The sequence below is a fragment of the Ammospiza caudacuta genome, chromosome 11, assembly GCF_027887145.1.
Source record: "Ammospiza caudacuta isolate bAmmCau1 chromosome 11, bAmmCau1.pri, whole genome shotgun sequence".
NCBI lineage: Eukaryota > Metazoa > Chordata > Aves > Passeriformes > Passerellidae > Ammospiza > Ammospiza caudacuta.
In genome coordinates, this window is record NC_080603.1 from 16,018,861 (window position 1) to 16,140,756 (window position 121,896).

The window sequence follows — 121,896 nt, forward strand, 5'->3', positions numbered from 1 at the left end:
CACAGGCCCTCCCTGTAGGCTCAGAAAATCCATGTTCCGTTCCCAGGGAGAAGTTCTGCCCTCACACACAACTAGAGAGCAGCTGCCTTCATCCTGCACCTAGGCTGTTCTGAAGATCACACCAAACAGCAGTGGGACTGGGGAAGGGGGACCAGGCAGGTTGTGGAGGCTTTCCTGTACAAGAGAAGGAGGGGTCATGGCCAGAGCACAGGACAGGGACCTGGGACATCCAGGGCAGGATCTGTGCTGACAGACTGAGCAGCCTGGCAGGCATGGTGACATCCCCTGTCTGTGTGAGCCCAGTCCTGCTCAGCTCAAAGCCTTTCTGCTGCGGTCTCCTGTGCTGTGCTGATGCTGTCACACTTGGCATAACGTGTCTGTGGGGGATCTGCAAAACAACTCCAAGAAAGACTGATCTGTCCCACCAATTGCCTCACTTTTTAGCATCAAGCTGAAGTAAAACATTTCCTGGTGTTCTGTTGTGGGGAAATGACACTCTTCTTCCCATTTTAGTGTCAAAAGCACAGGAATAACCACAGAAACATAGTTAGCTCTCAGATTTTTGTCTGGAAAAGGCAAAAAAAAAAAAAGGGGGGGGGGGGGGGGAAGGTCTAAGGGCAATAAGGGAGATTCAGGCCAAGCAGGACTCCCAGATCAGCTCCCAGATACTCCAGGGAAGAGCATCCAAATCAGACCTGAACTGCAGTGTGGAAGCAGTTTGTAAAACAAAATCAGTGACCAAGTAGCCCCTCACACATCCTGCCAGGCAGGTGCCACTCCCCTCTCTGTCACTGTCATCTGCCAACTGAGAGATCGAGAATGTGAATGTCTGCATCTGCCAGCCCATGAACTGGGGTCAGAGTCAGCTGCTGTGACACACCTGTGACATAGCTGTGACATAACTGTGACACACTTGTCATGTATCCGTGCCTGCCTGGCCCTGCCCACAGCAGAGCCAAACTGGAGCACAATGGTTACTGACAGGGCTTTAGCAGCAGGAAGAATTAGCAGAGCCTTGGATCTTAATGATATTCTTTTCCAAAAAAGCCCAGGGTCTCACTGCAGTTTCCAAGCAGGAGGAGATCACCTGAGGGCTTTGAAAGGGAAAGAAGAGGCACTTCATTAGTGCCACAAGAGCAGAGCTCGGCAGGAAGGGAGGGCAGAGAGCTGAGCCCAGGCCATGCACATGGCAGGGCATTGCTCCATCTGTGGCATGGGCATCCCAGGATGCTGGATTCCATGTTAAGGAATACACACTTGTGCATATTCTTCTATACACAAGTGAGATGCCACTTGAAGGTCACACTGAAGCTGGCCTCCCTGTGATTCCCTAGGAGTAAAATCGGATTTGAGGCTATAGTAATTTAAGAAAAAAATGCCAGAATTGCTTTTTAGGCTTCACATAGCCTGGGATCTGGTTTCAGGGCCTTTGCAGGACATTCCATGCCACTTCCAAGAGCTTGTTAAAAAATACTTCATACCAGCAAAGTTCTGTGGGATTTTTTTTTCTTGCTAGTCCTGCAGGCTACCATGGGGAAATTCACTAGCAGGATTTCTGTAGGACTCTGACTCACACAGGAACTTTTATTACTGCTTTTAAATATTTGACTGCCTTTTGGCTGCTGGCAGAAAAGTTGTAAAATATTTTACCAGACAAGACCAGAAACTCTTTATAAAAACATCTTGGCCTGGCATGAAGCATATGTCTCTACTTATCTCTGTAGCATGTGCTCAAAGCTTTCACATGCCCCTGGCAGTGGAAGAAACTTTGGATATTCATGTTTCTAGGCTGTGGATAAACAGAGCATCCAACATCCTGTGCTTGTGTGAGTAGATCTTCTGGCATGGAAATAGTCCTGCTGCAATGGGCAAGATATATCAAATTTGCAGGACTGAAGAGGATGAAGTCCTGGTACAAACTCTAGGTTATGGGTTACATGCACAAGAGCTCTTATTCTTGCAAGTAGTCAATGTCACAGGTTGGGTGGCATTTTCATGCTGTGTGATATGTTGTTTCTTTGCTTGAGGCTCTTTCCCCTTCATTGTTTTTTTCTCCCTTCATCTTCCTATGTAAATTAAGATGAAACAAAGAAAGTGTCCCACAAAGACAGAGCAGAGATGAACTCTGTCTCAGCGCTGCATGGAAGAAAGCAGGAATAAAATCACTGCCTCTTTTTATTTTCACAGCAGCAGTGAATCAGGATGTTCTGCTAAAGGGGCTGTTCAACAGAAGGACTCATGCTTGTATTTTGTTGCTCTACTCCCTGATTATTTTGTCGTGTGATGACCAAAAGCAATGACCAAAAGCAGTGGGTTATCACTAAAAGTGACTGCTGCTTACCTGCTTGGATAGCTGTGCTTCAGGAAATTAACAAACATTTCACCTTCTCGGCATCCCTCCGTGGCCATCCCGTGTCTGACCCCGCCTGCGGCAGGGATAAACACGGCGGGCGAGCGGGAGGAGGGAGGATGTGCGGGCCAGGGGCTGAGCAGGCTGGAGCAGCCCCATCCTACTGCATGGAGCGGGGTGTGCCTCCACTGCCCCCCGGTACAGGGATTACCCCTGAACGGAGCAGCTCTGGGCCTGCTGGCCGCACACCGCAGCAGCTCAGGCTGCCGGGGAATTCCAGGAGCCAGGCTGCCCCAGGATCCGGGCTGCCCCAGGAACCGGGCTGCCCCAGGATCCGGGCTGCCCCAGGAACCGGGCTGCCCCAGGATCCGGGCTGCCCCAGGAACCGGGCTGCCCCAGGATCCGGGCTGCCCCAGGAACCGGGCTGCCCCAGGATCCAGGCTGCCCCAGGATCCAGGCTGCCCCAGGAACCGGGCTGCCCCAGGATCCAGGCTGCCCCAGGATCCAGGCTGCCCCAGGCTCCTTCCCCTGCTGGCAGCAGCCAGCCTGGAGCTGGCTCAGGGCTGTCTCTGCGGGCCGCACTGGAGGCAGAGCTCACACCGCTGTCAGCGAGCCTGAACTCCGCTGCAGCTCAGGGGACACTCGGGCCCAGCCTCTGACCTGCACCATTTCACTGCGGATTAACCTCAGATTCTGCATTTCAGTGATTTCTCTCGGGGTGCAGATGACAGGGTCGGGCCCCGCCAGGCCGGAGGCGGGAGGCGCAGAGTGGGGATTCCCAAAGGCTGGCGGTGCCCTCCTGGGTGCAAGCCCCCGCTGCACCCCCGTTCCCCTCACACCTCCCCGCCCATCGCCAGCACGGCCCTCAGCAGCACCCCCGGGCCCGGGGACGAGCAGCCGTGCCCCGAACGCCAGGGGCGGATTGGGTTCGCAGGCTCCCTCCTCCCGCGGGTCCGCAGAGCCGGGAGCATCCCCCGTGTCCGGCAGCAGAGCCGCACTAGCGAGGGCCGCTGGTGCCCTCTGTTGTCGCAGGAACGCAGAGGAGCTGCCGGGAGCACGGGCGGGACCGTGCCACCCGCGACGGGCCACGGCCTGCGCTGCTCTGGGCTGCACTGGGCTGCTTTAGGCTGCTGTGGGCAGCTGTGGGCCGCTTTGGGCTACACTGGGCCGCTTTGGGCTGCTCTGGACTGCTCTGGGCTGCTGTGGGCTGCTGAGGGCTCCTCTGGGCTGCTGTGGTTATTGGGACAGGGCTGAGCCTGGCAGTGCCCAGGGAACAGCCCGGGCTCGCTGCAGGCAGGGCTCGGTGGCCTTGCACCCACCCAGGGCAGGAGCGGCTCCAGCTCACTCAGCTCTTTCACCTCCTGGCTGCAGCAGCCAGGGGATCTCAGCACATCCCAGGATGCCTCCCAAAATAGTTAGGGATGAGTCTGAAATAGTCCATGGAAATCACATCCAGGTTTCCCGACTATATAGGTATGTGTGCAATGGAATCTGCTTTTTCTTTTAAAAGAAGGAGTGCAGCTCTGCCGTGGCTGATGGCTCAACATGTGCAGAGGCACCAAGGCACCCGTGCTGAGAGCAGGGTGCAGCCCTTGCTGCCCAGCTCAGGGAAAAGCTGCCAATTCACACATCGCTGTTCTCAACACGACTCACCAGCATGTTCCAGCACTGTCTGCTCTGGTAATTTCCCCAGTTTGGGCACAGGATCACATCAAGTACTTGCAGGGCTGCAAAGTGCTGCTAGGAGGGACACAGTGACTTGTGATTTTCTTACAGTTTTGGCCCAGAGACCCACAGTAAGGGCTCTGCAGGCTGTGGCCCCAAAAGACACATCTGACAATCCAGCCTGTAGCACAACTTTCCCCCATCCTCTCCAGGGGCACCATGCCTCCCACCAGCTTCCAAGCAACAGCAGAGCCCTCTGAGCATCGATCAAGCCCAAGGTTTTGGTCTCTGTGAAGCCAGGCTGCAGTCTCCCACCTCATTCCCAGATACAGCAGGGTGCTTACATTCCCTACTCACCCACTAAGAGAAACCCAGCCCTGCTGAACAGGCATCTGTGTGTCCTGCAGAATCCTCAGGCTCAGATGCATTTCAAGGCTTGCAGATGATATGATGATACAGCCATCACCTTAAAAATTAATATATGAAAACAGAGTCTTAACTGGAGCAGAGAGCTTTGACTCCATTCAGAGCAGAACAGACATCAGCAAGGAATGGCTGGGTTCCATGTCCACAGCAATGGTCAGCTGTAATTTTTGTGCACATCACAAGGCAGCATTAGTTAATTATTATTTTAATACTATTTTTTTTTCATCTATCATAAACAAACCCCCTCTCCTTATGGTTTATACATTTTTGTGTAACCAAGTCTTAGCATTAATCGTTACTGGAGATGGAAGAAAAATTGCTACCTGGTCAACTCAGTAGAAATTTTACTCTTTGTGAATTATCTCTGGAAAGATGCAATTTCTCCATAAGTGTTATTAAAAACAGCTGCAACAATCGCAGACTCTGGTTCCTGTTAACTCCTTGTTAATGTGGCAGCTCAGGAGTTTCAGATGTAGCAATTACATGCTGTATTTCTGCTGTTTGGGAATGGCAGTAATGACATACAGGAAATCTCTCCTAAAAAACTGCACTGCTTCCTTCAAAGGCCACAAACACACCTGCCTGCAAAGCCTCATTGTGAATATCTGTGGGAATTACAGGCTAAGGAGCGACAGCCACAGCTGGGGCAACTCACACAGCCCTGAGAATGAATATCAATCACATACTGGGCAGTGCTGTGCCTTCAGCACCCATGACCCTCCCTAGAAGTCAGAGTTTTCTCAGAGAGGGCAGCAGGGCTCTGTTTCTCACCAAGGGAAAGTTTTTCACCCAGGCAGTCTCAAGCTCTGCCCCATTGCTCGAGCAGTCAGTCCCAGAGCAGAAATGCAAGGCCACAGACAGATCTGGGCTGTTCTCTGGGCTCTCACAAGCACAGCTCAGAGCACACCTTACACTTGCCCTGCCAGCTGCCAGACCAGCCCCAGCCCTGCATGGTGCTCCCCACAGACAGAGCCTCTGCACGGGCAGCTCTGCTCACAGCAAGCACTGCCAGACTGCACAGCCTGCCCTTAGGAACTCCCAGATCAATGCTATTTTATTTAACAATCCCATTTCCTTTTCCTGAATTTCTGGAAAGAGTGTGGCATAGATCCAGGTTTTTCTCTTTAAAGTGCAGCCTACACATGGAAATAAAAACATTCAGAAAGGTATTGGGCACGCTAATTGATTGAACACCTCCAGCAGCCCCGAGATGCTCAAGGAGCAGAAAGAGGTGTGGAGCTTCACACCTCGTGCCGTGAGCACAGCCAGCCTGTTTGCAGCGCCAGGAGTTTGTTTGTGCATTGTGTCCCTCTGTCCCTCTGTATTGATCTGCTGCAGGCAGGGACTGCCAGGCCAGACCGCGCCGGGCTCCTGCACGCAGAGGGATAACGAGCTTTAGGAAGGATTGATTTCATGACAAAACCCATGTAGAGCACAGCACACACAGTGCTCTGCCTGCTGTAGACCACACAGATATGCAGAACTCCTTGCAGTGGCCTCAGTATTATTTAGACCAAGTAAATGTTAATATAATAAATAACAAGTGGCTTAGCTGCATTTTGAAGATGGGCAACAAAGCCTTTGTGGACACCCCCATGCATCTGTATAAACCAGGTAGGATCAGGCAAACTGTTATAAAGATCCTGTTGTGATGTTACAATAACATCTTCAGGATGTTTGCGCTTCCATCTGGATCCACATCCCCTGAAAGTGCATTGGAAATGCTCCCTCCAAAGGGCTCATCCATTGCAATGAGGAGAGGACAGAGGAGAGCAAACCCCAGGCTAGAACAGTACAAAGAAGCACCCAAGCTGCTCTCATGGCCAAGAGCACTGTCTGGTTCGTTTGAACTTACGTGATCAGAGGGAGTTTGGAACTGTTCAGCCTGAAAAAGAAATTTATCAATTTGCATAAATATCTGCAGGGAGGGTGGAAAGATGCCAGAGCCAGGCTCCTCTCAGTAATGCCCAGAGAAAGGACAACAGGCAATGGCACAAACTGAAACACAGGTCCTACTTAAACAGAAGAAAACATATATTTACTGTGAGAGTGGTCATAAACCAACCAGTGACCAGAGGGAAGCCAAATAAAAAGGGAGCTGGTAGTCGCATCAAGCTGAGTCCTTTCACTTCTCAGACTGCTTTCTTTCTGAATAGGACAGCCAGAGTAAGCTATTGCTAGAAATATGTTTTTAGGATTATAAATTTGAAAATTTTACTTCGAAATTAATTTTTACAAATAAATTTTAGTTATTGATTTATTTTTAAAATATAGTGTATGGTCATTATTCAGTCTGACCCTGTATTTCTCCAGGAAAGTAGGATTTATGTCCAAATGCAGCATTTTTCTGGGCTTTTAGATTCACAAGATAAACACAGTAAAACCAGGTATCTTGCCTCATTGCAGGTAGAGAAAAGTACAGATTTCTTGGCATCTTAATCACCCCATGAAGATCAATGGATGATTTTATGCTTTTTTGTGGAGAAAGACAGGATAGGGGAAAAAACCCCATATATATTGATTCTCACGCATCAGTGAAATGAATAATAGGGTGAAACATCCTATCTAAGTTCTTTGCAGGTCTTGTGAAAGCTGCCTGGCGAGGAAATGTAGCTGTGCATGTAGGTTGTGATTATGCTAAAGAGGCACTAAATTAGTACATTACATGCCCCATTTAGCACTACTGTGCAAAATCTGAAAGTGCTAATACATTTTGTTTCTAGGGTCAAGAATCATTAAAGAATGGATTCATGGTCATTCATTAGCCAGGAAATTAAAGTTTGACAGCTGCTTTTCAGTTCTGATTTCTCTTAAATGGCAGTGTTATATTAGAAGCCTTTTTTTTTTTTTTTAACCTTTGAGGCTGTAGAATGATGTGTATCATCCCTAAAGTACAGTATCCCCAAGCCATCCAGCCAGAGTTTCTTCATAAGAGTGCTGTGTGGCTTTGAGGAGTATTTACAGGAGCTGAAAGTGCTGCTGTGTGCTATTGAGAGTGGTTTCTTGCTCAGCTATATGGCTGTGAATGATCCGGGGCTGGAGCTGTAACCCTTCTCAGTTTGCATTACAAAGGCATCCTACTCTGAGCAAGCAGAACAGGGTCCTGCAGTCCCCTGTGGGCCACCAGTGCCGGGAGGGCAAATGCCAGGTGCCCATGTGTGTTTAGAGAGAATGAACCTCTTTGTTAAAACAAAAGGAGCAAGTAAACTACAGTCCTCTCAACTCTCAGCTGGGCTCAAGGTAGCAGAAACGCTGCTTGGCCACTAAAGCAGGCACATAACTTGGGAAAAGTCCTTGGTAACCCTGAGAAAACCCCTGGGATTAGGGTCTCTGTTCTGCAAAAGCCTCTGCACGTGAGCCACATCCATGAGCTCGGTGGCACAGCTCACGTGAGTGCACAGCACAGCTCACACACGGGTGTTTGGTTTGCCAGAGCTCTGGCCATGGGACAGCCCAAGGGACAGATTAGCTGACACTTGAGAGGCTTTTGTTCCCTGCTCTGCATCAGCTCCCACTGAAATATACAGGCAGACATTCCCCTTTACTGCTTTCCAGCTTGATCCTATGAAATTTATATCAACAACAGGAAAGGTCCTGCTTGCTCCACTCACAGACATCCTAGTGAGAGCCCTGCTTTATCCATAGTGCTGCTCTTCCTGACAGGCCTAAAAGCATCTTGTACACTCCAGCACATGTTTAAGCATCCTCACTCTCCTATGAAGTTAACCCTGATTTTCTGTGTCAATGCAACTAGTTTTGTGCTCATCTCTTTGAAGGGCTAGTACCTCTCTCTGTAAAAAAGCAGCTCTGAAATGGCAGCTTTGCATGGGAGAAAAGGATGGAGCAAAAAAAAAAATTATTCTTGGAAAGCAAAATAAAACGAAACCAACCAAAAAACTCATAACACCCCCCCCCCCCAAAAAAAACCAAACCCAAAACAAAAAACGCAAGACACCCAGCAGCCTGGTGCCTTCTATTGATCAGAGCCCATGGGCTGCCTTTGATTAATAATCTCTGCATCAATATTGCAACTGACATAATATTCAAATATGTTGCATCAAAAATGCCAACATCCAACTGGATTGATCTGGTTATTTGTACTACAAGAGACACTCAGTTCCAGTAAGAGGAATAGCCATATGATCATCTATATGGCTAAAGAGCAGAACTTTGAAAGAACAGTTATTTCACATTCCACTCACCAGAAAACACTGTCCCTTCCAGGCAGGCCATCAAATAACACAAAAAGTTACAAAGTACATCTGAAAAACTTAGACACTTAAACAGCAGAAACAGACTAAATTCAATAATTTATTAATTAGCAATTATTTCCCTCCCTTATAAATTTGTAGAATCGAAAGACCATATTTTAATGATAAAGCTTTGCTTAGTTCTAAAGATCCTGTGCTCTTTGATAAATTTATGCTGAATGCATTTCCCTTTTTCTAAGATGTTGCTATCCCCAGAGAGCAGAGCAAGAGCCATGGAGCACTACCAGCCTGACTTAGAGTTAAGTGCTTTACCCAGTCCTGTCTTGGAGGTCATCTGCACCAGAACAGCTTGCCACTATCCTTGAGGATTATTCAGGTGCCCTGATGCCCCTTGTGTGCTGTGCTCCCAGTCCCATTCAGGTGATGTGATGCTGAATCTGGGTCTTGAGCTTGGTCTGGTTAGGAGGAGCTCAGTGGAGATCCTGTCTCTGCATGATGGGATCCCAGGCTACCTTCAGTGCTCACCTCAGAGCTTTCATGGTGAGCAGTGTTTCCTGGACCCATGAAATTATTTCCATGAAGTGCAGCTGGTGGTGTGCCATAACCAAGTGACTCCAGGAGCTGGAGTCCTCCTGAGAACACACGAGTACCCAGAAAATACTCAAACAGCCAGACCCTCAAAGCAAACCACCGAGAGCTGCTGACACACAGCTCTGGTGCTGGCAGCCTAGATGGTGCTTTTTCAGTCCCAGCTCAACTTCCTGTTGTATTGGCTGGTACAATGACAACTGAGCAGGAATGGGGACCCAAACAGCTCTGTTGTGCTGGGACCAGCCTGCACAGGTCCACAGTCAGGTACAGGCATGCTGTGTCCTTTCCCATTGCTGCTGGCCCCATCACAGCCATCCCACTCCAACAGCAGCTCTGGGCCATGCCTCACAATGCTGGTAATTATTCTCTTGCCAGGCTGTGAAAAAACAACTCTAATTAGTGTTTTCTGGAGAAGCCCCCTCCCTGCCACCCTTGGAAAGATGCTGCAGGAGGCAGATGTGGAAGCACAAGGCGGCGGGGCAGAGAGGAGGGTGCTTGCAAATTCTCCATGAGACTCCTGGGCCAAGCGTTATCTCCTGTTTCCTTTGAGAGCCCACAAGACATGGCCTTCCCAAAGCAACCTCTGAGGTGGCTCGTTCAGCTTTTGTCTCTCTCAGCAAAAAACTTTCTGCCCCAGCGGCTCCGAACAAGGCTTCCATTAACTCCGTCCCTGCGAGGGCAGCACGTGGGACAAAAAGCCCAACACTGCGTCCCAGCCCTCAGACAAGCCTGGAAACAAACGGTGCAGGAATTTGTCAGAATAAAATCACCCGCTCGGTGTCACTGCATAAATTTACCTACCTCAGTGCCTATTCAGGGCCCTTCCAAAGGGGCAATATTAACAGACAGAGATCGGACACCATCTCTATAGCAACACCAACCCGGAAAAGTTATGGCTTCCCCAGCAAAGGGAATCCCTGTTTCAGGCACACCACCAAGTCTAGAGGTTAGTCTTGGTTTTAAAAACAATTCTCCTTCAACTTACTTTTGCTCCTTGCAGTAAAACTTATTTAAGCAACAAGAGCACAGCAACCTGAATGGAAGGAGAGCAACCAGTGGATGCCCAGCACAGAAGGGATGCAGCAGAGGGATGGTGTGAAGTGCTGCAACACACATGCCTGTCAACAATGTAAATCACCAGCCTGCTGCTGAGGGGAGAGCTTTTGTCCCCACAGCAAATCCCAGGGTACAAAAGTTATCTGATGTCATACCTGAAAGCTATGATGAAAAGCATAGGTCAGAGTTCCAGTTTTTATCAAATTAATAATCACCAACTTCTCATTAAAAAAAAGTGTTCTTGAAATTAAATGAAGTGTCTTTAAATTGTGGGCAAAAAAAAGGTGAGAAAGCAAAGAAAGCTATTAGAAAGTATGAATTGGTGGAGGAAAGTGGGACTCATTGAAATGAGAGCTTGATCCTGCAGAGGATATTAAAGCCAATCTTGCCAAAGATCCTTTAACTCAAGTCACAGAGACAGGTCTGCTCTATGTGGGGTAGAAATGAATGAGAATTTAGTTATGCCCCAAACTGGATGAGCACAATGCCCCAGTTTGTGCATACAGAGATTTGAGCCTGAGAGCAGAGACTGGAGGACTAATGGGAACAAGCATGAGAAAACCTCCAAATGTCATTTGGGGAAAATCAGCCCACGCAGGGTCATCCACTGCAGAGCCAGCAGCAGCTCCATCTGCATGCGTTTTGTGCTTCTGGCATGATCCAGTCTTTAGCCTCTGGTAATGCTTTCCATGTTGGAAAGCATTCCAAATGCTTGGAAGCTTGGATCTCAGGTGATGAATTTCTAAATTTGGTATGCAAAAAGCAGTTTTGGAAGGCAGGTGATCCAGCAGCATTGCAGACACTCTTACTTCATGATTCTTGACAATTTATGACACTGATCTGCATTAAAACCAAATGAGAAAGCTTGAAATAGCCCCACAATTATGCTGCAGAGAAGTCTTAGGTGACCTTCCATTAACACCTGCTCTGCAATAAATGTTGAGCATCAATTCACACCAAGATGAAAACTGGGCTTATAGCTGGGTTTAACAAGTTCTCAGCACCCCATGGCTTCCCTGGCTGCAGATTTGTCCTCCTGCACACCAATATCTTAGTGAAGGCATCCCAAATAATGGCAAAGGCTCAACAAGCTCTCCCCGTGGGGACTTTGGGTGGACAGCTGGAGGAAAGACCCTGATGTGCCCACCTGAGCCGTGGCTTCACACAACTTTCTCCCACTGAAGTGTAAAGACTTCTAGATCTGGAACTATCATAACTTACTTGAGTCTAATCTGCCTGTCCAAACTCCAGCTGCAAAGTAAACTTGTCCAGCTGAAATACCATGGAAAGATTAATGCTTAGCAAATGCATTAAGTGCTGGGAAGGCAGGAGCTAAGGCAGTTGAGATAAATAAGGGGAAGTCTATTTCTAAGGCACATTTGTACAGTTACATTTCAAGTATGCTTGCCAGTAATATGTACTTTGGTATGGCTTCAACAAGTAGAAAAGATAAATTGCAGTATATTTGCACCTGATGGTTTCACTAGGAACATCCTGCAGTGGTGCCTTCCCTTCTCTGTGGCTCCTTTCTCTGACAGATATATGAGATTCCTCCCTCTGCTTGCTTCTTCTTCCCAGAGCTCTGGGCTTTCTCAGCTCCACAGCTCTGGGCCCAGCATCAGCAGATGATGTGCTCTTCAACATCTTCATAAATGACTTGGACATAGCACTGGGAGGGATGCTGAACAGCTCATAGACAGTACAAAATTGGGAGGAGCTATTGACTCCCTCAAAGGCAGGGAGCCCTGCAGAGAGACCTCAACAAATCAGAGGGCTGGGCAATCACCAACCATGTGCAGCTCAACAGGGGAAAGTGGTGGGTTCTGCATGGCACAGCCTGGGTGTAGGGACAGACTGGGGAATGAGAGGCTGGAGAGCAGTGCCACAGAAAGGGACCTGGGGGTCCTGATCATTGGAAAGTGGAATGTCAGTCAGCAGTGCCCTGGCAGCCAGGAGGGCCAACCCTGTCCTGGGACGCCTCAGGCACAGCATGGCCAGCTGGGCAAGGGAGGGGATTGGATTGTCCTGCTCTGCTCTGCTCTGGGGCAGCCTCACCTCGAGTGCTGGGGCAGCTTTGGGCATCACAATGTAAGAAAGACACCAAACCATTAGAGAGCCTCCAAAGGAGGGCTGTGAATGGTGAAGGAGCTGAGGGGAAACCGTGTGAGGAGCAGCTGAGGGCACTGGGCCTGCTCAGCCTGGAGGAGGCCGAGGGAGGCCTCTGCAGCCACAGCTTCCTCCTGAGGGGAAGAGGAGGGGCAGGCCCTGATCTCCTCCCTGTGCTGACACTGACAGCACCTGAGGGAGCGGCCTGAAGCTGTGCCAGGGGAGGTTTAGGTTGGATGTTAGGAAAAGGTTCTGTCCCCAGAGGGTGCTTGGGCTGGAACAGGCTCCCCAGGGAAGGGGTCACAGCACCAGCCTGGCAGGGCTCCAGAAGAGTTTGGGCAATGCTCTCAGGCACATGGTGTGACCCTTGGGGATGGTGCTGAGCAGGGACAGGAGCAGGAGTTGGACTTGATTCTTGCAGATCCCTTCCAGCTCAGCAGATTCTATGATTCTGTGAAGCTTCTTGCCTGGAGCTCTGGGATTCCCCAAGGAGAGATAGTGGAACAGGTAAGAAAACACAGCAGTAGAAACCCCACTGCATGGCTCATAAGACCTCATATCCATAGCCAATACACAGTCACAGTTTATGACAGGAAACAGCCCTTTCTCTCCAGATACCTGCCAAAAGCTTTCAGAGACCAGTGCTGTTACAAGAGAGGCTCCCTTCTTGGTCTCTTTTTTCTGCCCTGCCAGATTTACTGGATAACCTTCTCTGCAAAGTGATTGTCTCAGTCCCAATGGTAAGAAATATTTAGAGGCTGATGCTGCATGTGATAAACAGCACAAGCCTTGGCAGCAGTAAACCAGCCCCTTCTCCTCAGCTGTGACCACAGCTTCTCCTTGTTAAGCTCTTTATGCCATTAAGTGGCCCCACTGGGAACAGCAGAAAGCACAACTGGGAGCATTAATGAAGATCTACAGCATTACAAGGAAAAGCTCAATGAATCAATGCCTCGTGCCTTATTCCCATGGCTGTGACCTGTCCCCATTAGTAACAGGAGAGGGTTTGAAAGGGGAGAGATCTCCCCTTCTCTTTCTCCCCTGAGAGGTTTGTAGTGCTTGGCACTGATAGATGCTTGCAGCCAGCAGAGGTGAGTTGTTGCATCCCTTGTGTGGATCCTCACGCCCAAATGGTGCAGGCACCAGCAGCTGGGGCCAGCAGTGGCTCTGTCACACCCCTCTGGTGTCAGCTGGCAGCAGCAATTTCACTGCAACAGCAAACACACCTTCTCTTGTGACAAAATGTGCACGAGGGCTCACAAGTGCAACCAGCAGGAAATATGTGGCAGAAAGGGAGGATTAGGAGATTTTTAGGCTGCTTTAGGAAAACCCATAAAACATGCTCAGAGGAGAAGCAGTTCTCATGTCCCGAAATGAAGATCTGAGGCACATGTTCAAAGTGTACCACGGGAACCCAGGTGCACGGCCAGGGGATTAGGAAGGGGCTGTACACCTGCCCACATTCCCTCACAGCTGGGTTCATGCTCTGATCAAATGGCTCAAGCAGCAGGGGGGGCTGGGTGAAGGAAGGGATCAAGGGATGGAGCCTCCTGACCCTTGCAAAGTGATTAAGACAGGCCCAGATCTGACAGAGCCAAGAGCTGCTGTGCTCTGTGAATGCCACCAGCAGCTCCTGTCCAGGTCCCAGCCCTGCTGCACAACCCTGTGGAGTGAGGAGTGCTTTAAGGGCTCCTGCACCCACAAGGACTTACTGCAGGAACAGGTCTAGGGTCACACCATAAAAACAAAGAGGTGTCTATCTGCAGGAATAAAAATTGGTGTAAAACTTGGAAACTTTTGTTTGATGTTTCCTGTACAACGTTGGAAAATAAACCAGTAACCCTGAATTGCTCAACTCCATTGAATTCCATGCTTAGAGTAATCCAGCCACAGAATAGGGAGATATGTGCATGTGCCTACCCATGGCACAAAAGACATGGCAGAAAAGCAGCTCCAAGGCTGACTGCAGGGAGTTGTTCTGCTACACAGACCCTGGACTTCCCTGTTGTCCTTAGTACCTAGTACTGTATTTTTTGTCAAGAATAGTAGCAAGGACTATATGAAATGAAATTAATTTTGCATTTCTTTGCAAGGGCTTTTTAGAGGCTTCTCTCCAGCAATGGTAATATGAGAGCTCAGTGTTCTTGCAGGACAGCACTGAGGGCACATGGGCGGTAATAAGGCTTATACTGAAGGTAGATCAAAGGGGTCTCTGGATGTTTAGAGCTTTCTAGCAGGCTTGGCAGGAATCTTTACAGCACTTTCAACATAGGTTTGGGACACTGATAATAATGCTCATGCTGGTACTAATCAACCCCATCAACCTTTCCCTGAAACACTGTTTTCTTGCAGAAAGGATTAGCAGTAACAGTTGTCTGTGGAAAGGAAGGAACAAAAATGTTAGTGTGTCTGAGATCCCTTAGAATATGTCAGGAAGTCACAGCCATCCCTTCTTAGACCTGCCTTGCTCCTGATAGGAAAAAAAAAAAGGGAGTTGGGTTCTGTTGCTGCCCGGTGAGTTTGCTTACCCCTCCCAGTAAGGTAACAAATAACAATTTATCTGTGAAAAGACTTAACACTTCCCCACCCTGCTGTAGTTTCCTTAGGTACAATCCACAGCTCCTGCTCTCTCCATTCCCTTCTCCACCTCAACAGCCACCAGTGCATCTTCTTTCTCTGGGTTTCTCTCCTTGGCCCTCAGATGTAACCAGCAACACAGAGTGAGCCCATTCAGGGCAGGATGTGCTCCTGCCACTTGCCCCAGTGTTACTGACACAGTGACCACATCTGTTCCTTGCAGGAGAGCATTCCCCAGATCCCTGCCCAGTGCCTTTCACAGCCAGGACCAGGGAGCTGCAGTTAGGGACTGGCTGGCACCACACACCCATTTATCCAAGTGTTTGTCATGGTCTGACCTTGCCACCAGGCAACTGAACCTCAGAGATTTAAAATCTTAGAGAAGGTCAGCCAGAGAGTAACCTTCCCTCAGACTGGAAAATCCCGGAACAGGACAGTGCAAAGCAGCCCCTTTCAGCAGCTCCCAGTCCAAGAGGGCCACAAATCTTAGAAAGAGAGGACATAGAAGGGACTTCATCTGTTTTGGCCTCTCTGCTGCAAAGCACAACGAAAAGCAGGTTAGCCATAGCTCACACTGAAATCTGCCTTTTACAGCACAGCAGTGACCAGGGGTGTCAGCAGTGGCTCCTCTGCCCTTCACAAACACCTCGAGTCCTCCGTGCAGTGCCAGATCTGGGAGCCCAGCTCCAGCTCATGCTGCCTCATTATCTTCTCAGCCTTGTTGAGTCTTTGTGTCCAGGGTAGATGGTAAACTCTCAGGGGCAGTGACCATGACTCAGTTCACTGAGTGCCAGACAACTGCTGGAGCTCAGTTAATGACAGACAACTCCCATGGGCCCATTGTCTTAAGTGGGAGTTTTGGCAAAGTGAAGACTTCGGAGATTTGCCCAATAATAAGTCAGTAATTCAGGATGCACTTAAAGACACATTCAATGTGCCTTTGCAGCAACATCCTTGGGAAGTGAGCATTTGTACTCCAGAGCACAACTGCAAGGAAGTCTAATATTAATTAGGAAGCAAACTCAAGGGCCCTGAATAAGCCCTTATAACAAAAGATCTTTTATTGAATAACTGTAGAGGAGTGCAATGCCAAAGTTTCCATGCCAAAGTAACAATAAATGAACTGCAATTAATGCCTTTAAGGCCAGTCTGTGAATTCAAACTTAGCTTAAACAAAACAAGGAGCTTCTAAAAACATCTTTTACAAACAGTGAGAGGGGAAAAAGAATGAATATAAACTTAAATAAAATACACAGGTTGATTCAACCTGTTTCAGCTGATAAACGGCATAGTACTTGTTCTGTGCCAAAGTGACACTTGACCTCTATATATCTTCTTAATGAAGTCAGCGGAGAAAGACACCCAGTGAGCCTTTGTAACACTGTAAGCAAGTTGCAAGCTGGGCTTCACTAATGGGAGCTGTCACTTGGTTTTTTCCAGGTCACAAACTAAGAAGAGCAATTAAATCAAATTGGAGGCTGTACAGATTGGAGCAAGCCTCAATAGACCAGGTACCTAAATCATTAAAGACATAGTTCTTTTCCATGATAAATTGTTGAGGAGAGTGAAACATGCTGCTGGTCATTAATCTAGGCTAATCAGCTTGAAAGCTAGGTTGTTTTATTTAGTAATTAACTGGTTATTTGAAAAAAATGATACATGGCCTATAGAGCTGCCATCCAGCAGATAATAATGCAGAGCAGTAGGGAATCTCTTGAGGGCAATTCACGCCTTTTCAATTATAGCCATTGGCAAACTCTGAAAAATGGCTCTAGGTTTGTATTGACACGTAGTAAAGAAAAACACTCCAAGCAACATAGCAGGCATCTTGTGCATGCTGGTAATTGCTCTGGCCTGCCCCTTACAGACTGCACTAAAGCAAACCAAACATTTTGGAGGAATCCTTCTTCCCATCTCTTGGATTTAGTGTTTGTCAGACCCCTCTGCTGGAGCTGGGGGAGAAGAGCTGCTGCATGTCCATGGCCAGCTCTGCAGTAAAGGGGTCCAGCCTGCACTGCAGGGGCTGCATCTCCCCACACCAGTGCTCAGAAACCAGTCTGGATTCTCCAGAGGTGCTCCATGGCTCCCCAGTTGGCTGAGACCAAATACAGTCTCAGCAAAGAAGCTGAAGTCAAATGTCTGCAGAGCCTGCTGAGCAAGGGCAGCAGCTGATCAATGCTGCTGTCCCACCTGGTTATTGATGGGCAAAACACACAGGGCTGGCTGTGCTGCAGTGAGAAAGCACTGTTCCTCTGAGAGGAGCCAGCCAGGCCCCCCTGCCATGGCAGTGACAGACCTGTCACTCAGAGCCACCCACAGCCATGACAAAGGTGTTTCACACTCAGCCCTTCCACTCATTTTGCACAGGGACACCCAACACCTTTGCTCCAGCCATGGATGTATAAATAATTTTCCTTTGGTGACTGAGACAGGTCTTTTAGCATCATCAGTAATTGCATCCAGGTGTCCACAAAAAGCCACCCAAATGCAGGGATCATGCAAGTGAACCGCATGTCCCCAGAATACTTTTTGTCTTTTGTCAAGTTATATTGAACACATAGACAGCAGCTCTGGCTCAAAAGGCTCCTAACCACAAATATCATGCACACTTGTCCTGTTTTTCACTCTACCCTGAGCATGTGCTGCTGGCTGAAGTTGGAGACAGGATTCTGGACTACCCAGGCCAGTGGTCTGGTGCAGCAGGACTGCTCTTTTGTTAGGTACCTTCTCTCCCTAAGACTCAGAGGGAAAGAAATGCATGGCTGACAGAGCAGCAGTAAGGATCTGGGCTGGATGGAGGGGCAGTACTCTTAGCAGGTGGGTAAGCACTGTGCAGATAGATGGGCTTGTTGCTCAGTCACTGTATCCAACCAACTGTACTTCAAAAATATTTCTTCTTTTGAGAGTCTTTGATGGAGGCAGGAGGAGAAAAGAATGAGCCTGATCAATGGGGCAGGAAGCAGCATCCCCTCTGCAGAAGCAGCATCCACCATACACACAAAGCTTGCAAATACAGGCCATGCAGGGTTATTAAACCTGGTTGTGGGGGTCAGGAGAGCCCCCAAGCCAGCAACATCCCACAGAGCAAGCAAAGCAAGTTCCAACCAGCTTAAAAAAGCACCCGCTAATGAAAAACTCTACCAGGAAAGCAGATCACATCAAGGCCACACAGAAGCCTCAGATCCTTTAAGCTGCACTTTGAAGACCAGTGGTGACAGACTGACAGATAAAGGCAAGGTCACAGGCCATTGAGACCCCCTCCAACACACCGTGCAGCTGAGTTGAAAAAAAGAAGAAAAATCATTGTTACTATTTGACTAAACATTATGAACTAAAAATAGCTGAATATCTCTGATTAGGAGAATTCCAGGGGTTTACAATCCTTGCCACTTGGGGTCCAATTTTCCTCTCTTTTATTATGGGCATTAGGTTTTGGACAATGCCAGGGCTACAGAGGGCGTATGTTAAGTTAGTCTAAGCCGGCACCACGCGAACCTTTGCACCCTGTGGGCTACTTTGCTGAATATTTCTGTCTCCAAATGAGCTGTAAAGGTTGCAGTTTTTTCTGGCAGCAGCCAGCACAATTCCCATTAACACATTTCATGAGTATAATTTTCAACAATATTAATAATTGTCCTCATAAAAGTCCATGAGAGGAACTTAATAGACTACACTGGTTTATTTCCATGAAATTCCTGCTCTTTTAAAAGCTCTCCATGCCTGGAATTAATATTTTCTACTTTCAGATCTTGACCAACTGTTTCCAGGCATAAACTTTCCTACTTCAAGTGGGCTAATGCCAAATGAAAAGCAAAGTGATCTAAAGTTCTGCCAGACCCAGCAAGTTGGGTTAAAAAAGTCAAAAATGAAAGGGGCTGAACTGCCAGTCACTCCCAGATGACCAGGGTGGGACTTTGGGGAATCATTAGCTCCAAGAAAGGATTTTCTGACTGCACTAGAGACCTCATCAACCTTTGGGAATGCTCACTGCAAGGCCTATTCCACAAGGGATGGCAACCAGCCAGATAGGGCCACACAGACATAAAACCATGATCCAGTTCCAGACCAGGACCTTGGGCCTGGGGTCAGTAGTGGAGGAGCAGCAGCCAGGATTGCTGAGCTGGTTTTGCATGTTTGGCTCATTCAGCCACTCTTAGTTTCCATCAGCAAAGCAGGTTGCCAATCTCTGCAGGCACAGAACTCTCTGAGCATTGGAAAGAATTCTGGCTGAAGCTGGGAGGGTCTGCTTGGACATGCAGGTTCAACACCTTTGCTTAGGCTAGTAGGGAACAGGATAAATAACCTCCAAGTCAGCATCCAGTCATAATTAACACTCAGTGATAACACACCCAATTCAAGACAACTCTTAATGCATCAGATAAAAGGCAGAATGAAATCTCAGTGCTTGAAACTACAGCATAAACTTAGACAAAATAAGGTGGTGTTGTTTAGCAATGACTGTAATAAGCTTAGCAAACTTATCTGGTGACCAGATCCATCACAGAGGATTGTCACATTAGCCCTGGATGCTTCTTTATTGCAAATCTCCCTTAGCCCAGCAGAAATTTGGTGCAGATGATCACAGTGATCCATTCTCATTTTACCACCAAGGAATATGAAATAGAAAATAGAAATACCAAAGAGTATGAACACAAACACTTCTAACAAGCTGATTACAAGTAGGTCACAGATTTTTATTCACTCCCTGACACCTCTAAATTCCCCAAGACAATCTGTTATAGGAAAATAAGGAAAAAATCTCAGATGTAGAAATACTTTTCTTTAGCAAATATTTACCTTACACTGGAAAATTACCTTGTAAAAACAAAAAAATCAAGCAAGAAAAAGCACAAACGCTGTGTCTGACTCAAATATTTCATGTCAAGGTTTGCTGAACTCCTTTGATTTCCAGTGCAAGTGGAAACAAATAGCAGCAAAAACTTCATTTAAGTCAGTGGACCCCCACCCAAACAATATCAAACAACCTTGAAAATCCAAGATTAATGTTGATAGAAGGAGACCAGATGATCATTGATGTGTGTTATACCTCAGAATCTCCTTCTGACCAAGCAAACAACTCACCTTACCTCTGTATCTTGGACCTAACAGGTCTGTTTTCAGCTTATTGTAAATGAAATGGTGTTATCTTGAAAATGTTTACCTGAAACCTGTTACACCTCTCACTCCCTAACCCTGTTGTCTTCATTATCACCTAAAGCCCTCAATTTTGCATGGAGGTGTTTGACGGGGACAATCTTTTTGAGGTAGTTTTGCCCTTGTTTCTCATTAGAGTAACTGCAAGCAAAGTTCACATCACTGTCCCAGTGATGACTGAGCAAACTCAACTAACAGGAATGGCAATTTGGGAGACCTGGAAACTGGAGTACTGGCAAAATTCCTGACAACAAAAGGATAGACATGCTTTCTTGGGAATTTATGCCATAATTCTCCTGAAATGTTTTGACTTATTCTTTGCACACCCTATCACTCTTCTGTCATCTAATCTGATGTGATTTCAAGGTGATCCTTTTGTCTTTTGACTACAAATTAAGCCCTTCATACAGGAAAGCTATTTCCAGGAGGACTTGGAAACAGGGGATTTCAGGGACAGCATATTTCAACCATGAGGCATTTTCAGAGAAAAAGGCTGTAGCAAAGCACTGGTTTAAGAATTCTAACAAGCAAAAAAGGCACCCTTGTACTTCTCGTCAGCCACGTGGGTTTGCACAATTAAACCACAATAGTTTCTTCCAGGGCTTTGTTGAGCCTGGAATAGCCCAATGTGAGTGTGCAGTGTGGCATACCCTGCCCATTCTTTTCTCTCTGCAGGTTTGTCTGCCCAAGGCAGCTCCTCTGCTCCATGCTAACCTCTTTCTTCCTAACTGTTGGAATGGAGTTGTAGTTTGCTGAGTTTGAGTAGTGTTTCTGATAATGTTTAGGATCAGGTGCTAGTAAACTCCAGGAAATACTCAGTTCAGGTCACAGTGAAGCCTTTGTTCAAGCAAGTATTTCCTTAAACCAGAATGCAATTTTCACATTAGCATTTATTCTAAAATGATCAGGCCCAATCAACCTGACAAATTCTAGGAAAACTCTCCAACCATACATGAATTAACATTTTGAGAGATAAAAGGTCTTATTCAGGGCTTTATAGGTCTTATTCAGGGATTATTTTCATCCTAAAATCAACTGTGCAGGTAAAAACCAGTGCAGCCAAAAGTTCCAAGCTCGGTGCTTACTATACACTCTGAATATGGCTTAATGCATATTTCCACTTTTTCTGAGTGGAGTTGATAGAGGCTAAGGATTGCTTGGCTCTTTTCCATTACAGATTCTGATTATCAGTGGCTGAAAGAGCCATTACCAACATGTAAATGTTCACAATAAAATTTCTTCTGCTGGTTGGTTGGTTCCAGTTGATTTCTTTGTTGCTATTGAATATGGAGTAAAAAGGCTGAGAATTTCTGGAGCTTCTTTACTTAGGAACTGGACTTCAGATTGATTAGAATTCTAGTTCTCAAATATCTTCTTAACTAAAAATTTGCCTTTTTGGGGTTAAGACACAGTTTTGGATAATTTTGAAGAATGCATTTGAAGACCACAGTTTCTGCTGGTGCAGAGTTAATAAACTGACCCCAGTGCATAGGGAACTCCCAGGCTGTCACACACATATGCAGTTTTCAAGGCAGGCACAACCAAACTGTGAAATAAATAGACAAGTATTTTAAATGGCAATATAAAATATTCTTGCCTTTGTTTAATACAGAGCCAGGTCCATCTGCAGAGGAATGGGGGTTTGTTGTTACCATGTCATAAATCCAACTCCACAGCCTCTGCAGGATGGAGAGCTGCTGCCAGCTGTACTTGGCCTGATGAGCTCCTGCTGGGAGGGAACCTGGAAGATGCTGCCTCACACAGAATCCAACTTATCCATCAGAAGACTGCCATTCCCCTTCCCACATGTTTTTACTGAGGTGCCAGGCTGTCCTTTCCCCCTCTGCTTCCTTCACCCAAACAGCCCACAAGCTCTGGCTGAGCCTTTCTGGGAGCTGCTTCCTTCAGAAGGGAAGCCAGTCTCTGCAAGTGAGTTGTCTCATTCCTTGCATAGAGTGCATATAGATGAATGCCATCTAAAAGGAAAAATCACATGAGCTGAGTGTATTGTATAAAAATGAGCTTTAAACCTGTGAAAAACTCAGACACCAGAAGTGGGTGGCAGCTGGGAAATCAGTTTCTGCTGTATTAAGCTTTGGCTGGCTCAGCCACAACAGCAGCCACTTCTGCCATCCACACTCACAGGTGACACAAAAATACTGCAGCTTTAGGGGATGGTCAGGCTCATCTCTCTCCTAGGGCTGATGGCTGCTTCCTTTGTCTACTTCACAGCTATTGCTGGGAAAAAAAACAAAGTACTTGCTTTTGCAAAAGCAAGAAACAGGTTTGACTTCTCCCTCCTGGCTGGGATTTCAGTCAGGGCAGCACAGTGAAGGCCTTGTTCTCCCCTGAAAGTTCAAGACAGTTTTGTTTAAGGGAAATAGAGGCTTCACCAGCTGCTTTTTGGTAAAAGGAGCCTTAAAGACAATAGGTGAATCATACCCAAAAGCAGTCACTTGACATCAGCCACAAAAGCTTCCAGCCTCATGACCAACGAGCCTCTGAACTAATATGGGAAGAATTACGATGGCATTTTCCTGGAGCGTGCAGCTTTGTCTCTCCCTTTTGCTGGGAGCACAATCACAATCCCATCTCTCATTCCCTTCAGCTCTGAGTGTCCCAAGACAAGTCTGAAATGCACAATGGTCACAGGACTTGTCCAATCTCAGCACCTGGTACTGAAATCCATGCTGGCCTCTTTCTATTTTCTAGGGCCTTAAATTTCTTTTTAGCATGTGACTGCATTAACCTCAAAGGCAAAGCTATTGTTTTTTTTCTGAGGCAGAAAGGAAAAGGAAGCACCAGTAGTTCAACACAAAAAGGCAACAAACAGCATATGCTGTTGTTATCTGTGTCTCCATCAAGGATAAAAAAGGTTGTGGATTAATATTTTATACTTCTGTGGAGGGGACCAATCCTCCAAGCTGGTGGGCACCAGTCTAGAGCAGCAGGATCCAAATGGCTGTAAATGCTCTTTCTTGAGCATTTCTTTCTCCATTCACTGTTTGGAGCAGTGCTTAGCTCAGGTAACAGGATGCTTGTGATGGAATTTTTTCAACTCCATTTTGGCTCATTAGTCTTTTGTTTCTCCTAACATGCTCTCCTGGAAAAGAAAGAATTGACAATGGACTTGCAACATAGCATTTCCTTTCCAGTGGAATTAGTCTTAACTGTACCAATCCAGAGTGATTTTTTTCTGTCAAGTATTATTTCTCAGACTCCTGTAGCCTAGTCTGGGCTCCCCAATGTAGACCTGCAACATAATAAGGGAGGGTGGTACAGACAGCTTTCAAAAAGAGAAAAGAGCTCCTTCAACAGCAGTCATGCTGTCATCCTCCAGTGTTTTCAGGAAGAGAGTGGATTGTTTCAATATCAGTTTGAAGTAACCATGGTAGAGACAGATGTTTGGTTTTAGAGAGCAGGCAGTAAGTTTATATTGTCAGAGCAAACACTTGGGACTCTAGAGCACAACATCCCGTGTTGTTTACCAAGTGTGTTATGTCAGAATCAGATGTGAAGATGCACTTCATGGTAACAAAGGAGGACAATGCTTTTATCCTGCAATTGTCAACAGTATTACAGTGCCGAAGACTTTAGTTCAATATTTGCCAAGCAGTAAAATGAGCAACGCCTGTCAGTTTGTTGACCTAGATGCATCAGTTACTAGAAAAACTATATTGAGCAGACAGCAGTTCAGTTTCAATTGTTGGGGACCAAATTCCAGCCATAGAATTAAGTGCTATTAGTTACATTCAGATTAACAGAAAGAACTGTTGATGTATTGCTTGGATGCTGTCACAGGGACACAACAAACAAACACCCTTTTGATGAGACACTCTGAAAGCAAGTTTGTAACAACAGTTTTGTCAGAACCAGGCACTGCAGCTCCTGCAGACTGAAATTCCAAGAGGGATTAAAAATGATGTAACCATCATTCCTGGAAAGGCTAAAAACTTTTAAAAAGATGTTACCTTTGCCTTGTTGCAGAATAATCACTCTGGCTTCATGGACAGATGTCCTGCAAGAATTAGGCTACAGCAAATGTTGGCATGAGGGTACATTTTTACCAAACCATAATTCTGCAATCACCTGCCTCAGCACAGGCAGAAAGGCTTGAGCTGACTATCTGTCCCTGCTGGGAAGGCTGATGGGCCTGGAAAAGTGCCTGCCCTTGTCATATATCACAGCACATATAGGGAGGATTGGTACTCCAATTTCACCCAGCCCTGGAAAAGTGGCACAGGCCTGAGGCTGACAGCAGCCTAAATGTCCTGTGCTTGCATTCACCGCAGCACCTCCCACTGCCAAACCACTGATCTATAGCTGCAATCCTTGTACAGGAGAGTCACAAACCAGCAGAATGGGCTGGCACATTCCTGCAGAGATAAAGCAAGCAACCACACTTAGTTAGAGCAAAGATCTAGCATGGTGTCCTCTGTTTACTGCAGGCACTGTTTCAGGCTTCAAAGGGATGACAACACTTAGACTCCAGCTAAAGACCTGACAATCATCCCTACCCCATCAGGCTGAACATGCAACTTCATGCCTGCAGGTAAAAGCTGTCAGAATCAGGACAGGATCAGCATTTGTGAGAATCCCTCTTCACCTACATCACAGTGAGACAATTTTACAAAACCTTCATTGATGTAATCTGCTATAGACTATGCCCTTGTGCTGCATTGCAGAAAAGCTGGCAAAACACTTTTGCCCATCTTGCCCAAGGAATCTCCCTTTCACAGAGCATCCCCTGCCCCTCACTGGCCTGGAACAGTGTCCTGCATCAACCCCATGCTGCAGCTTCTTCCAACTGCATGGACTCCACACGAGGGTGTTTGCTGACTAGCAAGCACACCAAAACAGGCATGACAAATAGCCAGTATATTAAAGGCAGAGGCCCACAGTTGGCTCCAACCCGTGCTTTTCTGAGACAATGCACATATGTCACAGAGATTCCTCTCCAGCTTATCCAAGCTCTCAGAAAGGCTTTTCACTAAGTTTAAAAGAGGCCTTGGATGCTAAGATACCATTCTGCTTTCTTAAGTAATGTCACAAGACTTCTGGTTTGACCACACAGTTGCTTTTTAGAAATGAAAAGGAGATTCCGTGCTTCTGCTAGGGACAAGTGGCAAAACCACTGCAATCTTTTTTTATAAAGAATGGAGGTGAAAAAAAGAGGAGGAAAAAAAGGATCAGGAACTGAGTTCAGTCACTCTGGGAACTCAGCCTTTATGTACTGTTTACCAAAAGGATGAGCTGGGGAAAGGGGTGAGGGGCAATAGTGTGCATTAGGTCTCACCTGCTGATTCTCAGGAGTCATGAATATTCTCATAATCCCCATCTCTTGGCCCAACAGGCTACAGGCCTTTTCATCACAGAGCTTGATTTCAGTGAGGATCTGGGAGTTGCTCTAAGCTTCAGCAAGTGCTATAATATTCCCTTGTTTCCACATGAAAACAGCCTCTTGCCATGAACCACTCTCCAATGTTTCTTCTCTGTTACTCATCTACAAGTGGCATTTGTCTTTCAGGCTGGATTAGATAAATTCTGGTTTGGGCTAGGCACAGATCAGTCAGCAAGTCACGATTTCTGAGGCACTCAGCATGTTTTTTCCTTGCATAATTATGCATATGTAATATAGATGTTGAGATAGAGGTATATTTATAAAATGTGATACATGTCTGTAGCTAAAACCAAGACATTAAAAATAAAACTGAAAAGGGACATGAGCAGCAGTAGACAGAGAAATTTTACCTTATATTTTCGAGGCAGATTATTGCAAGCATCTCATCTGACATGCAGCACCTCACAGGCCAGAGAATATCACCTGGTGAAGGTGTAATTTTCATGCCCATAGGATAGAGAAGGACAGGGGAGGAGGTTGTGCTGGCAAGGAAAGCAAACAGGGTATGCAAAAACATCCAACAAAGCAGAGTCCAGAAATGAACCTCACCAGATAACCTATGGCTAGCTGTACTTCCATAAGCTTTATGGAATCCTAATTTTCAGGCACTAGCCAGTGGAAAATTATTTTCTTTTTCTGACAAGGGATGTGTTATTTCCTCCAGCTGAGGGGATGGACTTTGCATAAAGTGATATGAGGGAAAAAAAGGACTTTTAAAAAGGGAAGCTCTTATTCTCCTTATAGCAATAGTTTCCAGTGGTAACAAGTCTTGGGTCATAAAAGAAACATTTAATAGCTTAAAAGCTGCTGTCTTGCAAAAAGATCTAATTGATCAGAACTTCCAGATAAAAACTAATCTTCTGGCCATTGGTGAGAGCAGTTATTATAAGAACAAGAGAGATAACATTGTCTTCCTGGTTATTGTTGGAAGATTTAAAAAAATAGTTATTTATATGTATTCTTGAAGGGCCTTATAAAGATAATATTCCTGCTGGTCTTGCTTGTGAGATAGTAAGGATGGCCTACACAAAGCTATACATATGCAGTACTGGAATCTTGTGAAAGTGTTAAATGTTTTAGCAAGGAATCCAGGCAGTGGGGCAGCAAAGCTTTTATCCATTTGGATAAAAAATTTAGTCCATAATTAGTCCCAAATTACAAAATAGTTTGCACATGCAAATAACTTTTAGTTTAGGTGGGTTGAGATTACAACTGTTCGATGAACTCATCACCCCCCAATATACAAACATAGCACAGAGAAATCACAAATGAAACATGAGCAGAGTTTGTTTTGGGGATGCCACAAATCTGCGCAGGATGTGGAAGTTTGCTTTTCAAACTTAGTATTACTTAGTCCATAACATGTCATTGTTATTAGTCTATAACTGTATGCAGAAAATATGTTAATATGCATAGGCATTGCTGTGATAGGTAACATCCCTTATGCTTGCACTCAGGCTACAGTCTACCAACAGAAAACCATTAGTGTCTACATTTTTTAAGGCAATATGGGGTATGACCATCCCCATTCATCTCCTTTATGTCTCTGTCTTTTGTATCAACTCTGAGGCCTGATGTTCTTACAGATTTGTCCCAATTTCTGTTTTGGCTTGTGGAACCTTTAGGAAAGGATACCTGCCCCACAAAGTGTTGGGCTCAAATGACAAACAGGCCTGTCACCACCTCTGTGCTGGCCTGGGCAGGTGGGGACTTGAACTGGACACTTCAGGCACTGCAAATTTACTGTGTGCAATGAAGACTTGGAGAGAGCAGTATTTTTGCAGGGCCAGAAGCTGTACTTCAATGATCCTTGTGGATCCCTTCCAACTCAGGAAAGACTATGATTCTATAATTTGTGCTCTCTTTGAGACCTTTGGAATCCATTACTCAGGAGGTATGAACTGTTTCTCCAAACCTCATGGCACTGACAGTGCAGAGGGCATATTTATGACTCTGCAGGACAGCTGTAGTGGTATTCCCACCTCATGGTTTGTTACTGCTCACATTCCTCTGGTCTTCTTTCTACAAAAGTATCTTCAAGGATGCAGAGCTCAGACAACTCTGGTGTAAAAAGTCTCATTGCACCCAAGATTCAGTCCTGGCATGCAGGAAGGCTTTGCCTTCCTTATCATCAAAGATCAATCCCTTAAACAAACCTGATGATCTTCAAGAAGTGCTGTGCCAATTTCAGACATCAGTCTGAAATACTCCTCTGAAAGCCACTGGTGTTTGGTGTGTGCTGTAGTCAGCTTTTGCCTCAGCCTCACCTCCTGCCCAGCTAAAACACATAACACTGGGCTGCTCAAAGGTCATTCTTTGTTTGCTTCTTGACTGCTCTTAAGACAGATGTTCCAAGGCACGACAGAGGATATAAACACGTGCACACTGGGGAAAAAAAAAGGTGTCCAGGTGTTTAAGCAATGCCAAATGTGAAAGAATTCCAATTCACTGCCTTCTCCTTTAATCTGACAATTCCAAGGGACCGAGCACGTCAAGACTTGTACCCAGAGCACTTTCCGCTCGGGTGAGTTCAGACAAGGTCTGCATTAACTCCCCAACCTGCGAGAAAATTATTTGAAACAAAAGGTTCAGATATGTCCTTTTCCCTCTAACAAGCCTGGAAACAAATGGTACAGGAACAAGGTCAGAAAGGAATCATCCGCCTACCATACCCCTGAATTCATTTACCTACCTCAGAGCCCATTCAAGGAGAGGGGTGGGATAGGGAACAAGGAATGATATAAAGCGGAATGAAGCTCTGGGGTCGCTCGCTACATTACAAGATTTGACAGGCCTTTGCCAGCCTTCAGCTTCTTTGTGTCTTTCACATAATAGAGAAACACAAACTGAGCAGCCTGTGATCTGGGGGTTGCACTATTAGACAGAGCAAACCCTTTGCAAATGCTAATAGTATTGTAGCATCCTGTCAGGCAGCAACACAAAAAAGGATGTTGATTTTCACATGAACCAGAACAGACTCATTGTAAAGAAGGCTGCAATGAATGTTCCATCTCTAAACATCAAAAGCTACAGGCAATTGGCTTGTGGACATGAGGCAAACTGCTCCCAATGTTCCTAAATATAGGGGGCATACCGCTACCTCAATACTTATTTCATGAGGCTGGCAAAGAGAGGGCAGTTCCTTGAAACAGAAGTGAAAATGGTTTTCAGTTATGATTTCTGTAGTGAAATAATATCTAGATCTAAAGAGGCTTTTGTTGTGCAATTCACTGTTTTTCGGCAGTCTGGAAGAGATGATCCTTTATGAAACGTGAGTGTGCAGATTCAGTCCAAGGTAGAGCTTCTGTCACTTCCAAATTGTAATGCTGGTTCTAATAGAGCACAAACATGCTTGTCCTTTGCAGTTCTAAGGATGTGGCAGCTGTCAGTCCTGTCCAGTAATGCTCACTTAGGTGTTTCCTGAAAAGGGTCTCTAAAATGGATGTAATACTCAAGCTTCTATTCTAAAACTTATTATAAAAGACCCTTTTAATTCAAACTTCACATATTCCCCTGTACTAATAATGGTATAAGGCAAGGTGTTATTGCACCACACTGACTAACCTTCAAAAAGTTTCTTTTTGTCCTTTGGGTGAAAAACCTGAACAAAGCTCACTTTGCTGCTTGTCACTACAAAGGATAGTTTACAAAGCAATATTAAAGTCATATTGGGAAATCATCACTGCTCTGGAAGTCCTCTTGGAGCCTACAGACTGCCAAGAGCAGCAAATAAACAGTCTTCTATCAGTGTTCTGCAACACAAACACACAAGCATTTGCAGCTATGTGCAATGAACTGCTTTTCAGCAGATAGGACTAGAAATATTTCTGGAATTGGCACTGGAACAGCACCTAAAGCCAGTCCCAAGAAACTTGAGTCAATTTCAGAAATGTTTCCAGAACAATTTGTGAATTTGGCTCTAGGACTGTTTCATCAGTACCTTCAGAACTACTCCCTCAGTCACTAGTAGTCAAAACTAAAATAATGTCTCTGACTTTCAGCACTTCTTACAGAACAGCCTGGATAATTTCACCTCCTGATGTGCTGAAGCACTGAGGTGATGGCAGATGCAAGCAAGATTTGTATACACAGAAATTTGCATGGGTTTTCCATTCCAGCACCACAGTATAAACAATCATTACAATCTCTATGCCATTTCAGCTTCTTCCCATCCTTTCTACATAGTACTTTATACTAAAAAATTCCTGGCAACAGATACATCCTGTGAAAGCTTTTTGATAACAGCCATCTAGAACTCATAGCACTTGTGAAAATACAGCTTTAGGAGTTACCTGTCTTGCAAAGGTTTTATAATACATGTAATTTATCTTACTGAATAAAAAGTAGCAAGTGATTGATCACGGTCTATAAAGATTACTGCAGGGGAAGATGGATTACTGGACTAATTAAAAAATAGAACAGGATCCAAGAACTTTAGACTGACATTTAAAAAGAAAAAGGTTCCTGGGATATGGTAAATCACTAAGATGGCAAGTTTTTCAGACAGAAATCCCCATATTTCGACATTTCGAATTATGAAATCTCTTGCATCTTTTTAAATACAATTGTTAAGAATTACTAAGCTACATTAAGTTACATGAAAATTCACAAAACCTTTAGCCTTGGAACTACATCATAACTCAGCTTATGTCCAAAATACACTCAGCAAAGAACCAGATTCATGTGGCTTTGATGATGAAAGAGCATACCAGTGTGTGAAATAACCAAGAACTTCATTGATGTATTTACCCTCTATGTTTGGTTTTTACACTTCTAAACATTTCCAAAATATTAATTTCTCTCATAGTCTGATAACTTAGGATGAGGTTACTAGTAACCACTGAGAAGGAGTAATTTCTGACATTTGAAAAGACATTATTTGTATCATTTTTTAAAAAAAGTGTCATAATACCTCTTGGCCATTTGTATTTAAACCTTGACTTGTAAATGGTTCATTTTATAAAGACCAGAAATAACTTAGAATATCTACATGATAGTAATGAACATGCTTTGGAAATGAAATATCTATTTACGGAACATCAACAATATTTACATTTCATGATTCTCCTCCCTAAACTCAAAAAGATACAGAAATTTCAGATTAGTCATTGCTCCTTACAATGAATTGCTGTCTCCAGAATCTGAAGGCAGCCTATGAAACACAGAAAAATATTGTGAACTTGTGCAAACCAGTTTGGAATAACATACTTTCCAGTACCACATGAATTTTAGGCAGTTCAAATAATTGTGTTTTCTGCCTCAATACTGTTGTAATATTCACCAAATTCTTCTTATGCTGGTTGATATAAGATCTTTGTCTAAATGTATTACATAAATGGTACATTAATTTATATAGCAAAGATAAGAGTAGGTACAGTCACCACTGACCTGGTGCTGATCCAGCTCTTCTCAATCAGACAATTTGATATCATTAACACATACTGGTATCATTAATGTACACTTGTTCACAACTTAACCAACGAGAAAAAGAAAGTCAAAGTGACTTCTCAGTTAGGTGCAATAACACCGTGTTCAAACCTCACATTTTATTATTCCTTCAGTTACATTTTTATTCAATAAATACCTAGTTTCCATGGAATACATCATGCTAAGTCTTAGATGAGCAGCACAGAGAAGTTGGAACTAAACCCATAGGAACATCACACTAAAAGAAATGAGCATTGGGCCACTGGATGCGATATTTTGCAACATTTACATTACACAGAAGTTTCAAACAGTGATCTCTAGGTAAATGCAAAAGTTTTTGTTTGTTTCTTTGTTTGGTTTTTTTTTTTTACAAAGTACAGACTTCTTTCACTTGCTATACACAAAGGTGTCTGCCTTCAAAGTTGGGCAAACTCACGTTTCTGAAGTTATCTTCAGAGAATGGTCATGACAAAAGCCATTTTTTCATTTTTCAGTTCTTAAACACTCATTTTCAGGAATTAATTTTGAACAGAAAATCTCCAAACATTCAGTTAGATCATCCTGAAATAGTTAAACTTTCAACATAATTTTAAGCTCTATGTTAGCTTTTTGTCCACATGGCTGAGTATTTTATGTCCAAACATTTGGGGAACATCTTTCCAAACTTTGTATTGTTTCCTCTTAGAGCAAACCAAAAGGTATCTGTTGGAAAACATTCAGATTCCTCTCTTTTCATTTCTACATATCAAAATCAATTGTCTTTTCAAAAGGGAAAATAAATCCATGTCAGTTTTTCAATGTACATAATCAGATAACTGCAACACAAACTGTTTCAGGCCGAACACCTTCTTCCACACAAGTATTCAGAAGTGTATCCAGATCATTTGTGGCAAAGTGTGGGGAAAGAAATGTGGTGGTGATTAACCACCAGGCACCTATGACAGAGAGCTTATATCATGCTTAAATCTGTCTGAAGTAACATTTCTATGGCAAAACAGAAAGGCAATTTTCAGTACCTTACTAATTTTACTGAATGATAGACATCACGTGGTTGTGGAAGGACCTTGTGCATGACATTCTTATAGAAGTGATTTTGGTCTTACAGTAGCTATTAGTAAAAATTAATTAATTAATTTTTTCCTTTTTTTTAAGGAGAAGTTGGAATTGTACATTCTTTTTACATTTCACACCTATTCCATCAGGTTACTCTGCACCTATGGTGAAGGGAGGAGTTAACAAGGAAATCTGAGTCTGTGCAATCCCAGAAATGAAATGTAATTGGCTGACATTCAAAAGTAACAACATATATCAGGAAAGAACAGGTAAAAGGACCAGCTGCTGACATTATTTCCTGAGCCTAAACCTTTTAAGGTGTCATTGAATAGCAGTCTGTGCTTTCAGGTGAAAGAACTACAAGAATTGTTTGGCTGACATCTCTAAATAGTTTAGGAGTTTAACAAAATCCACCACTTCCTCTCAGGATGTCAATACAATGCTTTTAAATCTGTACCACAGTGATCAGCAAATGCTTCAACACAGAGCATAACAGATACAAATGGCATTACTTATAAGGGCATTTTAATGTACATACAAATACTAAAATGTTATGTCAAACTCCCAGCATCATCTGCAGGCAAGAAAATGACAACAGATAAAATCATTTTATGAATCTGATCCAGCTCTACCATACAAGACATATACTAAAAATAACAAGCTTTTTTCCACTTTCAGGAAAAAAAATCCTTAAATGTACAACTTCAGCAAGCTCCCAAGCTATCTCATTAATACACAAATCAGATTCTTCTGTGCATGTAGCTTCAAAAATTAAACAAGCAGGTGGATTTTAACTGAACTTCTCAAGCCCATGAGACATTATTTTCTTTCTCCTTCAGCATTTCAGGATGCTCCCCAAAAGATAGGAAAGAGAATGGGACACAAAAGCCATTTCAATTCAGTCTTTGTGCATGGTATCCTGGAGAAGTTTGCATTCTTGTGTAAAGTTGCTGTTGAAACAGAATGACAATTATTTTAAAATATGTACAAATGTATGACAGCACTTGAGCTTATGGATTTGAGAATTAATAGAAATGAGATTTGGAAATTACTTGCATGAAAATATTTTTGCTAACGATATACAGTGTCTTTAAGAAAAACAAAAGAACAAAAATGCTTCCATAGAAAAGTGTTCCACTAATGTTGATTCCAGCTAGTTATGGAATAAAATTCTCGTAATACAAATAAAAATATTGAACTAAGAGCAATCAAATAGCCTACAATGATTCACAATACTCAAATAACTGGTCAGTAATTGTATTTTTACGAAGTTTCATATCTGCTTGTAGTGTAAAAACAGCAAGCATCATTCTGCAGATTACAAGCAAGAAGCAGCAGCAGCCAGAGAATGGAATAAAACAAATAGGAATTTTCACAAAGTCTGTATGAAAACATGCATTCAAATGAGATGGATAATTTTATATAGAGCAATGAGATAACTGTATCAATCTCTTTATGATCAAAACATGATTACCTGCTTGAACAATCTACTTTTCTTGATGGAGGGCTTCTATGAAGGCTTCAAGCTTCTCCTGGATTTCCCGAACTTTTTCTGGTGGAAATAAAAGATCCCTGTTCAAATACCTATTACTATTAAGTGCCTGAGGACAGGCACCAAATGAAAAGAAAACCCACACAAAATCCATTAACAAAAACATGCAAACACAAACAAAAATTAATGCTGTCATCGATATTACCCTAAGCATTTTGTTTCTCAGTTACAGAGGTACATTTTTGTGCATCAGAAAAAAGGAAACCCTGTCCTGCTCTAAGAACTCCTACAGATATATTTTAAAATTATCCTGCTAATTGAATAATTCAAAAATTTCCTGAAGGAATCCAATACTAGAAATGTATTTCAAAAACCTGAAATTTCCCTCAGATCATGCACAGCAGAACTACTGTACACTTGTTATACACAGGGAGCTCTTTGGTTTTAAATAATGCCCACTAGCCCTTTCTTCTTGAACTAAATGTCCTCATTCTCCACAACAAGTGTAACAAACACCACTAATCATTCCACATAAAGTTGAAAGCTCATGCCCTTTCACCCAAGAGAATTTCAGGGATCCACATGTCAGTATTCAGGACACCTCCTCCAAAGGGCACGCACGATATTAATGTTTAAAACTTGCATTTTATTTTCTTGCATTTCAGTAGTAACCAGAGGGATGTGGGCAGAATCTCATTTTATACAAAAACTAAATCTAGGAGTTTACTTCCCTAACAAAACAAGATTTGACCACAACTACAAATAGTTACTAGGAATGAAAAGGCAAATAGATTGCAAAAAATCCAAGAGTTTAGGCATTTTTCCACTCTTTTCTCAATTCCATACAACATTTGTCATCATATAACCTATTTGATTTATTAAATTGCTTATGAAGCAAGATTTAGAACACAGCTGGAATCCAAACCCTGTGAGATTTCCTGATTCTATCTCACCACATCCTCATTTGAAGCTCCTTCTGTGTGTGATTATAGGCATGAAAAACACACACTTCAGAAATATGAAGGAATGGGGGGAGAGCAATAGGACAGACAAAAATAAGTTAGATGAGCATAAACACAGACAAATATATTTTTCCAAGCTAAAAATACTATTGGATTAAAGCCATATGTTCCCTTGTCTGATATACAGGGTTTGAGCTTTTTTGAAAAAACTTTTATTTTTTCTCCTCTTTATCAATACCATATGTTATCAACTTTGCTGAGCTGAAGTAACAGCAAAACAAAACTAAAAATAAACCAATTAGCTTTAAATGGGATATGTAAGCAAAAGTAGAAAAAATTACTTCTAAAGAGAACACTAATGTAGATATGGGAACTGAAAGTTTGATCTAACAAGATGACAACCCCACAAACAAACATAAAATCCATTTGAGAGTAAGAGTAATAATAATAACAAGAACAACTCAACAAATCCCTACAGTCCTGTTCTAAGAGAAGTGGAGAATTTTAGTGAGCATTTGAAATAAAGTATGGAAAATAGCCTCCATGAGTATGAAGAGACCTCAAGCTTCTCTCTTTATCTTGCAGCTCTGAGGTGATGAAGGGTAAGCCTCTGACACTTTCAACACTTCAGCATGCCCTCCCCACTGGGGCTTATCTACAAACACAAGTACAGTGAAGCTGAATCACACTCAAGTCCTAGAGAAAACACCAAAGCAGCTTATTGAATTTCAGCTGATTTTTTTTCTCTTAAGGTACTTTGATATTAAATGAAGATTACAGCCAGTGTGAGGGCAAAAGCTCTACCTTGGCAATTAAGAAATAGTAGTAGCTGACTTTTACCAGGTTAAAAAAAATTAATTCTGATTCAGTTTAGCAGAACTTTTGAAAGCCATCAATGAAAAACAAAAGGTAGTCCCATGATCACTTACTGAGCACATTCAAAGTGTTTTCACTACTATCTTTTTAAATTAAAAAAAAATGCATTGCATGCCAGTATATAAATATCTAGTGTATAGAAAATATTATTTCTATGGCATTAATTCAGGCAATTTCATTAATTAACTTAATTAGCTCAGCTTCCAATACTGTTGCTCTATGAATGTCTACAAAATCAGCCTTTCTAATAACATTTTACTATTTTGGACAGAAATAACTTATTTTTTGCCCACACTATGCTGCATGTGCTTTGACCAACCTGGAAGGTGCCCCTGACCCTAGCAGGGAAGTTGGAACGAGATGATCTTTACTGTCCCTTCCAACCCCAAATACTCTATAATGATTCTGGATTTACCAATTATTAATCTTGGACCCTGCTCTCCAAAATGAACAGCAGCTGCCTGTGGTAACTGGGAATGAGATCTCACAACTCAGGAGACTTCTTTATGTTGTACTTTCAGTGGTTTTCTGTGGCATCTTTTTTTCCTAATTGCAACATGTTTTCCCAAGTGTGTTCTTTGTATTGATCAAGCCATTAGACCCAGTGAAAGCAGGCAGATTTAGCAGTATTAAATGCAAGTATTTTCCTTTCTCAACCTCTTGCTAATGAAATATTCCAGCTCTGAAAATTAATAGCATCAGCAAAACCCTGTAATTATTATTTCACCCTTAAAAAAGTTTTGTGCCAACAAATCTATTCTAATTTTCTGATTAAGGCATATTAAAATAACAAAATAGCAAATATGTATTCCACCAGAATATACTGAATCAGCTGTGTTTGCTCAGAGAACATGTATACTAAAATTGACTCCATACTATGAGCACTTTATTAATTTTTACACTGGGACTGAATTGAAATGATTACTTAACTGTAGTAATTACGAGGTCCTGAGGTAATTTAATACTTTGAAATAATATGCTGGCTATTCTTAAAAAAGAACAGTTACAATGAGTGCCAAATAGCTGCAATTATTCATGCCATGCCCTGTATTTTTAGCCATGGTAAAGCCTTTTGCAGCAGCAGATCCCAGGCAACCTGTAACACACTTCTGCAAGTCCATTCTGTAGCTCACAGAAGCAGTCTGCTGGACTGGTTCACTTTTGAAATAGGCTGAGGGCAGAGTAATGCATTTACACAACACTCAATAAATAGTAAATATAAATGCTTGGATAGAATTCTGATAGAGGAGTGCAAGTGCAGGCCCTGCAGTTGTGGGTAACTGTCCACAGTTTCATCAGCACCATGTGACTTTGTATGTGGAACAACTATTCATTCCCACAATTCAAGAATCAGATGTTATCCAGCTTCAGGGAAAGTGAAATGCACAAGCTCTGCACCCACAGTTGCAGGGTTTTGACTGACACTTAGATCAAGCTATTTATCATTTATACTTGTAAATTACAGTACATTCTGTTTTGAGGGAAGTTTATCAGCATGCCAAACACAGAAAAGCATCTGGGTTTCAGGTAAGAATACTCACTGCAGAATAGGGGTAGATTTAGAGACCTGTTGCTCTATGTCTTGTGATACTGTGTTTTTCCAAGGATAAGTAAACCATAGATTAAAAGCATTTAGCTTGCTAGCAAATTACTTCTGTAACTGGTTGAACTACCCAAGCTCTTTTATACAATGCTCCCATGTCACAAAGGGGACTTTAACAAAAGTGCTACACTTAGTACAAGGTACTATGTAAGTTTTAATACACATATTGCTTACAGTGGATTCTAGAAAGATGATGTGCTCTTTGCTAGCTCTAATGCAGACCTAAAGTTACAAATAAGCAATTCTTCCAGCACCTGTTAAACACTGATCAAAAATCAAATTAAATCAATGAAGAATAACTGTAACTAAACCCTTGTTTCCATCTTAGAACAGTAAAATCCAGAGGCCTAGGGGCCATGAATGGTTATTCTATTTCCCATTTACCCCATGTTTACCTAAAAGATAAGCTGGTTCATACATCAACTCATTATGCCTCTTGATCTGGTCATGAATATTCCCATAATCCTCCCTCCATATCCCATAAAACTTCACTGACAGAATGAGGAAATTCTTTATTCAGATGTCTCGAGATCCTCATTCATGCTCAGTCCCTCCTTATCTCCATATGAAATGATATTACTACCCGCTCATTTTCTTTTCATTAATCCTGTGATCCCAAATCTAAAAGGCTCAAAACCAGACTAATTGAACTGTAATGAGGATTTGGAATACACTGTGAATGCAGAAAGACACAGGCACAGATAGAGTTTGCTTTTCCTGCTATCACAGCCTGGCCAGAAGGGAACCCCACTGAAATATTCAGTCTTACAGGGAAGGTTTGCTTTCTGATTGCTGCCTGAGATACCAAGCTTAGCTAGCAATAAACAGTGCTAAAATGAAACAGCTGAAGCAACTTACAAGCAAATCTCCTAATGTAAGGCCAAATAATCCCAAATAAGAAACACAAATTACAAAAGCAAAGTATATTACTGATTTATTTCAAACACACTCCTACAGGCAAGAAAAGGTTTTCTTGTATTTTCCAGCTGTGTTAATTGGTTTACTAAGAGACGTGGCCTCTGTCCACAAAACCTGTCTTTCTTATGGTTTTGAAGATAAATTTGAGACATTCAAATACATATTCACCTGTAAAGAACCAATAATTTTAGCACAGAATTTAAAAAATGTTCACGTCTGTCTGTGCCAGAGTACATGAGTACTTTGGGCAAATCAAAAAGCTTTCCCTTCCCAATTACAAATGTGCACATATGATATAAAATTTCAACTGCAGCAACAAAAAAAATTCTAAGATCTTTCTGGACAAAAATTCATTTTTATTTTGTACTTTGATGAAACCTACAGTATGAAATGACCACAAAAATGTGTTAATATCTTATAATAAATCCTCCTGTTCTATATTAAAGTGACTTCTGTCTCCAACTCATGTTTACATGGCTTTGATATTTGAAAGCTCATGGTTGTTGTTCCTTTTGCTCTGGATTGTGTTTAGACTTCAGTTCTCCCCTTCACTTTTTTTTTTTCCCCCCATCTTCCTTCCTTTCTTAATCCCCTCATAGCCTATAAACATTCTCGCTGCTTGCTGTGTTACTTCTATGTTATGGTTAGTTAACCACAGAGGCAGAAATTCGGAATTTACTGCTGTGAATGCATCATCTTTCCTCTAGTAAAAAGGAAAGCCCTGTCAGTCAGAATTCATCACAATGCCCAGAAATACACCATTAAAACTAGAGATGTCAATCCAAAGTCTTCTATTGAAAGCTGATTTTTACCTTAGGGCTATCTAAAACACAAACTCCATAGTTGTACAAACCCCTATGAACAGTCAGGTGGAGAAGGGGGGAGGGAGGAATCATCTCTTTGGAGTTCAGCCTTTTGTGCCTCATTCCTTGATTTTCTAAGGGCCATGTGCAAGCTTTAGTTCTTGTTAAAATGGTATGAGATAGCACACTCACAGGCACTCCAAATAATGCCTCAGAAAGCAGATTTCCCAGCCACAGTTACCTGCAGCAACACGCTTACTCCTGCTTTGTGCAAACACTGCCATAATTCCCTGATCACTGCAAGGTCATGTCCTGCTGAATTTTAGAAAATCCTTTGAAACTACCTATCACATATTCTGCCAGTTTCCTCTTGTTCACATACCATATTTTCCTCTGGATAAGACTGAGAGGAAAGCTAAAGTTTTAAGAGGGAAGAAGGAAAAAAAAAAGGCAAAACCACCCAGGCTGCCATTAAAGAGACAGAACATAATTTGTCAGCTGCAAAGACAGATTTATAAGTAGAGGGCCCCCTCTGTTCCTTTAAGGCTGCAAAACAGATGGGAAGTGAATGGACAGTCAAAGGGTCAAGAAAACACATGGGAGGTGCTGCTTGTATGCTGTATGTATGTTCCCAGCAAAAGAAAGAGGTCAAGATTGTAACTGCATGGCTGGGTGCTGGAAAGGTCTTTTCTTTAAGCTGTTACAAAGACAAACGCTGTTCTTCATCCTGCTGTCAAACCGCTATAAATATTGTTTGTCAAGAGAGTTTCAGCAGCTAAAAGTTTTTTTTAAAAAAGGCTGAGCAGGAGGATGAATCATGTGAATGATTCTTAAACAATTAGCTCATTAGTGTAATAAAAGCACTGCAGAATCCTGAAAAGTTTAAATGGAATTTATAGTAGTTCATATAGTAAATCCATGAATCATGAAGAATATACAGCCTTTAAAATGCAAGCTTGCAGAATGTAGCTGGCATGGTCATTAGTTACCAGTAGTTAGACTGAACGAAGATGCCAACTGATGCTACATGGTAGCACCTGCCCTTGAATGTTCTGTTTTTTATATGTGTTGCTATCTATCAGAACATTTGAATTTGCATCCAGTTTGATCTCCTTTTGCATGGCTATAACAGGAGAAAACGTCAAGGACCCTGTTTCCTACAAAGATACAGTTTTGTTTTCCCTGTTGTAGGCAAATCCACCTATTAAATAGGAACAGATCACCTTCAAATTGTACATTTAGCCTGATGTAGAAATATAATAAAATAAAGAAAAAAACCCCAAGTCACAGCTGCCCTCACTGAAGTTACTTTGTTACAAGTATTACTATCATATGAATTATTAATCCCTTCATAGCACACCTGAACAAAGCTGTCAGCAGCCTGTAGGAAACAGTATTACCTTTATTTCACGCTAAAGATAACCAGGCAGCAGCAGAAGCACCTTGTCTGAAAACATTTCAGCTATTTTTGCAAGCTACGGAGCACTGCAACAATATTTTAGTATTACAAACAAGATCTTTAGCCCCAGAAAAGGGAACTATGTATTGTGCTGTTGAAATAGTAGATTAATAATCAATGTCTTGATCTATAGCTGCTCCAGATTCACTGGCCAGAGCTCTCAGTTTAACAAAACAGTTTTGGCCACACGTTTTGCCTCTTTGGTGGAACAGACCAGAAGCTGGCTGAGCTGCTTGGAGCAATCCCTGGGGCTCCTCAGGCTGGTAAGCATGAAATCCTGTCTCTGACAGAGCATTTCAGAACTGAGCTATGGGGCTAAAGCAAAACTGACAATTATGGAGACTACTGACTTTATACAACAGACATTTCCATGAGCTATTCATGCTCATGGAAATCCTGCTCATCTACAGAAGGAAACAAAATATTACCAGTGATGTGAGGTCACAAACTATTTCTACACTGTCATTGAGGTTAGCCTAATGTACCAGTGATCATTATCCTGTATTAAGTTGCAAGTTTATGAGAGTCACAAGGTCTGCAATATCAAGGTAGGACTTGGGCATCTTTCAGTCCTCTGTCTCCATCTCAGATATTTTAATTAAAACTGCTCTAACAACTCAGTCTTTCAACAGAATTCAGCTGTGTTGCTTACTGGACAGCTGGAAAGAACACAGTAGCAGAATGACAAGGCAACCTTATAAAACAATCTCATATTTTGAATCAGACTTACAGATACAGGAAGACTGAATTTCCAAATCTAAACTGTTAAACTAGAATGAATCAGAACATGGTGATGCTCATTATTCAGTGTGCAAATAGTGAAAAGCATAGAGTCAAATCAGAAATACTACCTCACATACCCAGTGATGTAACAAAAGAGAAACTTTTCCTTATGCAGAAAGGATATACACAGTGATGAAGATAAACTACTTATGTAAAGGCTACTGTAACCTTAAAGCTATAAAACTGTAAAGACTTTAACATAGAAAATAACTGATATATTTTTGGGTGTTTCTCCACCCAAAAGAAAGCATACTCAGTAATTAGTTAGATAATGAAGTAATATGCCACCAGGACTATTTAAGTGTCTCTACAATATGGCAGAAAATGAAATGATTATTAGACTAAATTTTTAGATCATAACAATGTTTAAAAGTCATGAATTTTAGTTGCCTTATCCAAATGGTTCTATTATTTTTTCTTTGCTATCATTCCTATGGGCAAAGTGGTGTCTACTACAATTGACAATGTGCAACATACATGACACTGACCTCTCCAGCTTTTGGAAATGGGAATGTTACATTCCACAGCTCCATACTGCTTTAGAACAAAAACATATACTGGTCCATTTACAAGCCTGTAATTTATACCAATAGTAAATCTCCCATGATAAGTAAATCTCTCCATGATAAGTACTTAAATTTTGATTAATAAGTACCCTCACAAGGAACCAGTACTAAAGAGAAAATAGCATCCAATTAGATGTTTTGATCCTTGCATCATTCAGAAAATTTTAGGAAAAAAATAAATTCAGCAGACAACACCACAATGACCCTCAAGTACAAGAGACATGGGTCTAGAGAAAGATTAATAAGCATTAAGCATGTCATTATTCATGTAGCAGTTTATCACTATTTTTCAATGTCAACTTTAAGTGATAGGCTTCTTTTAGTCAGTGACAAATGTGGTGAACTTTGTAAGGATCCGTTTTAGGACCTGGACATCAGTGCCTAACTCTTCATCAATAACTAAGAAATCACAGCAGACAGGCTTTGGTCATCTGGGATTCTTAAGTTAAGTAAACCATCACTCCATCACAGGATGTCTGCAAGTGATGTATGTTCTCCCTTGAGGATTACTTCCCTCTGTGAGAAGATGCAGCCTTCTAAAGCACTTTCTGCCATGACACAAAGCAGGAACTACCTTATCTGCACTTTGACACACAGACCATCCTACACATTCTTCTGGTTTTAATTCATTAGTTTCATACTGCTGCCTCAAAACTCAAGAGAAAAAAAAAAAGAACTTGAATATTTAACCAGTCTTTCACATCAAAGTACACTTGCTTGGGTCGATTTCTTAAATTATCTACAGGGAGTTAAAAACATGATAGTCATACAAAAATAATTAATTTGCATTCTAACAGGAAGTTTGCAAGTCTACTGTGAGATATTGCTTGGGTTCAAACTTAGGGGAAATCAAAGGCACAACCATACAGACTGATTCCAAGCACACTGTTCCCCAAGTTCCTGTGTCATGGAGCACCAGGACCTCTACAGAGCTCCAAGGGAGCACAGGAATCATGCTGCCACCAGCACACTGGGGACACCAGCACAAGCCTGAACTCGTTAAGAAACAGACAGCCCACACTTTGTGACTGATTGAGATTTGGGCAGAAACCAGAGTGCTCTAAATGACAAGCAGCCCCTGATAAGACACAGGCCATGCCAACATCCTCAGGGAAGCTGCTGGCAGGGGACTGTAGAGACAGCAGCTCCCTGCACATGCTTAACAGAAGTTGGAGATCTGTTTGGAGATTCCCAGAGAGAAATGGCTGCTGTGCATCTCGCTGGGTAGAAGGCCACACCATCTTGCTGGTGTAATGTTCTGTCAGCCCAGGATGAGATGAGTGAGTGCTCCTCACTGCTATGACCAGGGGAAAGGAGAATGAGACTAAAGTGAGACTGCTGACACCTCTGGAATTGTCTTACAGCTATGAAGTAACCATATTTTTACTTAAGTAGCTTCTAAAACTCCAATATTTAGGCACCGTGGAAGAAATAAGAGCACAAAATAACCATAATTAATCAGATTCTAATAAAATTACTCCTCCATTTGCACTTCCCAAGATGCTTTCCTCTTTCATATATCTATCTTTGGGTGACATTTGGGTGACTATCTTCAAATATCTTGAAAATTATACCTTTTCTCTGTATCTTGTGAACACTGAAAACCATACTGCTTCTGATCTAAGATCTACTAACCACTGCCTTTTGAGCTGTTTTGTCTAGTTTCTACAGGAAAATTACCTATGATCTGCTTATTTGAGAGATCTTTCCCCCTACAGCTGAGCTTTGCCCCTATGAAACACTGTGACCTTTTTAAAAAAAAGTTAAAGCTCATAATAGAAGAGCAAATGGAAGCAAAGGCTTTAGAAAGTCAAGTCAAAGCCTGATTTTAAGGAGCACATGTAATCAACAATGTCATGAAGGATGGAGGTCAAATCAAAACACGACTGGCAGTCATCTGAAGGAACTGAAATTTAATTAGGCTACAGTAATGACCACAGTATAGAATTACTTTCACACAACATTTGTGTTCTACAGCTAACAGCAATGAAAGAAAAAATGTAACCATGGAGCAAATAATTATATGCAAAGTACTCTTCACAGACTTTATCCCCAACTTTGAATAAATGCATAACAAAAAAGGGGACTCACTTGGATGAAAACCAGTTTGTTACACAGAACAGACACAACAGAACCCACTCAGCGTAGCCAAATCACAGGAACTTCAGGTCCTGAGTCAGCAACTTGCATATGGAAGTGCCAACCTTAGCTTTCTAACTCCATTAAAATGGCAAGTTTATTATATGACTATATTATATTAAATCATCCATGCTCCAAGTTGGCAAATGGCTTACATTCAACAAGAGAAAAAGTAAATAAAAAATTTAATGCTGTGACTGCAAAGCAATGACTTTAGATATAAAACTTGAAAGTATTTCACTGTAACTCTGGTTTGCTTAGTTTTTATATGTTTTAGTCTTTACAAGAAAATAATTAAGTTCTGCAAACTATTACATTTCATAGCTTACAAACGTATGACAGAATTGCAACAAATGGCCCTAAGCTGTATTTTCTTCATGTGAGGGCTTACTCCTCAAATGTTTCAAAAAGCTTTTGTGCAGAACAAAGTCTCAGCTAGCCCACGACACCTGTACAGGTGTCAACATTACTGACAAATGAACTTGGAGGCTGATCCATTCACATTCATTCCTAGCAATTTCAGAATCAAGTTTCCACAGGCATTCCCACCTCCTGCCACTGACTCTCCCATGCACATGGTTTTACTTATGATTTGGTGAAGAACTGGGTTTTCTTTTCCAACTTGTGAGGACACAGGATATTGGATGAATAGTATGCTGACCTAGGAAAGATGCTTTGCATGTACTATGTTTTGTTTATCCCATGGCTTTGCAACATTCATAGTTTTGCTGTCCAAAAGGACTAAAAGGAGAGGAAATAAATGAAGATAGGACATATGTATTTCGTTTGGGTCTGTGAGATTTCAAGTCTAGTGAAGTGAATGGCAAAGCTGCTGCTGCCTTCCTGAAGCTTGGATTCACCTGAAGCATTCAACATCGATGTGCACCACCTAGCAGGCTTTAGGTACTACTGCAATAGGCAGAGATGGCACTTTAATTAAAGGATTCAATTCCTAACAGTCTTTTCTTAATAAAGCTTACTAAACTAGTACTTTCCACGCAGTTCCTAAGCAGAAATGTTCAGCTCAGAAAAAAAATGACCGTCCTTTACAATCTTAATAAATCGTATGTCGTACAAACAAACCAGAAAACCCCGAGGGGGAGTGAAGAACAAGGGGGACCAGGGACAGGCAAGCGCATCTTCCTGCCGGCGGCGGGAGTGGAGACTCGGGAGGGAGCCCCGTGAGGGAGCCCCGTGAGGGAGCCCCGCGCTCCCTCCGCGGCCGCTCAGCGCCACCCCGCGCTCGGCACCGGCACCGCCTGAGCCCGCCCCGGCTGCTCCGGCCCGCGGGGAACCGGCACGGGCGGCACAGAGACATCTGCAATCTGCGAGCTGCTTCTGCCAAGTGTGTCACTGGGAACTCAACATCTTCAACAATTCCCATGTGATAAATAGTCTACAAAAAGGTATGATTTATCCATGCGCTATCAGGCATTTCTGCTGAAATTACTAGTCTGTCATTTGTGTTAAAAATAAACCAGCAGAAAACACATTATTTGTGTTGAAGCCTTTCACCTAGGTATTATCTTCCTATTGCCCAATACTGAAGAACATAATTAATACAGTTCTAGGGAAGGTGTGACTTCAAATTATTGTCTTTTATAAGTAACCAACCAAGTGCCATTTTAAAATACACAGAATATTTAAAACCTTCAGTAACTTCAGAGGCAGCCTGCAGGAATATTCAATATCATTCACTTTGGAAAGTTAAACACAATTACAGGAGAAAACACAGGAATTTGCAAATACTGCAAATATTCACTGATAAAATTGAAGGATATATATTGACTCATCCATTTTCAAAGGTACTGTAGAAATAAAGGGTAATTAATATCCAAAACAAAGAGCAAGTGGAAAAGATTTGTGTAGAGGTGCACACACTTGTGTGTAACAGCTGCAGGAATTTGAAGGGACTGACTTGCCACCATTAGATTTTCCCTCCAGCCCAAAGCAGTGCCTTAAAGCCTGCAATACAAACAGGGCAGTCTTGCCAAGAGGCTTTTCTGTGAAATTCTTCTTTTAAAATACTATTTTTTTACCATTGTACTTCCAGCTCTCTTTCTATCCCATTTTATTTCTTATGGAACAGAACATATTTAAGATACTGATATAGCTAAGCAAATACTTAGTTGTGTGAAATATAAATTTCAAATCAAAGTATTTTGTCTGTCAGCAATGAGCACAATCAAGATGCAGGTGCCAATCAGAAAGTAAATGTAATTCCTCCTATTTCTGGTGAAGCTATCCAAGTCAGGGCTATGTTTCCCAAATGACAGATAACTTTGGTGAAGAACTTCAATAAAAATAATGCCCCAGAGTTGTGAAGGAGGTTGTGAACAACTGCATTAAACAGGTTCCTATCAACTGCTGAATAAGCCTACAGTACCCAGTTAGACATGTAAGAGACAGATAGCAAATTACTCTTGTTTCTGAATCCTCATAATAAAAAAACAATAAATATATCTCAACTGTACCTACAGTTTTAAAACATGACAAGAAAAGGAAAACATCATGGCCATTACTTTTCACACAAGAACTTGGGAGTTGTAGCAGATAGATCACTGCAACATCATCTCACTGTTCAGTAACTTGCAGAAGAGGAAACAGACTACAAGGAATTACTGTAAAAAGACCAGAATAAAACCCAGAAAGCATCATAATACAGGTGTATAAATCCATAATGTAGATACATTCCAAATATTTTGTGCAAGGTCTGCTCTTTCACCTCAAAAAGGGTTTAGTGCAGCTAAGAAAGAGGAGAAGAGTGGCAAGGCTGATTGAAACCAGGAAAAAATATCCATGCAAAGAGCAGCTACACCATGAGAACTTTTCAAGTCAGAGAAAAGAACATCAAGTGCAGGTAGCATACACGTCTGTGAAGTCATGAATGGCAAAAATATGAAAAGAAAAAGATTACTGAATGTTTTTCACAGTGCAAGAATTAAGGAGAACCAAATGAAACTGGCAGGTGGCTCAGAAACAAACAAAAGGAAGTACTTTTTCTCACAATGTGTAGTTGAACCCTGGAACTAATTGCCACAGGATGTTGCAGATGCCAAAGTTTACATGAGTTCAAAAAGCAATTAGAGAAATTCACAGGAGGAAAAAAACCCCCTCCATGAATGCCTATTAATCACAAAGATATTACCTTAGGATTAGGAAATCTTGGAACCACAGACTGGGCTGCTGTGAGAGCACAACAGGCAAGAACTACTGTGTGCTTACGCTGTTCCCACGGCTGCTCACTGCCAGGGTCAGGACTCTGGGACACATCAACCACAGGTGTATCTTTCAGTGCAAGCATTCTTATAGAGTGATTGCATTTTAGGACATTTTTGAATTCATTTTTCCCAATTCAGCTGTTCATACTTTCCTCTGCCCCTTTTTGCACCTCATGATCCTTTCTTCCCAAAGGATCCTAATTCTAGGGTTTCTTTATTTCCATAAACTCAGTAACCATTCACTGGTACAAGTATCATGATCATACTTATGTTAAGGAGTATATTTATGTTACATTTAAAGCATGTTTTGAAGAAAAGCATCCTTCAGTATACTAAAAAAATTAATAATTTGTTCAAAGATCTGTTTACACTTTTTAAAATACCTGGAATAAAACTTGAGATATTAACAGTGAGAAGCAGCAAGATTCAGGGCATAAATGTCATATAAGGAATATTCTTATATAGGACAAAAGTACCATTCAAGGTTGTAGAACACAGACAACAAAACCTGCTCAAGTAAGTTTTGAGTCCTATGTGAGCTCTCATCACGAGACTCGGTCACCCATGTGAGTAATAGCCATTAACCAGTATCCTGAATAAACAATAAAACACTTTCAGTGCTTCAGCACTAAAGACTGATAAAACAGCAGTGAAACAGTGTTCCCATATAATCAGCATCAAGAGAAGTCATCCCAACCTCAGGTATATAAATAATTTACATTTGCAAGTAGAGTTTCTAATCAGGAAGTGAATCCCAGCCCCATATTTACAAATTTTGACTGGAAATTAGAAGTCTATTTGTAACCACCAGAAGAATGACATCCTGGAACATGTTTTCAGTGTCAATAGAGAGCCCCAACAAGTAACTGGTTTGAAGACAGAGCTCCAGATATTCGAATCAGTTGGGTTATAGAAACACAGCTGCATGGAATAGAGAGACTGCACTTTGTGGCTCAGGAGATCACTGCCCTTCCTAATTAAAATACCACTATACTTTATGAAAGTGTGTGACAAGAGTCAGGATTTTTTCCTTTAGGAGAGTCCTGAACTTTACTAAAGTGCTACTAGAATGAAATTACAGCCATCTGAGAGTTCAAATCTATCTCAGGGGTATAAAAAAAATCCTCTGCATCTTAGAAAAGCATTCTATTCACCAAGGGAGATGCAAAGAATCCCCCCTTTCCAGTCATATTCCCATAAAAATCACTTAGCAATAAAAGCATGCAGAAAGAACACAGCTGATCTGAGTACAGAGTTAAGCAGTGGAAGGTTTAAAATACAATAAAGCAGAACATGTCATCATACATTGTTTTGTAATGAGTAACAATTATTTCTTTAGAATAATGTGTGGAGATCTGTGACCTCCTGAATTTAAAGAAATACAGTGCAGTGACATGTTTTTGCTACACAGTAATTTATGAAATGCAAACTACACACTTCAAGCATTTATACCAGGGCACTGACACCTCAGGTTATGAACACACACAGGCTGCTCCTACAGGTCTAGTCTTAGTTTACAAAATAATGACCTCAGCTGCCACTGCTTTGAAATGGGAGCCTATTACTGAGGCTGGGGAAAAGCAAAGTTGACAATACAAAATTCTAAGTCAATTTCAGTGCAAAATAAAGACATGTTAATTTAAACATCATGGGCATGTTAGGGTTTTTAAATGTTGTTTTAAAACACTGAATACCTGAGGATAAATCAAAACCACCAAGGTTCCCTCTATACCAGTGTTTGTGCAGGAAAAAGCCCAAAAATTCAGCTTCCAGCATCAAAGCAATAAAGCAAGGAGCACTGCTTGAAATAGAGAACTTCCTCCATTTTTTCCTTCAAAAAGTCTCCTACTATGTAGCTACCATTCGTTTTACCTCAACATGTATAAAGAGGAGGAGAACCTCTTACACTGTAAAACATATTCTACCTACTCTAAAAGACTGTTTACATAAAGGTTGATACAGGATTTCAAAAGCCACACAGGATGTTTGGAAAAATTATGTACCTATCATGAAAATTTTACACTCATAGCACCTGTTTCAGAGATCAGTCAAGAAAACCTAGGCAATTTGCCCTAGATCACCAAAACTCCTATTCACAATTCCAAAATATTATGTTTTCTAAAGGAAAACAAACACAATTCACTGGGATTTCAGTAACAATACTTCCAATAAGTATTTTCAGTGTGGCCAAACCAACAATATTAAAAAGAAATACTTAGATTTTGAGTTTATTTTAATCAAAACATTTACTTTATATTACATTTTGGTTGTAAAATATGAAAAATATGCTTCATACTTAGGTAACCAACAGCTATTGCAGACTTCTCTGTCCTACTGAACACTGGATATAAGAACTTTCCTAATTACTTTGCTAATTGAAAGACAAACACCGATCACAATATTAATGTATTCTGAATTAAATATCCCAAGTCATATTTTAAGACAAAAATTAGTTTCTACATCAAACACAAAATAGATATCTAAGAAGAATGGTCACCTGTGATGTGAACATGCAGGTATTTATGTAACTACAGGAACTTCATTTAACACTAGGGTTTTTTTTCTTTTCCCTTTTGCACAGCACTGTTTTTCCACTCCCAGACCAGGTGCACAGCTGGGGTTTAAGTGGAAGTCTCACAGAATGGCACAATGCTGCCAAAAAAACAATGGTGTGTGTGTGCAAGACAAGTCAGTCTAAACTCTACTGGGTGTGCAGGCAGACAACAGGAGACAACCTCAGCCTGGACTGTCACCTTAAAAACTTTCACTGTTTAAAATTTTATTATATTAATCATAAAACACTAATGGTTTTTGAGCACTTTTTGAGTTACCCAGAGCATTAAACTACTGTAATCCCTCTGGAAGGGGAATCTCCCTTTAAATATTACTCTGTTTTAACCACTCTTTTTCAATATATTTATATAAGTGAAGTTACATCTAGTGTAAATTATATTATCTCACTATACTACCTATGTTCACCTTAGAATCAGTAAGATCTGACCATATTTAGGAAAAATCTGTATAATATTAAATAAATGCCAACACATTAACAACCCACATCACACTGAATATTCTCAAGAACAGTGATAAATTTACTTCATTTCAAGCTTATTCCAAAACACTGTAGAGTGTGTACTTACTGAGATCTTCTGCAAGCTGGACTCTCTTGCCAGTTAGGAGCATCACCTTCTTTTCATTGTCTTCAGCAAAATCTTCAAGCACTTCCTTTACATTCTTCTCCAAGCGCCTCACTGTAAAAAACCAAAAGAACAAAGCAACCAAAAAAAAAAAAGTGAAAGGCAACACTTTTGCAACTCCAAAGACCTAAGGACAGGATTTTGGGAAAATCTGTTAGAGATACAATATATGTTACCATACTTCTTAACCTGATAGGAGAAAAGGCAAACTTCTGAAAGCCCCTTCTTTGGGCCATTAAGAATGGAAATTCTTTGAGAAATATTTTTAAATTTCAAAGGGTATTTCCCCTCTAAGCAAAATTATAATTGGATGACTTTTTTAGAAAGAGATAATTTTTTGTCTCAAGCCCTTCCAGTGAGTGAGCCTTACCTTCAGTGTTGGTGAGCTGCTGCCTCAGGGTGTTTGCTGTGATGGCCAGCATTCGCTGTATCCGCCAGAAGAGCACGATGTCATTACATTCGAGCTGCAACGACAGAACCTGTGGGGTCAACCCCTGGTGTCCACTGAACATCCTACACACACAAGAATCCCTTGACACTTTTAGCAGCAACTGTAACCTCATGTATATATATCCAGGCTTTGCACAAAAATCCCTCAGAATTACTGGTGTAGGTAACAAGGAAACACATCAAAAATACTTCACAGGAACCACATCAGCCTTAATGCACTGCATCACGTTCATGTCTGCTATTTTCAACAGAAAGAGCTGTATTATGGGAAACCATGGAAAAACAATTTGCACACACTTTATGCAGGCTGGGCAGTGTAACCTGAGGCTCACTGGAACACCACTGCTGGTAGCAAATTCACTGAGAGACAACAGCTGAGCTCCAGGCTGTGCCTCCCTGCATGACAAATGCTTCTGAAGACAGGGCTGGGCCAAGAGCTGCATTTGTTAACAACAGAAGAGACAGTTTCTACACCTGCAAGGACAGCAGGAGGGAGCATTAAGTTCACATTAGGGCACCTTAAAAAAGACAGGAACATGAATAGCAGGTTTAAGTGTCATGAAAAGGTAGGTCTCCATACCTTCTCTCTTATCTCTTACAGGCAAAGGTATTTCTAAAGTAACAAATATTTTTGGCTTCATGGCTTAGTAAGAGAAAAAGTGAGGACCTCTATCTTTCCAGCAGTTTCTCTTTGATTTAAAAGATAATGGTAAGAAAATACTGTATTCTTTGAGTGATTTGATCCATACTGTCATTTCTTGCACAAGCTCGGGTTCACAAAACTGGAAAAGTTATTTATAAAGACCTGTTTGGAAACTTCATAGCTGTTCATTTTTTTCCCCATTGATCACACATGGTTCCAAGCATTAACGATAAACATTTACTGACCATAGTTTTCCTATAAGTCCATAGGGATGTTTTCTAAATTTTTTTGTATAAGTGAAGCAAATAACTATCAATGGGAAAGCAGGAGAAATGGCTATCAAAAACATATCAACAGCTGTACACTACTGGTTTTAACAGTGCATTTTCAATACACAAGGATTAGAAACAGATGTTTAGGTCATGGCTGATACCTAGTGGTCATTTTACATAATTACCACCAGGATGGCATTTTGTCCATTACAAGCCTCATGTAAAATGTATCTGAGATCACCAGCTACCTGGTCAGGCTACTTTAAAGTACTTTTAGATTCTTTTTTCAGCTAAAATAGAAATATTAAGGCAAAACACCAGTATAGATGAAGAACATCTGTTCTTTAATTTACCTCTGAGTCCACAAAATGCCTCTGATAATAATAGAAGCCTCTTCGACATAGATTGCAGTGGCTCAAAGCAGACTTCAGGAAGTATCTTCTATAAATTTGGTGCCATGTGTCTTTAATCTAGGAAAAGAGTATTTAAATTTGACTAAATAAATAAATACATACACTCACTATCGTGCTTAGATTAATGATTGCATTGAATTTTAAAATGTAACTCCAAATTCCACTGTTCCTATCATGTAACATGCATCCAAATATTTCCCAGCAATTTGTCTGCAACTGGGATATGATTAATGTGTTAGTTACACTTGGCAAACACTACAGATGACTTGTCAATTTAAAAACCTACTCTTCCATGAACATAACTGAATGCTTAAAAATACAGTTTGTGGCCAAAACCTGTTAAATTATATACTAGAAAACATTCTTTACATTCACACTGAGAACACATTTTTGAGTTGTACCCATTAATTTACCAATTAAGCCAGATTAAAGCTTAGAGAAATATTTAATGGGTCTTATGTAAACAAACATTTATAACTTTTCTTGATTAGGTTTATTATGTTTCAATTCTTCAAAATTAAACATGTGTATCAAGATGCCTCTCTGGAAAACCCATAAAACATAATTAAGAAAATCAGTTGCTTAGCTAGATAAAACTCAGTTTCCACTCAGCCTCCTCATGTAGAAGATGTGGATCACTACTATGACCTTTATAAAAAATGCTAAGTGCTGTATAGGAAAAAAGCAGCAGATATTACAACTCTTCTTCCTAGAAGAAGTGCATGTATTAATGGTGCAAAGGTAGCCAAAGTTATTGCAGAAAATAAATCACTGCTATAGAAAATCTACATCTATTACTTATTAATGTCTCAATTCTCATTTATTTAAAATCTCACATTTAATGAGACAAGAGGTCTAATTACCCTTCAGGGCCTTTCACTGCAATGAGATATGTAATTTTCCAGAACATTTCAGATGTACAATACAATCCCTCAGGACACTCTAAAAGAATCCTGCCTTTTTCTAAGTATTTTTTTAAAAAAATTCTCTCTTTTCATTGTACCAATGAACTCTGAACTTCACATACAACCACACTGAAAGCTGTAGGATACACAGTATGTTTTTACTGTAACTTGCTCACAAAGGCCTTGATTACATCTGAACAATAATTTCTAACAAGTTTTGTTACAACGTAGGCAAGAAAGTCTGCTCAGCAGATTCTGATTCCAGTCTAAAGGGACAGATTCCAAAGTGCTGCACAGCCTTTGTCTGCCAGCCAACACAAGTGTGTGAATTGCGTGCAAGCAGTCACTCAGTGATTTGTTTGGAAACATCTGCATTACAAACTCAGTATTCAGATGAAATCTTTTCTTTGGCATCTAGAAAACATTCAAATGTTCACAGGGGGCTTCCATGTGTCTTGTTACAATTCTGCATCTCACCAGACATGGATCCACTGCTACTCCTCTTGCTTCCAGATTCTTTCTGACAGTCGTTACTTCATCATTTGCCAGATAAGCTGGATGATCCTCATTGCACTTGATTAATTTCTCAAGTTCATTTTTTGTTTCATTACGAATATTCTAGGATAGGAATGATTAGTTGGAATTTATTATTAGCGACACAGAGATCATCAGCACCTCCCCAATAAACACTCTATCTGCTAAACAAGCCAAGGCAGAAAAAACCTCTGACACTGTTAACTATTACTTTTAAGTTACTTCAAAATGAATTTGTGCAAAGATACATCAAATATAGCATTTTTAATGGATAATTCACTGTCAATTTAATTTTCCCCTTTTCATTGTATACAGAAATGCAGAACAAGAACAGAAGGGTGGGAAAAAATCATTGGTGTTAGCCCCCTTTCCCCTAGATGAATATCTGCTAGCAGGGTTTCACATTCATATGTCACTTGTGACACTGATTAAAACTGTAATTTTTGACTATTAGCTAGCAGGAACTCTCCACAGGTTCATACCTTTAAGCTGCTGCTCATAAGAGTCAACTAATATAGGCTGAAGTCACTACCATGCTCCAATAGCTGGCTGCATATAGCTAGCTGTAAAACTCTTTTCTGCAAAACAATTACTTCCTAGTCTATCCTTTTAAATTCTGCTTACTTCTTTAATGTATGAATAAGACTGAGAAACATCTAGGAAAAGTAATATAAAAAGCCTATCATCTCTGGTCATTGAACCAAAGGTGCAATTAAAATTCAAAGGAAATTTCCAAAAGCTATGAGCAAATGAGAGGAGATCCTATGATGAATAGGGCCTATCAGAAGATACAACTGTGATTACAATGCAAATGATAATGCTATCACATACTAATTAAATCCAAGTAGAGCATGACAGGAAACTGCATGTGACTTCTGTTTAGAAGGCAGGCATGAAAAGTATAGAAGAGAATAGCCCAGTTTCCACCTGCTTACATTGCTTTCTTTCTACTGCAAGAACTTCAATACACAGGTCAATGGCATAATAGCAAAGATGTAATTCAGCTGAAAAAAGGAAAACAGTTTACAAGTCACTCTGTAGATGGAGCATGGAAATGTATACTAAATTCTCCATGCTATTTAAAACAATGACAAGTGAGGTTTTTTTGTAGCCATCTAAATAGTGTGAAGAGAATTGGTAGTTTTGAAAATTTATTGAGTAATAATCAAAGTTTTCTAAAGGTAGTGAACTGTAAATTCTTTAATTTTTTTTACTATTACCTGTTCTTTGGTGCGGCCTACCCAGTGCAACCATCTTTTTTTCCAGTCTGGACCCACCATATCTTCAATAACAGATTCAGCTGAAAAAGGAGGTATGATGTTAAGTATCAAACATAATATATGCAACCAGCCAAATTTAAACTTTCAAAATTAGGTATGTGAACAAGAATGAACATTTAATGTTGAAGAACATAAAACAGCCCACACTGAGTTAAGTCAGGTGTATTTTACTTCAAGCAATGGTTGATGTATTTTACTAAAATTTAAAAATTACTTCCAACCAGTAGATAGTCAAGAAGTATATAAAAAACACAACAACTCTCTACTGAGATCACCCTCCTCGTTCCAAATCATGCGCTAAAAAATCCTCAAATCTTATCTTGGCTGCAACTTGCATCAAAACTGATTATGTTAGAAACCATAAACAGACCAACTATTTTCCCTGAATTTATCCTGTCCTATTACATGTGCATTTAGACCATTTTTTGACTTTACAGATATCTACTGCTTCTTATTCAGTTGCCTCATTTTAAGAGCAAGAGCATGAGAGTTTTCAGGCTGCATTTTGCTAAATATTTCAGTATCAGTACCACTGCAAGCAGTCACCACTGTGTCAGTTGGGTGATATGAAGGCTGCCCTTCAGTGAAGTGAGCTAGCTCAAGACTGGCTCAGATTAAAAGGGGAAGAAGAGTGGAATACATGACACCACTCACTGTCTTTGAGCCGACTCTGGAGCGTCTCTTCCATGAAATGAATGGCTGCATCCCACTGCTGCTTGTCAGATATGGACCGATCTTCTAAGGCATTGTGCTGGATCACCCGCTGCAATGCACAATGTCACTTCAGCACACAGCAATCATTCATTCAGGATTTAGTTAGCAACCCATTTCTAGTATTCTTTTCATTTTTAATGGCTGATAAAACAGATTCTATCGGGCACACACAAGAGATTCAAGATGCACCTTTCAAGGCACTGCCAAAATTATTTTTGTGTGCCTCTGATTCTTTTCTACAGCCTGCATAAATAATGGAAAAATAAAGCAAAAGATATGAAATCCATCTGGATTACAGAATCTATAAAGATGGAAATGAAATTATGTTATTTTATAGGGCTACACTGAACAGAACAAATAAGCTGATGCCAAACAATTCTCACCAGGCTGCCCTAGTGCAGCCAGTGGATTATGGAGGACATTCATGAACGAACCAAAACAGTTTTATTAGATACTATTTAGGGTAATAACTAATTTAGGGCAATAACTAATAAAATATAATAATGAAATGGGGAACACTGAATTAAAACATCATATAGAAAAGGTGAGATGGACACAAAAATAATCATTCTATGATTACAGCGTAAGAATGCAAAAATACTGATTATTCAACTCTAATAAAAACATTTCAAGGCAAAAAGCCCACTACATTATACCAGGCTATCCTCCGCTCTCTCATTCCATTTATGCCTCTTAATAGTTTCTTCTTTGACAGCTTGCTTCAGTTTATCAAAGATATCATCATGCTCTTTTCCTTTCTTTTCTGTCATGAAGCGGGAAAATTCTTCTTGCAAAGTCTCCCATGCCACCTGGAAAGTTAGCAAACATTTTCTCCTGAAATGGATCATTACACCATACACCAGCTGATAAAGGCACATTTACTACAATTCTTTCAAGTATGAAAATCTGGAGACTTTCCAAAAAAAACCACACAAACATAAATCACTGACTTTTCCTTTGCTGCCTTATCCACTGCTAATAAAAGCAACATTAAACTTTGCTTCACTGTATTGTAGCAAGCAGAATTCTGTTAAACTTGCATAAATCTATTAAATGTGAATACAACTACTTGAGGGGTTTGTTAACCTTGCAAAAATAGGTTCAGGTTTTTTTCTTTAATAGATAAAATTCACCAGAAGAGCAAAATACAATGTTTTTGCTCTGAATGGTTCTGGGACAGCAAGATCTTGCCAGCCTTTTTTGACATGTTAGCTAGTTAAAAGAACTGCAGTTCAGCCATTCAAACATCATCTTACTTCTCTGGAGTTATGCTTTCATTTTACATTTTAATTAAGTTTTAATTTGATTTTTAAATTTAAATAACTAAATTCTCACCTCTACTGCTTTATTAGGCAGTTGCTTGTCAGTCCACTGCTTCAGTTTGATGTCCACAGTGGTGTTAAATGTCCCTGAGTTTGCAGTCTGTGCTGCTGGCAGGTATATGTTCTCAATCACATGAGTAGATACCCTTTCCCATAAAGTTTTCTCAAGCATCTCCTCCCTAAAATGAGAGTTGTAACACATGTGATGGTTTCCAGTACACAAGTGACTAATAGGTGTGCATTCAATTTGTTAGGAACACGGAAAACAACATTACAGATCATAGGAACACAAAACATTGTCCAAGAAAAACAGTTTCTTACTCATAATTGATAATGTTGTTTTCTAGAACTCTATTGTAAAGGCAAACTTCTAGTAAATTGTAGGGGAAAAAAAAAACCAGAATTACTGTACCAGTGCTTTGGGGTGACCTGAGTCAAACTTATGACTTCATCAAGAATCTCATTCTTTGCTTTCTCAAACAGTTCATTCTGTGCAAAAGGAAATAATACGATTATGTGTAGTTTGATCATGTCTCCATACAAAAGGTAAAAAAATTCAAGACCTTTTCCTTAAGGCCTTTAAGCATCAAATGATGCCTCCTGGTCATGTTCTGAACAATGTGTATGCATATCATCAGGCACCCTGGTTTACCACACATCTTCCCTCCCAAGTCTTGCATGCCTTTGCCCAGGCATGGCATTTCAATATTCAGGTTCTCTATAAAAGAATTACAAAATGAGATCCCAACTGTTTTGTTACTCAGTCTGATAGACCAGAGAATGTAACTTCTCTTTGCCAGTTCTGTCATGATCACAAAGAAACACTGACCTATCCCTGGGGCAAGTTAAGTCAGGTAATTGTATACTAGAAGAGTGAAGGACTTAAATGCTGAAGCATCACAATTCTGAAGAACAGTATTTCCTTCCCCTACAATAATTTACCCTGTCCTAACATTTTGAAATGTCAGTACTTTGTTAACTTTAAGAAACCTTTACAAATGAAATTAAAAGGCTTAAATTTAGATTCACAGTCTTCAACCCTTAGCAGCACACAGTAATAGCAGCAGTGTAATTTACCCTGTCAAGCTCTCGCAGCCGGGGGTAATTGTTCTTCCATTCTGTCTCCAGATTGAAACGTGTGGCTGCAAAAACCAGAAACAGGGCCTTGTTCTTTTACTTGTCTATGAGCACTTCATGACAACCTTAGAAGTTCAGCAGGTCTTAAAATTGCTACAAATGTTGCTTATGAAAAACTCTCCAGGAACTTTAAGTGTGTCTGCAAATGAGCAGAAAGTTTTTCTGTCTATGCCAAGATACTCTGTCTACAAATTGCAGAATTCATGCATTAAAAAAGCACAGAGGAGTCATTCAGCTTCCAGCTCTGCACACATCAGCCCTGCCCTGGCTGACCAGATGGTACTTTTATATAGAAGCCATTTTAAACATCTTAATCCAGTGGAAGAACTGTATTTTGCTCACAAAAAAAAAACAACCCAACTTGATTTTTGTTCTTCATACTTTTTTACTCCTTTGATTTTTAGAGCAAGTAGTACTTTGCAACATAAATTACATTTTTAGTTTTTTTCCAGAAATTACCTGGGGCAATTACCAATTAATGGGAAATGCTGATAATAAAAAATGTATGAAAAACAATTGCCCAAACATGCTGGTAAAACATTACACGCATATGGAAGAAATAATTGTTTGATAACAAGTTGCTAGTTCCTTTTTTTTCAAAACATGTTTACCTTTAAAAGCATCTGCCTGCTGCTCCACAGACTCTCTCACCATTTTCCAAAAGCAGTCTGACACAGCAAGACTTAAGTTCTTGGTTGTTACCTGATGTGCTTTCAGCATACTTGTCCTGTAAAGAAGGACAGCCAGAGGAAGTTCTCTGCATATCCAAGCTTTCAGGCCCCCATTTTCTGCTCTCTAGAATAAACTTTGCTTCTCAGAGCAGAAAATAACATGTAACTGTGCACCTAACCCAAATTCCAGTCTCTTCCTCTAAAATACTCAGTGTAGATCATCACCAAAGCAAGGAGAAAAAGTCCCAAAAAAACATAGGAACAAAAAGCCCCACCCTAAGTAAGTTTTTATTCTAGAGGTTGCAGTGCAGGTACCACAGTCCCAAAGATCATGTACTGTACTTTCCTGAAGAACACTCAGCCTGTGAAATCAAAACTCCACTCAGTGAGCCTCCCTCAGAACACACAAACTAACTCTTTGAATACTACATGGTCACACCAAGACAACTGACATTTACAGGCACTAACACTCACTTTTGGGCTGGATTTACTCCTCTCAGCTCTAAGTGCTTAGACAGGCTGAAACTTAGTTCTTGTAGGGCTGATGGAGAGACACACAAACCCTGGAAGAGTGGCCCAGAACTGCACTGGAATCAGCTGCTGCCTGAAGATGCCTGTCTGTCTCCACTGACTTACAGCAAGCATTAGGAAACCAAGATAAATTGGTCTCCTCAACATGATACTTAATTTAAGCATATTAAATCTCAATTAGTGTTTCCACATTGCAATCCTTTTAAATTCCATGAGAAAATTTGATGCTAGCATTTACCGACACAAGCTCATTTTAACAGAAAGGATTAAATAGCAACATACTTTAAAAGCTTTGAATTCTGAAAAAATTCCTCTTCATATTCTTTAATGGATTCAATGCTTTCACTGCTGTTTCCTGCAAAAAGAAAAGAGTGCTGCAACAGTTCCATTCAGATAGCTTTCTGGGCTACCAAGAACAAAATAAGCAGAGCTAGAGCTCTCTTTACCTTTTCCAGTAACAACTGCAAAATAACCCAAAGCTTTCATTGGGAATAGTTTGCCTTCAATGATTTGCTGGATCTATGAAAATAAAGGATTTAAAAAAAAAAAAACCATCAATTACTTTGCACAGAGATATTCCACAGTTTTAAGGCCAGATCTAGTCATAGCTGTGCATAGACTACAGCAGGAAGCAGTTTGTCATGGGATATGAGTTCTACTAAGATTGAAAACAAAACAATTTAAAAAAATAAAGGCATAAATCAAAAAAGGCCTAACACAGCAGAACACAAAACACAACAAAAATGCCTATATCAGAATTTCCTTAGCCTTTCTGGGAAATGGAACTTGCTCAGGTCACCTTCATGAAAGGAATCAGTATTACAACAAGCTGAGACTGAAGTCCCATAGCTGATCACTAAAAGCAAGGCCTGAGAGAGATTAAAACAATAACTACCAAAAAAATCATCAACTCAATACAGAATAAGCACTCAAACCCATCTAGAACAGGCAAGTAAGGTCCAATATCTCTGCCAGCATCACGACTATTTTATATGTGTGACTTCAGCCAGCACAATATGAGAAAAAGAGTTTCACCTCTTTGGACTCACCCTGTTTGGACTGGCCACATTTTTCTCTGCAAGATCAACCTTAGTCAACACAAATATTGTCCTTTTTCCTTGGGGATCCATTTGGCTGACTAAGTCTGTGACAATACTGCGTTCTGCATCCACTGACCCATCTAAAATAAATACAAAGTTTATTTTAGGGACTGTGTAATCTAACAGTACTGAAAACACAGTAGCCATCATCAAGTTTCATGTTACAAATTTAACCCCATAAAAGTAGACTTATGTTCCATTTTTTGGATACACATAGTGGAAAAATTGCTTTGTTCCCAGAATCAAAACAAAGAAGTTTATTGTAGTTCTCTAAGTTTTCAAGAAGTACCAGCTTACTCAAAATATTCAACATTATATTTTATTCAATATTATTGCATGCTACCTCCAAAAACACTTCTGTGGAAAACTTGAATTTTATTACCACCACCATTTTTCTTTAATGCTACAATAACTCTTAGCAAAAAGTTGCTTTTGCCACAAATTTTGCACAGATTGCCTAATTTATAAACAGATATTCCACAGCATGCTGTTTTGTACACTACACAGATTATCACAAAAGGAAAAATACCATCAGAACAGACTCCAGAGTAACATATGAACCATGATTAAAAATACAAGTGGATAATTGTTTAGACTCTTAGTACCTTGAATACAGAGGATGATGGCATTAGGATTCTGCATGTAGGCTTTGCTGATGCTAAAGATAGTTTCCTTCGTATCTGGAGCCATACCTGATGTCACAGTCTTTAATATGCATATGGAGATAAATATTTAAAGAAAAACAAAGAAAAAAACATGTTAAAAAATCCCCAATGGCTAATGTTCTCATCAATAACACCACTTTATTTACATGTCTTCATTTTAAAAATTATTGCCTACTCACACTAATGACTCCAGGTAAATCAACCAATACCATTCTCTGCAAACCAGGACCTTTCACACTTAAGGAGATGGTCTGTGAAATAAAATTGAAATTTATTTTGAACATAGTTACATAGACAAACACATATATAAAACTATATTAACACACATATGTTTTATTCAGCAACAACTCATAATTTTAAATAGGAAGTACAACTTTTAATGCAAATATAAATGCAGCATTATTGTATGAAACTCATTTTAACAGTCCAAATACACCTTGTATACTGCAAAACACAAAGTATATGCAGACTGGATTCATCACAATCCCTCTGCTGAAGAATACTTCCAAAACATACAAACACAGATATTTACCATGAAATATTTGAAAAGTCTTACCTCAGTGCTAACAGTGCACCCTTCTTTCACACTATTTCGCATTCTGATTTCTATTTCATTTCTCAAAGCTGCAAGCTGTTACAAGAAAAGCAAAATATCAAACAGAAAATTCTTTATAACTGTGATAGAAGAAAAATTACCTACACAGAAAACCACTTTTAGTTAGGAATGAAGATCTCAATTTATAAGTATTATTTCAAATGCATCTTTAGTAAGTCTGGTAAATGGGGAGGGCACTAAATGACAGATAACCTGAAGAACCCTTCATGCTTCAAAAAGTGTCTTGGCACAAGGAGCCCTCAACATTTTATCCACTTCAGTGCCAGCCAAAGAGATAATTTAATAGCTAATACAATGCCTTGCCCCACTAAACATCTTTCACTCTAATTAAACAGGGGCTTAGAGATCACAGAGATACAAAATTATTCAGAGAATCAACAGAAGTAAGTCTCATTAACTTCCAGTCACTTTATTACACTTACATCCTCCTCTTTGGTCAGGTCAAACTCCCGAGAGCTGTCTTTGAATAAAGCCACATGGTGGGGGCCTTCACTAAGGGTCACCTAAATGTTAAAAGCTTTAATGAGAAAGTATAGCAAATCTAACACAGAGAAACATGAGAAGTACTTGACATATGTATACTTCCCTCTGTAGTAACACAGTTATATGTAATGATAATTTTGCACAAAATTACTAAATGGTACTGGCTCCTACTCAGACAGTACACACAGATCATATGCAGACCTGCAGAGCTCTTGTCATTAGCTGAAACAACTCCCTTGCTTACAGGCCATTTTATAAACCTATGCACATGGATGCTTGTCATAATCAGAGGGAGAACAACGCAGCAAATGCTGATTCAGAGATGAGGATGTTCCTTACCTTGACAGGGGAACGTGTCATCATCTCCCCAGACCCTCGAGGGAATATGCGGGCCTGGGCGATCATTTCTAACACACTGGTTTTTCCTGCACTTTGGTCTCCAACCACCACCACCTTAAGTGAAAGTTTAAACAGACATTGGCTTTTGGAAGGATATTTTGGAAGTTTAGATAAAAGCTGACTAGGAAGACATGCATCTCTATCAACATTAGCCATTTCCATTTAAAATGGAAACCCGAGCACAGCAGCAGTAACTGAATCTAGACAGGGTTTATCTAAGAGCCAAAACAGGCATAGCATGGTTAAACTTGTTATTTTCAAAAATATCTAATTGCTTTTAAAATGAAAGACATGTCTTAAGCAAAAAGGTGGAGTTACAAGAAAATAGCCAAGCACTAACTCTGGATTATTCTGGAATATAATGAAATGCTCTATTTAATTGTAAAACTGGTGTTTCAATAGAAGTCATTGAACTTGTTATCTACTTACTCGAGGTAGGTGATCTTGAGTGTTATAACTGGCATCATAATCAGACAGGATGTCAAGTACTTCAGAATACATATCAATCAAGGACTTCTACAAAAAAAAAGTACACAGAGAAAACACAGCCAAATAAGAGAACAGAAGTTTCAGACTACTTCTGTAAATTTCTGCAAAAATTATTTTACTTTCTCCTGATGGTTTGAAACCACAGCTGTCTATACTGCAGCTATCTTTGTTCTATGAAATACATTACCAAGTAAAGTCACTTCCTGACTCCTGTGGATGAAGGGGGAAAATGAAAGCTCCTATGTACAGCATAAGAGAACAACAAAGTGCAAACTTTGCAGCTTTCAGGTTAAGCTAAATTGAGTTTCTTCCATTAAACATCTACAATTATTTAGTTTGATGAACAATAAACATTAACAAGGATACAGAGTTATCAAACTTGTGCACAAGTAAGATTCATCTTTCCCTTCCCAGAGGAAAGAACAATATCCATACAGGTTAAGAAATCACACAGAGAAGCAGAAAACATCTATTTTTAAAATGCTCAGGATGTTGGCAGACAAAAACAAAAGCTAGTCTCACTGGATTTATACAGTCATTAAATGATGTTCCCTGACCCCATAACTTACTCCTACCAAACTCAATGAGACTCATGACAAAGCACAAAGGTATCAGACTGTGTGTGTAAAAAGAGTTGGAAGCAAGATTATCTGAAAATACAGTCAGGCTACATGAAAAACCAAGCCACATTTCCCAATTCCTTAGGTAAGTTATTTAGTTAGACATGGTAACCCCTTCATGGTTTTCAATTGAAGCCACCTCCGAAAGTTATATGGTTAAAGAATAAAAGATGTATGAAAGTCCTGATGACTCAAAAAATTAACAGAGATATTCTAAAACAAATGTTAGAAGTTTATATATGAATTAACAAATGCAATTTAGAATAGCATAATGGAAATATGGTGTAATTATATTTCAATGTGGTTTTGTAACACATACCTTTAACTTCCTCTGATGAATTCCCTTGTCATCTCTTTGCAGTACCAATTTTCTCAATTCTTTGTTCTCCTTCTCTAATCGCTCAAGCATTCTTTGGTATTTGAGCTATAAAAAGTAGTACAAACATATTTGTGTAATTATGGATGTAACAGATTCACATGAGCAAAGTTTTACCTATGAAAAACTTAAAATCCTTCAGGCAGGTCTTTCAGAAATATAGAAACCTTAATGATCACTAGTTACTAAGAATACAAGGTCACTAAGAGAAGAGTGTCAGAATGACTTTATTTTTTGCAGTGCAACCCATTTGCTTCAAAAGTTTTTATAAGAGCACACTATTCAAACCTCAGGACACAAAGATCAGTATTAAAGCATCTTAAGCATCATTTTCAAAGAAGCTACACATATGGAATCAGACAGAAATCAGTGTCAGTGGGAACTGGCCATTCAATCAAAATGGGCAAGCCTTGTTTAGACCCTTTCTTCAGCATAAAATCTCAGATTGAGACAACTGTACCAGCTGAGCCTTGTTTAGGAGATTGTAGTGGTACTCTAAAGATGAGAGATGTATATAGTTTTGATATCTGCTCTGAAAATGTTTGTCTACAATGTGGAAATATATTTGGCCTGAGCGTACTTAAAAAAAAAAAAAATTTCAATATGTTATTAAAAAAATGTAAGTAATAAATGCACTCAAAACTAGCAAATGTATCATGAAGTTAGGAAAGCCCCTATAAAATATAGCTGAGCCAAAGAGCCAATCAGTTTAGAAGCCTGCAGATAAAAGATTAATTGTACATTAATGTGAGCAAGAAAACCCAAACATTGACAAATATGACTAATGTGCATCATCCCTGAAAAAAATCTAACTTACATATAACTAGTTCTGTCTGGCCTATCAAGGTGAGATTAAAACTTGGTTGCAATGAGGTCTTGCTTTCTGTAAGTCATTGTCAGAGAAGAACAGACTAGATTGACCTTTGCTCTCTGTCAACACAGGGGACTCTGCATTGATACATTCAGAGACTGAAAAAAGCACTGCATTTTTACCAAATATACTTCAGGTGTGCTTTTGTCTAGTAAATCTGAGTCTGCTACACATAAATCACTACTTAAGGCGACAATAACTCAGAAAAGTCACCTGAGTGCGCAGTAGTTCTTCTTGAAGTTGATCAATCTTCTCTTTGTCAGAAACCTACAAAGAAAAATAACCATGGCTACCATCACTTGTTTAGTTTAAGCACTGTAAGTCACCAAATTACGAATTGGAAGTTTCATTCCACATAAGAAAAGTGACTTGACATGCATTTTACAGCAAGTAAAATTCTTCAATTAGCATTTGAAATGTAAAGCTGATGGAAAGCCCCATCTGCAACAGGAACTTTCCATCAAAGAATTGTCTGAATTTCAGTACATGCAAATGTAGAAATTAACCCTTCAAGACTTAACAGCGGGAAAGTGGGCTTAAGGAAAAGCAGCTTCATATAGTGCTGAGATTTCAGGCCACTGAACTAAATATAGTTTTAGTGGCCAAACTCTCAGGATCTTGTATATCCACTTTCTGAAGTAACATCATTTTAATGTGATAAAATCACTGAACACCTGTTTACTACAGAAAATACTTTCAGGTGAGTATTCACTATTTATGAATATGCATAAAGCATTCTTATTTGTTTGTCAGAATTCTAAACATGCTACACAACTTCATACATTTTAGACAGGCAGGACAGTCTTGAAGGGTTATTTCAAAATTATTTAAATTACATTGAAACTAGAAAAATTAGGATATTATACTACAAGACATCTTGAGATTCAAGGAATTAATGTAGTAAGATCAAGCACTAAGAAACATTTTAAGCCAAATGTTCCTAAAATGTGTTCATCAAGATGCAGTAAACAGTTGTTTTAAACAATCCCCTTTTACTAACACAAAGGCAAAAAGCATTAATGATGGAATACAAATTCTTATGACGTAAATATTTACAAACAACAAAATCTAATGGTCGACTGATAAAATATTCAATTTAGAAAAAATGGTAACCTAAACAATTATTGAATCTGTCAATATTTAAGTAAAGTTCATGTGATAAAGCCCATGTGACATTTACAACTCAAGTTGGCTTCAGATGAGAAAGAGCATATTATCTAATATGCAGAGGACAGCTGTTATTTAGACATAAATTAATTCCATTACTAAAACTTTACAGGAGTTGTTACAGACTAAACAAGAATTATAATCCACAAGTATTCATAGTGCTCACTATCATTTAGCTGTTAAGCCTGACAATTGTGTCTGCACTTTATAGAAAGAAATCCAAGCTGACACTTCCATCTTACCGCCATTATTTTCTTTCATAAAGAGCAAAGACAAAAGGCTGTAAATTAACTTTTCATTGCTGTTAATTAGTTCAGTGGTAGCAAAAGTACATCAGAAACAGGATTAGTTGAACAGAGGATTTGATGCATGCAGCTACAGGCTGCTATATGTAAATATATATTTACATACACACACGCCTCCAACACCTCAGAGATATTAGGGGAAAATAAAAACAGGATGCAAAGAGAGTGATGCACAGAGCCAAAAGAGGCAAGAAAATTTAGGAAAGAAAAGGAAAACAAAGTGTTTCCATGTGCTGCAGACTTTCAAAGGAGGTAACATTTTCTCAGAGGACTTGTGGGGCCATGATGCACCTCTGAAGTGCTTCCCTACAGACCCCTCCAACCACAGGCACTGTCTGTGTGGGCTGATGCTTCTGTTCAATGCAGAAAAACAAAACACTGCACAGCCTCGTGTTTTGAGATCTGAAGCAAAGAATCATCTAGCACTGATGATTAATTCTAACAGGGACTTTAGATAAGTTGTGCCAAAACCAACAAACAGCTCTAGAATGATGCCTTTGCCTCAGTGCTTGGTGCAGGTGTGATTTCAAAGTTAGTATATAGTCTTTTGAACATGTAGTCTAAAATAGTGCTAGAAATTTTAAAGTTGCCATAAAAGCTAAGGTATCAATTTGAAGTACTAACAGTCACATAAGACTGATTTCTATCCTTCCCTCCCCCCCCCCCCAAATCAACTATTACAGTATGTTTCTATAGGTACCTGAGTATTTGTTTAATCCAGTTCAATATGATTTGCAACTCAAGATTACTCCCTCTTTCCCCATTGCCACCATAAAGAATTATGAGAAAAGGATGCTGGAGACTTATTTTTAATGAAGAGCCCTTGCACACAGATATCTGTTCACTGCAAATAATTTAAACTGATTATGTGCAGAACTACAACAATTTCCAATAATTCAAATGAAAATATTAAGGCCCAGACAAAATGCATTCACGCAGCCATGCACAGTGCAGTGGTAAACAATTTTACTACTAAATATTTAACAGGCTGCCCCCCCCCAAAAAAATCAACAAGAGAAGATTAAACTTTTGTTTTTAGTATCTTCTCCTGATTGCGAGATGGTTTGTACTGTTACTCAATTTACAACTGCAGTATATTTAATACTGAGTAAATAAATTAAAATGGAAAAATATGCAAGTAAATTAGGCAACGAAACTTTAAAGAACTGAAATAAAAATACCATTTTTTATTATAGACATGCAAGCAAGACACTCAGTTAAAAAACAAAAAGGGTTAGTTTATGTCCTATCAGAAAGGTCTGCAATGACTTATTTCATTGACAGTCACAATTTGTTCTTCCAAAAGTGAATGTGGATCAATAATTGGATTCTTTGACCCATATCATCATATCAACATATTAAAGAGTTTACCATCTCTTTCAAATTGATTCAAAAATAAAAGTTAGTTTGACAAACATGACTCATTCTTTGTCTTAAGGCATGTATGCCAAACAGCACATTGAATGCTAAGTGAAAATTTTCCATATGCAAAGGAAGGTAGACTTTCAATCCTATGAAAACACAGAGTACCTGCCATGGAGGACAGGAAAACATTTATAAAGACAGCCCTTGCAGTTTCTTCACAGCTTGGGAATTGTGGAATTAGTTGCAACACAGTATTAAAAAGGAGAATCTCAATCATAAAGAAATGTAGTATCAAGCTCATTTTTTCCCTGAATGTGTTTATTAGGCTGATAAATTTTTATATATCAAGTATTGCATTGGTTCTCCAGCAATTTTTACATGTTCATACATGTTATTATTACTTAAATCTATTATTCCATACTTTGGATCTCTCAATAAACTGTATACAATTTGACAAGGGAGCTTGTAACTCCAAACCATATAAAATAACATGGTAAGAAAGTAAAACACTGAAGTACTACTATGCTTTCAGAGAACACTGTTTTCCTCTGTTGATGGACTCAAAAGCATGACAATTACAGCTATGCAAATATGCCTAAAAGTTTAATTAATATTTAGAGCATTTCTCTTTCTGTGGGATTTATTTTCAGAGGTACAGAAGATCGTGTTCTGTATTCAGTGCTCAATTCCAAAGCTGCTGAGAAGTATGACTAATCAAAGTTTTTAAGGAGACACAAAAGCAGCCAACAAAGCAACGTGGTCAAGAATTACAGATTGCAACAGATCAGACAACTAAAACATCCCAATTTAAGAGGGATTTCCAATCAGCCATATAATAATTAACAAAATGATCAGAGCTTAAATTAAATAAGTAAAGAGAAGTACAGATGTTCAACAAGCGCAACAAATCAGTAAAAATTCTGCTTTAAGATGGAGAACAGACAAGGGACTACCACTGATAAATAGACAGTAGATACTGTTATTAGCAGCATTCAATTGTCTGTGCAAAATTATTACTAAGGAGCTGCTGTCATTTTCAGATTGGCAACAGTATAAAGCAGGGGACAAAAACTCCCAGAAATATATTCCCTGTAAATAGCTACACTCTTACAAGACAGAGCTACCAGAAACAAGCAACAGTAAACAGGTTTCATTCATGTACTTTCCTTAAATGCATTTTTAATGTTTGAACTTGAAATAACACTTTTTATAGAGGCAGAGATAATACAATTTCAAAGCGACACAAAGTACCTGTTTTGCTTTTAACATCATGCTTTAAATGCAACTTGGTTAAACTGAAACAGGACTACCCATCTGTAGTGAAGTTGGCCAATTACTTGCATCCATGATTTAATTAGTAAGATTTTTCTAGCTCAAATGCAGAGAGCTGAAGTATTGGATTAGAGTGAATGCAGAACATTTTGTCCCTCAGGGCATCACCTTGCGCTTCTGCTGGGAAGAGAAGCCAGCGGCTCTGCGTGCTTCCTCTTCGTGCTGCTGGATTTGCTGTTGTAACAGAATGAGCTCCCCAAGCAGGCCCTGCCGGGAGTTTATAATAAAAAGGAGAGGAAAAATTTGGGGTGTAAGGAGAACAAAGTTAAACCAAAAGGCATGACACAAAGACAGATGAAAAACAGGTATGAACGGGTCAATTCAAATGCAAGTGAAATTTCATTAGCAAGGTCTCTTGCTAGCTGGAGTGGATAGTCAGCAAAACCATGCACTTTGCAAATCCAGGCAGAACAAAGCAACCAACATTTAGCTACATTTTACAATTATATTCAACTTTAACTAAGCATCTAAATATTTTTAAAAAATCCATCTGTAACTATCTCAGCTTTAAAATATTATTGATCTGTTCCGTTCATCTTTGTCAGTAAAAGTTTTGCTAAGAATAAAAACAAAGCAAAAATGACCTAAAGAATACAGACAGTTTATAAAAAGATGATTTTTGGTTGGTACTTAACTTTCTAAAACTAGCAGAAGAAAAATAATTTCTTGAGCATACAAAAAAGAAAAACCTCCCTCTCCACTTCCTTAACACACTGCAATTTAAATTCATGCTGCCATAACTCTTCCTGATCATTCCAAAACTTCCTAAAACTTGATGCTTATTTTTTTACTCATTCAGCATTTCCACAAAGCTTAGTTCTCTTCTCCCTCCACATCAAACAATCCTATAATGACGAGCTGTCTTTCAAAATTGGTTGAGAAATACAATGCCAGAAGCTTATGAACTGTTTATTTCAGAGAATGCAAACAGTTCTTTAAAAAAAAAATTACATCTTCTAAGAAAACATGCAGTGAAATGAAATGTTTCAAAAATGTACTTCAGGAATCAAAACTCTGAAACAGAACTTTGGTGTAAGAATTCAAGACATCCATCATCAAGATATACATTTGTTGCATGAAATACACACACAGGCATGTACACATAAGGATAAACAACACAAGAGAATGGATAAAAGGAGAGACACAATCAAATGACCAAATATAAGCATTTGTTAAACAGTGATTTGTATAATTTGAAGCTTCTTGCGTTTTACTAAACCACTTTCAGATTTAATAAATGCCTCTAATGCCAGACAAGCAACTGAGCCAGGAACTCAGGCAAAAGATTTGATTCCTACACAGCAGCAAGGAGAGGAAGCCTCATGGCTCATTTAGTATTAGAAGAACATTAATTATATTTTGCAGACAAGGAAACTCTGAGTATGACCAACACATTCCCTTTAAACATTATGCTATGGGCCCAAAAATACAAGAAAAAACACTGAACAAAATCTGCCATGAAGGCCTTTCAGCATTTAAACAGGAAGTAACAGAAGCTTGAAGTCACCAAATCGAATTATTTAATCAGCAATTCCTTTCAAAGACATCTGGTACATGCGACTCCTACTCCACAATAAAGTATGACAAGAATAATTTGCAACTACAGTCACACCACTTAATAAAATATTCAAATAAAAAAATTATATCATTTAAAAGGCTTCTCTGATAGATACAAAGAAGATAATGTTACAATCAATAATTACATTATTATTTCCTTTATATTTTAGATCTTAATTTACTGGTTTAGATTAAAAGATAAATTAACATTAAAAAAATTAGGAACTTTAAATAGCACAGAACTATACACACAGTACCCCAGCTGGCATATACCAAGACACAAAAATATTGATATCTCTCTGTCATTGGACACTATCACCTCATGCCCCTCCACCAAAATCAACCTGTCCTTTAAAGAATTTTTGCTAGAAAAATCAACACCAATCAATTAATGTGATTTCAAAAATCAAGTTCTTTACAGCCATTACATTATTGTTTTCATTGTCAAAGAAACCCTGTAAAGGGTAAGGAATAACATATTGGGACAAACCCTGACATTGTTACTGTGTATTCTTTAAACTTCTCCCATCTCCTATTATCTTGTATTAAAAGTTAATATACTGCACTAGAGCTGAGTATGACTCTCTTTATTTTAAAAGGAATACAAAGGAGTGAAAATTACAAGATAGGTAAAGAGATCAATTTTTAAGAATTTGAATAAAGGTAACAATTTTATCCAGAGCATCTATAACATGAAACTGGAAATTAAGTTGAGAATATTATAGCACTCTTAATAAAAGAGAAAATTATGGAAATTTTATTGCATAAGTTGGAAGGAAGAACAAAACCGAAAACAAATGTTAAAAAATAAATCCATGTGAGTGACAGTCCTTACTCAAGTCTCTCTCACTCTCCAGCAGCAGCTGTGGTCAGGGGCTGTGGGATTTTGTGCAGCTCCTTACACCAGCTGAAGGTGACCCTGTGCAGGCTGGGTGAGACAATCACACACTGCAACTGCTCCTGGGAGCATCAGGGTCTCCACAGTAGCAAAGAAGCAGAGCAGAGAAAGGACTCTAAGCCCCACACCAAGACCTGAGTCACAGTTTTCAATCCAACTCCATCACAGCTATAATCACTATAAGTTTTCTTTAATGGTAAAGGTTAAGCTTTGGAATTTGTCTGCTTTAAGAGGAAACTATTTCTTAAAGAAAATTTTTGTAGAGACACAATAGTGCAAGATGACCTAAGAAGGTAACACAGCTGTTTCAAGTAGAAGCCTCAACTAGTTCCTCACTTAAAATACAGTACTTCTACTTCACTGTAGACTGTAGTTTTTGTAACTATGTTTGCTCTTCTTTCTCCCAGAACAAAATTTCTTATTTAATTCAGGTAAAAAGAGATTTAGATGCCACATACTTAAACTACTTATCTGAACACTCCAGTAATTTTAGTTTAATTCTCTTTTAAAAATATTGTACTGTTTTGATTAAATGAGAGATTATGAGATAAACACCAAATCAGGCGGTACTGCTTCTTGTTAGCTAATGTGTTTGGGACATCTTTCACTCTCTTACAGTTACTTTGCAAAACAACTGGTTTCTCACTCAGTCTACTGGAAGCTTTTAGAGACTTGTCTGAGGACCACATCCTGTAACAATTCTTCAGAAAATTCCTCCAAACAAATAATTTCTAGATGTATCAGTTAAACAAAACGAAGAAAACCATCTCTCATCAGGCACATTGAGTATCATACTAGAGCACCCATACAATCACTTTATGAGCCCATACAATCACAGCTCTTAAACTAGCCATGGTTGGCAGTGCTAAGCATTGAATGCAAAAAGGCCATCTTATCCATTGTCTTGAAAGTAATAATTTTGCCTGCAAACAAACTTGGTGATTATGCTCTGTTAGGGATTCATATGTGCCTAGTTTGAAATATTCTGTACAAACTGATCACATTGATTAGTAAATTAATCAGTTTCTTATCAGATATAATCATTAGACCAGACAAAATTTTCTTAATCATATTAATTTAATCTGGTGATATTTTCCACACCACAGTCAAAGTTAAAATGCAGATATCCCTGCATCCAAAACAACCACAGGATCATAACAAGTTTTAATGATATTACTAGTATTCAATAGAAGTGTCAGTTATTTCAGTCATCAGAGACAATAAATTAAGATGGCCACTTCTTCACAAATCAATAGTAAAGTGTTCTTTAAGATTTATACAGTGAAACCTGTGCAAAGCAATCACTCTGGAGAAAAACATAGACAGTTTACAGACAAAGGGGAAATAAAAAGCTAGGTTAATTCTTGTGTAAAAATCCATCAGTGTTCTACAGGAGGAAAAATGGTTGTAAGATCTGAGCTTTGTACATGTTTCACTATGTTACCATGCAGAATTAATGAAGAATAAATGTATACATGCCTGCATATACAGAAAAGTTGTTTATGGAAAAGCCCCAGTTATAGTTCAGAATATTTCAGTTCAAAAATAACTATATGATCATTTACAAATTCCCTGATATATATTGTTTTCCTTCCATTTTTGTAAAACAACTTTTAAAAACATACACAAGAAAAATAAAAGCCTTTAAAGAATGAGCAATATGACAATTTAGGAATTTAACAGAAATGTTCATGAAAACAAAAAAATAAACTTCACCTTCTTGACTTCAAGAAAAAAAGTGCTAAAACTTTAGGTTACGAAAATACAGTAACATTATTTTCCAGAAAATAGTAACAAAAATATGATGTATGCTTTATTTAGATAAAGAAAGAAAAAAACAGACTACTTTAAGAAATGGAAATTCTTTAAGGCAGAAATACTTAAATAAAAATTAAAACTACGAAAATGTCAACAGAAACGAGTTTGAAGCAGAAATGCTAAAAAATAAATATAAACACCTAAACCAACTTCAGTAATAAGTTATAAACTCAAGTGCCATGGAGATCATGCCCTGAAAAATTGCAAATGCACATACAATACCTAAAATCACATTCTTATAACAGACCAATTTTCTTAATAATGCAATTATTAAACATATTCATGTCTGCCTTGTAGTTCTTTACACCAAAATGTTTATTATCCCTGCAATAATTTTATATATAAAAAGCAGTAATGCATTCGGAACTAATATTCAACAATAAATACTTTTCAAGCTGCTTCCAATTAACTTCTGCAATGGGCTACTGATGCACTTTCAAACCATAAATACCTGTTTATAGAGACATTTTCAGGTTTGCAAGTGAGTAATTACCTTCTTGAACTGCTTGTCATTGTCGTATCCCTGGTCAGTAGCCCGGAATGCTGTTTCTCCTGGGGAACCTAGGACACAATTACAGAAACTAATAATAAGATGCAAAAGGCACTTAAAATCTCAAACTACAGTTACTAGAAAATTAAAGCTTCAACCTCTATGAGTTAGTAATTCAATAATCTTTAAAGTTCCTATAAAAAAAAATTCATCTTAAGAAACTGAAGAAGAAACTCAGTTTAAAACTCATCTGAAAATTTTATATCTAGTTTATGATGCAGATTAATTATAACACAAGGGAGCAGGGAGCTTCAGTGAGACTATTAAAAGTTCTCAAAATATTGCAGAATTAGTTTTTGAGAAAGAAGGATAATACAAAATCCACTGATGCTACTGTAATGAGAAAAAAAACCTTTCCTATTGTAATGACAGGTTTTCAAAAGAAGCTTCTGGAACAAGCCTGAAATAAAAAGCATCTGCTAAAGACTGTGGCAGAGATACATCAACCATTCACCTATTCATTCCCACAGGGGAGGACCTAGGCAGGAAAAGTTCTGCCCCAGAGGGTGGCTGGGCACTAGAACAGGCTCCCCAGGGATCTGGTCACAGCACCAAGCTCAACGAGCTTTTGGACACCTCTCTCAGGCACAGGGTGGGATTTTCAAGATATCCCTGAAAAGGGCCAGGAGTTGGACTCGATGATCCTGATGGGTCCCTTCCAACTCAGCATATTCTGTGATTCTATGAAGTATTCTAAAAATAGTTGGAAAGTATTTATAAATCCATATTAAGTTGCTGTAAATAGTTGTATTTATATTGATATTCACTCCTCTTAGTATAGTAGTGCTTTAACAGTTTGCTGTAAAAAGGCAGGTTAAAGGCAGGAAAAAGGGCTTTTACACACCTAACAACAGAAGTAGATCAGAAGCTCCTATGACTTCACTAACCAAATTGTAACCTGTGAAAAATCAGCAGAAGAGGGGAAATAAAAATTATAGACACAAAACAAAATGCAAGATAAAGATGAGGGATCTTTGTTTCATTTGGAGGACCACACAATCATAAATGGCCATTATGCCAGTGTGAGTATGATAACAAGTAATTGGTGACATCTCACTGTTGGTCAATAACAACACAATTTTAAACTGTTAAAATTTTAAACAGCCAGAATACATAGGAGATTGTAATCTACTTGTCACTCTGCTGAACTTGGCCCTTACTTAGATTCTTGCTGCATTTGTAAGATTAATGAATTAGTTCTGCCATTGACAGTATTTCAAAGAAACAAAACCACACTTCTTATGCACACTGATATGAAAATATTTTCAGACACACTTAGAACAATGATATAACCCCTCACAGATACATTAAGCCTCCTACTGCCTGGATACAATGAATAGACAAACCATCCCCACGCCTTTTCTGAAGGATTTGGAACTCACCTGCTCCTTTGAAACACTGCCCCACCTAACCTAAATCTCCAAGAAAGCTTTGCTGGGTCCAGAACTAGATGGAAAACATCATTCAATCCAGAATACCTTTCTTACAAATCCCCTATTTCATATACTTGCAACATTAAGAACCTTCACTCTTAACAATCCAACTCTTTTCTCCTGTAACAGCTGTGATATTGCTACTGTCCAGTGACACTCTCACCAAGTTCTAGCTGGACACAACCAGCTTCTCTGACTCACTGAAGAATTGAGCTTTCAAGCTGAAGAAGAAGTTGAAGCTGAATAGAAGTTTTTTATTCAATTTCGTATTATAGTTCTCTGCACTTGTTACCAGAATTCTCGCTTTTAAAAATACATCACACTTACCTGTGTCACAACTCTTTCAGAAGAGATATTCAATGCAAACACAAACATTTCCAGGATCTGCTTTGTTTTAGCATCTAAGGACATACCTACACCCTCATCATCAAATAGGTTCAGCTTTTGAAATTAAAACTTAGCTGAAAATTTGTTCTCACCAGGAGAAAGAAATCCTTTCAGCGAAGTGAGGCTCTCTCCAATCTTTTCAAAGTCAGGCATAAGTTTGGCAAGGTCATCTGCATCAGGGAGGGCTTTGAGAAGCTTTTCTAGGAAAACAGTACAACAGTTAGTGAGTTGGGCTTTTTTCTATTATTTTTGGAAAAAAAAAAAGTCTTAGGCTATAAAACCTAGCAACTGTTTCAGGATATGGCTTTAAAATTTTTTTTAAACAAGTACAAAGAACTTTCTCTCCACGTGCACCTCCCCCCACTACTGTTGGGAAAGACTATCAGATCTGAAAAACCACTTGCTTTTTTAGACTTTGAACTTCCTGATAAGTTGGCTGCCTCAGGTACTTTATAATTGCTGAAAACTTATTGCTACATTTTACCACATTTCATACATTATCCTTTCACTTACTTTGTAGAGGATGTTTTAAAGTTACGTGAAACTGTAATTATGCTCATGCCTTTAATCTTTTTAAGAAAAGCTTAGTTTTCAATTTCATAAACAAGCCAATTTTGTTATCCTTAAAATAAAAATCATTACCTTTAAAGTACTATAAAAATGTAGTGTCCATTTGCAGTAAGAACAAGAAAAACTTGTATGAGTTTTCAATCTCTGCATTTACCTATGCAATTCTCACACATGGCATCAAGGCTGGAAGTAAACATCTGTAAGTCTCTCCCAATCCAAAGCATTCTACCATCCTATGCAGTAAAATCTTTTTTTTTTTTTTTAAGATCATCACATTTCTACCCTGCATACAAAATGTAAGTCTGAGCTTGATTTTCAGATTTCTGTCTTTCATCTAAAAATACACAAAAGACTCTACTGCAACCTGAAGGCTCAGGAAAGCAAGACTATATTTTTCACTTTCTTTTCTTCTCTATCTTCAAGATAATTTTGTGGATAGGCAGGTTTGCTATTCTGCATTTTCAACTTGTCTTTTACTCACACATATTTTTTACTATCTATTTATACCTTCACTTGTAAGTCAATCATATAGAAAGAAAAAACTTTCTGCATAATACTACCAAAACCTGTGTGAGTCCCCTTGATCACACTGCAACTCTCCTTTCTGGGAGACTAATGGGACTATATGGCTTTATGAAAGGACCAAGAACATTCTCAAATGAAAGGATGCAACAGGGAATATCCATGCTAAGCAGAGCTTACTTTCTTTTTACAAACACACTGATACAAATTCTTTGGTGAAACACACATCAAACTCCAAAAATAAAAGCCCACTCAAATTACAGCTGAAAAGCTACTCCTGGAGTGAGGCCCTGAGGACCTACATTCCTATGTTAAGTTTTACACATGCCAGTCTTTAGACAGAGAAACATCATGGCTTTGTGATACCGATGTCAACAAGTTCATCAAGCTCCCAAATGAAGTCAGGAACAATCCACTTATAATCCTCGAGATCTGGTATCATGTCCTTCCACTGCTCATATGTCTGACAGAGAAAGGAAAAAAATCATGGTAGAAATAGAAAAATAGAAAAAAGGAAAGTACATAGAGAAGTGTACGAGCAACTGCTACCTACACATAAAACAGACTAACCCACCATCTTTAGCTATGAGTAGTACTTGGATTTTCTAAGATCTATAGCAGTTTCCTAAACAATGCTTTCCATATTCACTCATTTTTATTATCATCAGTTAACCAAACAATGGCATCCCATATATTTGTGGCTATAACAAGAACTTCTGTTCTGAAGTATGTAACAGCAAAGACAAAATGCATGAAGTAGCTTCCAGAGATAAATACCTTCTTAGCTGTGTAGCCACCTCCTACTGCAGATCCTAAGATGAGATAGCGAACTCTGAGAAGCCTAGAGGCCAATCTGGCCAGCCAAAAGTTCCTGTGGGATTGGTACCCATGTTTGACATTCAAAAGTTTTGTTTTGTGAAGGGGAAGACGATTCAGAGAAGAGAACTGCTGAATGGATATCCTTAGGGGAGGTCTCTGGAACCTTGCACTTGGGTAGTAGGGATGATGTACACTGCGGGAAACAAGATGCAGGTTTTGAAGCGGTGATTTTCTCTTTATTCCACAGCTGCTGTTCGCTAGGCTCTGGCAGATGACACTAAAATAAAGAAATAAAAACTTCAACTGATTTCTTCAACACACCATTAAATCAAAAACCTCTTTAGAAGCAATCCACATAATATTTCAGCTGGTTACAGATACCTATTACATCAGCTTGAAGCCACAATTTCCAGCCACTACTGCTATACTTAAGAGGAAAATAAAAAGCTGCAAACATTGTTAATGGGTACAGTATTTCTAGTGGTTACAGACACAAAACCTTCACTACAAATTCTGAAGTCTGTTATGGATTGCATTTAACTTTCACACTGCAGTAAGGCAGGTAACAGGTGTGGTAAAGCATGATCGGGCTAAAGAGTCCACAAAACACTTCCAACATACAAGAAAATTGTTTGGCCTGTCTTATTCTGTAAATAAACTTCTAGAAAACATTAAGTTAGTAGAGGATTTCCAAACTTCTAAAAAACCCAATACACAGAAAAAAATTCCTTGTAGAATACATTTGTCCTATTTAGGCCAACCATGTGCTTAATGACACCTTTCAGTTCCTTTCACTTGCTGTGGTTCTAGGATTACAAGATTGTGGTTTTGTCTTGGATCATGCATAGACAAGATGAGTTCTGGAGGTGGCTGCACCACGTGCATTGATGCTTTCATGAAGGAACTCAGATTTAAGAGGGAAAAGTTTGGAAAATTTGAGTCTGAAAGCAGAACTCAGCCATGAAAAGCACACATTAAAACACAGGAGCCTAATCAAACTGCCTATGTTATGCAAACACATGGTCTGGAATAAAACTTGTGTACTATGAGTGAAATTACAGGCATGAAATTTTGAAAGTTGAAATGAAACTTTGTCCTTTTTCAGGGTTTCCAATATTATCAAGTGCATCTTCTTCAAAATGGGACAAAAAAAAAAAACAAAACTTCGTATCACTGAAATGGCAAATTACTAATTCCATAATCCTAAAACATATAAAATTAACAGATTTTAACAAGAACAAGTGAATCATACTTAGTGGACAATACTACAGCACTTTCTAATAACATGCTTTATGATCTATACAGCTCTTTGCCTCAAGATTTTCATGTACTAGAGGTGACAGGCAAATTCTTAATGTCCAAACAAGTGAAAGACTTTGTCATAAAAAGGACTTTTAATCCAGAAATTGAGCTTTTGTAATCAGAATTCAGATATTTTTCTCTCTTAAAGACCAATTTTGCCAATGATCTAAGTTTAGAAATTTCCTTTAGTGCAATGGGAAGCTCAGTCAAGGAACTCCAGGGACTGCTCTGCCAGTCCTCATTCCTAAGTCCCTATGGCTGAGGACACCTTTGCTGCCATACTAAACCATCTCTGCAGGGCTGGGCTTTGGCAATATGAAACTTAGAACCTAGAAAGAGATTAATAAGCAGGAACAGAACAATTCCTAAACCACTAAAGCATTTCTCTTCTTGGACATGGAATTACAAAAGGCTCAGAAATTAACTACAAACAGAACCAATACAAAAGTGCCTTCACACTTGAAATGTTTAATTTCCCAGTTTGGAAGCCAGGTTTTTAAATCAAGGTGTGAAATCCTGTATAAAGCAAGCCAATGACTGGGCTGCTCATTATTTTGTTTTGCAGTCATTATCATTTCACAGATATTTACTCTTTTCAGCAGAGACCATGTGGTAGCACATACTACAGCAGTCACTCCTTGTTATTCATCTTCACCTGGGCTAAAGGCATTTTGTGCAATATTATGCAACTTTCTTCTCTGTGATTTTTCTTTTAGAAAACATTGTGTTTTATAGCATTGTCTGTGTGCTTAAACTGAAGGGCAAATTGAATTCCATCAAAGTTGGATGGCAAAACCTCAATCCACAACTTCCTTTTGAGTATTATTGCATGTTTCAAACTCAGCTCCTTTACTTACACATCTGAAATCTTATAAATCATTAAAACCCCCCCTACTCCTCCATCACACAAAAACTTCCATATTCTATTTCCTCCCTCCTGCTGCTGCTGCTAAGTCTCCTGATGAATACTGACCAAAAACCACCTTGAGGTCTCCAATGCAAAGTACAGCCAGATTGAAACGGATGGCAGGACAATGCTATTAAATGAGCACTTAATGAGTTCCAAATTTCAAGCCTCTGCTATGTTGGTTTTAACAATAACAAAAACCATCCTTCCAGACACGAGTGGCTCTGCCTGATTACAGCCTGCAACCTGCAACACTGCACTGAGATTATAAATGTCTTGTAAAACACATTACAAAGTAAGTGGGCGGCTATGCAAGTAACTACAAAGCAAATGTATCCCGACAAAGCACACGGTGGCATTTTCTTTCTCCCTCAGCACAAGACAACGCTTATTTTCCTACTGCTGTTCCCAAATAGGGGCAGGAACTAGATGATATTCATGTTCCCCTTCCAACCCAAACTATGCCGTGACTCTATAAAATTTGCCAAGGAACACCGCGCTGTTATCCACCAGTGCCTGTCACTGCTCCAGCCGGGAATGCTGCAGCAGAACGCAAGGCAGCTGCTGGCAGGGACCACGCACGGACACGAAAGCGGCCGGAGCTCCCCATGGCGAGAATGCGGGAGAAGCAGCCCCCTCCCCTCCTACGGGCACCGCCTCCCCCGGTCCCAGGGGAGCCGCAGGCTGGGAGAGAGCCCAGCCCGGGAGAGAGCCCAGCCCGGGGCTACCAGGCTGCAGCAGCCTCAGGCCCAGCCCTGCGCCACTCACACCCGCACCTCGCACCCCACCAACCCGCTGTGCTGCGCCGCCTGCGGCCCGCCGGGGCTCGTCCCGCTTACCAAGCCGCCGCCGCCCGCGTCCGCCACATGGTAAGGGCCGGGAGGGAGCGGGAGCGGCCCGGGAGCCGCAGGAGCGCGGCCGCGCCGAGGGCAAGGGCAGCGGCAGCCGCTTCCGGGCACCGCGGTCCGCGCCGCCCGCCCCGCCGGAAACCGCGCCTCACCGCGCGAAGGTTCCGGGCTCGGCTGCGGAGGAGGAGGGAGGGTTTAGCGGGAGCACCGCGGCGGCTGGGCGGCCGGGAGCGGCGAATCGGGGAGAGCTGGATGTGTAATGCTTGGATCAGGGATCCCGCACCGGGATCAGGGACCCCTCACACTTGGATCAGGGATCCCCGCACCGGGATCAGGGATCCCGCACCGGGATCAGGGCTCCCTCACACTTGGATCAGGGATCCCCGCACCAGGATCATGGAGCTCTCACAGTTGGACCAGGGATTCCTGCACCGGGATCATGGAGCTCTCATACTTGGATCAGGGGTCCCTCATACATTGATCACAAGTCCCGCACCGGGATCATGGAGCTCTCACACTCGGATCACGGATCCCCACACCGGGACCAGGGGTCCCTCACATTCGGATCACGGATCCCCACACCGGGATCACGGAGCTCTCACACTCGGATCACGGATTCCCGCACCGGGATCATGGAGCCCTCACACTTGGCTCAGGGATCCCCGCACCAGGGGCATGGAGCCCTCACACGGCGGTCCTGGATTAGTCACACTTGGGTCATGGATCCCCGCACTGGGATGATGGTTCCCTCACATCGGGGTCATGGGTCCCTCACACTGGGGTTCTGGATCCCCCACACCCCCGTGCTCGCCTCGGGGCCTCGTCCCTGTGCCCCTGGCTGCTCTCGGGCAGGCCTGGAGAGGTGCTGAGGGCAGCCCAGCCTGGATGGGGGCACCAGGGGCTCCCACGCTGTTACAGGAAAGATTGTGATGAGTCCCCTGCTGTTGTTGTGCCTGGGGAGTGCATGACATGGGTGGCAGTGCTGCCTTGAAAGCTGGAAAACACAAGGTGTTTCCCAGTGGGTTTCTGTGAGTTGTTGGGGTTTTTTTCTGGCCACAATGAAGCAGGAGGCAAAGGCGACGTCAGAAGAGTTCATCAGCTCTGTCCATCCTCTGCTCACACAGGATCACCTCTGGTTAGGTAATTTCTGAGCCGTGCGTGCCACACCTGTCCCTAAAGACCACATTGGAGTGCTCACCTGGCAATGCCAGTGCTTGCTGACTTTAATAGCAAGTATTCCCCTGTGCTTGGTCTGAATCTTTCTTGTAACATGCCCACAGTGGACAGGGATAATGTTACATTCTCCAGTTACCTGTTTGAAGATTGTTGCCATGGCTCTTCTCAGTCTCCTTTTCCTTAGATAGAACAACGCTAAGTACCTCTTCTGTGGAATGTCACCAGTTGATTCACAGCTTCCTTTCTGTAATGTGGCCAGAACTGGGTGTCACATGCTGAGAAACAGAAAATGAGATTTGGGGTGCTTTAGAGGTCAGGTTTCTGTTTATACTGTCAGATTTTTCAAAGCAAAATATATTGCCTAAGGATGACATAATACACACATGTATTTTCAGGACTAGGATAAAAGTTGAGTTGAGGTGAGGCACGTGTTTTTGTTTTTGCCTCTTGCTTGCCTACTTTGTGACTATTTATTTATAGGTTTAAGGGACTGTATTTTAAATCTTACTTTGCTTTTATATTTTAGTTTGACCAGTTATTTTTGTAATTTATGTATAATTTTTTAAGACACATTTCAATTTAAAAATATGAATGATGACACTCCATAGGACATGCTAACAAAAAACTTTTTATGAATAAATACTATGTAATTCTTACTCCAAACAGTAGAGAGCATCATATTACTAAAGGTTCCAATTCAGGCTGCTTTCTCTCCAGGCAATGTGAACACGCTTAACAAAATGAGCAAATGTCACCATCTTCTTTGGTTCTAGATTAACAACTTGATGAATTATTATGACAGATTGTCAGACTCTGGAAATGATGAATGTTTTGCACCTTTAACCTGTTTTTTCTTCATTTTCAGTTGTGAAGGTATGAATACTCCTATGAGGGTGTTCTCTAGGAGTGCAGAACACCTTGGAGCTGGAATAAAACTATGAACAGTTAAAAGATTGTATGAGTCTTTATTCTTCCCTGGAGACCCTGCTTTGGTGGGAAGCAACCAAGGACTCCTGCTGCCCCTAGTCTGCTACAGGAGCTAAAAAGGGCAAGGGTGATGTTTGGGAAAGCAGCAAAAGCTGACCAGGCAGAAAAAGTGTGTGTGACCATCCTGTTTTCCACACCTGGCACCTCCCAAAATAATGAGTCATTTCCCAAAATCATCAGCCTGCCTTAGAAAAGTTACCTTTGCAGTTGTTCCCTTTTTTAGTTTTAGTTTGTGCTGTGGCTCTTGTATAACAACTGGTGTTCCCTTTGCTTGGTCTCAGAAGAATAAAATGGTAAGTGGAGAGGCTCAGAGCAAGTTGCAGTGGGAGGAAAGAGAGGGTAGCACTGAAGTTGGGTCTGGAGTGAACCTTCTTCCCGCTTGATCTTGTGCAATAAATCACCCTTACACAGCTTAGTACAGATATATCCTTGTCAGTCCAGCCTCTGGCCTGGGCTCCCTTTGGAGGTGTTTAGGTTTCAAGGCAGAACAACTTGCCTCCAGTGCTTAGCACCAGCATTTTCAAACACATCTGTCTCTGTGCTGGGCATGGGTGCACATCTGTTTGTATTAACTGACCTAATTCCTTCACTTTCTCTTCTCTGTTTCCTGCATTTCTCCGTTTCAGATCCTCTGAGCCTGCCCACTGGAGGATAGGCAGTGCTCTTTCCTGTTGCTTGAGATCTGGACTTGTACAAGTCCATGCCTCATGGCAGCAAAATGCTGAGGAATAGGAACTAACTTGATACCTCTTGATCTGTTTCAGTCACCCTAGAAGTAATGTTTTAGTTTTCTTAACATACTTACTGGAAGAACAGGTTTGCCTTTCCTGACCTCACTCCTAAAATATTTCTTGTGTAACTTCTTAAAAAGTAGCAAAGTACAAGGAAATAGTAGTGGAATGGGAACGACTCACAAGACTAATGAGCAAATGCAGTCCCCCCCCCAAAAAAAAAAAAAGAAAAAAAAGAAGTGGCAAAACTCTCAGAGTTGTTTTCCTGCCAGCTTCCTTTTGGCTCTGATTTAAAGGTCAGAGACTGACATAAGTGGGAAACTCCAGTTTTCCCCAGGAGTGAGTAAATAATCTCAGTGCTGTCTCCCAAAGCTATATGGCGAGGTCAGAAGACATTCTATGAGGATATTCCCAATAATGAATAAAGCTCCTGGTTACAGATCCTACCTGGCTGAATCCTGACACACAGTGTACAAATCCACCTGCACACACTGGGGCCCCTTTTTACAGTGCCAGAGCTTGATTTATTTTCTACAGCTTATGTGGAGAGCACTGCTGGACACTTAGCTCAGACTGGTTGCTAAGAGTGTTAACAACAGCAATGGCTATTTTGTTTCTTATTTGGACACACTCCTGGTCTCCAGTGATTCCATAATCTCTTGAAGAAAAATACTCCCCTCTTGCCCTCCCCTGAAACTTTTGTGCCAGCAGTGCTTGCTTGCACCTACCAGAGTTATGCTCTGGAGTCATATTGTGTCAAACACTTGTAAGATTGAAATTTTTCTTCTTGCATTTTTGACTGAATTCTGCATGAACCCTCACAATTGCAAAACTGCAACAACAGAATGGAGGGAGGAGGGATAAAGTGTTACCTGCTAACCCCAGAGAGGGAGGAGCTCCCTACTTCAAACATCATCAGAATTATAAGGAAGGTGTGTACTTAGAGCACTTCCTCAATGTAGAAGTTCAAGCACACTATGCTGAAGACCTGTCCTGAGGGTGCTGTAAAAAGTCTCCAGAGGGTCATTTCATGGGGGAAAATGCTGCCAAGAACCATTATGCACAGCTTAACCAGGGAGAAGAGAATGAGATGGTGAGTTGTGTCTCTATCTAGGTCTTTCTTAGCTTGAAGCAGAAGGCGGCACGTGTTCTGCAATAAAATGCTACAGACTGTAATTGAGTTATTGCTAGTTGGGGTGTTTCTTTGGCAGAAACATACAGTTAGAAAGGGATATAAATTATTTTTTTTAGCAGAAAGAAAATAAGGTTGATTGTGTCCATTGGATTTAACTGGTTATGCCCTCCAACAGGGGATGATGGCTCAACAGACTATTCATGTGGTGTTACAAATCTAGATAGAGATGGTTTAATATGAGCTTGAGGGATGGGCCAGACTAGGATCCCCAACCATTTGACAGCTGGGTCTCCAGGATCAGCTCCAGTTAGAGAACAGGAAACCTTGGCTTTCTCCAAAACACAAAAACACCTGTTATGTTTGCATAAATTACTGACAAATGCAGTCTCTTGAATTGCCAACCCTATCTCAGAAGCTGGGATTCCTAAATACTGAAATACTATATTTCTTTCCAGAGTTTCCCAGGGAGAAATGTGTTTGCATGCATTTTGTAACACCTGGAAATAAGTTCAATGTTTACACCAAATCTCTGGTCTCCCGCATGGCAATGCTCTTAAATAGTAAAGCCAGTACACGATTGAAGTGAATTCAGTGCTTCTGAGCTGTTTTGCCATTACTGTGTGTTATGAGTCAGGTATTCACATGGATTCTGTCCCTCTAATAGATTCTGCTGAAGATGTCAGATCCATGATGCAGCTGTACAATAACAGTTCTTAGGCATATCTGGTAAATGCAGTGCTTCTCAAAATTCCTGTGCTGCAGAGCCACTGGAGCACTGCTCTGAGTGCCTGCAGGATTTCAATAGCAAAGCTATTGGAACACAGTCACTTCTAAGTTGACACAACTGTTCTCTTTCAGAAATCCTGGAGAAGTCTTCAAATTCTCCTCACTGACATTATTGTTCTAGTGAAAGAGACTGTGTCACGTGCAAACATGGATACCTGTTATCTTGCAAAGAAAAATGTAGATTTTCAGACAGCCCTCTCAGCCATCTAGGGAAGGGGAGATGCCACATTTTGCGTAATGCACCCCTGGGGAATGCAGCAGAGAGTCACCCAGCAGCACGGAGTGAGCAGTGCAGGAAGCACAAGGCACTGGCTCCGCGGGTGGGGACTAATTAGCCCCGTGCAATGCAGAACCCGACTGGCTCCGCCGGCCAGTTACTAAACCTGCTGGCAGCGGCCCGCTCCTGGCTCTAGCCCTGGTGCTGATGTGCCACTGCTCCCCAGCTCCAAACAGCTGCTGGGTTTGTGCCTCTGCTCCACCCTGCCCTGTCCTTCTAGGACTATAAACACCTGCTGTGCTCTCACCACTATCGGTGCTGTCTCTAGCAATGCCAGAATTGAGCCGGAGCTAATTAGGCTTAAGTGGATTGTTTGGTGCTATGTACAGTCACACTGTTGTACCCTGAATGTTCACTTCCAGCTGTGCACTGCTGGGACACCCAAGCTGTGCTTGTATGGAACCAGTTATCCTGAAGATGTTTTTATTTCTCACCAGTATCATACTGAGTCCATGTGTCCTGAATCTGGTGCTCGAGGATCTATGAATTTGAGGTTTTCCATGCACAGCTACTGTGTGTGTCCAGTGTTGAGTCAGTCTTCACTATGAATCCAGAGTGTCTGGCAGTTGCCATGCTCTCCATGCCTGCAGTGAGTAGGATCAGTGCTCATTCACCTGGGGTTTACAAATGGAAATTGAAGAAAAAATACTTGTAAAGCGCTTGAGTTGAAAATGCAATTAAAACTGGAGCCAAATTATGTTAATTTAGGCAGGAATGCATGTGTGTTTGTTACATAGATAAGAGACAAGAAAAGTATGATATAGAGGAAAATATCCCTGAGGATGTATGTGGTACTGTAAGAGACAAGAAAAAAAGCAATGTGTGTATAGAAAACAGAGAACACCTAATGTGTGTATTTGTGTGAAAGGAAAAAAGAAAGTAGTATATAAATGAGAGTAGTTGTGAAGAAAGAGAAATCTTTAAGTAGAGGAGTGAAGAAGAATATGTGAAGTAAAGAGAAGTTAATTTTTTAAAATTCAAAGCGGTAAAAAATATTTTTGATGCTGTTTTCAACAGCCAGTTTAATCTACCTGAACTAAATTATTAACAAGAAGTTCCTGACCTTTCAAACAAGATCAGATCTCTAACAGCTGACACTGTGTAAGTGCCAGTTCTTCCAGAGTGGAATAGTTCAAGTAATTTGAAAGAATGTAAGTCATTCACTTGAACTCTGGATGTGCAGTGCTTCCCTCTGTGGAACCAGCTGTCCTGTTTGCTGAGGAAAGATGGGGAACTCTAATAAGAGAAAATGCTTTGAAGATTTCTTCTGTTATTTCCATTTCTTTCTTCTGTTATTTCCACTTCTTGGTACAGCTGAGGTGCTAGATAGTCCTGGATTTAAGAGTAATCACTCTGACTTAGGAAATCTAACCTGTATATCCTTGTGTATGTCTTCGGGATTACTTTACAATTGCTGCAGAACATTTGCTTGAATTAAACTTCACTCTTCTGCTATGCAGCTAAAACTTAGCAAAGTGTATTCAGAGCATGAGATAAACTCGTTCTCCACAACCATTTGTAGTACCAGAAAGATCTCAGTAGTGTGAGAGAACTCTGGGCACAGCAGCTTGCCTCAGAGAGGGCTAATAGTATGCTTCTCTTCAGAAAATCTGCTTGAAGATTTTGAGAAGTGGTACATTTACTGTGGAATACAAAGAGAAAGTAAAACCACAGCTTTATGCTCTCTGCCAATTTGATGTTCTTCTCTGCACAGCTTGGGAATAATCATTCCCTTTGCACTAAACCTAAAGTGTGAACCTTAAGTCTTGCAGTGCAAAAGATTGTGATAGACTTTGACAGGCTGCTGCTTTGGGAAGGATTTTCCAGCAGCCTGTCCTAAGCATGTGTTCCCCCATTTCTTGGGCTGAAGGAATGGAAGAACTGCAGTCAATCAACTGGTGCACCCCAGTTTACTGCTGCATCTTGGCAGCTGTCTGCATCCTTTGATAGGCCACAGTTCTGAAGGGAATCTGGTACAGGAATTTTATGTACTTTGAATTTGAAAAATGTAACTGTAAAAATTGAAATAAAATCTGAAATGTTGCTAATGGAACAATAGTGAATGTCGCTACTGGTTTCAGAGAGAACAGGGACAAACTTCTGATGAAACAGGTTCTGGTTGGTAAGACTCAGTTTCAGTTATTAAATTGCTTGTGAAACTTAGCCAGTCTTTCAAGTCTAATCCTATTAACTGTTGTTATAGCAACAGGTTGCTCATAATAGGGTACCTGGTGTTGGGGTTGCCAGAAATATGACCATTCACAGCCATTGTTTAGGTTCCCTGATGGTAGCTACAGGCTTTGTTTTTACCAAAGAAAAAGATGCTTGAGTTTGTTTGACATTTGCATTTAAATTCTGTTGTGCAGATGACCTGGCAATTGGAGGCAATTTTTGTTTTAAAAATAAGTAACAAAGACTTGCTGGACACTAGACTGATAAGCCCTTGAATGCTGGCTTTGTGTGATTGTAAAAGCAGCTAAGAACCTTACTTGCCACTGGGCAGGTCTGGCAGCTTTTTCTGTCCAATAATCCTGGCCGCTTCTTAGACCCTTCACTCACAAGTCAAAGCATTTTGTTACAGTCACTCCTGTGACTGTTGCGAGTCTCAAGAGAAAAGGGATGTTAATAGATGAAGAAACAAAATTTTACTGTACACTACAATTTATTAAAAATTTTTCTATAGAGATGAGATGAAACTGTATACCAGCCAATTCTGTAGGTGGTGTTACATCCTATAAGGAGTCTTACAGACAGCTAATCTTCACTTTATTTTCCACCATTTCCTAGTCTGATGCACTCAAGAACCCAGATTTTTGACTGTGAACTGTTTTATATACCAAATGCACTCATTTAACTCCAAAAACTTGCTCATGCATTAGAAAAGTTGTCAAGCTGCAAATCTGTATTCATCAGATCTTCTTCAAAAGAAGCATGTCTGCATGAGTGCAACGAAATGAAACACAGCAAAAGTTATTTCCTTAACAACATAAAACTAACCTGACAGACATGTTCTTGCTGCAGTGCTCTCAGTAGGACTTCTGCCAGCCTTGAAAGCATTGTTTGCCATAGTGGACATGCATTTGCTTGGAGATCCTTTTAGCAGAGGCTGAGTGAATCAAGAATTTCTAAACCCTAATTACTGTAAGTCATTCATGTGCCTAAACAAACCTGCACCGTGTGTGTGCCTGTTCCTCCCTTCTTCCTGCAGGTTGTGGATACCTCTGTTATGGGTCTAATATTCACCTTTCTTGTGGAAGATAATAGTTTTAAGAATTTTTCTAAAGAATTTCATTTTGATTTATCTGCTAAGTGAGAAGTTTCTGCTTTAACAAGGAGTATTCATGTATTATTTTTTTTTATGAATGCAGCATTCATTGCTATAATCCTTCCAGCTGAAAGCACAGGGCCAGAAAAAACTCCTCAATCTAACAGAACATTCTGTACTGAAGTTAAGCTTGAAAGGTTCTGGCTCAGAGAACTTTGGCACAAGTCAAAGTTGGAGCTCAATCTATTTCCCTGCCTAGCTTTACTTCTCAGTGACGTGGCCCAGGTGACCCACTCCAGACATTTCCAAACTGTGGGAAATAATTTGCTTTGGCAGTAGATTCCTTCATGGACACCCAGATGCATCAGTTAACATCTGATATTTATTCTTTCCCGGCTGACTCATTGTAGAACTCCTAAACAGCTGTATTCAGAAATGTCACACTCATCAAGACATGAACCAACAAACCTGAACCAATATCTCTGTTCATATGGCAATTCATGCCCTTGAAGGGTCAGAACAGCTCCATGGTATCCCTCTGTCTATCTGTCTCTCTGTCTGTCTCAGGAAAGTCCCTTGTGAGAAGCAGCAAGATCCAGCACGCAGCATAATGACTATCTTAAAGAACATGTCTTTTCTTCCAAGATGAGCTGTTTTCCTTGTTTCCCTCTCTTCTGTATTTCAAGATGAGGAATACTGATGCATGCTTGGTTCTGGGGAGTGTCTTGCAATCTATGGATTCAAATAACTTTTTGAGTTGAAACTAATCTGGAAAAATATATGCTGGCATAGGGGGACTCAGATACATATCTTCATATATTAGTGCATGGTTTCCTAGGCAAAAATACAGAGAAATACAGAGTTTGCTCTAGTTTTGTGGTTATGTTGTTGTGTCGGACTTGGGAAACCATTGAACATTTCAGTGAAGAACACTGCCAAGAGATGATGATCCCAAATGACTGGCAAACATAGGCAGAGCATTCACCCTCTCTCTTCTTCATTCTATTAGTACAGCCTTACTGACTCCTCAGACATCGGGTGTAAGACACAAAAACTGAAAATTAAAGGAGTGATTCACAGGCAGAAGCTAGATGCACATGGCAGCAATCCTGCTCTTCCCCACCCTGATATTCATGCCCATCCCAATTTGAAAATACTATTCCAGTTATTCCAGGTCCAGACAGATACTGAAGGAAGTCCGAAGGTGTGTTCTTTTAACAGTTCTTCCCTTAGGTGTCTCTGTCTCTTTGGGAGATCCTTTTCCTTGCTTACAAGCTGTGAAGCCTGGATCCAAGCTAGTAAGCAATCTGGATCCTGCTGGTAAGCATTTGCTGTGAAGAGTAAATTCACATTGTCCTGTGTATTATTCCACATGCAGGTGCTGACACTATTTCTTTAACCTTTTTGCTCAGGTTATAGCTAAAGAGAGTTGAGTGGAGACTCTTTACCTTGTTATAGGAACATGTGAATATTAATTGCAAAACTGCCACACCAACTGCCTCCTAGCAAGCTTGCCTGTTTGCTGTCCTCCATGGGCTTCCTTCTATCTCCTGCAGAGTTGCCTTATTCTCTTGGCTGCTCAGAGATTATGGAAGCCTTTGAAAATGCAGTGTGCTTATCTCACAGGCGGTATAGCCTCTTCCCTGTGTTGTTTACCATAATTTTTCCTCACAGTTGCCAATTTCTTCCCCTTAGAAACCTCTTGGATATTGCCTAGGATGACAGAGTCTGTCTTTTGGAGAATGCAACAGAGCAGGTGTGCCGAGGCAGCATGTGGAACCACTGGGCAGGGCCTGCATTTCACATAACAAGCAAAGACTCCAGCACAGAACCAGGAATTATGCATTAGTCATCCTTACAATTACATTGCCTTTTCTTCTCACCTTATAAATGGATCTTGCAATATCTGTGGCTGCAGATATCTGATCCTCAGAAGCAGATTACACAGGTTCTGCAGATATACTCAGAAGAAGGAATGAAGGAACCTTAACGCTTATGCCAGCAAATTCTCCTGGTCACCTGATGTAATTGCAGCCTGGAATCTTCCATCTTAGCTTAGGCTGCATCTTCTCTATAAAGGCACTGTAGATGTTTTGTTTCACTGAGTCCCTGCTAGCAGTACTGAGAGGAAATTTGGCCATGGTACCAAGACCTGCAGCTCTTAAAATGTAATGCTGACAGACATGTTTTGGGAAAGTCACCTCACTGTAACAATTTCCCCAGCTTTTAAAATGGAATAATAATACCTACTCATACAACTAAAATGAGTTGCTTCCTTTGGCCTTCTGACATATAAAGCATTCTGCAAGGATTCATTAGATGTTCTTTCTAATAGTTGTTATTATTACTATCATCATCATCATCATCATCATCATCATCATCATCATCATCATCATCATTAGCTGTCAGGCCAATGGCACATTGACAAGCTCCAAAATCCCCATACTGGAGCTGTCATGGAAGAGGGTAACAGCTCCAAAAGCTGTGTCTGTGCCAAGCTGTACACAGCAGCTCCAGCTGGTGCAGGCACACAGTGTTATTCACCACCAAGCAGAGACACTGGCTGAGTGTCGGAAGTGCATTAGTGCAGATCACTGCTAGAGCAGTGATCACTTCTAAGGCAGCAGTTCTGCACTGATCATTCACCATCTCCTGGTACAGATGTACTTAAGCTCTTCAGCTGTCTGATCCTTAGGAAAGCTGATGGTCAAATCTGAATTCCTGACTTGGATTAAAGATTTAAAGCTCTATATTTTGTAATCATTCCTGCTCACACACACACAAAACAATGTCTCATGCTGAGTTTCACAACTACATAAGAATAGTGGTTAGGTTACAGCAATCTGGATTTTATGAAGGTGGATGAAAATTCTCTTGAAGATGCAAATTTTTGGTAATCATGCTTAGGATACCTAAAGTAGCCAAATACAAGTTCTATGGCTTGTTTTTCACAGTACCATACCTAACAGCAGCTATGGCAGAGCAGGGAGTGACAGGAAGGTGTAGTATTCCAGGCATTTCTTTAGGAGAAATAGTAATAAATTTTGTCTTCTTTTTGCTGTACAGGAGATATTTGGCTACAAAACTCAAGGCTGCCGAAGGGCCTTGTGCATTGCTGGGTTCATCTTGTCCTGTGGGGCTCTGAGGCTGCTGTTTTACTGGAAGCCAGAGTGGGATGTGTGGATAAACTGCATCCGATGCAGCTTGGAAGAAGCTGATATTGTTCTGCTTAGAACAACGGTAGGTGCCTACTTTAATCTTTTAATTAGTCCCTAGTAGGTGGCTATTTGGAAGGTGAGTTAACTGTAAGGTATCCAGTTGGCTGAAATGTCTTACATTGCTGGTTTCCTGCAATAATATCTTATGTGCACCATCGTTGATCTAAAGAACTTCAAAATATCCCACAAATTATGTGTGTGATGATGATGGGAATGGAGTGTAACAGCTGATCAGACAAGGTGAAAGACATTGGGCTGATAAAACTGTAATATCTGTGGTTTCAAGACTGTTCTCAGTCCTTCCTCCTCCCTTCTATCATCCCTGTGCTTTCTACTTTGTAGCATTGTGCTCCAGTTTCTAAAGCACCTGTTTGTTTGGCAGTATCCAGCAGGTGCCGTTTCCATCACTTGGCTGTTCTGACAAAGATGTCCCTCTCTGCCAAAATTGATCTACTGGGCCAAATTAAAGATTTGTCTAGCAGTGTCCCAACAGTGTCCAAGTGTGTCATGAGGGATACAGAAGTACACAGAAGAGGCCAAGCCTACACTGACTGCTTGTTTTCTTGGCTCTGTGTTTCTATTTCCCATCAGCTTCCACCATGTCCAATAAGCTTGCAATCCTGCAGTTAAATGCTTTCAGAGCTGGCACATTTTGCTGTAGTTTCCTGATACAGGTCACTCCTGTTGAGGGCTGTACTGAAGCACTGCAACATATGCAAACCCTTGGTTTTACTTCATGGAAGCTACTGCAACACTAAAGAAATAAACTGAGACTTGGATCTGAATACCAGCTGAGCCTGAATACTCCAGGAGCTGGCAGAGTTGGTTTACTTCCAGAAATTTGATTTGTTCTGCTTCAAAGATTTCTGAACAATGGCATTTTCAATGTTTGCAATTGCAAAACGGATCACTTATTGCCTCTGTGTTTGAGCTGCCTTCTTAAACAGCACAGCAACATGTAGCTAAAACCCCAGGTTTTGAAAATCACAGATCTGCCTGTTGAATACTTTATAATGAAACAATCTGCATCCTAATAGTCTGGGCATATGTTTCTTCCTTTATTAAAAACATCATATTAGGCTTAATATCCCTTCTTAATCTTCAATTCAGTTTGCATTTTTAATTACCTATTCTTGTGTGTAATTTTAAAAAGATGTGCCATGCCAAGCACTTTTCAAATAAATGAGTTTTTAAATGATCCTTTGTGTAATTAAACAGGAATTGAATCATATTGTATGTTCTTGTTATCAAGAAGCTTTCTCAAATGTGCTCTAAGTGTTTGAAAATTTAAGATTTCCTTCATAATCATTTGTGTTAAAATGACAGTTTTGTTTTGTTGTGCTACATTGTGATTATATCAGTTCTCAAATGTGATGGCTACTGCTAATGAGGATACAAGTAATCTCATCAGCTTGATCCTTGGAATTATCTTTTGCTTCGCATAAAACCTTAATTCTTAAGTCATCATTATCTCTGCATTTGCAATATAAGAGCCTATTAACTCTCTTTGGTTATTGATTTTTGATTCACTTTAGTTTAAATGATGAGCACCTGTGTTATTCACTGGTTCCCATTTCAATCTGAATCCCAATGTCTACTCATTCTGAAATCTAAATTCAAGATAAATATCAGAAAATAAATGTTATTCTACTCAAAAGACCAGTTTAAGAAGAAAAACAGGCAAATAAGCTATATAAAGTTATTAAAGTTCTTTTTTTAACAATTAAATTGTTCCAAAGGGCTCATATTTGGTACAGAGATCTTTTTTACTCTTCCCTTTTCCAATTAAAGTTTCATAACTGCAAAATTGCTCACACACAGAATGTAAGTCAGTCTCATGGTTGGCCTTAATGCATGTAGTTCAGTGTTTGGGACTGAAACCTAGCATGAGGCTAGGTTGCTGCTCAATACAGTAGTTCCTCTAATCTCTCAGAGTGTACTACCAACCCTTGTCATCAGGCAGTTCTAATGTTCAACTTGCTTTATAAAAAAAGTGAAGGTCATGAACTCAGTTTGTGGTAAATGCTTGTCTAAGGTGCCATAAGTGTTGACACTTCCAATGAAGTGTTAACTCAGGAGTGGCTGTAAAGGCACTGGCACTGAACATCCATTTTGCAGCACATCACTGTGTTCCTTTTGATCTTCCCTTTACAGCACGGTCACTGCATCTCAGATTGCCCTGTGCTGTTTGCCTGCCCTAGATCTTGACCTGGGTGTTCACATTCCATCCTTATCAGCCACACACCAGATCTGTGGTCACTGAAGTGTTTGCAGTACTCACATTTTGACAGGACAGTGGTTCTGTTCCTATTCTAATGATTTTTCTCTAAATCACAAGTGTTAGGAGGCTTCTGTTGGCTAATCCTTAAAAAAAGCCAGAGTAGTACTCTAGAAAGGCTGCTGTAATCATTGACTCCAAGGTGAAAGTGAATTTGGTCTGTGTTTGGGGCAAATTGTGACATTTCTCTTCTATACCCACTTAGGATGATTTTCGGACTTATTCTCGTAAGACTGTGACATGGATCTCTGTGTCTGCATTTATCAAAAGCAGATCAGACTATCCAGCCACTGAGGAAGACTCAATCTTCAGCAAAGCCATAATGAAGCCAAGTTTGCTAGTAAGTAAAGTATTCTGTGCAGCATCTGGGAGATGATGGCAAATCTCAGCCATGCTTCATGGAGTAAAAGTAACTGTGAAACATATGCAGCTAAGAATCTTGCAGCTTGAGGAACACAGTGAGCTGTGGAAAAAGAAAAGAACTGTATTCAATTGTACTCACCTCTGAAAAAGTCTTCTTATTCTGACAGGGGTTTTGAAATAAGAATTCTCACTATTTCTGAGAGAAAACCTTTGTTATAAGTAGGAGAGCTTCAGGAGACTGGGGTTTGCAGCAGAGAATCAGTTCCAAATTAAAAAAAAAAACACAAACATTTTTGGCATAGGAAACAGGGAATTTAGAAGTGACTGTGTGTCTGAAAGGAGACCGTGCAGAACAGACTGCAGTTGCCCCAGTAACATGAAAGCAGGGATTAATTCCGATAGGGAATAGAACAGAAAAGTGTCTGAGCTGGATCAGTATTTCCAGAAATGTTTCATCGACACATTTTGCTTCTTTCTCTTTGTATGCACCAATTTCTTCTTGAAAGTGCATTTGCTGGAGTCGGGTTAACAGGAGTCAGGATTAGGAAGGAGTCAGGAACAGGTGACAGGAGTCGGGTTAACTGTTAACAGTTCTTGCAAAAATGTATCCTGGTCTCTGCCAGTCCCATAGATTTGAGATACCGCTGAGACTGGGGAGAAGGTAGATGATGGATCGATCCAATGTAATTAACCCATGTCTAAAACATGTACCAGACAGTTCAGCTATGTGCTTTGCTTAGCATTACACGTTAAGTTTGTGTGAGCAATAGGAATGCAAAATGATACATTTGCTAAATCTGGCTCTTGATTATCGATACTAGAGCACTGCACTGAGGAATCCAGAAAAGAGCTATTTTCCCTTTCAGGAAATAAATTTATGACTTACTATAATTACTTTTTATATCTACAACAATTTTAAGTAAATATTTTCAATATAAACCTAACTTTAGCTGAGCAAAACTTGTTGCTATTTCTACTGTGGACATATATTAATGTACATAGGAAAGTTTAGTGCCAACTAATTTAATCAACTGGCACAATATGAAAAAAGTGGAAACAGGTCTGTCTGTCTGTAACATTCTTTTGAGGATCAAATTAGTAACAAAAAAAGGCCAAATATAGCCTCAAATAATAGGTCCTTTGAACACCACTTTCATATCAATCAAAACATCTAGATAGAAAGGACCAGATTTCAAAGCAGCAAAGAGAGAACAATTTATTCCTTCCCTAGCAATTCAAAAGCCCCTGCTTATAATTCAATTTCAAAGTGTTTTTTCCATTTAAGTTACCTGAGTGCACAAGTGCCCAAGAGCTGTCCAAGGACTTCTTCTGACAAGGAGCTGAGTCCCTTGCTTCCACTCCAGATTTAGCATTGCAGATATTGCAGCTCCTATTGCATAAAATCCTAACTTCAGACCTCTTGTTAAGTTAATGACTGTGGTTATAACTCCATTTTGAGTTGGTGGATGAGCTGAGTCTAGATTTCATTGGCCTATAATAATGCTTATTGCTTTGGGCAGGGAGAGTTCCCTGGAGCTGATTTCTTTATCACTCGTGTACAGGTGTATATCCCTGCCTTCTACCAGCTGATAGTACGTGCCATTATCTCTAATAGGCTTTGTTATTGTTGTGCTAGACAGGACAGACTCCTCTTGCAAGTTATAAATGACAGCGTGTGTTCCTAATGGATAACTGCTCTGCAAGGGCTTAACATTAGCAGTGACTCAGTATCCTGGGATGGCCTTTCTTGTCTGTTGGCACATCTGTTTAGCTGAAGGACTCAGCACCATGCTTGGACATAGCCCAAAGGCCCCTGCTTTCCCCGAAACTAGACAGAAGACAAGGGAGCTGTTGGCTTTTTCAGCTGCTTGTGTAGCCACCATGGCATCAGTGATCTCTTACATTCATTCTGTGAGATCAGAGTGAAGATTATTCCTTTTTTCAGAAAGAAAACTGCTTTGTACTTGCTTGACCTAAAGATCTGTAAAGCTTTCTGGAACCTGCACTGTTCCCGATTTATAGATTTGGGATACCAATCTATAATTCATCCAGGGTGTCAGTGAATGCAATCCTGTCTTCTCTCCCACCTTGCCCCCATAAAATTTCCCTGATTTGTACTTGACCCCAGTGAGGATGCCCAGTTGAGCTCTGTGAGCAAGTCTCAGAGTATTTTTGTTTCCCGTGTTGCATGCTTTGTTGTCCCTGTCTTGTTTTCCAGGTGAAAACTATCCAAGTGCAAAAAATCCGCTATGTCTGGAATGACTGTGCAAAACAGTTCCAGAAAGTTGGGTGAGTTCACTGCACTGGTTGCACAAGTCTCTGAAGAAGTCAATTGTCTTTGTGAATAACATCCTAAGGAACATTCTCCCTTTCTATTTTAGAGTCCTAGAAGATCACTACACTTGCTCAGCTATACATGATAAATTCGGTTCTGGTCTCACCTGCAATGAACAAAATGTCAGGTAATCATTGTAAAATGTGAACACTCAACATATGGATTTCAAAGATATGTAAATGTGATCAGTTGGTGCACTTCCCATGAGTTTTTTGTGTATTTATTAATATGCACGTAATTTTAGATGAAACAGCCATGCATGGAAATATTGAATGAAAAGGGCTAGAGAATGTTGTTTATTCCTTGTCAAAGCTTTTGAAGCATCTCAATATTCATCTTTGTTATTGTTCTCAATCAGGAAATAATTGTGTCCTGTAACTAAGTCTCTGTGGAAGAGTGCAGATAAGTTGTGTGTTTGCTTCTTCACTGGAGCTCCAAATTAACTAGTTCTAGTCATTGAACTTATTCTCATAAACTACTGTATTATTAAGGAAGTTACAGAACATGTATTTATGAAGCGAAGAAATAAACAATCTTCAGTTGATTGAATATTGAAAATCCAGCTCCTGACCTTAGCTCATGTTAAATCTTACATTCCAATAATTCTTAACTTTTTGCAAAATTATTTGGGTTTGGATCATTTAGTTTTAGATGCAGAATTCCTTTGTTTATGGTCTCTCAAAGTAATTCTTGTATGATGAAAACATTTGCCTGATAAGTTGTGTTGCACCTCTTGTGTGCATAAGTAAATGTCACTGGTACAGCCATCTTTTCTGATGTAAGCACTGTAGGGATATTTAAATTTCTTTTCTTGAAAAAATATACTCCCAGCCTTTAAACTGGGATCAAAAGATGCTCTCAGGACTACTGAAATCTGTATTTTCTTGAGGAGGTGACACTGTCACTATTTTATCTGTGAGTGATGTATCTTTATCCCGTACAGGAGAGTTATCTGTGGGCCAAACACTATTGATGTTCCAGTGATCCCTATTTGGAAACTACTCATCAAAGAGGTTAAGCATTTCTGTTGCTTTTATTCTAGGCTGCTTGGGAGACCATATGTGCATATAATTGATTTTATATCTGATTTAGTTTCCCACTACTCACTCTTCAAACACATTTCTTTTTCAAATCCTGTTGAAAGCTGTTCTATTAAATCATCGTAAATTCCTTCATTCTCCCTTTTTCCTATCCTCCATCTCCTTACCTATGTGTCTGCTTGGTATTTCTATGTATCTGTGTCCTGGGAGCTCATTCTGTTTGCCCTCTGGGGGCCATTGGAGGTTTCCAAGCTGCACTGGAGATCAAACCTTCCAGACAATGGCTGTCTCTTAGTTAACAGAGGTTAAGTGAACAGCAGTAGCTGGTACATACCTATAGCTGCAGAGAGCTCCAATGAGCTCATAATTTTGGGCACAGCACCACACAAAGCACCAATATCTCTTGCAAACAGGAACAGCCTATAGGTGGCCTAAACAGGATGTTTGTGGCAGTGTGCTTATGGAATGTGAGCTCCATGCTCACAGCACAATCTGCTCTTCTCTCACCTTTGTTACATTTCTTGTAAGAAGCAAACAAAACAAGGATGGGACTGAGTCATTCACATTCCAAGTAATATCCTATTGGTCCATATTATTTGTCCCTTCGGTCAGATGAAGATGGTCCAATCTGATTAGACTAAAGTGACTACTGAGAAAATTACTAAGGGAGTCAGAAGTCACAATACTTAATGTCTTTTATTCCAGATGTTTTCTAACAGGTTGGACTGTCTGAGTATATTTGGGCCATTTAAATGTGGCCAGCTCTTTACCACTGCTGTCTCTCCAAACAGGTCCTAAATCCATTTTACGTGTTCCAGCTGTTCAGTGTGTGTCTGTGGTTTGCTGAAGATTACATGGAGTATGCCATTGCCATCATATTCATGTCTCTCCTCTCAATATTTTTGACCGTATATGATCTTAGAAAGGTGAGACACCTCACATTTTCCACAAGGCAGATTTAATATCTGGGACAGGCCAGCATGCTACAACATGCACACAGAGCTACAAGACTTACTCAGAGGTTTAGTCTTGTGACATTGTGTAGCAGCAGGTGCAATGGCCTGGCCTCATAGTCATCATAATCTCTGTGTGTACCTTACCCACATCCTCCCTTCCCCATTCCAGTGCTTCACCTGGTAACATTTTGTTACATTCTCTGTAATTAGGGTGGGGGATTTCTTTCTCTCTGGTGGTTTAGTTCCTGGTAGGGCTGGAGCCCAGTTTCTGAAGGCTCTCATAACCACAAATAACAGAAGGAAGTGATTGTTAGTGGACAAATTGCATCATGTAAGTAAGATGTAACATTTTGTTTGTTCTTCTTTAATTTATAGCAATCCATTAAACTGCACAAACTGGTTGAGTCTCATAACAGCATCATGGTCACTGTCTGCAGAAATAAGGAAGGTGACTCCTCTTTACTTCTTTTTTATAATGTGCTTTGTTTCTATAGCAATTTACATAAAACGTATAGTAACAGATTTATTCTAACATGGTTTTCATCTGTTTCTCAGCTCAATTAACTCACTTCTGCACATAGAGTTAATTTGAGTTGGAAATGCATTGTGGCATATCAAACATATTAATAATTGACTGCAGCCTTAGATGAAAATTGTCAGGAAAACGAAGTAATTTTTCTTAAAGCAGTGCTGACATAGCCAACAACATACCCATTAAATGGCTGTGAGTCCACCTAATTGCTCCATGCAAAGTGTGTTCATTGTAAAGGTCTCTAGAGCACAATCCAAAGAGATGAAGTCAAATAAAAAAATTTAGATCCAAGGCTCTTCAGTTAGGTCAGTGAAATGGAACAGTAACCAGTGGTTGGGATCCTGGGTAGATAAGGAGGAATTCTACAATTGGAACTGATGCCTAGGCATTTCTTAAATATCAGAGGTTGTATACATAGGTCCTACTGTGGTCCTTTGTTTATCAGCCATTACAAAGAATTCTATTTAGCAATTAGTTCCTTGTATTTTTCCCCCTTGCTACAGAGAAATATATGAAGCACAAAGTTTGCACTACTTTTCATTTTCAGGTTTCCAAGAGTTGGAATCACACTATCTTGTTCCTGGAGATTTGCTGATTTTGAAAGAGGGCAAAACCCTTTTGCCTTGCGATGCCATCCTGGTCAGCGGGCAGTGCACTGTAAATGAAAGCATGCTGACAGGTACAGCCATCACTCCCAGGTTTGCCACCTGAACACCATTCATTGCCCCATGGCTTCAGCCAGTGACACAGGACAGACAGAGTTATCATGCACACCCCTTTCTGTGAGACAGTCCATAGCTGGCTGAGAAGGTGATTCTTTTTGTTCCATATAATAGAGATTGAATTGTTTTTAATTGTCTAAAGACTTTAGGAAGGGCAATTTATCCTTTCCTACCTTCATGGGGTGCAACATTTAGGAAGAGGTGATCTGATTGGAAGGGAAAGAGCGGACAGTGAAGAGGAGTGAGCAGAACAGGAGAAGAAAATGGATATGAAGCAGAGTTGTTCCTACACAGGGCCCATGGTCCACTCTGACTGCAGGGTTTCTGTCACTTACTGGATGTCTCATTGCTGCAACATCTCCTGTGGACTGTCTGTTTAGCCCTCCAGACACTTAGCCTCACATTCCTGTGATAGCAGTGGAGGACACACCAGGTGGGAGAGGTTACTGGAAAGCAGGATTTTTGGTGCAGGAGGAGGTCACAGTTCCATTTCTTGTCTTTAAATTTGGTCTTGGTCTGAATCAAACTGAAACTGACAGTTCTGAAATTTCATGTAAATGAGAAATTCCAGAAACACGTTTCATTTAGAAAATTTCAGCTGTCACAAAACATTTCTCCTTCACCTTACTGTCTGACATAAATAGGCTATTTGTCACCTGTCAAGCACTGAGCTCAAGGCTCTCCTTTTACTAGAGAGGGAGAATAGGGGATATCATGTTCCCATCTGCTTGGGGGAATGTGTAGTGACCTGCACATGAGGTTCAAATTAGGTGAACAACTTGTGGCCATTCAAAGGTAGTCATGCAATACCAGTTCAGGCCTCTTTTCAAGCCTCTACATCTACAGTCAGGGTTTGGAGTCCTTGGACTGCTTTCAGTTCTCAGACTTACTGAAGTTAAGCTGTACTGATGCAGAGGAAAACTCTTCTGTAGCAGTCTGATCATTTCCTAGGCTTTAAGCTCTATTCACTCTGAAGATGTCAAAATATAAAAATAAAATTTCTGTGAACTGGTTTCTCTAGTAAATACCTTTAACTTACTATCTAGATGTCTGGGTACTTATTTGAAAGTCAGCAGGCTGTTATTAAGTGTACTGCAGTTTTCCTCATCTGAACTTATCTTCCCTAGGAGAAAGTATTCCAGTAACAAAGATCCACCTACCACAAGCTGATAATTTGAAGCCCTGGAGAGTGTACTGTGCAGAGGATTACAGAAAACATGTCCTCTTCTGTGGAACAGAGGTCATCCAGACCAAGGCAGATAACAGAGGAGTAGTGAAAGCTGTGGTGCTGCAGACTGGTCAGTCAACACTTGAGTTCACTTTTCCTTCCATGATTTTTCCACTGGAACACTCTGACAAAGTATCAAATCACATTAAGTTAAAGGCACTAATCCATATTTACAACAGACAGATGGAGAATCATTATCCTGGGCTGGGCTAAGTTATTATGCTTTGTTTCTTTTTGCTTGGCATAACTTCTAAAAAACTGCCAGCATATAATTACAAAGAAGAATTTTGCTTTGCTTCTAAGACATTGAAAAAATCCTTCCCTCTAAGGAAGATAGGAAAAAATCCTTCTCCCCCTAAGACAAAAATAACTCCTTTCTAAGGTCACATACACTAAAATGAAACACCTGGGCCTTCTTTCATAAATTGCAGAAATTATGAATAATTTTGAAGCCCCTCATTCTTTGCAGAGAATTAAAAAAAATATTTTCCCCTTGGAATGATTTGTCTTTCCAGGTTTCAACACAGCCAAGGGGGATCTGGTGAGATCCATTCTCTACCCTAAACCCATGAACTTCAAGCTGTACAGGGATGCCCTCCGGTTCCTGATGTGCCTCATAGCATTTGCAGCCATTGGAATGATCTACACAGTGTGTGTATTTGCACTTAATGGGGTGAGTTATTAATGCAGGAGAAATGGTTCACCTGAAACCCTTTTAAAACAGTTCACTCATTCTCGTGCATCAAAGTCAATGGGAGAACAGTTATACACTGTAAACAGTAGTTCTGGAAATTTTAAATCCTAATTGATTTAGAACTTTTTCAGAAGATTTCAAGAAATCATTTCATGCCATGATAATTATCTGCCAATGTAAAGTCCAAGTCATGAGTTGTAAGATTGATTCTGTAATTCAGCTTTTGAATAATTTTTCTCCTGAGGCATAATCTACAATCAGTTGGCTCAGAAGATTATTTCCCCTTAGGATATCAAACAAAGTGTGTTTAAGAACATATTCTTGTGTCTGCTTTGCAGATTTTCCCTTTTTTCTTTTAATTTAACTTCCCCATTGTAATATGTAAAATACATGCTGATGCTATCTCAATTGCTGAAATTGTCTTGTCAATCTTTTAAGCCTGAATCACAGGATGTGCTAAATGCTTTCTCTTCTGTGAGGGTTTATCTAAAGGTGGGTGGTAAGTACTTGATTCTAACATAAAATAGATACAACATATGATCAAACTGGTGTGTTCTGTGGTCTGAGACAATAGCAATGAAGGGAGAGCCAGAACATGACAGAAATTCAGCACATCAAACACAGCATGATTTTTGGTCAAGTCCCAAGCTCAGAAGTAGTAATAGTAGATCTCTATGATGGTTTGCAAGTACTTCTGAACTGCAAATGTGCTTTAGTTTGCAGTGTCTCAGTCCTGGGACCCCAATTTGAAAAGCATTCAATTCTTTAACATTCCCATCAACTGCCCAGAATAACGGTGTCCACACTCAGCGTCCTGGCAGTCGGTTTTACACTGACCTCTAAGCTCCCAAATTATAGATTGCTTTTACAAAGGTAACTGTTACTTCCATGCCTCTTCCTGCAGGTAAAAGCAATTTTCTTTCACAACTCCTAGAACATAAGGTCAGAAGAAATCATTAGCTCATACATTCTGCCCTCATTTTCAGCACCATCCCATATGTCTCACCTGTCACCTTAACATGGAATCCAGAGCTGTGCCTATAGGCATTTGGACAAATGCCCATATAAATAGCAGATTCCTGTGTGCTGTGTCATGGGAAAATAGGTTTGACTGCGGGTGCAATGATCTAGCTGGCATGTTTGAACACATGTGTTTTGGAGGAGGCTGTGAACCTGGCAGGTTTGTTTGCATAGAGAATGGATGAAAACCTGGAGGCTGCTCTTAAGCAGTGATGAGGCTTTAAAGCCTCTGGTTAAATCAAGCCTATTAATTTCTTATGGAGATGAATATGTGGTGAACCACGGGCAGAAAACAGCACAGCCTGGAGCACCTGCAGAGGAGGGGAGGAGCAATGAAGTGGGCTCAGTGCAAGCAGCACTTCTTGCCACTCTCTTCCTGATAACTGTCCTTGTTATTATGTCAGGAGGAGACAGGAGAAGTGGTGAAGAAGGCTTTGGATGTTATCACTATTGCTGTCCCACCAGCTCTGCCAGCTGCCTTGACAACAGGAATCATTTATACCCAGCAGAGGTTGAAGAAAAAGGGCATCTTTTGCATCAGCCCACAGAGGATCAACATGTGTGGACAGCTGAACCTTGTCTGCTTTGACAAAGTAATGGCTGTGTGGTGGTTATGCTCTCATTGGTGATGGAGCTTTGCTGGGAGTGGGAGGCTGGGGTTTGATGAGCATTTCCATTGTATTTTAGAAACAAAATTACCAGTGCTCTGTACTTCAGTTCTTCTTGTCTGAACAGAAGCTGTGGCAATTTCTTGTTTTTCTTGTAATCTAGGAATTGTCTGGTAGCACTTTTGCTCTGCACCATGCTGGTATTTTTTCAACAGTAACTTCTTAAAATAATTCTTGTTTTTCATTTCTATTGGAGCTCTTATGTGGGAAGTTAATTTTAATGTACATTTTAACTTAGACTGGCACCTTAACAGAAGATGGTCTGGATCTTTGGGGCTTGCTGCCCTCTGAAAGAAACTGGTAAGGCTCCTTGACACACCAATGGCATCTAAATTTGCTTAGTGATTGGATTCTTCTACTAGACAAAGGACCAAATCTGGAAGACAGTTATTGTTAAACAGTTAAGCAGTTGGAGTTCCCCATGTTTAGATTTTAAATTTCTTTTCCATATCCTCTGGAAAATGAATTGTTTGCTTTATCCCAGGGGTCCTGCTCCAGATGAAAAGATACAGCCACTGTTGCCAGCATTTGGCACAGTGTGTCTGGGCAGACAGTGTTCAGTTGAAAACCTGGGTTAGATCTCAAAGCTGCAGTGCAACCCCAACCCTTTATGACAGGAAGTCACTCTTACCCACAAGACTGACACTCTGTTCTTTCAGTCACCTTGATTTTGCCCATTTACATTTCCAGAAATGTGCATACACAGACTTGCTCAAATTTATATCGGCTTCAGAACTCAAAGAATCTTTGCACAAGCCTCAAGGAAGATATTTTATAATAATCTGTTCCTCTCTCCATCCCATTGGATTCCCTAACTAGACATCACACACCTGGTTTGAGCATGTGTATCCCAGCCTTTATAGGTGTATGAAAAGCAGTTCATGTGGGAGGAAAGTCCCCAGAACACCCATGTGGTTTGGGCTCAGGATGAGATTTTAACTGCCCCCCAATTTAGGATTTTTTTTTCCATTAGTCTTATGTTGTTTGGTGTTCTCTGGGGGTAACTTTTATGCTCTCTTTTGCTTTAGCTTTCAGAATATTCACAGTTTCCCTGCAGACCACAGCCTGCCTTGGGGCCCAGTGTTCAAAGCACTGGCAGTTTGTCATTCATTAATTGTTTGGGAAGGCAAGATCCAAGGAGACCCATTGGATGTGAAAATGTTCGAGGCTACTAACTGGGTAAAGCAGTGACTTATTGTTGTGCAAACAGTGGGGAGATTGCCTTGCCATCTCAGGTTTAGCCAGACATCTGTTAAAGTTATGAAAAACTCAGGAATTCTGTCAAATAACGCCTGTGAAACAGGAATAATTGAGTTTCTTTTGAAATGAAAAAATATTTTTGTTCCTCACAATCATGTTGTGATGATAAAAAAATCCAGATGATTTGTGGAATACTCCAAGAGCAGTGCTTTCTACATTAATACAAATCCTTGTGTATTATTTTCTCATTGAGTCTACGTTATATCTAAAGATTTTCCTTTATTTAATTCTGTTGTAATGAATAAAGGATTTATTGTCTGTGAGAGGACATTGTCTATTTGCTGTGCAAGGGTACAGCAGTGTCTTAGTGAACCTGGTGAGGCTTTCTACTCAATTGCTAAGAAAAGCTGTGGATTTTCCATTATTGGAAGTGTTTAGTTTGACATCAGACAGACCCCTCCCAGGAATGAATAAGATACCTTGTTTAGAGACAAGGAAAAGCTCTAAGTGGATCCTTGAGGTTCCTTTCAGCTGTACTGGTGTTTCAGTCTGAAATATTTTTGTCTTTCAATACACAGGTGATAGATGATTCCAGCGGACATCAGAATGAAGGTCAAGGATCCGCACATGCCACTGTTGTTAGACCTGGACTTCAAGCCACCACTGTAAGTTACTTGCAAGAGTCACATCCATGTTCAAGTTAGACCATCAGTGTAAGGGTTACCTTTCAGTGTAGGAAAGCTTGGGTGTCCTTGTCCAAGAGAGCTCTTCCCCACTTAGTCTTTCCTGTACTGCCTGCAGAGAGATTGCCTTGCTCTGTCTGATTACAGACGCCTGGGGGAGCTTGCTGCTCACACCAGAAACAAGGGGATGCTGGATTAGAGATTGTCCAGCTCAGGGATGTGCCTGTCCTCATGGCTTGAGACTCAGTCTGAACTCAGCTGACTGGGGAATGCAGTGGACTCTGCTGGCTGATTCAGACCCTTACTGGTGACAAACACTGGTGGGACACTCTCTGACAACCATTTTCCCTTTGCAAGACCAGTGTGAGACTTAAGAGTCTTATTAAAGAAACAGGACTAGTAAATTCCTTTCAGTAAATTACATTTTGTAGTCTGCTAAAATTGTCAACAAACTTTTCCTACTGTTTAAGCTAAATATTTCTGCCCAAATTTAATCTCATATTTATGTACCAGTCATTTCTAAGTGTGACAAATTGGCCCATTATACATGGTTGGCTTCTTACTATGGCCCAAAGGACAGACCTAAAATCCTTCAGTCTGAGTTTAAAATCCTTGCTAGAGTATGTAATCCACTTGATTTTCTCCTAGGCCCCTGTGGAAGGAATTACCATTTTACATCAGTTCCCATTTTCCTCAGCCTTGCAAAGAATGTCTGTGATTGCCCAGGAAATTGGTGGGGACACACAGGCCTTCACAAAAGGGGCTCCTGAAACAGTGGCCATGCTGTGCAGAGCAGAAACAGGTAACAAACATTTATAAATGCATCCTAGAAACAGATATGTATAAGTGACTTTGGATGGTGCAATGAAATTGAAGGCCAAAATGAGATGTCTGTCTAAGGCTTTATACTAAAGCCTGAAAAGTGTCTCTGTTGTCTTCCAAGTCTAAGGCTAATCTCTCACACAGCCCTTCTCAACAAAGAAGGATTTTGAGAGAGATAAGAGATAAAAGTAACTACTAACTCCTATACAAGATGTACACTCCCTGTCAGAATAAATATTTGGAAAAGTTGTCTACAGCTCCGCCTCCCTCAAAAAAGTGAGGTTTTTTTCTCCAAATCTTGGGAAGGCGTCTAGAGAAGCAGACATCCTTCATGACACCCTGGAAGAAGGTAGGTCTTTGCAGTTTAGGACCGAAGTTCCAAGTCATAAAAGAGAGGCAAAGATTTTCTTATTGAACAAAATTTCCTTTCTTTGAACAAAAACTCCCTTCTTTGACATGCTTGGCCTATCAGTAGACTCTAGGTTTACAGGTCCTCTGGGACATAAACCTTCCATGCTACAAAGCTTCCTTTCATTAGACAGCAGTTCAATGCTGTGATAAATGGTGTTTTCCTCTTTTGCACAGTCCCATCAAACTTTGAAAGCAAGCTCCTGCTCTACACAGCCCAGGGCTTTCGGGTCATTGGCCTGGCCTGTAAATCTCTGCAGGCAGGGAAGCCACCTGCTGCTCTGACAAGGTAAGCCATAAAAAACACAGCTCCTGGCCACCTTCAGCCATGGGCCAGGGGTGCCTCACAAAGCACCATCACCACAGCACCCCTGCCAAGAGCAGAGTCATAGTACAGAATTTTGTTAGATTCAGGCCAGTGGGAATCTGATTTAAATCAGGATATAGGCCTGGGACAAGATAGAGGGCACTCCTATGGCACATGCACAGAATCCTTACGTATTTATTCAATTTCGAAACTCTGGATTAACATAGGAAGCATAAGCCTATAACACTCTGAACACTAGCACATGCCCCCTCTTCATTCCATCATTTGCACGGGTCTCCTTGCAGATTTACCCATGTTTTCAACTGAAAAGAAGTATTTAAATTTTTTTTCTTACCCACACTCTTCAATTCAGCAAAGAAAGTAGATGACCCCCAGTAGTGATCTCCAACTCAGTCAAAGGCAGGAAAAGGCATGCCAAGGGGAACACAGAGCTGCCAAGACATGGCTTCCCACACAGCTTTCTCCTTGGAACCAGCCTCGGCCCAAGGCTGCTTTTACTGCTCTGCCTAGGGTTCGGGTTTTGAAAACCACAAAGCCCAGAGCAAACTGTCTTCTGCTGTTCTGTTAGTTGACTCATTTAGCTTTCTCAGTTTTACCCTGTTTGGCTTCTATTGAAGTTAGCAAACTCTTCTGTTATGCTTGAGGTATTAATTTTGTGAAAACTGCTTTACAAAGGAGCACTTCTCACTTGAATCCATATAGTTTTTTCCAAAAGCCTTTTGCTTTTGTATGTGATACTCCAGAATCACCACTTCTGAAATATCTGCAGGTACTGAGATGTCCTCTGTCTTTACTAGCTACAGGTCCTAATCAAGATGAGGCTCACTTGCTTTTTCACAGGGTTTTTTGCTTTGCTGAAAGGGCTGATGATACTGAGGTAGAGTGCAAGTGGTTACATAAATCTTGCCACAGGTGTCATAACAGACCTTTCCACCCAAAGAGCAAAGGTGTGTGAAATGGCCCAGATTTTGCAGTTGCGTATGCAGTTACAGCATGTGTGATGTTTATGCTGCCAAGACAAAGAAGAAAGCTTGTGAAAAGCAGTGACCATTCAGGCACCACCTGACTCAGCTATTCTGACTGCCATGCAAGTGTTTGGCATCTCCTTGGGGTCTAAAATGAATACTTGAAAGCTTTTCTTCTTTTCAGGTTCTTCAGAGTCAACCTGTGTCCTTGAGAGACCTCTAGTTCATGACTCAGGGGTGGGGTGTCTACTCAATTCTGTTCTCAACGACATATGTTCAACTGTAAAAAAGCAATAGCACAGGTGAAAAGAAAAATGTAGGGGAAAAGAGAATTGGAGGAAATTGGGGAAAACAAATTGCCACAGGCTGTTTGCTCTCACTGTCAAGAGGAGCAGACACATTAAATAAGGTATGTTTCTTTGTTGTACAGTCCTCAAATGAGAAGTGCAGGGACTTTTTGAATCAGACCACCACAGTTTGGGAGTCCTGCAGGAAATTCAGGGTTCTGGTACTGAATTAGCACTGCTGGTATTGAAATAGCTCCACAAAACAGAAACATCCTGGGTCTGCAGAAAATAGACAAATTACTTTAATTCTTTTGAGTTAGATGGGATGGTTGATAGTTATAACTGGCTATCACCAAATCCAATGGTGATAAAGGGAAAATAAATAATTAAATCTGTCTGTCTTCTTTTAACTGTTAGGGAGGAGGTAGAATCTGATCTGACATTCCTGGGCCTGCTGATAATGGAGAATCGATTAAAGAGGGACACAAAGCCTGTTCTGGAAGAGCTCAGCGCTGCCCGCATCAGGAGTGTTATGGTCACAGGTATCTAAAAAAGGTGCATTGTTTTTGTGGTCACTGACCCACACAGGGAGTCCAACAATGTTTAAGTGAAAAGTCTTCTGTTGTCAGCACCACTGGTTGGAAGGCATGGATATTTAATCCAAGAAGGATCTGTGTTTTAAAAATGACATAAGGTGAACCATGATGTCCCTGGCAACTTCACCAGGGCATGTCTGATTCTAATAAAGGCTTGTCATGGAAGATCCCTTTTTGATAGGGCCTCCTGAAATGAGCAGAGATGGGGCATGCATGCTCAGGACAAATCTCCAAACCTTTTGACATCTGTTAACTCATGCCTACCAGTGCCTGCCTATCTTTTTTCTTCTTCTTGAAGGGCTATTCTATCCAAATCCAAGCCAGGGTTTGGATAAAATAACCCCAAGTTTTTCCATTGTCCAAACACTTGGGCCTCACCCCTTTCAGCCCACATACACCAAAGCCAATCAAAGAGAACCAAGGATACCAGCAGCAACAGAGCACTGAACCCCTTTTGAAACAAATAATCTAGGAGCACATACGCCATATGGATTTCTTTGAGCTGAATATGAAAATACTTCATGTCCAGATCAAAATGTTTCTTTTTCAAATGAAAATATGTTTATTGATTGAGACAAACCTTATCTGCAAAGGTTTAATCTTTATAAAAAACTTTCTTATGCACAGACACTGAAATTTTAATAATTCTTCTGGATATATTTGAAAACTTAGAATTCAGGCTAGTGAATAAACAATTCCTCACTGCAGAAATGTTTTGATAACACTTTCTTTGACTTTTATAGGGGACAACATTCAGACAGCTATAACAGTTGCCAAAAATGCTGGCATGATAGCTCCAACACACAGAGTGATTCTTGTGGAAGCAAACGAAGGGCCTGGATCTTTTTCAGCATCTATAACCTGGAAATCCCTAGAAGAAAACAAAATTGAAGATTACAGAAGCCTGGTGAGCATATCAGAAGCTGGTTTTGTGTAGCAGGAAAACAAACTAGGATGGAATGCTTTAAACAAGGAGTGGGTTTATGGTAGTATAACAGAGAACTGCCATTCACCAGCAGAATATGTGCTAGAAGAGTGTTTATGAGAGGGGATCTTTATAAAAATGTGCTCCCCTAGAGTTTACTTCCTAACATTTTATCCTGTGAACACATTTTTGCTAACTGCCTACCTGGGTTTGAGACCAGCTCTGCAGAAATATCAGAAAGATTTGTCTCTAGCCCTCATGCTTGGCTGATGCCAGTTTAAGTGCTTGCTTTTCCTGCAAGACAAATTTGATGAGATAGATGTGGACTTAAAATCTGTGGACCTGCATTGAATGAACCAGCCCTGTTCAAGCAGGTAGAGTGTTAGCACTTCCCACACCTGCAGAATTAAAACACAGACCCACTGTTGAGAAATTGCATGTACACAGTGAATCATAGGCAAGCCAGGCTAAGAAATTTATTTCATCAAGCATCTCCACAGAGAAGCTGGGAAAAAGATTAGTTACTTTCTCCCTGAAGAGTTGGTCTGAAGGTGCTGAGCCTTCTCTGGCAAGTACAGAGTCAGGCAGATGGCAGGGAATATCTGCAGTGGTTCCTCAGCCTGAGCAACTTCTGCCTTGTGTTTCACTGCACAAAGACTTCCTTAGATGTGGTGCACATCTGCTGGCTTTAGTCCCTCTCATTTCCAGTGCAGCCCACCAGATTTGCACTGTTGCATGAATTCTACCAAATGCAACAATTCATTTGATAGAACTCATGCAACAAAAACCCAGTTAACACTGAAATTACTGGCATTATATGCCTCAATCCCTTTACAAATCCAATCAAAGGCCATAGGCCTTGAATCCAAGTTTCCCAGAGCCTTCAGAAGTACCCTCTTCACAGTATGCCCTTTACTTTGTCTGTAGTAGTTTCTGTGTAAATGCAAAGTAGCTTTTGAGGGCCTGGGCACAGCACTCATTCTGTCTCATTTTATAGGAGGATGACGCTCAGACTGAGCCAGGAATCAGGCTGGCATTGAAATCAGGCCAGTATCACTTTGCCATGAGTGGAAAATCTTACCAAATTGTAGCACACCATTTCAGGCACTTACTTCCAAAGGTAAGATCTGGATTATGTAACTGGAATACCCTTGCCATTCAGGAGATATGAATTGTCCTGGTACAATTAGCTGAAGAGATCTGTATCAGGACATCTTTGGGAACAATTATAACACTGAAATACTTATAGGCTGGATGAATCTCTGATATTATTATATGGGGAAGGATCTGAAAATCCCTGTATTTTTCTCTGCACATAAGAGAAGCAGGCATCCCTTAAGTTGGGAGGACAGAATTTGAAACATTTATGTCTAAATCCCTACCCCTTGCACACCACTGACTCTGATCTGTTTTGGAAAACAGGAGAAAATGTGATATTACACATGGTGCAATTCAGCATAGCTTGTCTGTTCCATGGACAGACTATAATGAATTCTCACAAATTCTCTTCTTATAACTCCCTACCTGGCAATCTGTGTTCATCAGGTAACTCAAATGGCATGCTAGGTCTCTTGTCCTTATTGTCATTGTTACTTTTTCAAAATATTAATTAAGATCTCCTTTACCTTTGATCATCAGCCTTTCTTTCCTTTCAGAGTGTAGAATCAGTTGTTTATAATTGTGCTATTTGGTGATTTTAATTCAGATGATTACTGAAATCACTTACTTCAAGTTTTTTAAGAAATAATTTCCTATTTTTCTCCTTACAGCTCTTGCTGAATGGAACAGTTTTTGCTAGAATGTCTCCTAGTCAGAAATCCAGTCTTGTAGAAGAATTTCAAAAGCTGGAGTAAGTTCCTAATGAATTTGAAAGTGTTTGTTGAATTTAAAGGCTTGTAAAGAGTCTAGTAAGAGCTAGCTTTTGTTTAGCATAGAGTTTCATGGAACTGCACAAAACTGAAACACTCACACATCTGCAAGTTGGCAATTAAATTCCAAAAGTCTGTTAAAAAAGCAGCACTGAACTCAGTTCTGGTTTGGCAACCTGTCAAAGATCAAATACTTCCATGGTCCTGGATTTTGTTTGTTCATATCATCCTTCATCTTTACTTCTCTCTGGGCCTGAAGGATTGACACTTGTTTCCTCAAGATTTATAAGAATCTCTCCCAGCACTGCAGCTTCTCTGAGCTTGCTGTCTTTTTACTGTGCTACTGCTGGCTCAATGTGATGAGTTAGAAAATGTGTCAGGGCAGTCTGGATTGTTCACAGTCACAGTGATAGAAATAGATAAATAAATAAATATAAAGAGAGAGAGAGAGAGAGAGAGAGGGGTAGATATATTTCTAAACCACAAGCATCTTGTTTCCTGTTGCTCAGATGTTTCCCAAGTCTTTTGAAGACCCTCACCCTTATTTCACATAGCTAGCCCTAGGACTTGTCCTAGAGCAAGGTGAGCCTTAGATTTGAGCATTTCAGATTATCAACCTGGTGTGTGCAGTTGTGAGCATCTCAACTGCTGTCTGACCAGACAGGCTTTAACTTTCTAGAAAGGCTTTTAACAAAAATCTTGTATGACTTGCATAAATTACTTGCATGGAGCAGGGTCTGATTCCTCATTTGCCTTATCACTTTATTTTTTAGTTACTTTGTGGGCATGTGTGGAGATGGAGCCAATGACTGTGGGGTAAGGGAAATTTTTTACAGTATATTTAAAAAATGAGAAATTAATGCAATGCCAGTAGAATATTCCAAACTGAGCACATGCTGGAGATGGGGTGTACCACTTATTCACAGAGCAGCTGTACTATCACCAGTATTGATTTAGACCTGATCTCACTGTGTGGTCCTTACCATGCAAGAGCTGTCCTAGGCAGAGATTTTTGCAGTTTGTTATCTCAAAGGCTGGTTCATTTTCCTTACAAAAAACCACCAGAAGATTCTCCTGGGGGGAGCAAGCAGAGAACCCAGACTAGCTGCATAAAGTGTGGGAACAAACAAGTGCTAAAAAAGGAGGTAGAGCCAAACAAGTTTGGGTTGAGTCTGAACTATTTGAGTCTTTTGCAGCAGGTAGTGGATGGCTGTGGGGTCTGTGGAAAATGAACTTTCCCATGCTCTCATCCCCATTCTTTCCCTGGACTTGGCATCTCACTGGAGGAGCCCTCAGGGTGGAGCACACTCAGGGAGTGAAGAGGGACTGCTGTCCCAGAACACATCCTGTAATAACGGGTCAATACTTGGCTGACATGTAAGATGCTGTGTCTTCCTGGTGAGCTCTGAGGAGGAATGTGACTTTCAGGCTTTGAAAGTGGCACATGCAGGGATATCCCTGTCGGAGCAGGAGGCGTCTGTGGCTTCACCGTTCACATCCCGAATGCCCAGCATAGCCTGTGTTCCAGAGCTAATCAGGTAAGTATGGGGTTTTCTTGCCTATTTCATAAAGAAGGAAGCTCCCACTCCTCTCAAACATTAGCCTTGGGTGTTCCCATCAAGTTACAATATGCATATCTAAAAAAGTCTTTCACCTTGAAATTGCCATTTGCCTAGTCCCTATCTGAAATTCCTTTAAGATACATTAATTATCACAAGAGAAAGACATTTACAGTTGAGCTTTATGTCATCAAAAATATTTTAAATGCAAAAGAGATAACAAGAACAATGGTCCATAAAGCTGAATCAAATGTCTGCCAGCCAACCTGTAAATGAATTTTAGGTTCTACCTCTGATACCCTATGCCAGTAAAATGTGGCATCTATTATGCCAGGATCCTGATTTTCCTTTCTGGGGTGTTTGAGTAGCCAGGAAGAGAGCATTATCCTGACTGGATATTGTATGCTCACTGTAGGAGGAAAAGACTTGTTAGTTCTGAACTCAATGAGCAGCTGCTTGGCTTTGTTAAGTTTTCTCTCATACAGTTTGGTACCTACACTCTTAATGTCAGCAGAAAAAGTTGCTGGGGTAAATTGTAGTCTACAGAACACAGGTGACAGGAATCAAGCCCATTTCATTGGGCAAGATCACTGTAAGTGAAAATTTTACTTTCATTTAGGTCAGATTTTATTTATTTCACCTCCCAGCAAGATACTGGTAAAGGCCTCTCTTATTGTGACACCTGCCTTGTTTTTCATCAGCCTTTTGGGAGAACTGGCACCAGAACAGACCCACCACCTAATTGCTGTACTTTACTTATATCTTCACACAGGGAAGGCCGTGCTGCTCTTGTCACTTCCTTCTGCATGTTCAAGTACATGGCATTGTACAGCATAATTCAGTACCTTGGTGTTCTCCTGCTTTACTGGGTATGTATTGGGAACACGTTGGCTGGAAGTGGATAAGCTTCTATTTCTTTGTAGGAGAAATAGGGCATAAAAGCCACATGAGACTGGGAGATGGAGATTTACCTTTACCTGAGCTGCAAAATTCTGTGGTGTGATCATGCAGCCCTCCAGTAGAAAACTGGCAAGATTCTTCCTATTAACTTCAGCTAGAGGGCTCGAGATCCAAGCTGGGCAGAAAGAAAGCTGAGATACTGAATGGTGTTTTGGATGAGGGCATATGTCTGTGAAAAGGAAGAATCTGGTGTAAGCATATGCTGTTACAATTTATTCAGCATTTAAAGCATGAATTAACTTGACAGTAAGCAAATCCCCTGGAGTGCCTTAAACCACTTTTGCATGGCTTTTTCCCAGACGGAGAGGAGGGCTTTGTGCTCAGAAGTAACCCAGCAGTGAGAAAGCAGTCTCTTCAAATATTCTTCTCTTTTATTGCCTGGAGTGAACTGAAAGTGTAGTTAGTCCAAACAATGTGCAAAATGAAAATATTCACCACAGGACCAATGGTGAGGAACCTATTGGCAGGGTGGTGAAAGGTGTGGTCTCCTTATCTGCAGAGCAGCATTTCAGAACAAACAGAGCAGGAGCTCCATGGATATAATACGGCTTTCTGGAGACAATATAAACATGCCCATGGCAAATGTCTGATTTGTGATTTTTTTTTTCTTTGTTTTCCTCTTTTCAGCAACTAAACTCCTTTGGGAATTACCAATTTTTGTTCCAAGATCTGGCTATTACCACTGTAATTGGTGTGACAAGTAAGCCCCTTAGACATCCTATGTATTAATGAGAGAATGATCTCAAATACTTTTCTCCTTCTTGGAAATACATAACTGTAGATAGAGAAAGGAAGAAAAGGAGACCAAGCTTTCTGCAGACTAAACTTCCTCTATGTAGAATACAGGATGTTTGGATTAGTAAAAGAGGGGTCTTGTTTGAGAAGAGCCCTAAATATGGGAATTACTTAGTCGTGCGTTTGCTGAGCGTGTAGGTTGTTGGTAACTGGGCTGCTATCTTTAGGACCAAGGAGTAAACCCATACCAAGTGCAGTGGAAAGTCTATTCAGGCAGTTTCCTGTTGACTTAGCAAGGCAGATTAAGAAGACACCTGACTCCATGCCCAAATGAAAAAGTAGAGATTAGTTTTTATCAGCTTACATTTGAAGCTGTGTAAACCCGAGCCCTGAAAGAAAAGAGAAGTGAAAATTGAGAAGAAAGACACGACAGATGCCAGACACTACAGAACAGGGAGCTGTAAGCCAAGAATAAAAGGGGAAGCCAGTCCTGAGGAAGACAATTTTATTGAGACAGAATAAGTGCAGGGAAAGAAGTAGGAATGGCAAGGACAGGGCCATGAAAAGCATATAGCAAAACCACATCCTGGTATGTTCCATCCTTGCTGGAACACAGACAACAGGAAAAGACTTTGATGAAATCAAGCCTAAAAGGTCAGCCACAACAACACTGCATGCCAAAAGCTACAGTGCTGTAAGTAGTTTATCTGCAGTGGAATCAAAGCTTTGTGCATAACTCTTTGAGTTGGATCATTTTGTTAAACTTAAGAGCAGAGGAAAACCTGTTGTGTGAGGTAATGCTGTCCTTCTCCAGATCAAATAACCTGGTTAGATGTTTAGTTCAGAAGGATGAGGAGATCATGGGCAGCAAAAAATCCCAAGCCACAGTTGACAAGTGACAGAAAGAGAAGAGCATAAGTATATGATCATAATCTTGGGCCTGACAGTAGCCAAATAAAATAAAAACCCAACATTTTATTTTTCAAAAACACCTCATGATAGATGACATTAGTTAACCTCTTCTGTGTCAATATGATTTCGTAAGAAAACAATTCTGTGTTTTTGTACCTGATACAATCTTTGTATGTTTTATTAAGAATATTGCAGACTGTAAAAGTGCCAGTCAGTATTACACATCATCACTGCTTGTATTGTGGACACACTAGTAAACACATCTGTGCATATTTCAGTGAGTTTCACACGTGCCTATCCAAAGCTGGTCCCCTACAGGCCTCCAAGCCAGCTCATCTCACCCCCACTGCTGCTCTCTGTTGTGCTTAACATCCTCTTCAGCCTCAGCATGCAGATCTTTGGGTTTGTGGTGGTCCAGGAGCAGCCTTGGTACTCCCAGACTGATATACACAGGTAGGACTCCTCTCTGGGACTCTGGATACCGCAGGGTTGACCTAGTGGGGCAGGTCTGTGTGAAGCTATTGATCAGCTGATGCAGGCCTGATGAGCAGTTGCAGCAGACGCTGTGCTGCCCACAGGGTGCAAACACTTTAACCAGTGTTGCCTGAGGTCCCTAAGCTCTCCAGTGACCTGCCATGCACAGTTCTTGTGGGGAGAATGCTTCTGCTGAGCACAGAGGGGAGGATTTGATTGCAGGAGAGACCAGGTCTGAGCTCAAGCTCTGACAAGGTCCGCAAGCTCAACGAGTGGTGAGATTGTGGGCATTGCCAATAACCTATGCCATGGCTGTGAGGGAAGATTCCTGATAGTGAATAGTGGAAGCTGGGGGAGATACCCAGGACAATGATCATTCCCTGAGCAGGGTGACACTCTTTTTCAGTGCCTGCCTGTCAGTGAACACCCATGAGAGGAATTCATCCTCCAGCCTGGGCCTCCACGGGGTGAGAGATGTAGCCCATGAGCAAACAGACAATGGCTTCAAGAGCTATGAAAACACCACAGTGTGGCTGCTAAGTACCATCAATTGCCTCATTGTAGCACTAGTGTTTTCCAAGGGAAAGCCTTTCAGGCAACCCATCTACACCAACTGTAAGTATGGGGAGAGAAGAAATGAAAAATAAGTCAACTTATATTAGGAGGTCCATTTAATAGGGGAAAATTAAACTTGACCAAAATTATGTCAGCCAAAAAATCAGGAGAGAGGCTGTCATGCGAAGGGAAGATGAGCACATATGTTTGTGACAGTTCCAGAAAATGCAGTGAGTCATGGAAGAGCTGTTCTTTTTCTCTTTGGGACAAATACTGCAGCATGCTCTTAGACAAAACTCTCTTCAGCTCTTTTCTATTATTTTTACTGAAGAGTTAAAATAATGCAGCAGGTTTCATGGCTTTGATGTTTCAGTATAGTAATAGTGAGGAGGGGACATTCCTTGTAGAGAGCAGGAAAGTGGGTCATCAGTGTCCCAGAACAAGGCAAAACACAAATGAGTGGGTGGAGGATGAAGTTCAGTGCATGCCAGCTGAAGAGAAAATGAATTTACTTATCATTGGAACACTTACCTACAGATGGAGAGGGCATTAGTTTCTCCATTACTTAGACTCTTTAGATCCTGATCAAGACCAAAGTCTTGACATTACTGAAGTTGAAGGCAGCATTCCTAACCATGTTAAGAAGATCAAGGCTATATCCTGGTCATTTTTCTGAATCACAATATACTGTGATGAGAGAGACACTCGCTGGAAAGCTATAAAGCTTCTCAGATATAGAAGGTCAAATCAATTGTTCAAAATACCCATTTGGTGTTTCAAATCTGTGGCTACAATGCTTGTCCCACACCCACGTATATCCACTTGACTTAGCAAAGCTGTGGTTTTACTCTGTTCATTTTTCTCTTGCTGAAAATTCCTTTATATCTCAAAGATTCTTTTGATGACTGTGTAACACAGAAAATTATTACAATCTTCTATAGTAAGGGCAAACAGCTAAGAATGCTCATAAACCTGTGGATTTCTTTCTTTGCTCTTATCCCTTCAGATGTGTTCATACTGGTGCTCATAGGGCAGCTGGGCATTTGCCTCTTCTTGATGTTTGCTGACATTGATGGTCTCTACTCCAAGATGGATGTGAGTATTGTTCCAAAGGGGACTTTCTTGCTACTGCCAGTCCATTATAAGCACACTGGGATTATTTTCACAGAAGGCACAGATTTTTGCAGGGAGATATGGTACCTCTAAAGACAAATCATATTTAAAGAGGTGGATTTTAGATGATGGGATTGTAGAAACTTCTGGAAATACAGTGACTCCAAACTGTGTATCTGTGCATTCAGTGGGACAGCCACACTTGTAATTTTGATTGTTTCAGCACATTGTCCAAGCAACAGAAGATAACATCACTAAGCTTATGTGTGTATATTGGTGGCTTGTGAAGCCAGGAGCAGAACAGGGCTGGGCTCTGTGAGTTTAAAATAAAGCACCACGTTCTTGTGTTTCTCAAGCTGTGCTACTTTGCACAAAGGCCCTCTTGCCAAAATCTGCCAGTTGGCACTCAGAGCAGCTCTCAGTTCCAGTCCCCAATCTTCTCAGGCTCCCTGTTTAAATTTTAGGTAGCCTGTAGTTTCCCAAAGCAGGTTTTGGGTTTAGAACAATTGTAGGGGAAGAATAGTGGGGCTGCCATGGCAAGAGAGGATCTGTCTTGATCCTTGATTAATAAATACCAATAAGGCTTGACTTCTGTCATCTGGCAGAATGCAGGCTGGGAGTTGTCTTGTGCAAACGTGACAGCAGGATAACATCTACATCAGCTGAAGGACAGGGTTGTCAGTGGAGCTGACAATTAGTATGTTGAGGCTAGGAGATGTTAACCTCCTCTACTGTGACACTCTCACAGTCTTGCTGTAGGAGTCACAGGAACAAAACATGAAATGCACCACACAGCTGTTTTTTCTGTACATTTGCAATCAGAGCAGTGGCCTTGAGTCACAAGTGCTGAACATAATGCACCTTCCAGTCCTGTATGTTTGCATGTCAGTTAGCAAGTCGGTTTAGACATGGGATTAATGAATTTGTAAAAAGAAATATAGTCAAAGGGTCCGGGTCTCGGATTTAAATGTCAAACAGCCCACTTATCGCTGTTGCCGGTAACTATTTTCAGAGCTCGTCTTAGCAGGCAAACCCAGTTAGGGAACCTGCCACGAGATGGCACTTTAAAGCAAGTCATGGTCCTGATGTGGACAGCGGTGGCACAGGACGCTTTTCAGCACTGCAGCTGCAAGGGGATAAAATGCATTTGGGGAGAACTGCAAAACTCTCAGCCCAAGAAGTCCGGAGGGAATTCACTGGAATCACTGAGAACAGAAAATGAGGGAGTAGCAATAAAAACCTCTGCACTAGCCTAGCCCTGGAGAAACTGCTGATCCAAATTGTGGATCTGAACTGCATCTCCAAAAGTAGGAAGAAAACCAGTCCCATCTCTGGGAAGCTGGAACTGGGTTTGGAGCTGAAATACTCAATTTGAGCTACTTCTTAATATTAGAAAGTAAAAAGGCAGTTAGATTTCCTCTTGCAGTTCTAAAGAATGGTTTTCTCTGCTGCATCATAGATTTAAAACATCTCTATCAGTAATTCCTCAAGACAAATAGCAGTATTAGCTTATCAGCAGGGTAAGCCAGTTTGGGAGTTTAGCCTTTTATGACATGAAGCTGCTGAAGATCTGGAACATAAGTCATGTAAGGAGTGGCTGAGGGAGCTGTGTTTGTGCAGTTTCAGGAAAAGGAGGCACAGGGGAGATCTTAATTCTACAGTTACCTCACAGGAGGTTGTAGCAAGGTGGGTGTCACTTTTTTTCTCCCATGTAACTAGTGAGAGAGGAGATGGCCTCAGGTTGTGCCAAGGAAAGTTTAGACTAGAGATTAGGGAAAATTGTTAACTGAAAGGATTAAAGACTGGAACAAACTGCTCAGGGAAGTGGTTGAGCCATCATCCCTGGAAGGATTTAAAAGAAGTGTAATTGTGGCACTGCAGTGGACTTGGCAGTGCCAGGCTTATGGTTTGTCCTAACGACCTTTAGGATTTTTCCCAACCTAAATGATTCTGTATTCTATTGCACAAGTGCCCACCAGTGTTTACTGTGGATTCATTGCTGAATAGCTTCTCCTGCTTTTCCCCCAGCTCGTTTGCACCCCTACCACGTGGCGAATCTCCATGGTGGGAATGCTTGCAGTCACACTGGCTGTGTCCTTCCTTGTTGAGGTGAGTGTCCATCCTTGGATGTGCTGGTCACCACTACTGAAGAGATAAAATTGTCAAGTCTTGTTCTTTCTCCCTCCTCCTCAGCTCAATTTGGGAATATCTAGTAAAACAGGAGTAATTGCTGCTACCTCACCCTTGCTCCCTTTTCTTAAAGCATTCCATCTGAATGATAAGGGAATGCAAGGCATAGCCACCTTTTCTTTCCTCTGGTGAGTGGGAAGCCTGCCCCAGGTTAGAAAACTATGGGCAGTCTGTGGTGTTTTCTGCTCAGATCCTGAAGAGTCTCAGGAGGAACTGGTCACAGTTCTGTGGTGAAGAACTCTGGCGGAGTTGGTGTGAAACGTGATCCATAAAAGACTGTTTAAGGGACATGGATGAGCAGGGCAGGTGGGAGATCTGGGTCTCCACTGTTTTCCCCATGTTTGTACTCTGGATGAAGAGTAAATGGCTGTCCAGGTCCTCTTAAACCCTCTTTTTGCTTTTACCTTTACAGGAAGCAGTCATTGAGAACAGACCCCTGTGGCTGCTTCTGAAAAAGACATTCCAGTACCACTCAAAGAGCCACTACAAGAGGCTGCAGCACGTGTTGGAGCAGGACTCAGCCTGGCCACCTCTGAATGAAACCTTCTTCTCAGATTCTGTGGCAGTAACAGTAGAAGGAAATATGGGAGGCCATAGCAATCCAACATTTGACAGCAATGAGGACTCACTCTGAAAGAAACTGCAGTGAACAAATGTCCAGGACAGTTGAATTTGATCTTAAAAGACTCAGTGACTTAAAAAGAGGAAGGGCTGCTCTCCCATTCTAGGAGTAACCAGCTCTTGCTTACATCTAAATTAACTGGAAGCACGAAATCTTCTACAGTAACATAAAGCCACAATGATGTTTCCTCTGTCCCCTTGCCCATATACAGATGGCTGCCGGCTGAATATTGGTAAAGTATTTGTGGTTGAAACAGCCATTACTGTGTCCCTCTGTTGAACTGCATTATTGGGGTCCCTAAGGGTGGGAGATGCTCCAAATGAAAAGTAGCTAATTGCAATAGCAGCACCCCCCTGGGCAGATCTCCTTTGAGAAAACAAGTAGAACTTACTGCTAATAGAGGCTGCTGACCATAGGTGTCCCTGGGATTCTTAATGGAGTTTCAGATACTGCTACTCGGTGTCTTGCTTATTTTTGGAAGTTTTAACCCTTCTGGCAATACTTGTCTTCCAGAGCTGAAAGGAGCTGCAAACAGCCAAATCTTTCTGGAAGTGTCCACACCCAGCACCGTTGTGCTTTTCCCATGATGGGAGCAAGAAGCACTCTCTTGCTAGCTCATTGCTACCAGGAAACCTGTTTGCCCTCTTAGTTTTTAGCAAGTGATATTTTCATTTTATAGGTAAAAAAAATGTTGAACTGCAAAGCAGAATGATTTCATTATTTAACTTTTTTTTTTTTTTTTTTTTTTTTTTTTTTGGCAGGAGGTATTTTTTCAGGATATCCCTTACACTGTAGAATGGAATGTATTCATTATAAATTATGATCCTTCAAGGGCATACTGTCCCTTGTAGGGTGAGCTTTCTTTACAAGGGCAGATTCTGCACAGCTGGCTGCCACCTAGCATCAGTTTTACCAGTGCCAAAAGAAGCAAATTTTGAAGAGGTTATTGACCTCTAGGACCTAAGGCCTGAAATAA

The 121,896-nt window shown here is 40.6% G+C and overlaps 2 protein-coding genes across 6 annotated transcripts; one reads left to right on the forward strand and one right to left on the reverse strand.

Annotated features, from left to right (window-relative positions):
• Positions 1-31,048: 31,048 nt before the first annotated feature.
• Positions 31,049-80,417, reverse strand: OPA1 (OPA1 mitochondrial dynamin like GTPase). 5 transcript variants are annotated; one of them, XM_058812607.1, is made up of 31 exons: positions 80,299-80,417; positions 77,209-77,527; positions 76,798-76,894; positions 75,432-75,539; positions 74,364-74,417; positions 73,463-73,530; positions 68,805-68,903; positions 64,741-64,794; positions 63,600-63,704; positions 62,601-62,687; positions 62,112-62,225; positions 61,712-61,792; positions 61,230-61,304; positions 60,853-60,924; positions 60,614-60,713; positions 59,958-60,088; positions 59,355-59,427; positions 59,191-59,263; positions 58,318-58,433; positions 57,647-57,711; positions 56,982-57,058; positions 56,583-56,748; positions 55,904-56,056; positions 55,188-55,296; positions 54,474-54,553; positions 53,197-53,337; positions 51,755-51,871; positions 50,407-50,500; positions 49,980-50,090; positions 33,492-33,569; positions 31,049-32,967 (listed from the first exon to the last, which is right to left on the reverse strand). In XM_058812607.1, exons 1-30 carry the CDS (start codon positions 80,325-80,327, stop codon positions 33,505-33,507), a joined length of 3,033 nt encoding a protein of 1,010 aa, XP_058668590.1. In that variant the 5' UTR covers positions 80,328-80,417; the 3' UTR covers positions 31,049-32,967; positions 33,492-33,504. The 5 variants fall into 5 exon arrangements, with proteins under 5 accessions (XP_058668590.1, XP_058668591.1, XP_058668592.1 ...); XM_058812608.1 differs by lacking the exon at positions 74,364-74,417; XM_058812609.1 differs by lacking the exon at positions 68,805-68,903.
• Positions 80,418-84,165: 3,748 nt separating this feature from the next.
• Positions 84,166-121,137, forward strand: ATP13A4 (ATPase 13A4). The gene is made up of 30 exons (XM_058812187.1): positions 84,166-84,294; positions 91,731-91,904; positions 94,366-94,500; positions 96,742-96,812; positions 96,905-96,985; positions 97,802-97,871; positions 98,690-98,824; positions 99,230-99,302; positions 99,934-100,065; positions 101,236-101,406; positions 101,852-102,009; positions 103,455-103,643; positions 103,957-104,018; positions 104,747-104,897; positions 105,497-105,583; positions 106,250-106,403; positions 107,009-107,120; positions 108,829-108,953; positions 109,751-109,914; positions 110,930-111,052; positions 111,702-111,781; positions 112,574-112,616; positions 113,229-113,338; positions 114,132-114,228; positions 114,947-115,019; positions 116,245-116,419; positions 116,847-117,055; positions 118,002-118,090; positions 120,137-120,217; positions 120,711-121,137. The coding sequence occupies exons 1-30, from the start codon at positions 84,232-84,234 to the stop codon at positions 120,930-120,932; spliced, it is 3,609 nt and encodes a 1,202-aa protein (XP_058668170.1). The 5' UTR covers positions 84,166-84,231; the 3' UTR covers positions 120,933-121,137.
• The last annotated feature ends 759 nt before the right edge of the window (positions 121,138-121,896 follow it).

Excerpts from the sequence above, each read along its gene's own strand:
- ATP13A4 (XM_058812187.1), top strand. The coding sequence starts at position 84,232 with ATGGGGGAAAATGCTGCCAAGAACCATTATGCACAGCTTAACCAGGGA. Across the intron at positions 105,584-106,249 it reads CTGGACTTCAAGCCACCACT|GCCCCTGTGGAAGGAATTAC; the intron begins GTAAGTTACTTG and ends ATTTTCTCCTAG. Across the intron at positions 107,121-108,828 it reads CCACCTGCTGCTCTGACAAG|GGAGGAGGTAGAATCTGATC; the intron begins GTAAGCCATAAA and ends TTTAACTGTTAG.
- OPA1 (XM_058812607.1), bottom strand. The coding sequence starts at position 80,327 with ATGTGGCGGACGCGGGCGGCGGCGGCTTG. Across the intron at positions 60,714-60,852 it reads ATTTACCTGGAGTCATTAGT|ACTGTGACATCAGGTATGGC; the intron begins GTGAGTAGGCAA and ends TGCATATTAAAG. Across the intron at positions 56,749-56,981 it reads CAGGTCACCCCAAAGCACTG|GGAGGAGATGCTTGAGAAAA; the intron begins GTACAGTAATTC and ends CTCTCATTTTAG.